We start from the raw sequence: 144,179 nt of genomic DNA, 5'->3' as shown, positions 1-144,179 counted from the left end.
AGGGAAGACGAGTCCCCATTATGGCCATGGGCTGCCTCGGCTGAGGGTGGCACTGATGGTACGGCTTCCTCCTCCTCGTCGCCTTCAGAATCACTCACCATGGCAGCTTGAGGGCCCGCCTCCTCACCTGGCGAATTAGCATCTGAAAGCAGGGAGGTACAAGAGTGGCTTTAGCGTGAGGACAGGGTGGCAGCAAGCGAGGCATGAGTGCTGCAATGTACTGATTTGGCTCGAAGGTGGCAAAGGATGCTGGTGTGAGGAACAAGTGGAAGGAGAGAGGTCAAAAAGGTGATGACCTTACCATTGCTGTCCATAACGGGGTCGGCATCTCCAGTGGCGACGGGGCCAATCATCCAGCCTGCCATAATCCGCTGGACTCGCTGCTCCAGATCGGTCAGGGCTTGAAGGTGAGGCCGGCCTCCCCCCGTCCATTGCTGCTGCCTCCTGTTATGCGCCAGCTTGCCCTGCAAGAGAAAGGACGGGCTCTGAGTACAGTGTGCAGCCCTGATCTTGGCTGTAATGCCTCCCATGGTAGAATGGCCCTTACAGTGTGCAGCCCTGATCTTGGCTGCAATGCCTCCCATGGTGGAATAGCCCTTACAGTGTGCAGCCCTGATCTTGGCTGCAATGCCTCCCATGGTCAAATAGCCCTTAGTGTGTAAAGTGCTGAAAGTGCGTGAGTTTCCTGAAAGGGCCATAGGTGTTGGATGAGGGCTGGGCATTGGGGCTTTCAGAACCCTTTGGCCACAAAGTGAGGTGGACATGCAGGGATGAAGAGGATACTGGAAAGGGTTTCACCCTGACGACCCGAGTGAGGTCGTTGAACTTCTTCCTGCATTGCACAGGGGTCCTAGGCACCATGCTGCTGGAGGTCACTCTGTGAGCCACCTCCCTCCAAGCTTTTCGATAGTCGCTGGGCAGCGGCCTCCTGCCACTGTCCGGGTACAGGAGAGATCGCCTGCGCTCCACTGCGCCAGCCAGAGCCTCCAAGGCCCCCTCGCTGAACCGCTGCGCTCGCTCCCTGGCCCTCTCCATGGTCCTTGGCTTAAGGATTTGGCAACAGGTCTGTCCAGGCCGAGAATCAGGGCTCCGAAGCGCAGGGTGTGGCTGCAAGTCCAGATCGACCCTCCCCTTTAAGAGCTGACCGGCACCAGTGTGTCTGTGTCCAATTGCTAACTGGCCGCACCTGCGCTGCGCCCGCCCTCGGAGGTAGCGCCTCGCTCCTCTGGCTTAGCGCCTTAAGACAGTCGTGCAGCACCTGTTTTAGCACTCCAAGCACCTCCTAGGGCGAAGCAGGCCAATTTACCAGTAGGTGGCGATAATTTGCGCCATGCGCAAAATTTCGCGCCCGCCCAATACTTACGCCCCAAACGGGGCGATACTGAATTTCTCCCCCAGAGTCTTCCGAAGCACTGTTGTTCTGTGAGGCCCATGTAGCTGCTCTAGCAAGGTAGTCAACCTCCTACGGCCTTTCAATTCCTGTGCTCTCTCCTCTCCTATTTCTTCCATTGATCCTCCTCAATTATAATCGACTGAGAATCGGGTGTTGCTGAATTTAGACTTCTCTAATGAATACAGTGAGCTCCATATGCTGCTGGTAAAATTTATTTTAAATCACAGAAATGGGCTTGACATACCCGTAAAACGTATCTATTGTCAGACTAGGGGATTCTGCACCAGGAAGACATCATTGGTATTTAACAAAGAATGAACATGTTAAAAAAACGTTTAACAGATAGCGGGTGTGTTACTAACAATTGCAGAACCTGTAGCAAGGAGGGATTTTGCGTGACGTGCTAAAATGAGCCTTGTTGAGCACACTTAAAATTCCTGGCCAGTCACGCACATTTTGCTCATGTGGTAGATGTAACAGCGAGGAATTTGTCGGCCTGTACCTACTGTGATACTCTCTGATTTTTTTTTGTATCAGAATTTAGATTTAATCTTTTTTTTAAATGTAGCCACCAGCTAACTTTACTTTCAAGCAGTGACACAAATGGTGACCGTATCATGATTTCAGCATCAACGACGCTCCCCTCTGCTTTTGCAAGATAGCATACGAGAAACAGGGCTTTTGTTAAATTATGTAGATCCTGGTTGGATGGGAGGGAGATGCGGCTTTAGGAGTATTAAAATATATTTTACAAGCATTAGAAAGGATTCCATTTAATTAAACCACTTACTCCGCAGAAAGCACAAAAATAAATAATTGTTGGGCAGTGCATCAGGGTCTTCATTGAAGATAACTTTGGCAAATCAGATGTGTCTATTGGAAAGGATAAAGGAGGATTTGTAAGGGATTTTGTATACTCAGTTTTTCCTTACAGGGTTTCCCCCAGCAATTCTTAATTCTCCTCCACTCACATATGGTGTGTAGTGGCTAATTTCCTGAGTACATTTCCAACATTTATTGTTTCAGTCTGGCTTATTTTCCAAGAACTGGAATGTGCACCTTTTAGCCAAGCATTCCTGATTACTTTTATTGCATTCTTCCAAACAAAATCCGTAATTCGTGACACGGAACTTAATTTATACCCTTCGGCGATGCCAATCTTACCCATTTTAAAGGCCCTGGTTGACGCTGTGGCATTTCCGATTTTTAAGCTTTCTTTTCTCCAGTTTAGGGGAATTGGGTATCTGGCACATTTTACACAAAATAAGCACTTGATGTACTGCTTAAAATGATGACCATAAAGAAGAACTTGCTTTTATACAGTTCCTTGTATGGCTTCAGGCGTCCCAAAGTGTTGTAAAACCAATGAATTAGGTTGGAGTTGTACTTGTAGGGAAACGTGGCAGTCATTTTGTACACAGCAAGGTCTCGAAAACAGCACTGAGATAAATGACCAGATCATCTGTTATAGTGATGTTCATTGAGAGATAAATACTTGCCAGGACACTGGGAAAACTTCCTATTCCTCTTTGAATGGTGCCATGCCCTGGCCAATATTTATCCCTCAATCACCATAACAAAAACAGATCATCTGGTCATTATCACAGTGCTGTTTGTGGGAGCTTGCTGTGCGCAAATTGGCTGCCGTGTTTCCCACATTACAACAGTGACTCCACTTCAAAAAGTACTTCATTGGCTGTAAAGCGCTTTGAGACGTCCGGTGGTCATGAAAGGCGCTGTATAAATGCAAGTCTTTTTTTCTTTATGGGGTGTTTGACATGCCCGTGGACAGGCAGGCACGGCCTCGATTCAACTTCTCAATCAACAGCACACCGTCAGCACCGCACTGAGCTGCCAACTCCGGCTAGGAGTTCAACTCTTGGTGTGGGCCCTGAACCCACAGTCTTGTGACTCAGAGGGGAGAGCGATGCCAAATGAGGCAGGCTGACACTTGTAGAAAAGTTAATTAAGTAATTTGTAAGGTTTCCTGAAAACAGTTCTTTACTTGTACATGATTCTGCACATTGTAAAGATTATTTTTCCATCTTTCTCGATATTGTTAAAAATCCATCTTTAGCCCAGTTGCAAATGTTTCTATTCCTCAGCACATGCTGCAAATTATATTTTTCATTGACTTGAGTGGTTCTGAAGCACAGGAAAGTATTAACAAGGTACACATAAATTCACCAATATACAAATAAAGCTGAGCTGGAAAAATCCCACCAACCAAGTGGTCAAGGACAAGAGATTTTCCAGATTTACTGAACTGGAAAACAAAACATCTCAGGAGATTAAAATTAACTTTAATCTATTTTGAAAGCATTGTTGTTTCTGTCAGTGATTTGTTTCTGAAACTGATCTTTTGTGCCCTATTACAGCTGTTCCTTGTATCACTGATTAGATTGCCATCGATGTTAAACAGTCAATTTCATTTTTGGGAGGGGGGGATTAATTTACTCCAGTTAAAATTTAAGTAACTAATTTTAAGTGACAGGTTAATTAAGAGTTGCAATTGAAAATATGTTCCCAGTTACTTTAAAACATTTTGAAGGCTACTTGTGTTATTTCAAATGGTGTTATGCTAAGTAATTCTGCGCCATTTTAAACACAAAGGCTGGAATCATCATGCCTATAGTGATGTTAACAACGTTACTGTTCATAGTATGATTCCTCTAGCAGTAATGTTACTTAGAGTGCAATTAACTCCAGTCTACATTTTCCACATTGTACTGAACTCAGCTGTAATGCATTAGTGCACAATGACTCAAAAGCTAGTTATTCCAGGTGGTCTCGATAATAATAAGCCAAGCTGCCAGTTTCTGGATATTTACTGTGTATGTTATAGCTCTGAAATGGTGAGACTCTGCTGCAAATTCTTGCTCAACGGGAGCGCCGATGGGAGAATTGAATGTTTAGGTCAGTGTCTCTGATTCACGGTGTTCCCAATTTTCTGACCATTGATTTCATTCTATTTACTTAACACTCAATAACACTTCCGATCGCCTGCAACTTTAATTCTCCGCACCACTCCCACTCTGACCTCCCTGTCTTTGGCCTCCTACAGAGCTCCAATGATGCTCAGCTTACATTTGAGGAACAGCACCTCTTCTTTCGGAGCCTTCTGGACTCAACATTGAGTTCAACAATTTCAGATCCTAAACTCTGCCCCCATTTTTTTTCAGACGGCAGCTGTTGATGATTCTGCTGCTCCCATTTACACCTCTTCTAGACTCATTTGTTTTTATTTACCTGTCCCATTACCATCTCCTTTTTGCCTCGCACCATCATTCTTTTTGTCATTTAATCTCTCCTGCCTCACACCCTATCACGGACCTTCCCTTTTGTTCTTTCCTCCCCCCGCCCCTTTCCTGCCTCTGCACTTGCTTAAATCCTGTTGGCTCTGAAATTGTGGTCGGCGGCGTAACTAAGGAGTACGCCGCCGACCACCGAAAGAAATCTGCACTTAGCTGGTGCGAGGCCTCCTTCAAAACCTTGCGTTGTTTCGTTGCGGAGTTGAGCGCAACGTAGTGGCCCACAGATTCCGGGGCGCACTGTGCACGTAAGCGTACCTTGGATCATATGGGGCGGTGCTCCAATCGGGAAACAGAAATCTCCGATGACCATTCATGATTTTTTAGTCTCGCTCACCCCAGTAAATTAATAAATAAATCAGTCTCTCATTAACCCCGATAAACTAATACATAAATCAGTCTCTCATTCTAGGTAGAGTTGTGTTGGGATCAGGAGATAGTTGGGTGGATATAAATATTTATTCTGAAGATTTTTTTTGATCAATGACTGGTGTATATTTAAAGCTGCTGCATATCTCCCTTACGCTGTGTAAACAGGCTCCTGCGCCTGTTTGCACCAGTCATAAAATTTTACAGATCGCAAGTTCGAGATTGAGCGCATGTGGAAATCCTGAACTTGCTGTCCATTTCGAAGGCGGTCATACCAACTGCAAATTCTGCCCAGTTATATCTCTAACTTTTTCCAGTTCTGACAAAAGGTCATCAACCTGAAACGTTAACTCTGTTTCTCTCTCCACAGATGCTGCCTGACCCGGTGAGTATTGCCAGCATTTTCTGTTTTTATTTCTGATTTCCAGCATCCCCAGTATTTTGCTTTTGTACTCGGTAACAATTCTCCTATTTATTTGACTAAATATGAATCTTCTGTAATATTTACCAGTTTAGGGAGTTGTAACTTCTAGGCTGTTTTAAGATTTATAAGTTACTTGGAATAATTACATGCTATTAAGGAGTAGTAAGGTACAACATTATAATGTAAACTGTGACCTGTATAGCTCCTTTTTAAAAAAAAAAAAAAAAAAAAAAAAAAAAAAAAAAAAATTGCTTGGCATAAAGGAAGCCACTTGCTATATGCATATCTTCTGGAAATGAGGAGCTAGAGCAAGGAAATGTATCATCGTTCCTAAACTGAAAGTGGAGGACAAAGGTTGTATCAACGTATTGACTCTCCAGTATTTTTTAAATTTTAGTTTTAAAACATAAGCTAGTTTTCCGGTTTCAATGGAAAGGAATTGAATGCAGCTGTGAAAAGGAACATATTTATCAAGGGGGAGAAATTGGGTTGATTTGCGCCTCTCGTTAGCACCCCCGGGGGGGGCGCTAATGGGGGCGCAAAGCCCCGGGCACGGTGCCGCTAACTCCTCCCGCAAAATTCAGTGGGGGGTTAGCGGCGACAGTAACCAGTAGTGCCCCGTGGTGCTGCGCCACCAGCAATGACATCATCGCCGTGCGCAGCGCCCCGCTTGCGCCCGGCTGCAAACTTCCCTTGCGCCCCCTGACCTACCACTAGACGATATGTCTGACAGGGTCAGGGGATGTTTTGGCAGCGGCGACAGTGCAAGTTAAAGGGCAGGTGTCGGGCGGCCATTTTTATTTTGGCCGACAGCCAGCACCTGCCCCCTTTCACTTTTTTATGTAGGGTGCCGGCCACAATCGCTTAGCCTGAATACCAGGCTGTTGCCATGACACCTCATTCCCCGGTGGTCTAGCAGGGCCCCAGTGCGCGCAGCGCTAGACCACTCCCCTTTAATCAGGGGAGGGAGGCCTGCATCGACGCAGCACTATGTGCCAATACGCGTGGCACTGCTGCACGTAGGACCGTCAAAGTCAGTAGTAGCACCCCAAGCAGGAGTTGGAGCGCTTCCAGTAACACCCCACCTCCTGCTTGGGCCGTTACTACTGAATTTACGGCGGAGGGGCGCTAACTTTTTCAGGGCACTAAAATTAGCGCCCCGGCAACATTAGCGTCCCAAAAGGGGTGACACCCAATGTTCCCCCCAAATCTTCAATAAAGAGAATGTAATTAAATGGTATAGTTAAGAATAGGTTACGAAGGTGGTAGAAGGAAAGAGGAATAACAACAACAACTTGCATTTCAGGTAGGAGAATCTACCATGGTGCTTCATGGGAGCATAATCAGACAAAATTGACACCGAGCCAAATAAGGAGCTATTAAGAGGGCTGACAAAAAGCCTGGTTACAGAGATTGGTCCACCTCTCTCTTTCCTCCTTTTAAGATGCTCCTTAAAACCTTCCTCTTTGACCAAACTTTTGGTCACCTGTCCTAATGTGCCAGAATTTACTGTAGCTGGCGAACGAACGGTGCCCGCTGTTCGTTAGATTTGCCCTTGCTCATTTAATTTCTATGACCTTTTGCACTGGAAGTTGCTGTAAGTTAGAGAGCCAACTGGCGCAGCGGCCTCCACAGGGAATTTGGGACCTGTGTGAACAGGGCAAGGCACTGTGTCTCCTTAACCAATCAGATTGAAGGACTGAGAATTGGACAGCGCAGTGTCTGAACAAGGAAGTGTAAGTTAGAATAGTGAATTCAATGTCAAATCCGGTACAGAAAGTGAAATAAAGAGAGGGAAAGAAAGATTGGATTAAGAGAGCGAGTGAAAGAGACAGAAAGAAAAAGCTAAAAAAATTGAATTGCATTTTTAAAAATCTCCAACAACAATTAAAATCTGAAGGAATGAGACTCCACACTTGTAAAAGTTACTTTTCAGTGTTTGGCAATAACTCAAACTTATAACACAATTAAAAATCATACTTAGACTGAAATGGACAAGCCCTAACTTTCTGTGGCGAGTTTAGTCCGGGGGCAGGAACAGAAGCGATTGCAGGATATTCTTTGGCAACAACTGGATCGGTAAGAGTGGAATCAGGCAAAGGCAGTTCCACTCAGCTGGACATCGGAGGAGAGGCGTTGGAGAAGGATGGCATGGTCGACCGTGCCAAAGGCTGCAGAGAGGTCAAGAAGGATGAGGAGGGATATGGGAACAGAGTGAGCACTTGAGGTTAGGATTACTACTTGTGTGGAGGTAAGCACCAATACTGACTGGGTGGGCTTAATGGTTTGTTTTCATGTTGTAATTCTATGTCATTATTTAGCAAGATGAAATTAAACAGTTAAAGGAGAAGGGATGGCTAGGGGTATTTTTTTAATACAATTTGCTCTTTGATATGCTCTTAAAAAATCTATCACTATCTCCTTTTTCAGAAGCAACATATTTGTAATCATCGTGGAGTCGTTATATTTTCAATCTCAACCCAATTCTGAGTCACTCCAGTGATGTACATTATAGGAGGAATCTGCATACATCCCATAATGGCTCCACTGATCTTAATGGAAGTAGGCATTTCAGACTATTCTACTTCGATACTGCCACATACTCACCTGGTAGTGATTTTACTGGGGTTGGAACTTTCTTATTGGCCTCCAGCTAGTCTGAAGCTCCGGTTCCCTTTAAACCCAATAGAGCTGCTCGGAGATGCTCGCTCATACCCTGTCTCCTTATACCCTGAACCCGTGGAGCAGCCCAGACCAAAAGCAGAGACCTGAAATGAGAGTGCAAACTTAGCCCAGAAATTCAGGTTGGGGGCATCCCGCAGGTGCAAGCCCCCGACCTGCACTTGCCTACCACACTGGCCGTTGAGCTGTGGGCCCCTGTGGAATTGCGATCCTGGGCCTCCTCCAACTGCCGGCGCGCAGTGCTTGCGTATCCCAGGGGCGCAGTTAGTTCGATGCGTCCCCTGGGATCACGTGGGCCATGGAGAGCCAATGGTAGCAGGGAATCTGTATTCATAAGTTTGACAGGAGACCTATAAATACTATAAGCCCCAAAACATCACTAAATCTTCAAATAAAGTTTTTAAAAAATCACATTTTTAAAATAAACTATAAATTACATGAAATAACTATTTTAAACAATAATTTAAACTTTTGAAAAAAATAATTTTATTTTCTAACGGGGCTAAAAATAAACTTATCTTTCTTTAAAGTATTTAAAAATAATAAACCTGTGGGAAAAATGTTTTAATTTTAATTAATTCACCATTTACCTTGTGAAAAGCAGGCCTTGCGACTGCTTTTTACATGTCTAACTTCTGGAGACTTACTTTTTTTTTTGCAGGTTTTCCCGGGAAGGTAAGTTCGATGCGCACGCGCTGCCTCTCCTGCGCACGCGTTCAACCACTTAACCCCTCCTTTCAGGGGAACGGAAGTGCCGGTTTCCCGCGCATGCGCAGTGCATGCACGAAACCGGCACTTCCATTGGGCTTACGGGTGAGTACCCCGTGCGTACTCACCCGTGGAGACCCGAATTTCTGGGCCAATGCTTGAATCCATATATCTCCCAACACAATGTGTGTGTTTCTCCTCCATTGTTTTTCCAAATCAGACCAATGGAAGAAACAGAAACTACCCTGTCTTTTTAAGTTCAGTATTTCTTTTTGTTGATATAAAAATTCTAAGAACTGTTAAAAGTAGAACTGTGGAAGCAGATTCACCCAGACAATCCTTGCATATCAGCCTCTGGGTGTACTGGCACATTAACCACAGTAGCATTTGAGATTGTCCCAATGATCTTCCAGGACTCGCCATAAGTGACCTCTATTCAACTCTGACTGGTAACAACCATGAGCAGTGAGGAGAACAGTAGCTTTTTGCAGACCAGTGCAGTTATTAAGCTGATAATAGATCAAACTGCCTGGCTAACTGTGAGATAAGAGGTATCACTGGATTCCTCGGTGAGAAACCACAAGGTGGGAATGACCGATGTGAAATTGGTAGCAAGAAACATTCAATAGATAATAAATTGCAAGACGCAAGACTGGCCTATAGCAGGAAGTCGCTGGATTGTGGGGGAAGGGATAAAGTCATACGGCCAGTAAGAAGAAAACTACAGGAGAAGTGCAAGACTAGTTGTGATAAATTATTGAGCAAGAGAGATCAGTGCGGAACTTGTACCAGGAAAGTACAGCATGAACAACAAACACCATGAGATCATGGTAGGAACCAGTAAACCCGAGAAAATGTATGGAAATAACAGCACAAATGACAAAATATCAATAATAGGAAATAGACCCCAGTGGCTCACAGGATTAACACTGAGCCATAGCAAACGGCAAGGTACCAGGTTCAAGTCCCAGTCTGTGCTAACTTTGGTGACTTCAGTTAGGGGTGTTACATTTGGCCTCAGAACCCCTGGGTGATGGAAAGGAAAGAGCAAGGTTGTCGTTCTTGATTGCTGGAGGTTTGCACGCATGGGCAATTAGGCGAGGACAGAAGCAGGACCAGATGTGGTACCCCTGTTGTTGAATAGTCTGCGAACACTTGCTGTCAAAGCTCGCACTTTAAGAATGGCCACTTGCCTCAGGTACCAGAAGGCAACCGATGTCCATGAAACTGAGTCAACAGCTTCAGGAGATAAAGAGGGGGAGGGGTTAATAACAGCATAAAGTTCCCTATACTGTCATTATTTTGCACCTGACATCAGCGCTAAAATAAGATTTTCACAATGCTAGTATCATAAGTGCAATTTAATGATACTTGTGCTATCCCTATTGATGCAAGGGAGGGTCTCATATTGATTTTGTTTTGTAATAGCTGCAGTACAACTCCAGCAGCCACAAAGCTTTCTGTTAATGGTGCTGAAGACCAGCTATTTTTTATTGAAGTGACCACCCCATCAGTTTTTTTCAATCTGTAGAAAATAAAGCAGAGCAGGAGACTGGTAATTAGCACTCTTGGGAATATGCTTGAGTTTCAATGCACGGGTGATCTAATGGCGATGACAGAAGTTTCATCCAGAGAGTTGTGTATATTTTATACAACCTGGTTGATCTCCCGTGGCATTACTTGTAGATCGAGCGGCCTAGAGAGAGTATGGCGGAGGCGGAAGTGACACGGAGTTGGATAGTAATGGAGAGCTGAAGGCAAATCAGTGAGCGGGCGAAGGGTGATTAGGGATTTTGGGCAGGTGAGCAGGTAAAGTAGCAGGATTCCAGGTGAATGGCTACGAAAGGAAGACTTCAAACAGGAGAGCAAGCGCTTGGAAGTGGGGGGCAGGTGAAGAAGAGCAACTCTGGGTTGGGGATGTTTATTTTTAAACCAGTTCAGCAGACAGGATCCCAGGGCTTTCTACACAAACAGCATTGCAAAGCACAAGTATGTGAGCTGCTTGGTGGCGTATGTGCCCCTGCATGGCTAGGAGGCTCGTTTGGCAAGAAAAGAATGGGACGGCAGGAAGTGCAAAGTAAATAATAAAAGATCCAGGGAATGGTTAGGTGCATGCTGCAGCGAGTAGCAGGCTTTAGGGGGAAATATTCTGCAAAATATGGGCAAGAGTAAGAGAAAGCATGTTATTCAGAATTTTATTTTTTGAGTTTATTAAGTTCTAGCTGTATCATTATCTGTAAATTTTGAACAGGGCAAAAATTCAAGATATAGCTCAAACCAAGTTCAGAATCTTTTTTAAGCCATTTGATTATTTCAGGTTCAGCTTTGTTTTATTGGTAGATTTTCCTTGCAGTTCATGCTGGATTCGTTGGGTTGATATATGGTTTATTCTTTGGATTTGTACATTCCCTCCCGCCTAAGATCTGATTTTTGGTAGGATATGAAATTTGAGTCCGAAGGCAGGAGACTGAAGTGTGAGCCAACAAAAAAATATATGATGTGGAACTGCCTCCTTGGGCGCAACCCGGTAGTTAGACCCGAAAATGTGCATAATGTCACGCCCATATTGCGGAGTCCTCCAAATCTCGTTAAAATATGCACGACCTCTGCTGCTGCTCTGCTTTTATGCAAGTGAGGCCAAAGGCCCAATTTCCAGTGAGCCTCGGGCTGCGGCCTTCAGGCGCGAGTTCCAATTGCGCGCCCCTTCTCCGCGCTGGTTTCCGACGCTACACAAATTTCACTGACTGTCTCAGATTGCTATTTATAATAAAGATGCAAAGTTCTGTGCTTATAGAAGCTGTCATATATCTGTAAACATAATGGGCCAGTAATTCCGGTCCCAACGCGTGAGTACGGACGGTGTACTCGCGCGTGGGCCCGTTGGAAGTGCCGGATTTCAGCATGCACAGCACATGCGCGGGAAACCGGCATTTCCTCCAAGGGGTTCAGAGGTCCAACGCGTGCGCACAGGACTCTGCGCGCACGCGTTGAACTTCCTTCTTTTTGACAGGTTTGCCCGTGTGCAAGGGCCTGAACTTTTTAGACATATAAAAAGGAGGCGTAAGAAACATAGAAACATAGAAACATAGAAGATAGGAGCAGGAGTAGGCCATTCGGCCCTTCGAGCCTGCTCCGCTATTCAACGAGATCATGGCTGATCATCCAAACCCTAGCACCCGGTTCCTACACCGACAGCCATCCCACCCAAGCCCTATCCCCGTAACCCCACATATTTAATCCCCCCTAACACTAAGGGCCAATTTTTATCATGGCCAATCAACCTAACCCGCACATCTTTGGACTGTGGGAGGAAACCGGAGCACCCGGAGGAAACCCACGCAAACACGGGGAGAATGTGCAAACTCCACACAGACAGTCGCCCGAGGACTTGATTCTTTAAGGTAAGTGGTCTATTATTTAAAATTATAACATTTTTTCCACATCTTTATTGTTTTTAAGGACTTTACAGTAAGGTAAGTTTATTTTTAGACCCGATTTCTTAAAAAATAATTTTTTTCAAAAATTTGATTAATTGTTTAAAATAGTTTTTTAAAGTTATTTATAGTTTATTTAATTATTGGGATGTTTTTTTAAATTTTATTTAAAGTTAAACTAGTCTTTTGGGCGCCCGTACTTCTCATGAGTTTGACAGTTCTTACTATCAAACTCATGAATGAAGTTTCCCCTCCCCTGATTGGCTGCACAGTGCTCACCTGATCCCAGCCGGCACATCGCACTAACTACGCCGCTGGATCAGGCAAGCACATCGTGCCGACATCTGAACCAGGCCAGTGACAGGAATTCCAAGCAGGCCCAGGCTTCAGATGTCGGCGCACCGGGTGAGTGCACATCGGGGGCTTGCACGCGCGGCAAGCCCCCGAACCTAATTTCTGGCCCAATAAAAGTATTGGGGAGAAGCTCAAACTGTGTTAACAGCTAAGGTGTGATAAAAGAAAGACTTGCGTTTATATAGCGCATTTCACGACCTCAGGACGTCCCAAACACTTTACAGCCAATGAAGTACTTTTGAACTGTAGTCACTGTTGTAATGTGGGAAACGCAGCAGCCAATTGCGCACAGCAAGCTCCCACAAACAGCAATGCGATAATGACCAGATAATCTGTTTTTGTTATGTTGATTGAGGGATAAATATTGGTCCGGACGCCGGGAATAACTCCCCTGCTCTAATTCGAAATAGTGAAGAAATAGGATTCTCAGACCAAGCAAGCTGTTCAAAGAATAAATTAAAATAAATATTCTGCAGCAAATGGCAATTACGATGAGCAAATGATCGCCAAGAAGTATATAAAGTTAGAACTGGTGAATCTGGCAGAGGCAGAAAGCCAGCACCGACAGGAAACAGAAGTGCATTAAGCAGCGATAAAGGATGGGGACAGGCACGAGGGTTAAGAAAAGGAAGCAATAACACCAGAACAAAGAGGAGCAGCGGAGTCACAAGGATGAAGAAATGCAACAGAACAAAAGGTGGAGCAGCACAAATACAAGGTGGAGAAATACAGACAGGCAACAGAGCAAAAGGAGAAATGGCACCAGGGTTCCCTTGAGTTGGCAGGCAGGGCATAATATCCATAAGGGCAATGAGTTAGGACCAGTTGGGACAATCGCTTGGAAGTAAGGCACTTACGCCGGAAGCACCTATTATATAATGGCCTAGAAATTGCGGTTGGAGGCGTACCTCTGGAGTACACCCCGCAAAACAATTACAAAAGTACCTCCTGGCGCCCAGGCTGCGAAGAGTTGCGGTCTCAGGCCTCGAGGTGGAGGGCAGCGGGATGGCCCGCGGAGCCCAGGGACGCGTGTGGTTTGGAAGGGTCCCTGGGATCACTTGCCCGTCTCCTGCTTGCATCATCCGTAGGACTTACATGGGCAATTGCTGGCCAGTCGCTGGGCAAATAGCCCAGCTCAGTGCCGGCGATTGTGTTGTCGGGGCGACCGCAGATGGCCTGTCAGCGCATACGCAAGCGCATGTGGGAATCCGGAACTTGTGGGGCATTTCAAAGGAAATACGATGGCGTACTCTGAGACACCGCAATTTCAGGGCCATTGAATTTGGTTTGGCGGCTGTGTGTTGAAAATTCATTATAAGCACTTGCAGTACCTGTTACTCCTGTAGGTGGCACTGTAATAGGCTGTTTCACCATTAAAGGTCTCGCACTGGATGGCATGCAATAGCTGCTGTTTTATGCAGTCAGACACAGCGCTGGGCAGAAAGGACAGGCCGTCTCGCTGTTCGCAAGCGCTTTCCTTGATTGGTGAGGTCAGTGCACGCAGGTCAGCGTGAGCTGGCAACGTGTTTTGTGAAAGAGACGGCTTTTGTGGAATGGGGAGTTCTTTACCCAGCTTCCACAGTGACAGTGAAACCGCTCACTCCCTGGGATCGAGCTGTGTGAGCAATCAATCCCAGAGACAGTGAAACCGCTCTCTCCCTGGGATCGAGCTGTGTGAGCAATCAATCCCAGAGACCGAGAAACTGCGCTCTCCCTGGGATCGAGCTGTGCGAGCGTTCAATCCGAGACACAGAAACCGCTCTCTCCCTGGGATCGAGCTGTGCGAGCGTTCAATCCGAGACACAGAAACCGCGCTCTCCCTGGGATCGAGCCTTGCGAGCGTTCAATCCCAGAGACACAGAAACCGCGCTCTCCCTGGGATCGAGCTGTGCGAGCATTTAATCCCAGAGACCGAGAAACCGCTGTCTCCCTGGGATCGAGCTGTGCGAGCGTTTAATCCCAGAGACAGTGAAACCGCTCTCTCCCTGGGATCGAGCTGTGCGAGCGTTCAATCCCAGAGACACACAAACCGCTCTATCCCTGGGATCGGGCTGTGCGAGCGCTCAATCCCAGAGACACAGAAACCGCTCTCTCCCTGGGATCGAGCTGTGCGAGCGTTAAATCCCAGAGACACAGAAACCGCTCTATCCCTGGGATCGGGCTGTGCGAGCGCTCAATCCCAGAGACACAGAAACCGCGCTCTCCCTGGGATTGAGCTTAGCGAGCGCTCAATCCCAGGGAGAGGCGGTTTCTCTGCCGCTGTGGAAGCTGGGTAAAGATCTCCCCATTCCACAAAAGCTGTTTCTTTCACAAAACCCTCGGCCACCTCGCGCTGACCTGTGTGTCCTGTGTTTTAAGTTGTAAAAGAACTTGGTGCATGGAAGGCTGTTCTCAGTTTATAATTTGCGAGTTTCTGCAGTTTCAGAGTGACTCTTAAAGATTTTTACCATGTAAGTTATTTGGGTCTCTCACTAAGTGTCCGTTTTTTTTGCAGAGGTCCTTTTTTTGGGGAGTGTCGGCTGATCTAGGTTTCACTGTAGTTAACGGATATTACCTTGTCATTGCACAATCTGATCACCAGGTTTCCACAAAGATCTCAAAATGCTTTCTGAATTTTTTTTTGATCGGACTTTTTCAGCAACTGCTATTTCTGATGTCTAAAAGAGTTAAAGAAAAATTAAAAATTATATATTTCAAAATATTGGGCTAGATTTTCCGACCCTCACGGGTGTGTACGAGATGTGTACGCGCCCGTAGTCGCCTCGCAAGTGCCGGTTTCAGGCATGCGAAGCGCGTGCGCTGAAATCCGGCACTTGCGATCTATCAAGCATTCTCTTCACAGATCCTCCGCCTACCCGGGAAAAGTGCCTCCACAGGTGGAGAGTTCTGCTTTCTGCACAACCTCCGCCCGCTGAAAGGCCATAGAATTCTTGCGCCTGGTAAAAGCCTGCATAAGGCCTGCTTTTACCAGCTTAAGAGTGTTGAAAATAGAAAAATTAAATTTGATAACTCCTTTATAAATTAAAAATACTTTTCAAAAAGGTAAGTTTATTTTTAGCAAAGTGAAAACATTAAATTTTTTTCAAAAAATATTTCACTAATTTTAATTATGTAATTTAAAAAAAATGTATTTAATGTTGTTTTAGTGTGTTTTTAAATGTGATCCCCATTCATACTTTTGACAGTTCTGTGCGTATGGACCTGTCAAAAATATGAAGGGGGATTCCCTTCTTTGATTGGTTCATCTGCCCGCGCGGACCCGGAGTGGCACAGGATCGGAAACCTCAGGATCTACGGAACCAACCGGTAGGTTTGTAGATTTTTTTTTTTCCGATTGGAGGCATTCGCCTGTAGGAAGCCTCCAATTGGAAATTCAGGACCAATAAGATTGAATTTATCCACTAAGTTGTCCTTTGTGTCATGTGATGCTTCATTAAAGCATTTACAAGCACTTTCTACCGAGTTGCTTTCCTTCAAATAATTTTGCAAATCAGGACAAATTTTGAAAGCTTTATTGAAATAAATGACAGTGTTCAGAATGCACAATTATTACAACTTTTGTTTTATGTTCTATAAGTGCATTAAGCTGAGGGGGGAGGAGGGAATGGGGCAGAACAGAAAGGATGAGAGAGAGGGTAAGGGGGAAGTAGAGAGCGAAACTTTGTTAATGTTAGCTTATTTTTTTTAAGTTGAATTTTGAAGCCAACTAATTATTCACTTTTTTTGCTGACAGTTCAATCGGTAATTATTAATTCCTTACAACTGTGATGCAGAAATCTTTATAAGAAAGAGAGAGATATCGATAGTGAGAAAGGCAGGTTAGAAAATGCCTTCCCTCATTCTAATCTTTTTTTTAAAGTTGAATTTTGAAAGCAATCCAAGACATTTTGAAAGAAACAGAGGAAAAAAGAAAGACTTGCATTTATATAGCGCCTTTCATGACCTCAGGACATCACAAAGCGCTTTACAGCCAATTAAGTACTTTTTTGGAGTGTAGTCACTGTTGTAATGTGGGAAACGCGGCAGCCAATATGCGCACAGCAAGCTCCCACAAACAGCAATGTGATAATGACCAGATAATCTGTTTTTAGTGATGTTGATTGAGGGATAAATATTGGCCAGGACACTGGGGATAACTCCCCTGCTCTTCTTCAAAATAGTGCCGTAGGATCGTTTACATCCACCTGAGAGAGCAGATGGGGCCTCGGTTTAACGTCTCATCTGAAAGACGGCACCTCCGACAGTGCAGCACTCCCTCAGCACTGCACTGGAGTGTCAGCCTAGATTTTTGTGTTCAAGTCTCTGGAGTGGGACTCTGAACCCACAACCTCCTGACTCAGAAGGCGAGTGTGCTACCCACTGAGCCATGGCTGAAGGGAAGGGTGGATGGAGAGAGGGAAAGGAGAGAGGAAACGGATGAGTGGGATTCTGACCTCCTTTCCACCTGCTCTTGGGGGCAGCGAGTGGGACTCGGGGCAAGAGGATGAAGGGTTCAGTTCAAGTGCAAACAAAATAAGAGCAGAATGTTGTTTGCCAGTTTTGAGGGCAGTAGCAGGCCTCGAGTGTGTGAGTGTGAGCAGAAGGAGGTGTAGTGAAGTATTCCGTTGTAATTGGAGGAGAGGCTTATGCAGTGAGGAGGGAAAGATTGGTAGTGCTGTGGGAAAAGTATGGTTGTGCAGAGCTGTCTTCAGAGTAAAAGAGGTGTGAAGAGGAGTCTTACCTTGCCAGGCCTGGTAAGGTCAATAACCTTTTTTGTTACACTGCAGCCAGATCCTGAGGGTAAAACTGCTGGCTCTGACCTGCTCAGCCATCTCCACACTGGCTTACTTATTTGTCATGGCACCTGCTTGCTATTGGAGGGAAATAGGAATTCCTTCCTGGCCCTGATTTCTTCAGTCAGCTCCTCCACCATAGTATCAGTGAACCGGGGTGACCTGGCAGTGGACATTGTGCCTGCTGCTCCACAAACGCTCTTGCCTCACTCCGCCGATTTGAAAACTACACCACCCCGTTAAAAGGTGCAAGCCAGCTTTAAGAAATGCCAGGCCCACCGGACTTCCTGCCCTCCCAAAATGGCGATCTGACTATAATCAGCGCGGTTGGCACCAGCAGCTCGCCATTCGTATTTAAATGAGGCCTGATCACAAAAATTGATCAGGCTCACTCCCCGGCCCATCTGCGCCTAAAGCAAAAGTCGATCACATTGTTTTTTTTGGATGAGACATTAACCAAAGATACCGTCTGCTTGTTCAGGTATGAGTCTATTGAAAAAAGAGCAGGGAGGTGTCCTTACTGCCCTGGCCAACATTCCTCTATCAACCAGCACCACCGAAAGCAATTCTCGGATCACTCATTATTTGCTGTGTGCATTAGCTGTTGTGTTTTTCTGCGTACGGCACTTCCAAAATAATGAGCTGGTTGTAAAGCACTTTTGGACATCCCAAGAACATGAAGGGCACTACACCAATTGAGGCTTTTCTTTCTTTGAATCAACCGTACCCTCGGCCATCAGTCTTACGGGCATCCTGCCTATCTTTATAGCGTATTCTGCTATTAATCAGCAACCACTGCTAAACGTTTGACAGTGAGAACTTACAAATTTTTATTTAAGCATTTACAGAATAGATAAAATGTGGAAAGTTTCTTGGCTTTTGCATTTTCAGGTGTTCTACAAGTAATGGTCTAGGAATTTGTCTCACGGTATCAGATCGGCAATGGAACGGAATGTCAGGCGCTGTGTATAATGGGCGGCCACTCCGATACTGCCCGAGATGAAATTCTAGGCCAGTATATTCAAAATAAAAAACAAAATTAGTGCAGTTCAGTTCTGTTGTATTAACAACAAGCATTTTGATCAGAAAAAAGGGTCTTTTTTGTCGCGCATATAACGGGCATTGGCCCACATTTTCCGATTGCAGGCCTCCCGCGGGCGGAGGGCTGCGATCTGGAAAAATCTGCGCCCTGACCTGAGGGCTCCCGGGAGGCGCAGAGTTCCGCTGCTGGGCCTCTCCAAACTGCCGGTGCGCAGGGCCCACGTATCCCAGAGGCGCTGGTGGTTCGCAGCGTCCCTGGGATCACGTGGGCCATGGGGAGCCAATCAGAGAAGGGACTCTCCATTCATACATTTGACAGGAACACCTGTCAAATATATGAATGGAGATCACCCCCAAAACATAGTAAAACTTTAAATAAATTTTTTTTAAATCACATTTTATAAAATGACTTGAAAGTACAATAAATTAACTATTTTAAACAAAACTTTAAATTTTTGAAAAAAAAAATTAAAGTTTTTAACGGGGCTAACAATAAACTTACCTTTTTATAAGTATTTTTAAATGATAAATCAGTGGAAATTTTTTTTTTAACTTCTTTCAATTCTTATCCCGGTAAAAGCAGGCCTTACGCCGCTGCTTTTACCAGGCGTAAGAATTGTAAGGGTTTTCTGCGGGCAGAGGGTCTCCAAAAAGCGGAACTCTCCGCCCGCAGAGGCCCTTCTCCCGGGCAGCCGGAGGATTGGTCAAGAGCTTTCTTGACAGATCGGAAATGCCAGTTTTCAGCGCGTGCGCAGTGCATGCCTGAAACCGGCATTTCCGATGTCCCTACGGGTGAGTACACAGCGCGTGCCCACCCCGTAGGGGTCGGGATATCCGGCCCAATATGTGGTCCATTCCAGCTGTGTTCATTTATCCCTGCCTCAAATGAGCCCGGTGGCTCCATTCTGCAAAGCAACCTTCAGAATGGTTAAGTAATGAATTCTCTGGTGTTGCAAAGGTTTAGCTGCCTGAGTACATGTTTTTGCTGCACATTTAAAGATGCATGACTCCGGAGTATTACCCGCGCTCTTCTCAAAATAAACGCATCTGGATTCTTGTTGCACGTCAAATTCCATTTAATTACTGAGCTACAGTTATGTAAACGTTGTTGTATTTGCTTACATTTAGGTCTGTCAATCAGCTGTATGCATGTGAGTTAAACACCATGGCCTCCAGACTGAGAATTAAATAAAGAAAAGTATGCATTCAATCAGCTTTAAATGAACAGATCACAAATGTTGACAGCCCGGAATATTTAGACAGGGGATTACTTCTGGGGTGAGATTCAAAAATACAGCTGCACTTGTTTGTTTGACCATAATTAATTATTCTAATCATTTTCAAATTTATTTACTCTATTACATTTTTTCCCCCCTCGCTCTTCATCGCTCTCAAATCGTGTTTCCTATAGTCATGTGAGCTTCTTCATGCCCAAGAGTGGACAGTGAGTGTCAGGAACACAGGGCAGCTGTCTTTCACTCTGCCAGCACAATTTACACTTCATCTAGAGCCATCCTTTGTTTCTTTACCTGGCCCATTACCATCTCCGCTCGCCTTGAATATCTCTTAATGTCTCTTAACCTCTTCCGCCTTCCATCCTATCACAGACCTTCCCTTTTGTTCTTTCCTCCCCTCCCCCCATTTCCCTGCCCCTGCATTTGCTTAAAATTCTGTTCCATTTCCTGCTTTTTTTCCAGTTCTGACGAAAGGTCATCGACCTGAAACGTTAACTCTGTTTGTCTCTTCACCGATGCTGCCTGACCTGCTGAGTTTCTCCAACATTTTCTGTTTTTATTTTCGGAACACTAGAGCCTGATCATGGAATGACATAGAATGTGCAGCACAGAAACAGGCCATTCGGCCCAACTGGTCCGTGCCGGTGTTTATGCTCCACACCAGCCACCTCCCACCCCTCTTCACCTCACCCCATCAGCGTAATTCCTTTCTCCCTAATATATTTATCAAGCTTGCCATCATGTCCTCATTCCAACTTTCACTCATGTATACAGCCCTCAATTTTTTAGTGGTCAATCAGGAGTGAGAACCCTGGCTAGATTTTATTTCCATCGCTGCAGCTGAAGATTCAAAGGGGTAGATTTTCACCCTTACCCTCTGGGAGTTAAGCACCACCTCAGCACAGCACAGAGAGGAAATTCTGGTGGGGAGATCAGATGTCAGTAGCTTGACATTACTGGAAGGTGAGTCCGCCGGGTTCTGTAGGGGGCATGCGATCCTCCCTGCCAGGTTTTTCCACTCTGCTCTGACAGGCAGCAAGGATGAAAATGTACTCCAAGGATACTGAAGACAACAGTATCCACTGTCGCAATCAAGGATCGACTTGTAGGGGTTGAAATTAGTTTAAGGCCTTTTTCGGGCCGAGATTGGGATAATCATGTGGGTGGGGCAAGACTGGTCAATTGGTCGGGTGCCCTATTTATAATTAAATACACGGGCTGCCAGCGTTAGTCCTGCTGCTCATTGGCAGCTCGCCTAATCGGGGCCTTCAATTTACGTCATTCCTACCACTAGTTAAAGGCAGCCTGCACCTCTTAAAGGTGAGGTATGCTTAGGCTCAGGTAGCAGAAGGCGTCATTGCCAGGAACATCGCTCCAGCATAGGGTGAAGTTTAATGATATGACCAGGATTGATAAGGTAACTCCTAACTCCAATCTCGCGTCACTCTCTGCTTAATCCTGTACCACCTGAAGTTCCAGCACTTGCCACTCTTCCCTCACCCGAGTACCAGCACTCTCCTCCATTCACTGCATCAAACTTCACTCCACCTCCTAACGCCACACTCTGCACCTCCTGCTCTCCTCACTATTACTGTCTTCGCCTCATCACACCACTGCCACCCTTCACACAGCAGCACCACTATTCGACCTGGGACGTGCACATCCTCAAACCTTCTCACTAGGCGACCATTAACACTCTCCCTTCGTTCTTGCAGGCAAAGCTAGCAAACAGTAGTAGGGAGGAGATAAGGACAGAAGAAGGCAGAACATCCATTCAGATCTTCTTCCCCACTCAAGGAGCGCGTCATGGAGATGGTGGGAATGGGTGGCATCAGGAGTGTTGTGAGTGACCAGGCTGGAGGACGCATCCTGCGACCCCCCTCACTCTGTCCCTTCTCACTGAAATCTCACCCTGACGCACTGAGCATAACAAAGTGCAGCTGCTTCCAGCAGCCACTCGTCTGTCTCTGCTTATCCATCATACTAAAAGCTAATCCTTGTTCCTCTCTTCTCTTTCAGGTCAACAAAATATAGGGCACTCGGAGGATGAGGAGGCGACATGAAGATTCACAGAAGATGGCTCTTCGTCCCATGACCTTACTTTAGCAAGCACCAGCTCAGATCCATTGGCAGGATAGGCGCACCAACGTCAGTGTTCTCGCTCAGGCCAACATCCCCAGCATTGAAGCTTTGACCACGCTCGATCAGCTCCGATGGACAGGCCACATCGTCTGCATGCCCAATATGAGACTCCCAAAACGAGCGCTCTACTCGGAGCTCTGACACAGCAAGAAATCCCCAGGTGGGCAGAGGAAACGCTTCAAGGACACCCTCAAAGCCTCCTTGAAAAAGTGCAACATCCCCACCGACACCTGGGAATCCCTGGCCCAAGACCGCACAAAGTGGAGGAGAAACATCTGGGAAGGTGCCGAACAACTTGAGTCTCTTCACCGGGAGCAAGCGGAAGCCAAGCGCAAACAGCAGAAGGAGCGCACGTCAACCCAAGCACCCCACTGGTACTGTGCATATGTTAGAGGTTAGGCCAGAGGGGTCTGCACTGGGATACTCACTGAGCGCAGGGGGGGGGATGGAACGGTCCAGGAAGCAGCTAGCCAAAGGGAGAGCTCGCGCCCTAGCCGTGCTGCCGAGGTGAGAGATGAGGATCTCGAGGATGTAGCCTACATTCAAAGACTGATCCAAAGGAGGAATAAGGAGCCCACCTGCTCCTTGCAAAGTAAGAGTCTAAATGGGGTAGAGGCGCAAAGGGATTTAGGGGTACAGATTCACAAATCATTAAAAGTAGCAACGCAGGTTAACAAAGACATAAAAAGTGCAAACAAAGCACTGGGGCTCATTTCCAGAGGAGTAGAATTCAAAACCAGGGAAGTTATGTTAAACTTATATAGAATCTTGGTTAGACCCCAATTACGAGTACTGTGCACTGTTCTGGACTCCATGGGCCTGATTTTTGCTGGCGCTCAATGGGTGGGTTTTGAGGTGGGTCAGGTGGTAAAATCATACATATTGACGGTGGGTTCTGATCCCGCCATCAACCCGCCTCCGTGCAACTTTCCCAATGGCGGCTTCCCAGACTCCCAATCGGTCCCGCCACCAAGCGGTGGGATAGGCCCTTAAGGCAGTTACATGATTGTTAACTGCCTGGATAATGCTACTTTGACAGCGGTTTTAGATTTAGCCACTTTTTCTGCGTGTTCCACGCCGTTCCAAAACCACGCCAGCTGATTGTGGCGGGTTCACAAGTGGCTACCTTCTTCACAGCTGCAGCTCCAGCATAAAAACGGAGCTCTCAACAAGGCTCAGTTGCAGATGGCAGAACTTTGTATTTTCAGGTCTTGGAAAACCTTTTGCAGGTCTACTGATCTTGGATGTGGTGAAGCTGAGATCCATCTCCACTGTGACCTCCTGGGAAAACCCTCTCCCCACATTGCCTGAGCGCTTCCTCAACTGAGTTATCTACCAGCAGCATGGGAACCATTTATTTCCTTTCATCCTGGTCCTCAGATTCGAAGGAAGAGCAGCCGTGGCAGCAGCAGGACCAGGCACAACAGCAGCACCAACAGCAGGAGCGCCAACCTCCTGCTCAGCCATCTGATGCTGCAGAAGGCGTCAGCGCAGGGCTACACGTCGCCACAGGAGATACCCCCAACACAGGGTTTACAGGCCGAGGATGACCTTCCTCAACATGACTGAGCAGCAGTGCCAAAGGAGGCTGAGACTTTAACGAGAGGTAGTCGGTGACATCTGCGCAATGCTGCACCAACACCTGGAGCCCAGAGGAGCGGGTGGACACCCCTTACCAGTGGCTGTCAAAGTCACCACCGCCCTCAATTTTTTTGCTTCAGGGTCCTTCCAGGGCTCATTAGCAGACATCAGCGGCATCTCCCAGTTGGCCGCACACACTTGCATTACGCAGGTAACCGATGCCCTCTTTGCAAAGGCGCACAATTACATCCACTTCTCCACGGATGAAGCAATTGTAACTGCGCGTGCGGTTGGCTTTGCAAATATAGCAGGCTTGCCAAGGGTGCAGGGAGTCATAGACTTCACACATGTGGCCCTTAGGGCACCCCATCACAACCCAGCTGTTTTTGTCAACCGCAAGGGCTTCCACTCCCTCAACGTGCAGCTGGTGTGTAACCACAGGAAGGATATTTTGCATGTTTGCGCGAAGTACCCTGGCAGTTGTCATGACTCGGTTATCCTGCGGCAGTCTAGTGTGCCTCCGCTCTTCAACTGCCAACACAACTTTCCGGATGGCTACTTGGAGACAAGGGCTATCCCCTGAAGACGTGGCTGATAACGTCATTGAGGAGGCCATTGAACAAAGCTGAGGAGCGCTATAATGCCAGCCACATTTCGACCAGATCCATCATTGAGCAAACCATTGGCTTGCTGAAGATGCGATTCAGATGCCTTGACAGATCAGGTGGAGCCCTGCAGTACTCGGCAGCCAGGGTCTCCAGAAACATCATGGTCTGCTGTGCACTGCACAACACCACACAGCATTGTGGCTTGCAGCTGCCTGAGGAACAAGTGGCTCAGCGCATAGCCTCCTCCTCCTCAGAGGAGGAGAAGACCTTGCGGAGGCGGATGAGCCAGCTGCAGCAGCATGCGAGCACATTGCTGCCCGGGATGCAAGGGTGCACTAATCTTTGCCAGATTCGCTTAGGTAGACGAATTAAACATATGTGGCTGGCACCTTCTTATCACACCATAGACAATGGACAAGAACCTCTGGGTTCCTATCGCTCTGACCACCAATATTACAAATGCAAGTCACCCTGAGCCCTCAATGTGCAATTTCCATTTTCCAGATCACATAGGCCAGAACTTCAACTGTTTGCCATCACTTCTGTTTAATCAATGCACAAAAGGATGACAATGGCAAAAATTAAAGACAACAGAACAGAACACCAAAATGACTACCCTTGTGACTAATTGTGCTTTATCTTCCTCTTGCGTGTGCTTCTACGTGGTGCTTCCCCTGTGGCTTCAGCAGATGTGGAGGCACCTTGCTCACTTTCATGCTGCTCCTCCTTCGACACTTTTGGTGGGCATCCTCTGGGTTTGCGAGCCTATGAGGGCTCAGCAACAGTCTGCAACTCCTGCATCTGCAGGGGCTGAGACGCCTATCTCAGTTGGGTGAGGACTCTGCTGGGGCTCTGACCGAGGGCTACTCAGTGGCATGGGAGTGTGAGCGCTTGGAGAGGAGCCCCCACTTCCTTGTTGCCTGCCACCAACATCCTTCTCGTGGATCAGCCCCACTTCAGTGCTAGCAAGTGGCTGGACAGCACTTTGCTGCACATCAGGGGGGCCATGGGGACCCGTATCTGCACTGGCAGTCCCACTCTGGTTTCTCTGCTAAATAGCTGCCCATCGCTACTCCAAAGATGTTAGTCTATTCTAAACATTCACCATGTTTTCCAGACTCTGGCGACTTATTTCCTCCATGGCTGTAGCCATCCTTTTCTCTACCATAGCCATCCTTTCAAGAGAGGTAGCCATCCTTTCCATGGTGGTGCGCGCATGTGCCATTGCCTCCACAAAGGCACTGCTCATGTTAGAGATGGACTCCTCCATCCTCTCCACACTCACAGTAACCCTGGAGACAAAACCTGCCAGAGACTCCTGCAACTGTTCCTGGAGTTCCAGCACCGCTCTCTTTCTGGATGGACCTGGAGGCACAGGTTCCACATGCAGCTGAGCAGAGCTGCGAGTGCCCAGCGGCCTCCGACGAGGACTCTCCACTGCTGTCCCTGTCTCCACCATCTGCTGATGCTCACTTGTGAGCTGTGATACACCAGGTGACAATACTACTCTATGTCCCGAAGGTCACACCGAGGTGTGAGTGTCTGCTCTGGTGCTGGGTGCGCTTAATTCTGCTGACGCTGCGCCCTCAGACGTTGCAGGTTCCTCTGAGGTGTCTTCCAGCTCAGCCTCTTCCTCCTGGACAGTGGGGAGGGGGGCTGTCGATGGTCCTGTGGAGGAGTAAAGGCATGAGTTAGACATATTAGCATGCACATGGAATTGTGCAGATGATCACTAGTCAATCTGTATGAGCATCAGATGCCTTATCAGTCACTCATGCAATGTCAATGAGAGAGATGCAAATCTATTCTGTCACCAGCTTGCTCTGCTGCGCCTGTCTGACCATCCCCCCCACTCCCAGATCCTCATCACCTCCGATTATTTCCAGGGCCGCCTCCTCAGCGTTGGTGAGATGTGAAATGGAAGGTGGCCCTCCTCCTGTTTTAGCCCTTTCCCTCTTATTGTGGGCTCTCTTTTCCTGCAATGAGGGACACAGGTGGAGTTTGAGTGAGGATGATGGAGTGTGTTATATCCGTGTATCTTAATGTTGTGTCCTTCAATAATCAAAAGAGGAACAGACTGCAGGGAACGATCAACAGGTGTTTACTGAATGAGGGTTACTTTAGAACTAACTATACAGATCACTACTCAGGTTTATAGACAGGTGTGGACACTGCCGGTACTACAGTATACAGGAGCTGTAAAAAGTAGTTCTCTCCCTTAAGGTGTATATATACATTACAATTCCTCCCCTTTTAGATTAACAGTACCATAATACTCATTTAACAATTAACATTTTTAATATACAATGTTATATGAAAATAGTCCATTCATATATTCAGTCTCTGGGGAGGCTTCCTGATTCTTTCTGGATAACGCCTTTCCCGAGTGTCTCACTCTTGGTGCGGAGGCGATTCTAGCACCCTGTCGTCAGTTGATTCATCAGCTTCCAATGTTATTGTTTCTGAGGTAGATGTGACCTGTACGTCGGGTTCCTCACCAGGTATGTATGGCCGAGACATGGGGTTGACTCGTTCCTGTGACTCTAGGATCTGGTTAGCATGGCTTCTCACAATGTTCTCCCCAACATCCACTGTGTACATTAGTGGCCCCTGCCGTGTGCACATCGTTCCTGGTTGCCATTTCTCTGTTCGGTAGTCGCGGGCCAAGACTGGTTGCCCTACATTGAAGCTCCTTGTCGGCTTCTCATTGATGTGCTGGAATTGCTTACTCTCAACATCTCTTCGTACATTTGGTCTGAGCAAATCCAGACGAGATCTCAACCTTCGGTTAAAGAACATCATGGCTGGGGCCTGGTTGGTGACTGCATGTGTCGCATTTCTGTAGTCTAACAGGAAATTGTCCACCTTATGCTGCAGTGGAATGTCGTCATCGCACATGGCCTTTACTGCTTTTTTAAAGGTTTGTACGAACCTCTCGGCCAATCCATTTGTGGCTGGATGATATGGGACGGATGTGTAATGCCTTACCCCATTCCTTTTCATAAATCTTTGAAACTCTTCGGACACAAACTGTGGTCTGTTATCAGAGCAAATCTGCTCTGGCAACCCGTTCCTGGCAAAAATGGTCAGTAGGACTGCAATAGTTTTCTCCGTGGTGGTGGAGGACGTTTTGATGACCTCAGGCCATTTCGGGTGCGCATCCACGGCTATTAAAAACATTAAGTCCATGAATGGACCAGCAAAATCAATATGCACCCGTTGCCATGGAGATGAGGGCCACTCCCATGGGTGTAGAGGGGCATGTGGTGGTGCATTTTGAACCTTCTGGCATCCTGAGCAGCTCTTTGTCAGGTCCTCGATTTGCTGATCGATCCCCGGCCACCACACATAAGCCCTAGCAAGGCTTTTCATTTTCACCCCTCCCAGATGACCTTCGTGAAGCTCATTGAGCACTCTCTCCCTTAACTTGGGTGGAATTACCACTTGGGATCCACACATCAAGGTCCCCTGGCATACTGACCGCTGTTCTCTTCTGGATGAGAATGCTGGCAACAGTGAGTCGCCATGTGCTGGCCATCCCTTCACCGTCAAATCATATACCCGAGACAGTGTCGGGTCATTTCGGGTCTCCTTCTCTACACCAGCGTTAGTTACTGGCAAGCATTCAATTATAGTCGAATGAAATATTTCGACAGGATCCACTGCTGGTGCTTCCTCCGCAGTAGGCAGTGGCAGGCGTGATATCCCATCAGCGTTTCCATGCTGTTTCGTGCCCTTATACTCGATTTCATATTGGTGCGCCCCTAGAAAAAGGGGCCATCTTTGTAGCCGTTGCGCAGTCATCACCGGAACGCCCTTCTTTGGATTAAAGATGGAGACAAGTGGTTGGTGGTCAGTCAGCAAGGTGAACTTCTGCCCGTGCAGATAGTGATTGAACTTTTTCACTCCCCACACTAGGCTGAGGGCCTCCCTGTCAATCTGGGCGTAGTTACGCTCGGCTGAGGTTAGTGACCGAGACGCAAAGGCTACTGGCCTCTCCGAGCCGTCCGGGAATTTGTGCGACAGCACCGCTCCAATGCCATAGGGTGATGCATCACACGCCAACCGAATTGGTAGTGCTGGGTTGAAATGAGCCAACACCTCTTTTGATGTGATCAATGCTTTGCTCTTCTGGAAAGCTCGTTTACATTCGTCACTCCACTTCCATGGTACCCCCATTTGCAGTAGGGTGTTCAGTGGGTGTAGTACGGTAGACAAATTCGGCAAGAACTTATGGTAGTAGTTCACCAGCCCGAGGAACGACCTCAGTTGTGACACATTTCCAGTGCTGGAGCCTTGACTACTGCCTCAATCTTTTCAGGGGACTTATGTAACCCCTCTTTATCAATAACGTGGCCACAATACGAGATCTGCTTCTGGAAAAACTCGCATTTGTAGCGATTAGCTCGGAGCCCATATTCCTTCAATCTAGTGAGCACCTGCTCCAGGTTGGCGAGGTGATCACTGTCATTTTCGCCCGTGACCAGGGTGTCGTCCAAATAACACTGGGTCCCTGGAATCCCTTGCAGGACTTGTTCCATTGCCCTTTGCCAAATAGCCGGAGCTGATGCTACCCCGAACACCAGCTGGTTGTATTGGTAGAGACCTTTGAGTGTTGATCGTGAGGTACTGTTTCGAGGTTTCTTCTACCTCCATTTGCAGGTGTGGTCACTGCCGGTACTACAGTATACAGGAGCTGTAAAAGGTAGTTCTCTCCCTTAAAGTATAATACATTACACCATCCAGCTCTACGGCTGGTTCCCCTCAACAGCCGATCACCACAAGATTCTGTAGCTGGCGCTTAGATGTCGTCTGCAGTTCCTTCTAAAGTCTGTATTATAAGAGCTCCTTTGTCCACGTTCTTTTTAGTCAGAGTTATACAGCACAGAAAGAGGCCCTTCGGCCCATCGTGTCTGCGCCGGCCATCAAGCCCTATCTATTCTAATTCCGTTTTCCAGCACTTGGTCCGTAGCCTTGTATGCTATGGCATTTCAAGTGCTCATCTAAATGCTTCTTGAATGTTGAGGGTTCCTGCCTCTACCACCCTTTCAGGCAGTGAGTTCCAGATTCCCTGCTCTCTCTCGTCTCTCTCCCCGTTGACGCCGCTCGGTCCTGAACACTGGCTGCGCCCTGTGCGCTCTGCCCTCTCTCTCTCTCCCCCGTCGACGCTGCTCGGCCTTTTTCTGTGCCGCTCGGTCGGCTCTAGCCGCCGCTGTCCGGGAAGGGTCTGCGCAGTACCTGTTGCCAGCCCGTTTTGCTGGACCACCGTGACTGGAAAGCCAAGCCTGGCTCTCGACAGCCTCCCCTGCGATGCTCAAATCTCCGCTGGATGACTGGGCGGTTGCCTGTGGTCGACGCCCGTGCTTCTGGACTCGACCTCCTTCCACTGTTCTCCAGCAGCGAATCCCTGGGAGGTGATGCAGAGTTGCAGGTAGGTTCGAATCTGCGTTGTCGCCAATGTTATATCCGTGTATCTTAATGTTGTGTCCTTCAATAATCAGACAACAGACTGCAGGGAACGATCAACAGGTGTTTACTGAATGAGGGTTACTCTAGAACTAACTATACAGATCACTACTCAGGGTTTATATACAGGTGTGGTCACTGCCGGTACTACAGTATACAGGAGCTGTAAAAAGTAGTTCTCTCCCTTAAAGTATAATACATTACATACATTACAGAGTGAGTGTAGAGAATCCATAGCATAGATGCTTAGAAGGAGATAAAGATGGAGTGAGGTGCCAATACCAAGGGCCCTCCCTGTGCGTTGTTAGTTGTTGTCATAGCATCACAGTGATAGTGAGTGTGAGGGCAGCATAGTCGAATAGTGAAGTGATTGTGTAGATAGAGAGAGAGGGATGGTGAAGGGTGCAAGGGTAAAGTGGGATGTGCAGGAGTAGGCTGACAATGCAGAGTGCTGGTGATGAGAGGAGATGGGGAGCAGATTGAGGCCAAGCTGATGCTATACTCACTTTTCCTAAGCGGACCAGGTCATTGAACCTTTATCTGCACTGCACCCAGGTTCAAGGGCACATGGATCTGGAGCTCACCTCCTGAGCAATTTGCAGCCTCACTGCTTTGGTTTGCTGTGGTGGCTTCTTCCGCCCAGAGGGTGGGAAGAGGACCTCCCTGCACCCTCTCACTCCCTCTACAAGAGCATGGAGGGAGTCGTCATCAAATCGGGGAGAGGCCTTGGCCCTTGACCCTTGGCCCTGGAGGTAGTCATGGCAGCAGTTGTTAGAAAGAAATCCAGCAGCAAATAATGAGAGAATGAACCAAGGCTGCACGGGCCCCTTAAAGACAGCTGGCTCACAGACATCAGCAGAGGCGAGTTACAGACCCAAAACACTAATTGGCCAGGGGAGCGCACGCAGGGACTCAATTGCCCAATTAGGGCAAAATCGTAAATTTTTACTGGTTAAAAGTGACGGTGGGATCAGAACCCGCTGACCACCTGACCCGCACCCAACCCGCCACCAATGGGAAAATCGCGGCCCATATTACAAAAACAATATAGAAGCACTGGAGAATGTTCAAAAAGGATTTACAAGGATGATACCAGAATTAAGAGGGTACAACAATCAGGAAATACTGAACAGCCTGGGGATGTTTTCTCTAGAAAAGTGCGAAGTGACCTGATAGAGGTCTGTAAAAATAATGAAGGGGTTCGATAGGGTAGACGCAGAGAAGATGTCTCCACTTGTGGGGGGTGGGGGGGGGGGGGGCGGCGGGTGGAGCAAATAGTCCGTTCTATGAACACTGCAGTGGGGCCCACAATGAATAAGCCTCTGGTGTCAGCTCTGACAGCTGTACTTGGAGCTCAGATGGCTGTCATTGTGGCTTTGGGATCTAGCAGCTCCTCAGCCATGAAGGAGAGCATGGATAGAGGCTTCCAGAGCATCACAACACTCATTCACTCTATTCTCACATGGAGCAGAGGCAGTGTAGAGACGCAGCCCCATGACAGTGGCATTGGCTCCATGAGAGGGGCTTATGCTGTCCTTTCTCAGCACACCTGGTCCCCTGTCAGCTTCTGACCCAGTGCATTGACTGGTCCCATACAAATGTTGCCCCAGCCAATACCGGGACATGGCACCCTGCAGTCGGGCCCACCATGGCTATCTGAAGTGCCCTCTGGGATGATCAGCAGGCTCCTGCAACAGGGCAAACACTTTGTAGGAGTACTAGGGTACGTCAACGGGCATTGCGACCAGACACAAAGTGATTTTACTGAGGTGATTTAATCTCACTATGAACAGGAGAGGAAAGTTGTAAAATACACTGTGCATGATATGAAGTAAACAGTTTTTATTTGCTTGGTTTGCTGTTGGTCTTCATAGTCATCATAGTTATGTAGGAGGAAGACAAATGAGGTCGTAGTGTTAGGTATATAGGAATGTGAGTAGGCCATTCAGCCCCTCGAGTTGGTTCTGCCATTCAATTAGATCATCGCTGATCTGTATCTTAACTCTATTTACATGACTTGGCTCCATATTCCTTAATACCCTTGCCTAACAAAAATCTATCAATTTCAGGTTTGTACATTTTTAATTGACCTAGCATCAACAGCTCTTTGGGGGAAGAGAGTTCCAGATTTCCACTACCTTCCACCTGTTAGAGGACATTCAGAAGGTGGGCAGACGGAGTGGGTCAAATGGTGTGCTGGGGGCGGGGGGGGTTTTGCTTAGAAGAATCAATTATTTGGTGCCTCACAGATTGTAATTTAGGCTTTAAACACCAAACAAATGTATTAAACAGTAAAATAATAAGTAACCCACTAAAATGTTACAATAGTTTAAATTAAACTTAACTGCTTGAGTAACTAGAACATATATGAAAGTTGTAACTGCTGTGGTAACCGATGTATTTTCACGTGGCAGTTATTTCTATTTTCTCCACATCCGCAGAGGCTGTCGGGCCTGATATCACTCTCCAAAGGCATCAGACAAACTTCCTGATTTGAACCAGTTGGGCTGCAAAATATTTCCCAGATTAGTGCCAGCATCAAGCAAACGTGAATAACTGTTTTATCCCAATGAAACATAATTCGTACCAATCCCGCAACATGCTCATATCTGAAACAGTCCAAAGATGTGCGAGTTAGGTTGATTGGCTATGATAAATTGACCCTTAGTGTTAGGGGGATTAAATACGTGAGGTTACGGGGATAGGGTGGGATATGTGTTGGTGTAGGGGTTACGGGGATCGGGTGGGATATGTGTCGGTGCAGGCTCGATGGGCCGAAATGGCCTCTATCTGCACTGTGGGGTTTCTGTGATTCTGTGAAACAAATGGCTTGGCCCTTCCCTCTGACATTTGGCTGAAATAAAATGAGTAATTCCTGCAACTATTGTGACGAAAATAAACCAAAGCATCTTTTTTGTGAGTGAAGTTGTTTTTTATTCCCTACATACCATGACAGAATTAAAGGAACCAGTAACATTGTAAGGGGGAAAAATTCAGTGGCGCCCCCTTTGGGGCGTTAACTTCGCTGGGGCGCTACTGCTAGCACCCCTGCGCTGTAAATTGAGTGGTAGCGCCCCAAGCAGGAGGTAGGGCGCTACTGGAAGCACTCCCCCTCCTCCCTGGGGCGCTCCCATTGAATATTGCGGCGCTACGTGCAGCAGCGCCACGGGTGTCAGTACGTAGCACTGTGCGGTATTCCAGGCCTCCCTCCCCTGATTAAAGGGGAGGGGCTTAGTGCAGTGTGCACCGGGGCCCTGCTGGAGCACCAGGGAGCGAGGTGCCGGCAAAGGAGCCCGGCACTCCAGGGGAGTACAAAAAAGAAAGCAAAAAGTGCCCTTCATGATCCCAGAATGTCACATAGTGCTATACAGCCAATGAAGTACTTTTGAAGCGCAGTCACTGTTGTAATGTAGGAAACACAGCAGCCAATTTGCGGACAGCAAGCTCCCACAAACAACATTGTGATAATGACCAGATAATCTCTTTTAGGGAGCAGACAGGACCTTGTTTTAATGTCTCATCTGAAAGATGGCACCTCTGACAGTGCAGTGCTCCCTCAGTACTGCACTGGAGTGTCAGCCTAAATTTTTTTGCTGAAGTCTCTGGAGTGGGACCATGAACCCACAACCTTCTGACACAGAGGTGAGAGAGTGTGCTCCCCACTGAGGCACGGCTGAGTGCAAATGCATCATAAGACACAATCAATAGCTGAAGAAAATCAATCACTTTGAACCAGTGAAAACAGGGCAGCAAACTCGGATTAACAAATGCAGTGGGCGCAGCTTGCTACTTTTAAACATGTTCATGTTTTGCCCTGAGGTGACGGATGGAACAGATCCGAATCACACCATTGTTACATCTTGGTTAAAGCTGGTGACTTAAAATCTCACACCCAGAAACTGGTCGCACTGGCTGCCTGCCTCTCAGCCCCGGCCTTGTCTGCGCCCGGGCAGCCCTGGAGAAGGAGCACGCGGTGTCTGCTGGTACACCTGAGGTCTTCCGCGACCGCAGGAACTGGAGTGCATAGTCAACACGGGTGATGATATTATTTAATTTGATAAGCTTCCTTTTTTTAAAGGATCTTTCTATTAGTTGCACCCCTCTAAAAGGGGGGCCCCTTTGTTAGTTTTGTTTGATGACACTGCGGCAACCCAGTTCCTCCTTATGGGTTTGATAAGAAAAAGCAGGCAGATGAGGCGGCACTTGCAGAGTTGTTTTTCTGTGGGTGACACGATTACTGGTGTGTCAAAAATAGGCACACCCAAAATATGTCCAATGCTGATTACTCTAAATTAATGATGGCTTTAAACCACGTAAGCTGTTCCCAGCCCATTGGTAAACTGGTATTATCCTTGGCTCTCCCTAACCTCTCTGCCTCGCCACCTCTCTTTCCTCCTTTAAGACGCTCCTTAAAAATGACCTCTTTGACCAAGCTTTTAGTCACCTGCCCTAATTTCTCCTTCTGTTGGCTCGGTGTCAAATTTTTTGTCTTAAAATATTCCTGTGAAAAGCCTTGGGATGTTTTACTACGTTAAAGGCGCTATATAAATACAAGTTGTTGTTGTTGGCTGAATCGTCTCCTCCTATCAGGCAGCTGCCTATTTGAAGTTAAGAACGTACCCCCCCAATAAAAACTGTAACTTAACAAAAAATTGAAAGGAAACCTAACAAATTAAATTAAAATACTATTCTTTGGGGTGATGATGCACTCTAGTCCCTGCGGTGCCCACCGGTTGCGGAAGGGCTCGAGCGTGCCGGTGGACACTGCGTGCTCCATCTCCAGGGACACACGGGTGCAAACGTGGCCCCGCGGAAGAGGCAGGCAGGCAGTCGGGCCGAACGAGACCCCCTCGACCACCCGCTGCCTGGACCCGTTGATGGCCACTTTGGCCAGGCCCCAGGAGTAGTCCCACGATCTGCCCGCTTCCCCTCCGCACCGGGTGACCAAAGATCAGGAGCGTGGGACTGAAGTGCAGGCAAAAAAAAAAATCGAGGAGCAACCCCCTTCAAACAATGGAAGAGGGGCTGCAACCTCTCACATTCAACATATACCTGGAACTATAATATAATTACAATATAACTATTACCATAACCTACTTAAAACTTTATTGCACGGGACTGCTCCGTGCAACGCCCTCCAGGCCAAGTTCCCAACAGTGGAATGAGTCTACGCTTTTTTAAAAACTTTTGTTTGTTTCACATTTACTGTTTTTTTTTACTGTTTATTTATTTATTTAAAATTTGAACATTTTACAGTAAATCACATTTACAGAGCTCAAGTCTCAGCTCTTTGTACAAAGTCACAAGCCCCTCACCCCTACAAGGCAGGGGGTCCCAGTCTCTACAAGCTTCTTGGCCGTCTTCACTTGTTCATCCAGATAGCGGGTCTCCAGGAATTCACACAGATGAGGGTCGGCGCTCCCAGTGGAGGGTTTGTCCAGATCCGGCAGACTCTGGTTGACATTCTTCTCCATCTGCAGGGCTCTCTGCATCGCCAAGCGGAACCTCTCGCTCTCCCGACCGAACAAGTGGGCTGTAAAGAAGCTTAAAAAACCCTAGATTAATTTTTTTAACTTTTCAAATTAAATTAAAATCACCCCGGCCGGGGTGATGATGTACTCTAGTCCCTGCAGTGCCCATCGGTCATGGAAGGCCTCGAGCGTGCCGGTGGACACTGCGTGCTCCATCTCCAGGGACACCCGGGTGCGAACGTGGTCCCACGGAAGAGAGGCAGGCAGGCAGTCGGGCCGAACGAGACCCCCTCGACCACCCGCTGCCTGGACCCGTTGATGGCCACTTTGGCCAGGCCCCAGTAGTCCCACGACCTGCCCGCTTCCCCTCCGCACCAGGTGACCAAAGATCAGGAGCGTGGGACTGAAGTGCAGCCAAAAAAAAATCAAGGAGCAACCCCCTTCAAATAATGGAAACATAGAAGATAGGAGCAGGAGTAGGCCATTCAGTCCCTCAAGCCTGCTCCGCCATTCAATGAGATCTTGGCTGATCATCCAAACTCAGTACCCTGTCCCTGCCTTCTCCTCTCATATTCAACATATACGTGGAACTATAATATAATTATATATAACTATAACCTACTTAAAACTTTATTGCACGGGATTGCTCCGTGCAACACCCTCCAGGCCAAGTTCCCAATAATGGAATGAGTCTACGCTTTTGATTGGGTGCTTAAACAAATTGTCTGTAAATTAATAAAACTTTAAATAAACCTTAACAAATTAAATTAGAATTTGGTTGTCCGGGTTGATAATGCACTCCAGCCCCCCCTGGCGCCCACCGGTCGTGGAAGTACTCAAGCGTGCCGGCGGACACCGCGTGTTCCATCTCCAGGGCCACCTGGGCGCGAACATGGCCGCGGAAGAGAGGCAGGCAATCGGGCCGGACGACCCCCTCGACTGCCCGCTGCTTGGACCAATTAATGGCTCTCTTAGCCAGGCTCAGGAGCAGGCCCACGAGGAGGTCCTCCAACCTGCCCGCTGCCCGCTCCCCTCCGCACCGGGTGACCGTAGATCAAGAGCGTGGGACTGAAGTGCAGCCAAAAAAAAAAATCAAGGAGCAACCCCCTTCAAATAATGGAAACATAGAAGATAGGAGCAGGAGTAGGCCATTCGGTTCCTCGAGCCTGCTCCGCCATTCAATGAGATCATGGCTGATCATCCAAATTCAGTACCCGGTCCCTGCCTTCTCCTCTCACATTCAATATGTACGTGGAACTATAATATAATAATATAACTAGAACCTACTTAAAACTTTATTGCATGGGACTGCTCTGTGCAACACCCTCCAGGTCAAGTTCCCAGTAGTGGAATGAGTCTACGCTTTCTGGTGGGGTGATTAAACAGATCGATTAATTCATTGTAAATTAATAAAACATGAAGTAAAACTTAAAAAAATGGAATGAGTCGAAAGGTAGATAGGAGAACCGGTCAATCAACGCCTGTGAGACGCTATAAAGTAGCCCAGTCGCAGCTGGCTCGCCTTCCCTTGGTGGATTCAGCCCAGTAGAGGCGCAATCAATGGCTTTCGATGGAAGTGCAGGCGCTGACCTTTCTTAGACATTGTGACTAACAGCTGTTTACTTGGCCATTTAATGCAGATGCACTTGGACTGTGGGTGGCAGAATTGATCCCCCCCTTCCCAAAAAAACGCAATTTGGTTTTTTTTAATCCTTGACAGAGAGAGGAAAACAAAACAAAAAAGCAAGGCAATGGATTTAAGGTCCTCCACCCCGCACCGCCGGCAAGGCTCGGGGCAGAAGCAGAGCCCGACCCGCCTGAGCCGGCTCCAGGAGAAGGAGGAGCTGCAGCAGCTCAACGACCGGCTGGCCGCCTACATCGAGCGGATCCACTGCCTGGAGGGCGAGAAGCAGACACTGCTGCAGCGGCTGGGCGAGTCGCAGGAGGATGCCAGCGCCGAGTTCAGCGCCGCCCGCTGCTTGTACGATAGCGAGCTAGGCAGCGCCCGGCAGCTGGTGAACCGCACGGCCAACGAGCGGGCTCGACTGCGGCTGGAGCTGGACAGCGTCAGCGAGGAGCACCGCCTGTTACAGCAGAGGTAAAAAACCCCCCCCCCCCCCCCCCCCAGCCAGGCTCCTCACTGGGGAGAAAAAAATGTGCATTTATATAGCGCCTTCCACGACCTCTGGGGACCTCCCTTTACAGCCACTTTTTGCAGTCACTGTAATGTAGGAAACAGGGCAGCCAATTTGCAAGATTCTAATGACTAGATCACCTGTTTTTGGTTATGTTGATTGAGGGATAAATATTGGCCAAGGCACCCCGGAGAGAACTTCCCCCTGCTCCTCCTTCGGAGAGTGCCGGGTGGGATCTTTTACGTCCAGCTGAGAGGGCAGATGGGTCCCCTTGGTTTACCCGAAAGACGGCACCTCTGACAGTGCAGCTCTCCCTCAGCACTGCACTGTCAGTGTGGATTTTTATGTTCAAAGTCTCTAGAGAAGGGGCTTGAACCCACAACCTCCTGACTCCGAGGCGAGAGTACTGCCCACTGAGCCGCTACTGCTTCTTCAACCCTTCCCAACAAACCAGTGGGAAACACCTTCATTATTTTCCAGTTGTTGGATGCCTCCAAGAAAAACCATTCCAAAACAAAAGAAAAGTTGCATTTTTATTTTCTCCAATAAATGGTAGGAAATGATATAAGTTGACAATTTATGTAGAGAATCAAACCAATTGTTGTTAGCATTGGCACTCAACCGGTAGAAATGGGATCTCCAACAGGCAGACCTTACAATTCCTAATCCACTTGGAAAAGTAAGCGCATTCATCCTTAACACCTCAAAAGTTTGACTGCTGAGGTCCAAAGAAAAAAGGATTCATATCATAGAAAGTTACAGCATTTCGGCCCATTGTGTCCACGCCGGCCAACAAAGAGCTATCCAGCCTAATCCCACTTCCCAGCTCTCGGTCCGTAGCCCTGCAGGTTAGAGCATCCCAAGTGCACATCCAAGTACTTTTTAAATGTGGTTAGGGTTCCTGCCTCTACCACCCTTTCAGGCAGTGAGTTCCAGACCCCCACAACCCTCTGGGTGAGGTAATGTCAGAAGTGGGATTTGAACCCATGCCCCTAGAAAGGAGCCAAAATTCACCAACCTTTGGTAAGGTAAGGAACAGTCCTTGAGTCTGGTGCCTTAGACCACTTGGCCATCCTGACAACTGTGCACACAGCCTTCATTGACTTTTTTTTAACTTCAAAAAAATTGTCAAGTGATTAACTTCAGCCCATTGCCAGAAAATGAGCTTCTAAAAATCAATGGGATCACATACAATGATTCTTCTAAAGGGTATTCAGTCATGGCCACAGACGGTTTATTCCACAATTACCAAAGTTTGGGAAGTCCTACCTTTAGAAATACCTGCATTGTAGATAGTTCGGGGATTGAGGCTTTAAAGTCATCGAGATATGCAAAACTGAGGTTTTTTTAAGAAGTAAAAGTTTGAGTGGGGATCTAATTCAGATCCATTAGATGCTGAGAGTCATTGCAAATGTGGATAGGTCATTTAACTTGGAGAGTCTTGTGAACTAAAGAAGCACAAAACTACCAACCCCCAAATGAGGGTAGAGACTGGAAGACAGTTTCCCCCCAGAGCAGTAAACGAGGAAAGACTCACAGCAGAATAATTTATCGTCTTTATGAACTCCTTTAAAGAGAAATTAATAAATATGTTTAGAAATTGGGTTTGAAAATATAAGGATGGACACATCAAATATTCTGTGGAACAAAATAATTTACGTGCAGTTAATGCTGTCTGTTGGTGAGTTATCTGCACAGCACAGATGATCATAGATGCAAGGTTTGGTTATTCTGGGAGTTGGAGATATTTCACAGAGCTCTACTTGAAGTTGGATCCAAAATTGGCTCCGTGGCAGTAAGCAAAGGGTAATGATCGGCGGGTGTTTTTGTGACTGGAAGGCAGTGGGGTTCCGCAGGACTCCGTACTAGGTCCCTTGCTTTTTGTGGTATATATCAATGATTTAGAATTCAATGCAGAGGACGTGATTAAGAAGTTTTCAGATGATGCAAAAATTGGCCGTGTGGTTGATAGTGAGGAAGAAAGCTGTAGACTGCAGGAAGATATCAATGGACTGGTCAGGTGAGCAGAAAAGTGGCAAATGGAATTCAATCTGGAGAAGTGTGAGGAAATTCATTTGGGGAGAGCTAACATGGCAAGGGAATACACTATAAATGGCAGGATACTGAGAAGTGTAGAGGAACAGAGGGACCTTGGAGGGCATGTCCACAGATCCCTGAAGGTAGCAGGACAGGTAGATAAGGTGGTTAAGAAGGCATACGGGATACTTTCCTTTATTAGCCAAGGCATAGAATATAAGAGCAGGGAGGTTTTGCTTGAACTGTATAAAATACTAGTTAGGCCATAGCTAGAATACTGTGTACAGTTCTGGTCAGTATTACAGGGAAGATGTGATTGCACTAGAGAGGGTAGAGAGGAGATTTACAAAGATGTTGCCAGGACTGGAGAATTTTAGCTATGAGGAAAGATAGGAGAGGCTGGGGTTGTTTTCTTTTGAACAGAGGAAGCTGAGGGGAGACTTAATTGAGGTGTATAAAATTATGAGCAGCCTAGATAGAGTGGATAGGAAGACACGATGGGCCGAATAGCCTCCTCCTGTGCCGTAAATTTCTATGATTCAATGATCCTATACTGGTTGGTTGCAATCATCAGGAGATTTTTTGTTAGGCAGTGTCCATAATGGGTCAAGTTATGGATAGTCCCTTGGAGAGAATGGCCTTAAATGGTGTATTCTTGTTCAGCACCACACGGATTGCAGCGGTTCAAGAAAGTGGCACGCCACCACCCTCTCGGGGGCAATAAAGGCTGGCCTTGCCAGTGATGCCCACATCCTGTGAATTAATAAAAAAAAGTTTACTCAAAATATGTAAACACCCTTTATTTTCATATAAGTTAAAAATACATGTTCCCTTTCTTCAATTGCCATCATACCAAAATGGACCATTCCTTTAATTCCTCACTAACATTTAACATCTGCTCATGATGTCTACACTATACAAAAATATCTGAATACTATTGCATTGTAATAAATTGTTTTATTATAAATAATCATCCATGCTAACTCTCAGAAAATGCCCCCAAGTAGAGAGTATTCTGCTCCCTTCGGACGGTCTCCTTGCCATTCACCAAGATGATTTTCTGAAGAATTGACACCATCCCTCGGAGCTATTTACCTCCATGTTGACTTTGCTTTTGTGAGCTTTCCACCCATGGCAACACAATGTGCGCTCTCAAATAGTCAAGTCTGGTACACGTTTACCATCTGTTTTACTGTGGGTGACAAGTGCTATTTCACATCATTTGTCAAAAATAACCATTACATAATGTGATGTAGGAGTTAATATAGTTCATGGAATAAACTTAGCGTCATTAATGCAATGTTGGTCATAGCTGAAAACTAACTATTATAATAATAGAGATCTGATATCTCCTAATTGAAAAATCCTTTGGGGATTTTCATGACAACAGTGGTATGTAGTATAATTGTCAATTTGAGAGGGCCTATTAAATTCCATTAGGACTAGTGTAAAATTTGTTCTTTTAAAGCCAACCTCCATCTTACTACCTTCAAGATGGTCTACATAGGAACATAAGAAATAGGAGCAGGAGTTGGCTATTTGGCCCCTCGAGCCTGCTCTGCCATTCAATAAGATCATGGCTGATCTTCTACCTCAACTCCACTTTCCTGCACTATTCCCATATCCCTTGATTCCCTTAATATTCAAAAATCTATCGATCTCTGTCTTGAATATACTCAACGACTGAGCCTCCACAGCCCTCTGGGGCAGAGAATTCCAAAGATTCACCACCCTCTGAGTGAAGAAATTTCTCCTCATCTCAGTCCTAAATGGCCGACCCCTTATTCTGAGACTGTGACCCCTGATTCTAGACTCCCAGCCAGGGGAAACATCCTCCCAGCATCTGCCCTGTCAAGCCCTGTAAGAATTTTGTATGTTTCAATGAGATCACCTCTCATTCTTCTAAACTCTAGAGAATATAGGCCTAGTCTACTCAATCTCTCCTCATATGACAGTCCTGCCATCCCAGGAATCAGTCAGGTGAACCTTCGTTGCACTCCCTCTACGGCAAATATATCCTTCCTTAGGTAAGGAGACCAAAACTGTACACAATACTCAAGGTGTGGTCTCACCAGGGACCTATATAATTGCAGTAAGATGTCTTTACTCTTGTACTCAAATCCTCTTGTAATAAAGGTCTATTACATTCCTTGTATGGGGTGATGTCTGTAGTCTTTGTCTCTCTAGCACTTGCCAAAGATGTGAAGGGGCTAAGTGTTAATTGTTTCATGCACCATGGGAACATCTAAAGGTCCTCCCAGTTGGGAGAGTAATATCCTTTTTTTGAGCAAATGGCCATTTTCAGTACTCCTCGGAACTCATTGGTGATGATTTAGTAAAACCTATCCACTCTACCCTTGTCTAGCACTTAACCTAGCATTGGTGGGTTCAAGACATTTATTGGTAGTGCAGCTTTTGGCTGGAATGGCAGACTGGGAAACTAGAAAGGTCCCAACCTTTGGATGATGGGTTAATGGGTCGGAGCAGTGGGTCATGAAATGGCTGTGTGCCAAGTGCCGATTTTCCCAACTTTTTCCATGTTGTACTTTCTTGGAATACTAGCCAAATTGATGTTTTGTTCTAAATGTACAAAATGATCAAATCCCAAAGAGAAAAAAATGTATTATTTCCATTTGCTAGTCACTCAGTTTACAACTTAAAGTCTTAATTTTCTTAAAAATGTACAGTTTCTAAAATGGATTCTTCCCTCTGCCCCCATTTAAAATTCATTTAATGGAAGCACTTGCTGATGTATGTTCTAATTATGAACCGTAGTCATAGTTCATCCCTGGGTGATAGTCATTTCCTTATTGATCTGTCTGAGGACAGAATGATGTGCTTTAACAAGTGAGAAGACACTCCCTTATATCACAATATTCTTTCTACAAGAAAGCTATAATTATAGACCTTTTGTGGATAATTTAAATTATTCAAAAGGTACTTTAGAGAGACAGAGTGTCATTTAAATAGAAAAGACTCTTTTATTTTGAAATCTAAATTGATGGTAAACAAAGATTGGGAGTCCTTACTTTGAGTTTTAGTTTAAAAAAAAAGTAAGAATCATTGAAAGCCCAAATGTATATAATTTGGTATGAATTTAAGAAAATGGTACTAAGTAATGGTTGTATGTAGTGTAATATATACATAGCCATTGCAACAGGGGGGGTCGGGGGGGGGGGTCAGGTGAGGCTATTGAGCATATTTTTTTTTACTAGTTGTAGTGAATTGCACCAAGAATCAGTTTCTTGTGCAATAAAGAAATCTGTAGTTTAATCACCCACTTTTACTACAGCTGATAACTGTATTCCAGTTATATAAATGATTTGGATACAGGCACGGGAAGAATGATATTGAAGTTTATTGATACCAAATTATAGGCATGGCCAACCGTGAGGAAGAATGCAGGTGGACATGGGCAGGTTCCCAGAATGGGCAGATAAGGTGGCAAATGCAGTTGAATGCAGAGTAATGTGAAGTAGTACATTATTTTGCTAGATATATAAAAAGTGAGATTGCAGGCATAAAAGGCAATGAAATTCTGGATTTCATACATGGGAGCATGAAATATAAAAGCCAAGGAAGCAATATTGAATTTGAACAAGATATTACAGGAAACTCTCGATTTACCGGCACCTAAATAACCGGAAATCGCTGTTAACCGGCAAAATTCAGGAGTAGGTTCAAGTAAGTTTTACTTCATATGTTCCTGGATCTGTGGCTGTGTAACCAGGGTTCCTGCACCTGTTGCTAAGCAACAGGAATACCTGGATCTTGTGGCTGGGGTTCCTGCACCTGTTGCTAAGCAACAGGGAAGCCTAGATTTGTTACTGTTTACGGAGCTCTCGTACCTTTTACTATACCTCTCTGTAATCCGGACTTTTTGATAAACCGACACCACCCCGGTCCCGTCAGTGCCGGATAAAAAAGAGTTTCCTGTAGTTAGGCCAGAGTAGGAATATTCCAGCAAGTATGTAGAAAGTAGGTATTGCTGTAACCTAACTAAAGTGGTTGTCTCAGAGGGTTAAAGTTGGCAGGCTATGGCCTAGAAAGTGGGGCACCAGTCTCGCCAGGGCGCCCCGGAAGACGTCGCGGCCGCCCACCGCAAATTCAGTTTGCGCACCCCAGAGGGAAGCACGGCGCTACTCGAGGCGCCCTGCATCCCTCTTGGGGCGTTGCAACTGAAGTTCGTAGTGCAACGTGCCGCAACGCCCACACTGCGGCACGGCGCGCTGCGGTACTGCAGGCCTTCCTCCCCTTAAAGGGGAGGGGCCTGCTGCTGCGTGCTCGAAGAGCGCGAGTGCCGGCAAAAGAGCCCGGCACCGAGGAGAAGTGCTGGGCTCTTGGGACACAGCCGGCACTCCGCGGGGGGGGGGGGGGGGGGGCGCTCAGGAGGCTGGGGACGGCGGCGCGGAGAGGTGCTGGCAGGCGGCCGGCAAAAAAAATGGCCGCCCCGCACCTCAGCGCCTCTACCGCCACAGGTAGGCCCCCCTGAACCGGTCGCAAATTGCGACCGGCGTTAAAGCAGGGGGCGCTACCAAATTTCGCGATCGGGGTGGTAGCGGGGCGCTGCGCACACTGATGACGTCATCGGTAGTGGCGCAGCGCTAACGGCTAGCACCACCATTAGCGTCCCGCTAAATTTAGCGGGAGGCGTGGCCAGTGGCGCAAAACCTACTAAGTGCCCTCTTTGGGCGCTAACGGGTGGCGCAGCCCACTGAATTTCTAGGCCTATATGTTTATTAGAAAGAAAGACTTGCATTTATAAAGCACCTTTCACAACCTCAGGACGTTCCATGTGCTCTTGACTCAAGGTTGGAACTTGAACCCCCACAACCTTCTGATTCCGAGGTGAGAATGCCACCACTGAGCCATAACTGGCACTGGATTTTTTTTTTTTTTATATAAAGAGATGGGTTCCATTAATGTCACTTCTGTTTCCAGTAAAGTGCTATGGTGGCTGGTAGCTGCCTGTGAACACGAGGGAGTGGAACAATAGCTTTGTCTTCCAAACTTGGGTTGCAGGTCTATCTCTGGAGACGTGAACAATTTTAGATGATCAATTCCTCACCCAACTGAACTCTCTAGATGTAAAGCAAAGTAATTATTTCAATCTTGAACCTGCAGTGCTCCCAGTGGAATGACTGGAAACTTTCGATTTACCGGCACCTAAATAACCGGAGATCTCGGTTAACCGGCAAAATTCAGGAGTAGGTTCAGGTTACTTTTATTACTTTTATTACTCCATTTGTTGCTGTGCAAGCGTGTGGCTGTAGCTGTTGCTAAGCTACAGAGACGCTTGAAACTTGTTCCCATTGTTCTGAAGCTGTTGCTAAGCAACAGGGTTTGTTGCTTTATACGGAGCTCTCAGCTCCGTATCTTTTACTATAGCGTTCGGTTATCCGGAATTTTTGATGAACCGGCACCACGTCGGTCCCGTCCGTGCCGGATAAAAAAAAGTTTCCTGTACAACCATTCCAAAGAAAGCTTAAGGAACCCCTTCAACTGGTAGAATGTAATCAAAATGCCCAATGGCCTCACATAATGTATACAATGGAATTCAGTTGGAATGATTGATTTGGACACCTTTCCATTTCATAATTCTATCTGCAAATTCTTGTGTTTCTATAGGCTGGAGTGCTGTGTCAATGAGACGGTGGAGTGCAACTGGTTTCATGATTTTCATTTTCAGGAAAAACAACAGTACAATACTAAAAACAGCAAATGACAATGCATTAGTCAAAGGTGTCAGTACAGCAAAAGTCTTTACTAACTTTCCTCTGTTGAGTTGATTCCAGAGTGCAGAGAGCAAGGCTTCTAATGTGATGAAATGTGCACCAATCTGCATCAACAACAACAACTTGTATTTATATAGCGCCTCTAATGTAGTAAAACGTCCCAAAGCGCTGCACAGGAGTATTTTAAGACAAAAAATGTGACACCGAGCAACATAAGGATAAATTAGGCCAGGTGACCAAAAGCTTGGTCAAAGAGGTCGGTTTTAAGGAGCGTCTTAAAGGAGGAAAGAGCGGTAGCGAGGCAGAGAGGTTTAGGCAGGAAATTCCAGAACTTAGGGCCTAGGCAACAGAAGGCATCGTGAAACTACTCTCTTTTTTCCCTCATTACCAAGATGTAGCATAGAGTTGATGGATTATTTTCTCCATTTCTCGAGCTGTTGACATAACCAGTGTTTCTTTGTATTTTCCGGTCTCCCTGTCATTTTCATATCTGATTTTCTGGTTTTATTTCATTTGCTAGTCAGTGTCAAGTGGCTTTGCACACAGGGAGTTAAGCCCATGTGCAGTCCCCAAGTGAATTTCTATGTCCACTTTTGTTGGCATGAAGTAAACACGTCACATTGTATTTATATCATCCTGCCTGTGGTGGCGCTGCAGCACCTCCATTAGAGGCATTGGCCTGGAATTTGCGATCTGCAGCGAAGCGCAGGTGTTCACCGCTGGCCCCGAAGTATGCTCTGCACAAGGATCTCGCAGTCCCTGTGTCGAGGACTTCAAGTTTTCCGACCTGCAATTCAATTCAACAGAACTTAATGGGGATCCCCTAGTGTGAGCTGCTGTGACGTCAACAGGCTGTCTAAGCAGCCAATCAAAAGGCAGAATTCTCACACCGTGAACAAGGAAGTGAGTAAACCCTTAAAATTCTAACTTTTTACAATAGAGAGAGCAAAACAAAGATTGGGGCTCTCACATGGGGAAAAGGCAAACAAAAAAAAATGTTTTTTGAAAAGTTTTTTATAAATTTTTAAGTTTTATTAAAATGGACAAATTTCACACTGCACAAAATTAAAATTAACTTTACAGGCCCATAAGTTTTGTTTCGCAGTCAGTACACTTAAAACCTGAGTTACACCTAATCCCTTTGGATCTAACTGTTAGTGGGGAATTTAACAGCGGTGTTATTGCAGAGGAGCCGAATTTTTCGACAGCTTCAATGATTTATGAGATTTCACTGATTGTTCGCTCTGTTTTGGGGGGTGGGGGAGGTGGGGTGGGCACAGCGCAACCTGTTTCAGAGCTGTCAATGACAGACCGCAACTACGGGATTTCCGCTTGAGCCAAATCCCAAAGTTGTGGTCAGTTTCAAAGGCGGAATGACGGTGAACGCTGCCAGTTCGCCATCAACCCGACCGCAAACTCCAGGCCAATATGTCATTACAGTGTGACAAGTTTACATAGGCAGCTTCCATTATAAATATGGACATAGGAATTTATAATGGGAGGGTGGGGTTGACAGGAAATGCGTGTAGATGTAATGGGCCGTAATTTGCAGCCCCTATGGGTCCATACGAGGTGTGCACACACCCGTAGGGGCCGCACAAGTTCCGGGTTTAGGCATGCGCTAAAACCCGGAACTTGTGATCTGTCAAGAATTGTCGTGACCGACCCAACGCATCCCCGGGAAAAGGGCATCTGCGGGTGGAGAGTTGCCCAACTTCTACCCAGCGAATGCCTGTGAAATTACGCCTGGTAAAAGCAGGCCAGCTTTTACCAGGTGTAATTTATAGTTTTTAAAAAACAGAAAAATAAAATGTTATCAATAATTTATACATTCAAACACCCGTGAAATAAGGTAAGTTTATTTTTAGCCTCTTTAAAACATGTACATTTTTTTTTAAATTAAATTTTTGTTTTAAATATTTAATTAAATGCCATTTTAATTAATTTTAAATATGTAATGTTTTTATTTATTTGAAGTCTAGGTGTATTTTTTGGGGTATTCCTGTTCATACTACGGAACCCTCATAAGTATGAATGAGGATTCTCTTCTGTCATTCGTTGGTTCGGCCCACGTGATCCCGGGGCGCTCGCGATCCGCCTGCGCCTCGGATACGTGGGCCTCTGCCCGCCGGTACCCGGGGAGGCCCAGGACCGCGAGTCTCCATGGATCCCAAGGCCCCAGGTACGCGGGCATTTTATTTGCGGATCGGAGGCATTTCCCCGCGGGAAGCCTCTGACCGCAAATTCAAGGCCCGTGTTTTTAATCTTTTAATAGATGTGTCTGAGTTTGAGCTTATAATTCTCAGCATGTCTCGGATTTGCCAGCTCAACATTCTAGTTGCTGATGGGATTTTGTCATCCATATGAGGTGCAGTTTTACTATTTTCACCAAGAACTGTAAACCCAAATTTACGTAAGTAGCTTGTGACATGTCTACTAAACTGCTCCCCAAGCAATAACCATTGTGTCCTTCTGCCTCTAGTTGGTTAAAATTCATAGCAACATAAGAAATAGGAGCAGGCTTACGCCATTCAATGAGATCATGGCTGACCTGATCTTGGCCTCAACTCCACTTTCCCGCCCGCTCCCCATAACCCTCGACTCCCCTGTAGCTCAAATATCTGTCTATCTCCGCCTTGAATATATTCACTGACTCCGCCTCCACAGCTCTCTGGGGTAGAGAATTCCAAAGATTCACGACCCTCTGAGAGAAGAAATTCCTCCTCATCTCGGTTTTAAATGGGCGACCCCTTATTCTGAAACTGTGACCCCTAGTTCTAGATTCCCCCACGAGGGGAAACATCCTCTCGGCATCCACCCTGTCAAGCCCCCTGTTTCAATAAGATCACACCTCATTCTTCTAAACTCCAATGAGTATAAGCTCAACCTTTCCCCATAAGACAACCCCTTCATCCCAGGAATCAACCTCGTGAACCTTCTCTGAACTGCCTCCAATGCAAATATATCCCTCCTTAAATAAGGAGACCAAAACTGTACGCAGTACTCCAGGTGTGGTTTCACCAACGCCCTGTACAGTTGTAGCAAGACTTCCCTACTTTTATGCTCCATCCCCCTTGCAATAAAGGCCGACATTCCATTTGCCTTCCTAATTACTTGCTGTACCTGCATGCTAACTTTTTGTGTTTCATGTACGAGGACCCCCAGACCCCTCTGTACCGCAGCATTCTGTAGTCTCTCTCCATTTAAATAATATTTTGCATTTCTATTCTATTTTGCTGGGAAGAGAGTCAGAATTTTTGTAGAAAACTTATCTGACCCCCTTAGTCCAGTTGCTGTTTCAGGCTTGTATTTGCCACTTGTACATATGTCAATGTAAATTCTTTAAAGTTAATTTTTTTTTAAAGTTTCAAGTACCGCACAAGAAGTATATTTTGCATAACTTTAAACTGTATTTACTTGTGTTATTTTTCCTGTAGCATGTTGGCATTAAATGCAAAATGGATTGAAGCTATCGCAACTATGCTCGCTAGCAATAAGTAAAGCAAATCAGAGGTTGGGATGTATTAAAAGTTCAATATTGAGTTGAAGTTGTGAGGTAATCCTGCCTCTTTATAAATCATTGGTGCGACTGCACTTGGAATACAGTTCTGGTTGCCACAGTGCAACAAAGAATATTGCACCAATTGAAAGGATACAGAAGAGAGCAACCAGAATGATGGAGGGGTTATGAGAAGGGATTATGTAAATTGGACATGTTCTGACTGGGAAAGAGAAGGTTGCAAGGTGCTATGATTCCTATTTTTAGCATTCTAAATGGACGAGATAATGCAGACCTTGATGAGCTGTTTCACCTTATCCAGAACAGTAGATCCAGAGGACAGGGCCGCGACTGGGACACCATTACTTGAGGGTTGTAAATACAAAACTAATCTGTGGAAAATATTTCAGTGGGCGAGTGGTCAGTCTCCCTAGGGAGATGGTGGAAGCAGTTAATATTGATTGGTTCAAATGCAAACTCTTTCAGAAAATAACATTTTGGGTTACAGTGTATGAGTAATTTTCTGCCAGCCATCGGGCGGGACTGGCCGTCGGGACCCTAATCACCAATTATTGGCATGTTTAATGCCATTTTAAGGGGCCCTTGCTATTTTCAAGGGTTCCCCACGCTAAACACGCCTGCGGGGAACCCCGCTGATGAAACCTGGCGTGAAGCTTGCCGGCTTGCTTGCTCTCAGCTGCAGGTCATTCGGGAAAGCTGCGATTTAATCGGAGAGCATTTGTATGTTGAAGGACCTTGTTGTTACAGGTTTGGGGCTACTTCTTCAAGGCTTAGGCACAGCTGTGGAAGGTTGGAGCCTCACACACTTCTCCAATGTGATCTCCTGGGAAGCCCCTCTCGCCACCCTCACTCAGCGCTTCCTCAGTGGAGGCATCTACCAGAAGCATGGGACGCCTTTTTTCCCTTCCCTTCTTGCCATTAAAGGATCTCCAGCAGCAGAGGCAGCAGCAGCAGCAGAACCAGGAACAGCAGGGTCAGCAACAGGAGCACCAGGCTGCTGCTCACTCACCTGAAGCTGCACAGGCCAGAAAGGGCCAGCGCTTGGAAGTGGCTTGAGAGCACCTTGCTGTGCTTTAGGGGGCCATGGGGACCAGTATCTGCACTGGCAGTCCTACTCAGAAGGACTTCCATGAAGGTCTGGTTTCTCTGTTCAATAGATGGCCATCGCTCCTCAAGAGATGTCATTCTCTTATGAGCACTCACCATGTTTTCCGTACCCTGGCGACTTATCTCCTCCATGGAGGTTGCCAACCTTTCCATGGTGATGTGTTCATGCGCCAAGACACCAAGACTCTACAAAGGCTCTGCTCATGGTCGCTATGGACTCGTCCATTCGCTCCACACTCGCAGCGACCTTGGACACAAAACCTGCCAGAGACTCCTGCATCTGTGCATGGAGATCCATCACCTCTTCTCTTGCGGATGGACCCAGAGGCAGAGGGTTGACATGCAGCGCAGCTGAGCTGAGCTGGCAGAGTCCTGCGCCCTCTGACGAGGACTCTCCACTGCTGTCCCTGTCTCCATAATCTGCTGAGGCTCGCCTTTTGAGCTGTGAAGTACCAGGTGACGACACTACTCTATGTCCTGAAGGTCCCCACGAGGTGTGTGTCTGCGCTGGTGTTGGGTGCGCTTACTTCTGCTGTCGCTGCGCCCTCAGAGGTTGGAGCTTCCTCTGAGGAGTCTGGCTGCACAGCCTCTTCCTCCTCCACAGTGAGGAGTAGAGGAAGGAGTTAGAGATGTGATGCCAAGGTTACATGCACATTCGAGTTGACATCTGCTGACACCTGCATCCATGCAGCCTTGGTCTCAGTGGGAGGCCTCTTCCTGCTTGACCTAGGGAAGAGGACCTCCCTGTGGGCCCTAGCCCCATCCAATAATGTCTGCAGTGAAGCTTCGTCGAATTTGACAGCAGCTCGGGGTCTGGCACTGGCCACAGCTGCTCCAGGCTCCTCTGCCATCCTGTATGGTTCGTTTGGAAGCCAACAGAGGAAGCAGTGCTTGCTGTGGACCTTGAAAGCACCATGAATGATGACATCATACTGTGGGCTTCCTGACTGGAAATGGACAATTAGCAAGGTTGCCCACACGCTGGAAATTAATTGGCCACTTGAGGGAAAATTGCGTGCAGCTGGCTGACCCATTTTTTTGTGGGTCAGAACCCCACATTCGGGGGAATCCGACCATTTCCCACGGAATCCACAAAATCAGGCCCATGATGTGTGGTGAGTGTACTGTGCTCGAGAGGAGCGGGTGACTTTGGACCTATGGTTCCAAAGCTCTCCACCACTGGAAGTTTCCTCACCTCATGTCTGGGACAGTTGTAAACTAATTGATAGAGATTGATCACTGTGATTGGCCAACAACTCTGTTATCATTATATTACTCATGACTAACTAGTTGGACCTATACGATAGCATACGATACGATTTGAAAAAGGGTTAGACCTGAAACGTTGACTCTATTTTCTCTCCACGGATGTTGCCTGGCCTGCTGAGTTTTTCCTGCATTTTCTGTTGTTATCATAGTTGGACCTATAATTCTTTAAGGGAGCAAATTCTAGATGCATCACTGATCTAATCTTGGATTTCTGCTGCCTGGTGTTTTTTTTTAAGTAATTGTAAGAAACATAAAAAATTGAGGAGGTGTGCTTTGCTTTGCAAGTCCTTTGCTTTAATATCTTTTTTTGGTATAAATCCACCTAAAAGCAGCAGGTGTGTTTTGATTTAAATATATCAAATTTTAAATCTAGTAGAATAAACAAAATCCAGTCCAAGTAGAAATAATTGAACTGAAAATCCATTGAACTGTGAGTAATGTTGTATTCTTTCAGAAATGCAAACAAGGAATCTGAGTTGCAATCTGCTTTGGCCCAGTTGAAAGACCTGAAAGCGTCACTGAATTCCAAAGAGGCTCAGTTGGCGACAGCTCTGAGTGAGAAGAGGAACTTGGAGAATGATCTCTCCGAACTCAGAGTTCAGCTTGCAGAAGTAAGCATGTTGTACCAGCAACCTTGATCCCTCCTCGCCTCAAAAAAAAAGTTGATTCTTGTGTTATCTTTTCATTTTTCCTTCAGATTAATTCGACTGCCAACGCTGCCAAAACGCAACTACACGATGAAATGCTACAAAGATGTGACTTGGCAAACAGAGCACAAACGTTGCAGGAAAAGTTAGATTTCCAGAAAAACCTCCATGAGAATGTATGTATCTGATGTGTACAGCAGTTACAACTGTTTTGTACTAGATCCCTTGATGGGGTGAACTCGAGCCTGTTTTACATTGATCAGCGGCACTGGCTGTGTTTAAAGAGCTTGAAGGTGTGCTAAATTCTAGAGTGGCTCGGTTGGCTAGAATCTCCTACCTCATTTATGTTACAGAAGTACTTTTGAACTATAACCCGATTTCCTTGCTGCCCATTTTATATTAGGCATTCAAGCCTGCGCTGTCAGTACAAAGTCCTGGACAGAATTTTGTCAATCAGATAGGACCTTTCCAGTGACATATTGATACCTGTACAAGCCTGCATTGGTGAATGTCTGAGAGGCTTGCGGCCAGGTGTGAGATGGGGGACCTGATCCAAATATCTTCTTTGTCCGCATCTGTTTCCCTTTGTGACCGGCAACCAGCTGTTGGAAGCACCTAGTGAAGCCCCTTCCTGAGGAGGGTTCTAGTGCATCTGTGGGCAAAGTTGCTGGGTCAGTTACTTTGTTCTTGATGTCCTAAGCAACCTTCTAAGGCAAAAGGGGTATTCATTTCAAATATAACTGAATCTGCGACATCAGTGAAAGATAAGTTGGTCTAAAGGTCATATATATTATGGAATGTAAATTTAGCAGGAATAATAAATTAGGTCTTGTAAAGGAATTTAAACCAGGTTATACGTATCAGGAAGAATTGAACAAGCTGGGGCTCTTTTCTCTAGATAAGAGCAGGCTGAGGTATGATCTGATTGAGGTCTTTACCCGGTACCCGTGGATTGGAGGGTAGCTAATGTTACCCCAATATTTAAAAAGGGGGGTAGAGAGAAAGCAGGGAATTATAGACCAGTAAGCCTTACATCGGTTGTGGGCAGAATGCTAGAGTCCATTATTAAGGATAAAATAGCGGAGCACTTGACAAATGGGGAAAGGATCGGACAGAGTCAACATGGATTTACAAAGGGTAAATCGTGTTTGACTAATCTGCTGGAATTTTTTGAGGAAGTAACTGGTAAAATAGATGGGGGAGAGCCAGTGGATGTGGTGTACCTTGACTTCCAGAAAGCCTTCGATAAGGTTCCACACAAAAGATTATCATGCAAAATTAAGGCTCATGGGATTGGGGGCAAAGTATTAACGTGGATAGAGAACTGGCTGGCGGATAGAAAACAGAGAGTTGGAATAAACGGCTCGTTTTCGGAGTGGCAGGCAGTGACCAGCGGGGTGCCGCAAGGATCTGTCCTGGGACCCCAGCTGTTCACAATATATATAAATGATCTGGATCAGGGAATTGGATGCAATATTTCCAAATTCGCTGACGACACTAAACTAGGAGGAGGGGTGGGCTCTGATGAGGATGTCAGGAGGCTACAGTGCGATTTGGACAGGTTGGGGGAATGGGCGGATACGTGGCAGATGCACTATAATGTGGATAAATGCGAGGTTATCCACTTTGGGGGTAAAAACAGGAGGGTAGATTATTATCTAAACGGCAATAGATTGGGAGATGGGGAAGTGCAGAGGGACCTGGGTGTTCTTGTGCACCAGTCACTGAAGGAGAGCATGCAGGTGCAACAGGCGATTAAGAAGGCAAATGGTATGTTGGCCTTCATATCAAGGGGGTTCGAGTATAGGAATAGGGACACCTTACTACAGCTGTACAAGGTGCTGGTGAGACCGCATCTGGAGTATTGTGTACAGTTTTGGTCGCCCCATCTGCGGAAGGATGTTCTTGCCATGGAAAGAGTGCAACGGCGATTCACCAGGCTGATACCTGGAATGGCGGGAATGACCTACGAAGAGAGATTAAATAGTTTGGGCTTGTACTCACTGGAGTTTAGAAGATTGAGAGGGGATCTCATCGAAACATATAAAATGATGGCAGGCCTGGACAGGCTGAATTCAGAGAGAATGTTTCCAATGGCCGGGGAGCACAGAACCAGGGGCCACAGTCTAAAAATAGCGGGCAAATCATTTAAAACAGCGATGAGGAAGAATTTCTTCACTCAAAGAGTGGTGAGCCTGTGGAATTCCCTGCCACAGAGGGCTGCGAAGGCTAATTCAATAAATATTTTCAAGAGAGAATTGGATATATTTCTGAAGGCTAAGGGGATTAAGGGTTACGGAGAAAAGGCGGGGACGGGGTACTGAACTGGTAAGATCAGCTATGATCTCAGACGAGGATCAGCCATGATCTCATTGAATGGCGGAGCAGGCTCGAAGGGCCGAATGGCCTACTCCTGTTCCTATCTCTATGTTTCTATGTTTCTATTATGAAGGGGTTCAATAGGGCAGACATCAAGATGTTGTTTCCACTTGCGGGTGAGACCAGAACTAGGGGGCCATAAATATAAGATAGTCACTTGTTGGGCCGAATGGTCTGTTGCTGTGCTGTAAATACTTTGTTACTTTGTTATTTTATTGTTACATGCCTGCACGCAGCATAAGAAATAAAACAAGTGAGTTAGAAGCATAAGTTCAGTTTAAAGGCTATGATGTAGTGGCCATTACAGACACCTGGCTATCAGCTTGGCATCTGGGAGTATATATTCCAGGCTATAAGATCTTTGGAAAGGAGATGGAGGAATAATATTGATAAAAAAAACAATTACAACAGTAGAAAGAAAGGATTTCAGTAAGGCTGAACAGGCAATGTAAACCATATGGGTATAAGTAAGGAACAGCAAAGGATACAAGACTCTGGTAGCAGTTGTCTAAGAGCATAAGAAATCGGAGCAGGAGTAGGCCATTTGAACCTGCTCCGCCATTCAATAAGATCATGGCTGATCTTCTACCTCAACTCCACTTCCCTGCACTATCCCCATATCCCTCGATTCCCTTAATATTCAAAAATCTATCGATCTCTGTCTTGAATATACTCAACGACTGCATCCACAGCCCTCTGGGGTAGAGAATTCCAAAGATTCACCACCCGCTGGGGTTGTTTTCCTTGGAGCAGAGAAGGCTGAGGGGGGACCTGATTGAGGTGTACAAAATTATGAGGGGCATAGATAGGGTAGATAGAAAGGAACTTTTCCCCTTAGTAGAGGGGTCAATAACAAGGGGGCATAGATTCAAGGTAAGGGGCAGGAGGTTTAGAGGGGATTTGAGGAAAAACTTTTTCACCCAGAGGGTGGTTGGAATCTGGAACTCACTGCCTGAAAGGGTAGTAGAGGCAGGAACCCTCACAACATTCAAGAAGCATTTGACTGAGCACTTGAAATGCCATAGCATACAAGGCTACGGACCAAGTGCTGGAAAATGGGATTAGATTAGACATATTCTCTAGTTTCACTCCTATCTCCCCTCATGCCCTCTCAAAGCTCACCTTGTTCATGAGGCCGACCACCTGCTCCCTCGACTCTATTCCAACTAAACTGCTGACCACCCAACCTCCCTTCCTGGCCCCCAAGTTAGCTGATATTGTTAATGGTTCTCCTCGGGTACTGTCCCACTCTCCTTCAAATCTGCCGTCATCACCCCTCTCCTCAAAAAAACCAACCTTTGAGCCCTCCGTCATTGAAAACTATCGCCCCCATCTCCAACTTCCTTTTTTTCTCCAGAGTCTTTGAACATGTTGTCGCCTCCCAAATCCATGCCCATCTTTCCCAGAACTCTTTGTTTGAATCCCTCCAGCCAGGTTTCCGCCCCCACCACAGTACCAAAACGACTCTTGCCAAGGTTACAAAGGACATCCTAATTGACTGTGACAAAGGTAAACTATATCCCTCCTTGTTCTTCTCGACCTGCCTGCAGCCTTTGACATGATTGACCACACAATTCTGTCCCAACGCCCCTCCACCGTTGTCCAGCTGGATGGGACTGCACTCGCCTGGTTCCATTCCTATCTTTCCAGCCGAAGCCACAGAATCACCTGCAATAGCTTCTCTTCCAGCTCCTGTGCCGTTGCATCTGGTGCCCCCCAAGGATCAATCCTTGGTCCCCTCTATTTCCCATCTATATGCTGCCCATCGGTAACATCACCCGACGACACAGCGTCAGTTTCCACATGTACGCTGACGATACCCAGCTCTACCTCTCCTCCACCTGTCCCAACCCCTCCATTGTCTCTGAACTGTCAGACTGCTTGTCTGACATCCAGCACTGGATAAGCAAAAAATTTCCTCCAATTAAATACCGGGAAGACCAAAGCCATTGTCTTCGGTCCACGCCACAAACTCCGTTCCCAAGTCACCTATTCCATCTCTCTCCCTGGCAACTGTCTGAGGCTGACCCAGTCTGTTTGCAAACTTGGTGTTATATTTGATCACGAGATGAGCTTCCTACCACAGATCTGCCCCATCCCTAAGACCGCCCATTTCCACCTACGTAACATCGCTCGTCTCTGCCCTTGCCTCAGCTTATCTGCTGCTGAAACCCATATCCATGCCTTTTTTACCTCTAGACTTGACTATTCCAATGCACTCCTGGCTGGCCTCCCACGTTCTACCCTACGTAAACTTGAGGTCATACAAAACTCGGCTTCCCTTGTCCTAACTCGCGCCAAGTCCTGTTTACCCATCACCCCTGTGCTCGCTGACCCACAGTGGCTCCTGGTTAAGCAATGCCTCAATTTTAAAATTCTCATCCTTGTTTTCAAATTCCTCCATGGCCTCGTCTCTCCCTATCTCTGTAACCTCCTCCAGCCACCGCCCCCAACCCCCGAGAGATCTGCGCTCCTCTAATTCTGGCCTCTTGCGCGTCCCTGATTTTAATCACTCCCCCATTGGTGGCTGTGCCTTCAGCTGCCAAGTCCCTAAGCTCTGGAATTCCCTCCCTAAGTGGTTGGGCACTGTATATTAAGGAAAAGGGAGCTGTAAAGGGGAATGTAGGCCCATTAATGACAGATGCAGATGAGACTATAATGGGCAATAAACAAATGCCAGTCGTGTTAAATGAATATTTTGCATCCCTCTTCACAGTAGAGGAAGAGGATAAGAAACCTGTGGTACAGGGTGTCAAAGGGGGAAGTTACTGGATTTAATATAAATAAGAAAATGGTAATGGAAAAATATTGGGACTTAAGACAGACTATTCTCTGGGACCTGATGGTTTCCACCCTGGGGGATTAAAAGAAATAGGAAAGGAAATTGCAGATACGTTAGTCATTATGTTCCAAAGTTCTCCAGATTCGGGAATTGTGCCTTTTGGATTGGAAAATTGTACTCCATTATTTAAAAAGTGATGGATGGAGAAATCAGGAACCTACAGACTCATCAGTTTAACGCCAGTTGTGGGGAAGGGCAGGTCATATCTGACTAATCTAGTTGCATTTTTTGAGGAGGTCACTAACATGGTGGATAAGGGAGTGTCGATGGATATTGAGCAGAATGGGCCTAAAAATTAGAGGTGATCTCATTGAAACGTATAAAATTCTTACAGGGATTGACAGGGTAGCTGCTGAGAGGCTGTTTCATCTGGCTGGGGAGTCTAGAACTAGGAGCCAAAGTCTCAGGATAAAAGGTCGGCCATTTACGACTGAGATGAGAAGAAATTTCTTCACACAGAGGGTGGTGAATCTTTGGAATTCTCTACCCCAGAGGGCTGTGGAGGCTCGTCGTTGAGTCTATTCTAGACAGAGATCGATAGATTTTTGGACACTAATGGAATCGAGGGATACGGGGGTCGGGCAGGAAAGTGGAGTTGAGGTCGAAGATCAGCCATAATCTTATTGAATGGCGGAGCAGGCTCGAGGGGCCGAATGGTCTACTCCTGCTCCTAATTCTTGTATTCTTATGTTGTCTATATGGACTTTCAGAAGGCATTTGATAAGGTTCCACACAAGAGAGGCCGAATCCAATGAGCTGTTTGAGTATTCTCTAACCTTGCGTTAATGTTTGTTCATGTAGGAAATTGAGGAAACCAAGCGGCATCATAAAGTTAGAATTGAGGAATTCGAGTCTGTTCATCAAAAGGACTACGAGCACAAAGTAGCTGAGATACTTCAGCAGCTAAGGGACGATCAATACGAACAAATCAAACAGTACAGGGAGGAACTGGAAACAAACTTTCATGCCAAGGTAAGTTGTACTGTCTCTCAAATTCTGTACAATTGTTTAACACTCAGAATACTAATCACTGCTTGTACTGACCATATGGAGTTATTGCTCACAGCAATGTGGAGAAAATAACTGCCCTGTGATGCAAGATACATTAACTAACTAGAATTAGTTAGCATGCAAATAATTAGGCAAAACATATCAAGTAAACTGATATAATGTATAAATATAGTATAGCGGGTTTTTTGGAGGTGCTTAATTTATGCTCGTCTTGCCAGGATTTATCATTCTATCACTAGCCTTGTGAGAAATTCTAAACACAGCATGCATTTCTATTCTGTAGTGCTCCTCCTGTACTGGGAGACTTCTTTGTGTGACTTGCAGGGCGGAGAAGAAAACAGTGGAGCAGAATCCAGAGGGAAGAAGGGGATGATGGAAAGGTTGAGGGCGGATGGAACGGCTGAAGAGTAGGCTTTAAAAAAATAAAAAAAATTTTTTTAATTGGATGGGATTGTGGGAGGGCGTTCCAGAGGTTGGGATTCAGTGGCTGAAAGGAAGATCACTGAAGATGGAGGGGGGAACAAGGTGTTACGCAGTGTCTGGAAGTATGAGGGGAGATATGTGGCAGATGTAGGATGGTTAAGGCGACAGAGGAATTGGAAAATGACTCGAGGATCTTAAAAACAATTTTGCTAGATTATGAGGGGTCAATGGAGCTTAGCAAGGACAGGGGTGATGAGAGTGTGGAACTCTGTGTGAAGGTTGTAAACACAGCTCACAACAGTCCAAGTTAAACAGCGAAGCAAGATAGTCATTCGAAATGCCTAGATCTAGAGGTAATGATGTGAATTGGGGTTTCAGTGAAAGAGGGGGAGAGGTAGAAGTGGAAGCAGGTGATATTTTATGGATATAGAAGGAAACATTTCCTGTTGGAGTATTGTAAAAATTATTGCTGTCAAAAATAAACTGATACAAGGCCCAAGAAGATCTCACCAGTCACTAAATGATGTGTGAAATTGTGGTGCTCAATACTCTGTGTTGTAGACCACAGCTTCTTATCTGTAATTCTGCACATAATTAGTTCCAACCTTGGTTGTGCTGTCAGGAGGAAGTCCTGAGCAGAGGCTAGATACTTCTTTATAGATGAGGAGGGCAAGTCATTGGGAGAGAAGTAGGAAGACACTAGGTCTGGGAACAGAATTAGAGTCCAGGAGTGAGAGCTGAAAGCTTCACTGTCAGTGGTGGAGCAGAGGTAGGTGGGACGCAGAATAGAGGATGGGATGGAGGAGATTGCAGAGGTAGAGCAGAAAGAGGTCCTGGAGGGGTTTGTAAACTCGGACAGGGTGCTAGCTGAGCGAGACAGTACTGTATAGGATGGGCGTAGCAGAGTTGTTGTTGAGGAGGTGCAATAGAGGTGTGGCAGTCCTCAGAGTCACAGAAATCACAGAAACCACACAGTGCAGATAAAGGCCATTTCGGCCCATCGAGCCTGCACTGACACATATCCCACCCGATCCCCGTAACCCCTACACCAACACATATCCCACCCTATCCCCGTAACCCCACGTATTTAATCCCCCTAACACTAAGGGTCAATTTATCATAGCCAATCAACCTAACCCGCACATCTTTGGACTGTGGGAGGAAACCGGAGCACCCGGAGTAAACCCACGCAAACACGGGGAGAATGTGCAAACTCCACACAGACAGTCGCCCGAGGCCGGATTCGAACCCGGGTCCCTGGCGCTGTGAGGCAACAGTGCTAACCACTATCAGTTAGATTAGAAACATCTCTACATTATGGGGGAGAAATTCAGTTGGCTGCGCCACCCGTTAGCGCCTTAAGAGGGCACTAAGTGGGTCGCAAGCCAACTGGCGCCCGGGCGCGGCACGGTCCACACCTCCCGCTAAATTCTGCGGGACGCTAGTGGTGGCGCTAGCCATTAGCGCTGCGCTGCTACCGATGTCATCGGTGTGCGCAGCGCCCTGCTAACGCCCCAGCCGCGATATTTGGAAGCGCCCCCTGATTTACCGCCGGACGCTATGTCCAACCGGTTCAGGGGGGCCTACTTGCGGCCGGGGAGGCGCAAATTAAAGGCAAGGTGCGTGGCGGCCATTTTTGTTGTTGGCCACCTGCCTGCGCTCCCGTCCCTGGCCTCCTGAAACCACCCCCCCCCCCCCCGCGGAGTGCCAGCTGCGTTCCAAGAGCCCGGCACTTCTCCTCGGTGCCGGGCTCTTTTGGCTGCACTCGCGATCCTCGGGGGCCCAGCTGGGCCCCTGATCGCGCTGCACAGGGCCCCTCCCCTTTAAGAAGGGGAAGAAGGCCTGCAATACCGCAGCGCGACGTCACGCTGCGGCATGTTACACCACGATATTCAGTCGCAGCGCCCCAAGAGGGATGTGGGGCGCTTCCAGTAGCGCTGTTCTTCCCTTTGGGGCGCTACCACTCAATTTCCGGCGGGCGGCCGCGAATGCTTCCGGGGCGCTACTTTTAGCGCCCTGGCGAGGCTGGCGCCCCAAATGGGGCTATAGTCAATTTCTCCCCCTATATATTTATTAGAAATTTATATCTCGTCAATATTGTAACAAATTTAAAAGTGGCCTCCTGGTCCTGAGGGAAGTGGCCGCGCAAAGACTTGCTTCCGAAGAATCTAGAGTTTGGGCGTATCACAATGGAAGACCCAAGTGAGGTGTTAAAAACCAACATGTCGAACAGGAACATAAAATATTGATTAAACCCTGTGCCTTTGTAAAAGTAACATCAAATAAGACAGGAAACATGATTAAATATGCAGCCAATTGAGATAGCCAGAAAACAAGTAAACACACAGTTAAAGTGGTTTTGATTTACACAGTAAATATGATGCCAACAAGGACACTTTGAAGATATGACTTCAATAGATACACCAAGCAATTGCATTGTGTTTGTATTGAACTTGGAGAAGAAGGGGAGTCACAATGTCTGCAAAAAACCAGTAAAGCCAATATTAAGAATTGAATGAAGAATCTTCATTAAGAATGGCATCAAACAGAAACCATTGCTGTCATTGTTTTTACAATGGTTTTTGGAACACTTAAAGGTCGAGAAATAATTATGCATGCAATAGTTGAATTGACAGTAAGATAGAAAGCATTCAAAAGAGGTACAGGTAGACTATCCTTTATCCGAACTTCCGAAAACCTCTAAAAGCCGAAAGTTTTTTCGTTCAGCGTATGTCGTGCGCACGACATGACCAGAGTGGCGCACGACTTACGCTGAGCAGGGCAGAGGGTCACAGAGTTCCCTCCTGGGTAGGAGATTGCAGGCCGAGCCGGGCAGTGTGAAGGAGGTACCGGGAGAGTGAACCCAACAATACAGCGGCCCGTCCGATAGCTGCAGCGGCCTGTCTGATATTCTTTTCTCCCCCCGACCCGACCTGAACCGAACCGCGGCCCGTCCGATATTCTTTTCTCTCCCCCCCCCCCCCCCACCCGACCCGACCCCCCCCCGACCCGAACCGCGGCCCGTCCAATATTCTTTTCTACCCCTGACCCCCCCCCCGAACCGTGGCCCGTCCAATATTTCTTTCCTCCCCCACCCCCCCCCCACCCGACCTGATTTGCGGGCCAGCTTAGTAGGAGTCAGCCGATATCCGGCTTTCCAGAGAAGCAGGAAGGGGAATGAGACACGGAACCGTCGCAAGAGGTAGCCTGAACTTTTAAAATTTATATTAAATACAAATTTCCCAGTCTTATAATAATACCTTCTGAAATCCGAAAACCGAAACTCAGCTGGTCCCAAGGCTTTCGGATAAGGGATAGTGTACCTGTATCAATAAAGACAATTAGCTGACATCAGCAGAGTACATCAAAGAAGAAACCACTGCCAAAAGGGTATAAAAATAAGACATTTTTAACAGAAAGTCAGAACACGCTGAACGGGCAAAGCATCTCTCAACTTTCCAGAGGCATCTCTGTGTCTTTAACTATGAGTCTCGGGAAGTCAAAGTGATTGATTTTGGTGGATGTTCTGGATTTAGAAATAAGTAAGAAATGTAACGAAGTAAAGATTTGAAAATAAGGATCTCTGAGAAATAAGGAATGTAAGCTAATTGTATTTTGAATTGTTAATGTTGCGACTGATTCAACAGATGTTAACTGAATGTCGGCTCTTAAATAAAACTATATTTTTAGAATTGTCTCAGAGTAATTCTGTATAAACTCGCGAACCCACAAATTCTGTACACTCTTTTGTAAGGAGTTGCAGAATTCTGGGGGGTATTCCGGACCCTCATAATATCCGGAAAGTTACAGTCTAGTTCAATTTATTAAAAGTACTATCTGGAGGACGGTAACATCTTCAGTCGTTCCGTTCCTTTAGGGAGAGATAGTCTGAACCTTTAGACCCATTGAAGCGTTTTATGGAATTCGGCTATCTCTAACTTAAGTTGAAGCTGAACGTCTGGGGAATACGCCTGATCTGGGATAGCCCCAAAAGGACTAGGACTGTAATTATCCCTTCAGTGCATTGATATTGATTGCATGTAGTCAGCCATGTGCTATCTGTTATGGTACATTATGATATGGGGTCGCCTTGCAGTGACGTCAGCTGTGCAATTGGGAGGTTTGCTGGACCTGTGAATTCTTCCTGTCATAGAATCATAGAAATTTACGGCACAGAAGGAGGCCATTCGACCCATCATGTCTGTACTGTCATCAGTACAGCATCAGTTACTTTCTATATATTTAATGAATGTCTTCTGTGGCCCCGCTGGAGACAAGGGTCTATATTTTCCCTCTGTCGCGAGAGGAGGGATTTTTTTTTCTAGTGCCCTTTGCTTTATAGATGCCTATGTTTTAAGACTTCTTTTATGTTGGTGCTTTACTGTTGTTGGGCAGAAGGGGAAAAAATATATCTTATTAATGGTTTCCCTTAATCTATTTAGTAGTTTATATGATCATATATATGCTTGAAGATGTGGTGTCAAAATTTTAATATGGAATAATGAAGGTGGAAACTCATTTCTCAGTGTTTTATGTTAGCTTGGAAGCAACGTGCTGGGATTATCTGTTTCTCCCCTTAGTCTGACCCTCTATTGCTCCCAAATATATCACAATAAATTTCCATTCTCTGATTACTGGGGCGGGGTCATTAAGGGGGTTATTCCTGGTCTTGTGCTACTACTAGTTGAAAATAAAGTTACCTCACTTGTACCTATGACTCCCGAGTGGAAAGTGTAGCCCCTCCATAATCCCTTGGCCTGAATCTACCTTGTCCGACTGTGGAATGTAATTTCTTTGGCCGTAATCCACCAGAGACTTGCATTCTTGAGAAGCTTTTAAAATTAATTTTCATGCAAAATGAGGAGGCAAGTACCTCCCTCGATCATTGCCTTCCTTTTTAATTACAAAACAAGTTGATAGAAATAATAGATATAAATCCTAAAAAATTGTGTGTAGAAGACGTGTGTGCGCCTCTTAAACATTTGTCATTCAGTAACATGATGTCTATTTAAAAATCATTGTACATTACCATTAGTTAAGCTGTTTACTTTAACTAGGTTGCAAAGCAAAAATCATTTGAAATCATAGAATGGTTACAGCACAGAAGGAGGCCATTGTGGCGACACGCCACCACTGGACATAATCCGCTCACGGCGGCACAGACAGTCTAAGCAGAAGCCCCCAGCCGGGGGCCCTTTCCTCCAGCAACTTGTTTCCCGCAGGGACAGGCTGCCGGGAGCACTTCCTGTCTGGGAAGTATTTAAGTGGATGTGCGGGCTTTTCTAGTTCCTGTTTGTCATGTGGTCAGAATAAAGCAGTTGTGTTTTCAATAGCTCTGTCTCGACTCCCACGTTTGCCGCGGTATCTCAACACTGGTGACCCCGATGCTCAGGACGAATCCTAAGCTAGCATGGCGGATACAAACGTAGTCACGGTTAAATTACCTGACTTTTGGGAGAACCTCGCCGAAGCCTGGTTCGTTCAAGCTGAGTCCAGATTCCGGCTGAAAGGCATTACAGTCGACGCCACGAAGTACGACTACCTCGTCGCCTCGCTCACCTACGCTACAGTCCCCAAGGTTTGGGCAGCGCTGCAGAATCCACCAACGGAGGGCAAGTACGAGCATCTGAAGGCTGCGCTACTTAAAAAATTTCAAACGTCCTCTTACCAGCGCCACTGCCAACTCCTGGACCTCCCCGGCCTTGGTGATGCTTCACCATCAGACCTGCTTTCCCACATGCTGTCCCTCTCCGACGACAAAAATCCCGGCGCCCTTTTTCGCACGCTTTTCATTCGGCAGCTCCCCGCCAGCATCCGCCCGCTCCTTGTGGAGTCTGACTCCACGGACCTGAATGAGATAGCCGAAAAGGCCGACCGGCTGCTCTCTGCACAGGCCGCTCGCGACGTCGCGCCCGACCTCACGGCAACGACCACGCGGTCTTCCCGGGCCGCTAGGCCCGACCGCCCTACCACTCCGGGTCACTGCTACTACCACACCCGTTTTGGCGCTAGGGCTCAACGCTGCACGCCACCGTGTTCCTTCAAACCCCCCCCCGCACCGGCCCCCGCGATGGCCGCGGGGCAGAAGGAGCCCCTACTGTACGTCACTGACGACAGAACCAACCGCCGATTTCTGTGCGACACAGGGGCCCAGCACAGCATCACCCCCGCCTCCGCCCTCGAGATCCAACGCGGCACACGGGGTATCACACTGGCTGCAGCCAACGGCTCTGAAATCCGCACATATGGCACCCGCATGGTCACGCTCGACCTCGCGGGCCGCCGCTACCGCTGGGAGTTCCTCACAGCCAAGGTCCTCTGCCCACTCATCGGCGCCGACTTCCTACGCGCCCACGGCCTCCTTGTCGACATTCCGAGGCACCGCCTCGTCGACATCAACACTATGGCCCCCATCCCCGGCGCCTTTACCCTGGCCCGTTCGGCCGGCCCGACGACCTACTGCCTCGCCAGAGCCACGGACGACTACTCGGCACTCCTAGCTGAGTTTCCCGCCCTCACTAACCCGACCTTTTCGGCCAAAGCCGCCAAGCACGGTGTGGAACACTATATCCCCACCACCGGCCCCCCAGTTTCTGCCCACGCCCGCAGACTCAACCTGGCCAAGCTGGAAATCGCGCGGGCCGAGTTTACCAACATGGAACAACTCGGCATCATCCGCCGCTCCAGCAGCCCTTGGGCCTCGCCCCTCCACATCGCCCCCAAGCCCGGCGGAGGCTGGCGCCCTTGCGGGGACTACCGCCGCCTCAACGACGCCACCACCCCCGATCGGTACCCGGTGCCACACATCCAGGACTTCTCGGCCCGACTGGCCGGACGAACCGTCTTTTCCAAAGTCGACCTGGTGCGCGGTTACCACCAAGTCCCCGTACACACCGCGGACATCCCCAAAACGGCCGTCATCACCCCATTCGGCCTGTTCGAGTTCCTGAGGATGCCCTTCGGCCTCAAGAATGCAGCACAGGCTTTCCAGCGCCTTATGGACTCAGTCCTCCGGGACCTGAACTTCCTATTCGTCTATCTAGACGACATTCTCGTGGCCAGCTCCTCCAAACAGGAACACCTCGAACACCTTCGCATCCTGTTCTGGCACCTAGCCCAACACGGGCTCATCCTCAGCCCGGCGAAGTGCCAATTCGGCCTAACCGAGATCGATTTTCTCGGTCACCACATCACCCCTGCTGGGGCCGTCCCCCTGCCCAACAAGGTGCAGGCCGTCCAGCAATTCCCCCGCCCCACAACCATCAAGGGCCTCCAGGAGTTCCTCGGGATGGTGAACTTCTACAACAGGTTCATCCCCAGAGCCGCAGCCCTTATGAAGCCCCTATACAACTCCCTCCGAGGAAAATCCGGCAAGATGGACGTAGCCTGGACCACTGACACGGCAGCCGCCTTCGACGCCACCAAAAACGCACTCGCCGACGCCACTCTGCTCGCGCACCCGAGGGCCGATGCCCGGGTCGCGCTCACCACCGACGCCTCCGACCATGCGGTCGGGGCCGTGTTCGAGCAGTGGGTCAATGGCGCGTGGCAGCCACTTGCCTTCTACAGCCGCCAACTGCGCCCCCCGGAGGTCAAATACTCCACTTTCGACCGCGAGCTTCTCGCACTCCACCTGTCGGTCCGCCATTTCAGGTTCCTCCTGGAAGGCCGCCCCTTCACCGCGTATGTGGACCACAAGCCACTCACATACGCGATGGCCAAGCACACCGAACCCTGGTCCGCTAGGCAGCAACGCCAGCTCGCGGCCATCTCTGAGTTTACTACGGACATTCAGCACGTCTCCGGTAGAGACAACGTGGTCGCCGACTGCCTTTCCCGTCCCGCCGTCTGTGCGAATCACCTCGCGGTCGACTACGCACAACTAGCAGCGGCCCAGCTCACGGACCCAGACCTCCTCTCGGCGGCTACCAGCCTGCCAGGGCTACGCCTAGCCAAGGTCGCGCACGGGCCTGAAGCCACGGCAGTCACGTGCGACGTCTCACTCGGCCAACCCAGGCCGGTCGTCCCTGAGACCTGGCGCCGCCGCGTCTTCGCCGCGCTCCACGGGCTCTCTCACCCGGGTTCCCGCGCATCCATCAAACTCCTCTCCAAGCGCTTCGTCTGGCGCGGCCTTAGCAGAGATGTTCGGACTTGGGCCACCTCCTGCCTCGCCTGCCAACGGGCTAAGGTACAGCTGCACACCAAAGCACCCCTGGGAGACTTCGAGGTACCCAGCCGCCGCTTCGACCACGTACACGTCGACATCGTCGGTCCCCTGCCGCCATCGCAAGGCCAAACTTATCTCCTCACGATGGTCGACCGCTACACACGCTGGCCTGAGGCAGTGCCGCTGACCTCCACCACCACAGCCGACATCGCCAGGGCGTTCGTTAACACCTGGGTTGCGAGGTTCGGCGTACCGGCCGACATAACCTCCGACAGAGGCGCCCAGTTCACCTCCGAACTCTGGACGGCCACAGCACGCAACCTCGGGGTGACGCTCCACCGCACCACGGCGTACCACCCGCAGGCCAACGGACTTTGTGAACGCTTCCACAGGTCACTCAAGGCCTCACTCCGCGCCGGCCTGCAGGACAGTACCTGGACTGACCGCCTACCGTGGGTGCTACTCGGCCTACGCACCGCGGTCAAGGAAGACCTCCAGTCCTCGGCAGCGGAGTTAGTCTACGGACAACCGCTGCGCGTCCCAGGCGAATTCCTTCCGGAGCCTACCAAGTCTTGGTTGGCCGAACAGCAGCGGCTCGACTCTTTCTCTTCCGCTCAGCAGTTCGCCCCACTTCCGGTCAACCGACACGGCGAACTCGCACCTCACGTCCTGCCAAATTTACAGCAGGCGCGCTTCGTCTTCGTGCGACACGACGCGCACCGCGGGCCCCTGCGACCCCTGTACGACGGTCCGTACGAGGTACTACAAACCGGGGACAAGGTATTCAAGCTGCGACTCGGCGACAGGATCGAGACAGTCTCCATCAACCGGCTCAAACCAGCACACACACAACCAGGGGAACAGGTCCCCGTGGCCCAGCCTCCAGCCAGAGGCCGTCCCCCCGGCAAGCCAGCACAGCCGGCGGCGAACCGCCCGACCCAACCAACCAGACCGGCGACCACTCAGAGCCGCTGCGGCAGAACCATTAGACCACCGTCACGACTCGCCACTCCTCCTAAGCGGATTCTGGGGGGAGCTCTGTGGCGACACGCCACCACTGGACATAATCCGCTCACGGCGGCACAGACAGTCTAAGCAGAAGCCCCCAGCCGGGGGCCCTTTCCTCCAGCAACTTGTTTCCCGCAGGGACAGGCTGCCGGGAGCACTTCCTGTCTGGGAAGTATTTAAGTGGATGTGCGGGCTTTTCTAGTTCCTGTTTGTCATGTGGTCAGAATAAAGCAGTTGTGTTTTCAATAGCTCTGTCTCGACTCCCACGTTTGCCGCGGTATCTCAACACTGGTGACCCCGATGCTCAGGACGAATCCTAAGCTAGCATGGCGGATACAAACATAGTCACGGTTAAATTACCTGACTTTTGGGAGAACCTCGCCGAAGCCTGGTTCGTTCAAGCTGAGTCCAGATTCCGGCTGAAAGGCATTACAGTCGACGCCACGAAGTACGACTACCTCGTCGCCTCGCTCACCTACGCTACAGTCCCCAAGGTTTGGGCAGCGCTGCAGAATCCACCAACGGAGGGCAAGTACGAGCATCTGAAGGCTGCGCTACTTAAAAAATTTCAAACGTCCTCTTACCAGCGCCACTGCCAACTCCTGGACCTCCCCGGCCTTGGTGATGCTTCACCATCAGACCTGCTTTCCCACATGCTGTCCCTCTCCGACGACAAAAATCCCGGCGCCCTTTTTCGCACGCTTTTCATTCGGCAGCTCCCCGCCAGCATCCGCCCGCTCCTTGTGGAGTCTGACTCCACGGACCTGAATGAGATAGCCGAAAAGGCCGACCGGCTGCTCTCTGCACAGGCCGCTCGCGACGTCGCGCCCGACCTCACGGCAACGACCACGCGGTCTTCCCGGGCCGCTAGGCCCGACCGCCCTACCACTCCGGGTCACTGCTACTACCACACCCGTTTTGGCGCTAGGGCTCAACGCTGCACGCCACCGTGTTCCTTCAAACCCCCCCCCGCACCGGCCCCCGCGATGGCCGCGGGGCAGAAGGAGCCCCTACTGTACGTCACTGACGACAGAACCAACCGCCGATTTCTGTGCGACACAGGGGCCCAGCACAGCATCACCCCCGCCTCCGCCCTCGAGATCCAACGCGGCACACGGGGTATCACACTGGCTGCAGCCAACGGCTCTGAAATCCGCACATATGGCACCCGCATGGTCACGCTCGACCTCGCGGGCCGCCGCTACCGCTGGGAGTTCCTCACAGCCAAGGTCCTCTGCCCACTCATCGGCGCCGACTTCCTACGCGCCCACGGCCTCCTTGTCGACATTCCGAGGCACCGCCTCGTCGACATCAACACTATGGCCCCCATCCCCGGCGCCTTTACCCTGGCCCGTTCGGCCGGCCCGACGACCTACTGCCTCGCCAGAGCCACGGACGACTACTCGGCACTCCTAGCTGAGTTTCCCGCCCTCACTAACCCGACCTTTTCGGCCAAAGCCGCCAAGCACGGTGTGGAACACTATATCCCCACCACCGGCCCCCCAGTTTCTGCCCACGCCCGCAGACTCAACCTGGCCAAGCTGGAAATCGCGCGGGCCGAGTTTACCAACATGGAACAACTCGGCATCATCCGCCGCTCCAGCAGCCCTTGGGCCTCGCCCCTCCACATCGCCCCCAAGCCCGGCGGAGGCTGGCGCCCTTGCGGGGACTACCGCCGCCTCAACGACGCCACCACCCCCGATCGGTACCCGGTGCCACACATCCAGGACTTCTCGGCCCGACTGGCCGGACGAACCGTCTTTTCCAAAGTCGACCTGGTGCGCGGTTACCACCAAGTCCCCGTACACACCGCGGACATCCCCAAAACGGCCGTCATCACCCCATTCGGCCTGTTCGAGTTCCTGAGGATGCCCTTCGGCCTCAAGAATGCAGCACAGGCTTTCCAGCGCCTTATGGACTCAGTCCTCCGGGACCTGAACTTCCTATTCGTCTATCTAGACGACATTCTCGTGGCCAGCTCCTCCAAACAGGAACACCTCGAACACCTTCGCATCCTGTTCTGGCACCTAGCCCAACACGGGCTCATCCTCAGCCCGGCGAAGTGCCAATTCGGCCTAACCGAGATCGATTTTCTCGGTCACCACATCACCCCTGCTGGGGCCGTCCCCCTGCCCAACAAGGTGCAGGCCGTCCAGCAATTCCCCCGCCCCACAACCATCAAGGGCCTCCAGGAGTTCCTCGGGATGGTGAACTTCTACAACAGGTTCATCCCCAGAGCCGCAGCCCTTATGAAGCCCCTATACAACTCCCTCCGAGGAAAATCCGGCAAGATGGACGTAGCCTGGACCACTGACACGGCAGCCGCCTTCGACGCCACCAAAAACGCACTCGCCGACGCCACTCTGCTCGCGCACCCGAGGGCCGATGCCCGGGTCGCGCTCACCACCGACGCCTCCGACCATGCGGTCGGGGCCGTGTTCGAGCAGTGGGTCAATGGCGCGTGGCAGCCACTTGCCTTCTACAGCCGCCAACTGCGCCCCCCGGAGGTCAAATACTCCACTTTCGACCGCGAGCTTCTCGCACTCCACCTGTCGGTCCGCCATTTCAGGTTCCTCCTGGAAGGCCGCCCCTTCACCGCGTATGTGGACCACAAGCCACTCACATACGCGATGGCCAAGCACACCGAACCCTGGTCCGCTAGGCAGCAACGCCAGCTCGCGGCCATCTCTGAGTTTACTACGGACATTCAGCACGTCTCCGGTAGAGACAACGTGGTCGCCGACTGCCTTTCCCGTCCCGCCGTCTGTGCGAATCACCTCGCGGTCGACTACGCACAACTAGCAGCGGCCCAGCTCACGGACCCAGACCTCCTCTCGGCGGCTACCAGCCTGCCAGGGCTACGCCTAGCCAAGGTCGCGCACGGGCCTGAAGCCATGGCAGTCACGTGCGACGTCTCACTCGGCCAACCCAGGCCGGTCGTCCCTGAGACCTGGCGCCGCCGCGTCTTCGCCGCGCTCCACGGGCTCTCTCACCCGGGTTCCCGCGCATCCATCAAACTCCTCTCCAAGCGCTTCGTCTGGCGCGGCCTTAGCAGAGATGTTCGGACTTGGGCCACCTCCTGCCTCGCCTGCCAACGGGCTAAGGTACAGCTGCACACCAAAGCACCCCTGGGAGACTTCGAGGTACCCAGCCGCCGCTTCGACCACGTACACGTCGACATCGTCGGTCCCCTGCCGCCATCGCAAGGCCAAACTTATCTCCTCACGATGGTCGACCGCTACACACGCTGGCCTGAGGCAGTGCCGCTGACCTCCACCACCACAGCCGACATCGCCAGGGCGTTCGTTAACACCTGGGTTGCGAGGTTCGGCGTACCGGCCGACATAACCTCCGACAGAGGCGCCCAGTTCACCTCCGAACTCTGGACGGCCACAGCACGCAACCTCGGGGTGACGCTCCACCGCACCACGGCGTACCACCCGCAGGCCAACGGACTTTGTGAACGCTTCCACAGGTCACTCAAGGCCTCACTCCGCGCCGGCCTGCAGGACAGTACCTGGACTGACCGCCTACCGTGGGTGCTACTCGGCCTACGCACCGCGGTCAAGGAAGACCTCCAGTCCTCGGCAGCGGAGTTAGTCTACGGACAACCGCTGCGCGTCCCAGGCGAATTCCTTCCGGAGCCTACCAAGTCTTGGTTGGCCGAACAGCAGCGGCTCGACTCTTTCTCTTCCGCTCAGCAGTTCGCCCCACTTCCGGTCAACCGACACGGCGAACTCGCACCTCACGTCCTGCCAAATTTACAGCAGGCGCGCTTCGTCTTCGTGCGACACGACGCGCACCGCGGGCCCCTGCGACCCCTGTACGACGGTCCGTACGAGGTACTACAAACCGGGGACAAGGTATTCAAGCTGCGACTCGGCGACAGGATCGAGACAGTCTCCATCAACCGGCTCAAACCAGCACACACACAACCAGGGGAACAGGTCCCCGTGGCCCAGCCTCCAGCCAGAGGCCGTCCCCCCGGCAAGCCAGCACAGCCGGCGGCGAACCGCCCGACCCAACCAACCAGACCGGCGACCACTCAGAGCCGCTGCGGCAGAACCATTAGACCACCGTCACGACTCGCCACTCCTCCTAAGCGGATTCTGGGGGGAGCTCTGTGGCGACACGCCACCACTGGACATAATCCGCTCACGGCGGCACAGACAGTCTAAGCAGAAGCCCCCAGCCGGGGGCCCTTTCCTCCAGCAACTTGTTTCCCGCAGGGACAGGCTGCCGGGAGCACTTCCTGTCTGGGAAGTATTTAAGTGGATGTGCGGGCTTTTCTAGTTCCTGTTTGTCATGTGGTCAGAATAAAGCAGTTGTGTTTTCAATAGCTCTGTCTCGACTCCCACGTTTGCCGCGGTATCTCAACACCATCAGCCTATCGAGCCCGCGCTGGCTCTCTGCAAGAGCACTTCAGTTAGTTCCACTCCCCGCCCTTTCCCCGTAGCCCAGCAAATTTTTTTCTTCAGGAAGCCACAATTGAATCTGCCTCCACCACCCTCTCAGGCAGTGAATTCCAGATCATAACCACTCACTGCATAAAGAAGTTTTTCCTCGTGTCGCCTTTGGTTCTTCTGCCAGTCACCTTAACTCTGTGTCCTCTGGTTCTCGACCCTTCTGCCAATGGGAACAGTTTCTCTCTATCTACTCTGTCCAGACCCCTCATGATTTTCAACACCTCTATCAAATCTCCTCTCAACCTTCTCTGCTCTAAGGAGAACAACCCCAGCTTCTCCAGTCTATTCACACAACTGAAGTCCCTCATCCCTGGAACCATTCTGGTAAATCTTTTCTGTACCCTCTCTAAGGCCTTCACATCCTCCCTAAAGTGCAGTGGCCAGAATTGGACACAATACTCCAGCTGGAGCCGAACCAGTGTTTTATAAAGGTTCATCATAATTTCCATACTTTTGTACTCTATGCCTCTATTTATGAAGCCCAGGATCCCGTATGCTTTTTTAACCGCTTTCTCAACCTGCCCTGCCACCTTCAACAATTTGTGCACATATACCCCCAGGTCTCTCTGTTCATGCACCCCCTTTGGAATTGTACCCTTTAGTTTATATTGCCTCTGCTCGTTCTTCCTACCAAAATATATCACTTCGCACTTCTCTGTATTAAATTTCATCTGCTACATGTCTGCCCATTCCAGCACTATATCTTCTTGAAGTCTATCACTATCCTCCTCACTGTACTTCCAAGTTTTGTGTCATTGGCAAATTTTGAAATTGTGCCCTGTACACCCACATCCAAGTCATTAATATATATCAAGAAAAGCAGCGGTCCTAGAACCGACTCCTGGGGAACACCACTGTATACCTTCCTCCAGTCCGAAAAACAACCGTTCACCACTACTCTGTTTCCTGTCACTTAGCCAATTTTGTATCCACGCTGCCACTGTCCCTTTTATTCCAGGGGCTTCAACTTTGCTGGCAAGCCTATTATGTGGCACTTTATCAAACGCCTTTTGGAAATCCAGGTACACCACATCAAATTTTAGCGCCCCGAAAAAGTTAGCGCCCCCCCCCCCCCGCGGCTGATTTTCCCAGGTAGCGCCCCGAGAGAGCGGAGAGGCGCTACTGGAAGCGCCCCGCGTCCCTCTTGGGGAGCTACGAGCCACGCGTTGCGGCACATCGTGCCGTGGTACTGCAGGCCTTCCTCCCCTTATTAAAGGGGAGGGGCCTGGCGCAGCACGTTCCGGCACCCAGCTGGGCCACCAGGGATCGGGAGTGCTGGCAAATGAGCCCGGCACTCGAGAGGAATGCCGGGCTCATGGAGAGTAGCCGGCACCCCGCGGGGGGGCTTCACGGGGCTGGGGACAGCAATGGGGGCAGGTGCTGGCAGGCGGCCAGCAACAAAATGGCCGCCCGCCACCTCCCCTTTAACTAGCGCTGCCCCAGCCGCAGGTAGTCCCCCCGACCCTGGTGGACATAGCGTCCGGTGGTAAGTTGGGGGCGCCACCCAATATTACAGCCGGGGCGCTGCGCATGGCACTGACGTCATCGCCGGCGGCCCAGTGCCGCACAGCGCTAACAGTTAGCGCCGCTGCTAACCTCCCTCTGAATTTCACGGGAGGCGTTAGCGGTGCCACGCCCAGGCGCTAGTTGATTTTCCCCCTGTTAGCACCCTCTTAGACTTAGGGCGCTAAAGGGAGGTGCAAATCAAGCGAATTTAGCCCCCTAAGAATCTAGGAACTGTGGAGGAGCAGAGCGATTAAAGGGTCCATGTGCAGCACAGAATCGCTGTAGTCCAAACTCCTGTGGTCTCCCCAATCTGAAGCCATTACAACCACGATCCTTTCCAACCTCTTACTCAGTGGTATAATTTTCGCCTCCGAGTCAGAAGGTTGTGGGTTCAAGTCTCACTAAAGAGACTCGCACAAAATCTTGACTGAAACTTCAGTGCCGTACTCAGGGAGCGCTGCACTGTCAGAGGTGCCGTCTTTTGGATGAAACATTAAACTGAGGCCCTGTCTGCCCCCTCATTGGCTGTAAAGCGTTTTGAGTTTGTGGAAGGTGCTCTATAGATGCAAGTTCTTTCTACCTTGTCCCATGAAAATTCTGCAAGATAATAAATTAACAACTTTGATAATTGCACACAATTCACAGCCAGCAATTCATTTTTTCCCCCGGGGAAAAAAAAATATCCTTCATTCAGTGGGATTTGTCGGAATCTGCATAACCCTAGGGATAGCACTGCTGAGAAGTATTTTGAATTTGAAAGATTGATACGTCACTTCGGTGGGGGGGGAAAAATCATGAGCTCGATTAGGCTTATACTCGCTAGAGTTTAGAAGAATGAGAGGGGATCTCGTTGCAACTTTTATAACGGGACTAGACAGACTAGATGCTGGAAGGATGTTCCCGATGGCCGGGGAGTCCAGAACCAGGGGTCACAGTCTAAGGATAAGGGGTAAGCCATTTAGGACAGAGATGAGGAGGAATTTCTTCACCCAGAGAGTGGTGAACCTGTGGAATTCTCTACCACAGAAGGCAGTTGAGGCCAATTCATTAAATATATTCAAGAAGGAGTTAGATATATTTCTTAAGGCTAAAGGGATCAAGGGATATGGGGAGAAAGCAGGGACAGGGTACTGAATTTGGATGATCAGCCATGATCTCATTAAATGGCGGAACAGGCTCGAGGGGCCGAATGGCCTACTCTTGCTCCTATCTTCTATGTTTCTATGTTTCTCATCCACCTTAAGTGCTTTGACTTGTTTAGATTATGCTGGTCACTTCTCTCTCTCCGTGTGCTACAGCTTGAACATGCCCAGCTGGCCGCTGCAAAGCACAGCGATTTTGCTAGTGCTGCCAAGGAAGAGGTGGCGGCAGCAAAAGTGAGGATCGACACGCTAACATCTCAGCTTCAGCAATGTCGTAATCAGGTAAAATCTCAATTTACTCTATAGTGTGTATTCTGAGTTATCAAGGAGCCAAAGTTTTAAACTAACTTGGAAAGAATTTTTTAACATGAAAATTGTGACTATAGAATCTGACAGCACAGAAGGAGGCCATTCAGCCCATCGTGTCTGTGCCGGCTCTTTAAAAGGGCTCCCCAATTAGTCCCACTCCCCCTGCTCTTTCCCCATAGCCCTGCAAATGTTTCCCCTACAAGTATTTATCTACGTTGGTATTGAATCTGTTTCAGCGCATTCCAGATCATAACTGGCTGCGTAAATAATTTTTCCTCATTCACCCCGGTTTCTTTTGCCAATTATCTTAAATCTGTGTCCTCTGGTTACCAACCCTCCTGACTACTATGAACAGGTGTTCTAATTTTCTTTGGATATTAATTAGCATCGAATGCCAGGTATTTTATTAGGTTTGAGTTTTTTAAATGTACTATATGAAGTTGGATGACCCAATAGATTAGCACACAAACCCTTCCATATCTGGGGTCTAGGTTTTATTTCAGTTCGGTCTGATGGGATGAAAATCTTCAATGTGCTGACTCTAAGGGTCCTACACCAAATAAATTTGGGAAGGCTTAACCTAGTTCAGAGCAAGTAATGGCCCACAGCAAAAAAAAAAAAAAAAATGCCCACTAAGTCAGCCTTTCTAAAATGTGTGGGAAATGGGGAAAGTATTCCCTAGCTCAGCATTTCATCTGAGACTGGAGCTAAATTAAATTCCAGAGACCGAGTCGAAGGATCTTTGTTGATGTATGTATTCCTCCCCCCCTCCCCTTGCTCTCTTCAATGAGCACCAATATTTATCAGAAAAATGAAATGCAAGGCTAATGGTTAGAATTTTAGAATCCCCCAACATGACTTTTTTATTTTAACGTCTTTAAATTGTTCTGAAATTTTGGTGTCAAAGAGCCATGTTGATATCTCTGCTTTTTTCCAGTTTTTCTGCTTTTCCTGCTTTTTTCCAGTTCTGACGAAAGGTCATCGACCTGAAACATTAACTCTGTTTCTCTCTTCACAGATGCTGCCTGACCTGCTGAGTTTCTCCAGCATTTTCAGTTTTTATTTCAGATTTCCAGCATCTGCAGTATTTTCTTTCTGTATGTTGATATCTCTCTTTGGGTCTTTCTGGTGAAGTTCATTAGCATGCTATAGTATATAAGGACCAAAGGGAATTTCCTCCAGAATGTTTATCTGATGTTTACCACATTTGTACTCTTAAAAGTGATTAAGGACTTTTTGAATGTGACTGGACATACGATTAATTGGAAATTTTGCAGCTATTGAGTACTGTCTCAAGTCCAGAGAAATTCATCTTTTCCCTCCCCACGAACAAACATGAAATAATGGGCCGTATTTTCCGATCGGAGGCTTCCTGCATGCGGAGGCCTCCGATCTGGAAAAAATCTACGCACTTACCTGAGGACTCCCGAGGTCCGGACAATTCCGCTCCTGGGCCTCTCCAACTCGAAATGCACAGGGCCCACGTATCCCAGGGGCGCAGGCAGTTTGCAAGCGTCCCTGGGATCACGTGGGCCATGGGGAGCCAATAGGAGAAGGGAACCTCCCTTCAAACACTTGACAGATAGACCTGTCAAATATATGAATGGAGATCACCCCAAAAACACTTTAAAACATTAAATAATTTTTTTTTGAAATCACATTTTTAAAATTAGTTGAAATTACAATAAATTAAATATTTTAAACAAATTAAATTTTTTGAAAAAGTAATTAATGTTTTTTACGGGGCTAAAAATAAACTTACCTTTTTTAAAAGTATTTTTAAATTATAAATAAGTGAAATTTCTTTTTTCTTTACTTTTTTCAAATCTTATGCTGGTAAAAGCAGGCCTTACTCGTGCTTTTACCATGTGTAAGATTTCTAAGGGTTTTCTGCGGGTGGAGGTTGTGCAGAAAATGGAACTCTGCCCCCGCAGAGGCCCTTCTCCAGGGCAGGCGTCCGATCTGTCAAGAGTTCTTGACAGATCGGAAATGCCAGTTTTCAGTGCATGCGCCTGGCATGCCTGAAACCTGTATTTCCGATGTCCCTATGGGTGTGTACACAGCGCCTACACTCCCGTAGGGATCGGAATATACAGCCCAGTAATTTGTTTGTCATTGGGATGTCTGTTACAATAACCATAAGCACCATAAAGATCTTGTTATTGTCCCTTGCCAAGTCTAGAGGCTTTCTGCCCATTGCTTCTTGCATTTAGGTCTTCCCACTTACTATCTAAATATCTCAGCAATGGCCTTGCATGTGGTCTTTTCCCAGTTGGCTCTATTCTATCACCCATCAATGAGCGTGACTGGGCTTTCCTGTAATGGCCTTTCTCTTCCCTTCCCCTTGTTCATATAGCCCACCAATACTCCAAATTTGCAGACGACACAAAGCTGGGTGGGCGTGTGTGCGATGAGGAGGATGCCGAGAAACTCCAGGATGATTTGGACAGGTTGGGTGATTGGGCAGAAGCATGGCAGATGCAATATAACGTGGATAAATGTGAGGTTATCCACTTTGGTGGCAAAAACAGGAAGGCAGATTATTATCTGAATGGCAATAGATTGGGAGAAGGGGAAGCGCAACAAGACCTGGGCGTCCTTGTGCACCAGTCGCTGAAGGTAAGCATGCAGGTGCAGCAGGCGGTTAAGAAGGCAAATGGTATGTTGGCCTTCGTAGCGAGAGGGTTTGAGTACAGGGACAAGGATGTCTTGCTGCAGTTGTACAGGGCCTTGGTGAGACCACATCTTGAGTATTGTGTGCCGTTTTGGTCGCCTTATCTGAGGAAGGATGTTCTTGCCATGGAAGGAGTTCAGCGAAGATTCACCAGGCTGATACCTGGGATGGCAGGAATGACATATGAGGAGAGATTGGGTCGATTGGGCTTGTACTCGCTGGAGTTTAGAAGAATGAGAGGGGAATCTCATTGAAACTTATAAAATTCTGACAGGATTGGACAGACTAGATGCAGGAAGGATGTTCCCGATGGTCGGGGAGTCCAGAACCAGGGGTCACAGTCTAAGGATAAGGGGTAGGCCATTTAGGACAGAAATGAGGAGGAATTTCTTCACCCAGAGAGTAGTGAACCTGTGGAATTCTCTATCACAGAAGGCAGTAGAGGCCAATTCATTAAATATATTCAAGAAGGAGTTGGATATATTTCTTAAGGCTTGAGGGGCCGAATGGCCTACTCCTGCTCCTATCTTCTATGTTTCTATATGCAGGCTTCAAATGTTGAATGGCCACTTGGACAAGATACTTAAATGCCACCATTTGTGGAAATGCATCTCTAGAAAAAAAAAAAAGGCCTTCCATAAAGATCTTGGCCTAGAAATTGAGTTGGCGCCGCGCCAGGGCTTTAGCGCCGGAAATTTAGCGCCGGCGCAAGTCCCCCTGCGCGCGCCAAAAAATCAGTAGCGCCGCGCCCAGACGGCTGCCGGCGCTACTGGAGGGTGTCAGCGCCTCGCAATGGGCGCTGACTGCCGCATTGCGGCGCTAATCCGCCGCTGCGGCACCCGATGCGGTGCGGCAGGCTGGGGAAGTGCAGGCCTCCTCCTTCCGCTAAGGAGGAGCTGCCTGCACCCGACCGCTGGCCGTTGATCTGTGGAGAAAAATGAGCCCGGCACCTCGGAGAAGTGCCGGGCTCGCGGCCCACACGCATCTGTGCCGCGGGGGGGTGTTGGAGGAGTCCGGGGAGGGAGGTGCGGGCAGGCGGCCGCCGGGAAAGCGGCCGGCCGCCGCGCGACCTTAATGCGCCGGCGCTAAGACCCGTAGCGAACTTTTGAAAAATCGTTGGTTGCGGCTGCCACGGGCGAGGCGGCCGCAACTCAATTTCGGCGTTCGGGCGCGTTGCCACGGCAACCGGGACGCTGCGCACACCGATGACGTCATCGGTGCCGGCGCAGCGCAACCGGCTAACGCCGATGGCAGCGCCCAAGTGAATTTCTCAATCGGCTGTACTTGCGGCACTAGGCCCTCTAGCGCCTCAAAATGGGCGCTAACCCCACTCAATTTCTAGGCCCTTGTCCCTTGCCAAGTGACTATAATCATGCTATTTCGAAGAAAAATATTCTGCCGTTGATATGCAGAAATTATCCAGTATATTTAGCAAAGCTCCTGACATTTGGTACTCGTGGTGAAGTGTTGAATGTAAATCTAAAGAGAGATGTTACAAAATATTTCTTCCTAAAAATACTGCCGGATAGGAACTAGTTAGAATCATTTTTGCTTCCACAAGTTATCTTCCTGAAAAAGGTTGAGGTGCCAAAAAAAAATCCACAGGATGAAAGTTTAGTTTTGGGAGCCAGTATGTCATTGTCTTTTTCTTATCCCTCCCTCCCTTTCTTTCTTCTGAATTTCTCAGACTTCTACTCTGCAAACTAAAGTTCATGATTTGGAGATGTTGTTGGATCGGAAGAAGGCAGCCAACCAACAGCGGATGGTAGACAAGGACCAAGAAATTACTGAAATTCGCAAGGAACTGCAGGACCAGCTGGAAGAGCATGAAGATCTACTTGGTGTGAAACTGGCATTGGACATGGAGATAAATGCTTACAGGAAGATGCTGGAGGGAGAGGAACAAAGGTGAGTTCCTTGTGATACTGTGCTTTGTTTATTTGATTTCAGCAAAGTTTCGTTACTTAATGATCTATCTGAAGCAAAATTATCCCATTGGAACTAATAGAAGGAGATAATTATATTTCCATGTTGCTGTTAAGCATTGCATGTTACACCAGCTTCAGGCTCCTTCCATAGTCACTCTGTGGGCCTACATTGCTGTAGTTTTCTACAAAGCAAACTGTGTTGTCATTTTAATTTGTGCACTTACTCACTCCTGGTCTGTGCATCTCATCTCTCTATATGCAAATCTGTGATAATGGCTCAGCTCCTGACTCCCCAAACCCTCGACCACCTACAAGGCACGAGTCAGGAGTGTGATGGAATACTCTCCACTTGCCTGGATGGATACAGCTCCAACAACACCCAAGAAGCTCAACACTATCCAGAACAAAGCAGTCCCCTTGCTCGATACCCTGTTCACTGGCTTAACCATCCACTCCCTCCACCATCGGCGTACCATGGCTACAGCGGGCACTATCTACAGGATGCACTGCAGCAACTCGCCAAGGCTTCTTCAGCAGCACCTCCCAAACCCGCGACCTCCACCACCTAGAAGGGCAAGGGCAGCAGGCGCATGGGAACACCACCACCTCCAAGTTTACTGTCGTGGAACTCCCTTGCTGACAGTGTTGCAGGAATGCCTTCACCACAGGGACTGCATTGGTTGAAGAAGAAGGCCAACCACCACCACCACCACCTTCTCGAGGGCAACTAGAGATGGGCAATATATGCTGGCCTCGCCACCTATGCCCACGTCCTGAGAATGAATTTTAAAAAATCTGGGCTGGTCCTTGTGCATCACTACTCAATCTTCCATTCTGATTTATCCCTTGCTTCCTTTCACCCCTCGCTCCCCCTGCGCCCCCCCCCCAAAAAAAAATATCAGCAGTCAGTATAGTCTTGACAATGTAGTGTCAAACCTCTGATTCTATTTTTCTTTGTCTCCTAGTCCCTATCCTGTGCACAAGAAAACTGAGTCCTGATGTGGAGTATCACAGGAACTCTGTGACCTTTTAAAGATAGGCCTCACTTCAGTAGGCAGTTCATCTCAAAGTCCCACTACAGTTGTAGCTCAGTAACAACGTCAGACTCATGTCTCAAAATCCTTCCAAGATCAGGGATTTCAACTTTTGCAATGACGGGTCTTTTTTAGTTTTGGTTATCATCTCACTGATCATTGCTTATGACATCAGGAGGAAAAAGACCAGTTGTTTGATCATCTTTGACATCTGAGCGGTCACGTTCAGGCAGGCAGTTTTGACTTTAATGCACAGGGTCCGTACAGATCTGTACCTTGTGTAAGATTGTCCAACTGCAGAAAGTACAGAGGAGATCTAAAAAAGGGAATAAGAGGGGCAAAGAGAATGTATATGAGAATAGATTAGCGGCTAACATAAAAAGGAACCCAAAAATCTTTTATAAATGCATAAATAGTAAAAGGGTAGTCAAAGAAAGGGTGGGGCCAATTAGGGACCCAAAAGGAGATATTCTTGTGGAGGCAGAGAGCATGGCTGAGATACTAAATGAGTACTTTGGCAGTATCCTCTTCTCTAGTGAAGACAGATACAATGTGACAGTAAAGGAGGAGGCAGTAGCGATATTGGAGCAGATAAAAATAAATAAACAGGAGGTACTTAAAAGGTTGGCAGTGCTCAGAGTAGAAAAGTCATCCGGTCCAGATGTGATGCATCTTAGGTTACTGAGGGAAGTAAAGGTGAAAATTGCAGAGGCTCTGGCCACAATCTTCCAATCTTCCTTTGATATGGGGGTGATGCTAGGGAACTGGAGGAATGCAAATGTTAGACCCTTGTTTAAAAAAAAAAAAAAAGGGGAGAAGGATAAACACGGCAACTACAAGCCAGTCAGCCTAACAGTGGGAAAACTTTTTAAATTCATTTCTGGGATGTGGGCGTCGCTGGCAAGGCCAGCATTTATTGCCCACCCCTAATTGCCCTCGAGAAGGTGGTGGTGGGCTGCCTTTTTGAACCGCTGCAATCTGTGTGGTGAAGGTACTCCCACAGTGCTGTTAGGGAGGGAGTTCCAGGAGTTTGACCCAGTGACGATGAAGGAACGGCCGATATATTTCCAAGTCAGGATGGTGTGTAACTTGGAGGGGAACTTGCAGGTGATGGTGTTCTCATGCACCTGCTGCCCTTGTCCTTCTAGGTGGTAGAGGTCACGGGTTTGGGAGGTGCTGCTGAAGAAGCCTTGGCGAGTTGCTGCAGTGCTTCTTGTAGATGGTACACACTGCAGCCACGGTACGCCAGTGGTGGAGGGAGTGAATGTTTAAGGTGGTGGATGGGGTGCCAATCTACCTGGCTGCTTTGTTCTGGATGGTGTCGAGCTTCTTGAGTGTTGTTGGAGCTGCACTCATCCAGGCAAGTGGAGAGTATTCCATCACACTCCTCCTTACTTGTGCCTTGTAGATGGTGGAAAGGCTTTGGGGAGTCGGGAGGTGCAGAATACCCAGCCTCTGACCCGCTCTTGTTACCACAGTATTTATGTGGCTGGTCCAGTTAAGTTTCTGGTCAATGGTGACCCCCCCAGGATTTTGATGGTGGGAGATTCAGTGATGGTAATACCGTTGAATGACAACAGGGGGTGGATAGACTCTCGCTTGTTGGAGACAGTCATTGCCTGGCACTTGTGTGGCACGAATGTTACTTGTCACTTATCAGCCCAAGCCTGATTGTCGTCCAGGTCTTGCTGCATGCGGCAATGGACTGCATCATCTGAGGAGTTGTGAATGAAACTGAACACTGTGAAATCATCACCGAACATCCCCACTTCCGACCTTATGATGGCGGGAAGGTTATTGATGAAGCAGCTGAAGATGATTGGGCCTAGGACACTGCCCTGAGGAACTCCTGCAGCGATGTCCTGGGGCTGAGATGATTGACCGCCAACAACCACAACCATCTTCCTTTGTGCTAGGTATGACTCCAGCCAGTGGAGAGTTTTCCCCCTGCATCCCATTGACTTCAATTTTACTAGGGCTCCTAGATGCCACGCTTGGTCAAATGCTGCCTTCATGTCTAGGGCAGTCGCTCTCACTGGCGTCGGGTCCAGTAGGTTCTCATCCTTTTGTGAATTGGCTTTATGTAGGCTATATGAAAGATGCATTCAATAGATCTCCTTTAGTTGCTGAATAACTGAATGTAGTCCTTTATAAGCTGTTCAAAACTGCTTGCAAATGTAATTTCAAGTTTCTTACCTGGAAGACCGTATTAACAAACATAGAAAGATAGGAGCAGGAGTAGGTCATTCTGCCCCTCGAGCCTGCTCCGACATTTAATGAGATCATGGCTGATCATCCAAATTCAGTACCCTGTTCCTGCCTTCTCCCCATATCCCTTGATCCCTTTAGCCTCAAGAAATATATCTAACTCTTTCTTGAATATATTTAATGAATTGGCCTCAACTGTCTTCTGTGGTAGAGAATTCCACAGGTTCACCACTCTCTGGGTGAAGAAATTCCTCCTCATCTCTGTTCTAAATGGCTTACCCCTTATCCTTAGACTGTGACCCCTGGTTCTGAACTTCCCCCGTCATTGGGAACATCCTTCCTGCATCTAGTCTGTCTAGTCCTGTTAGAATTTTATAAGTTTCAATGAGATCCCCTCTCATTCTTCTGAACTCCAGTGAATATAAGCCCAATCGACCCAATCTCTCCTCATACGTCATTCCTGCCATCCCAGGTATCAATCTGGTGAATCTTCGCTGCACTCCCTCCATGGTAAGAACATCCTTCCTCAGATAAGGCGACCAAAACTGTACACAATACTCAAGGTGTGGTCTCACCAAGGCCCTGTACAACTGCAACAAGACATCCTTGCTCCTGTACTCGAATCCTCTCGCTATGAAGGCAAACATACTATTTCCCTTCTTAACTGCCTGCTGCACCTGCATGCTTGCCTTCAGTGACAGATGCACAAGGACACCCAGGTCTTGTTGCACTTCCCCTTCTCCCAATCTATTGCCGTTCAGATAATCTGCCTTCCTGTTTTTGCCACCAAAGTGGATAACCTCGCATTTATCCACATTATACTGCATCTGCCCAATCACCCAACCTGTCCAAATCACACTGGAGTTTCTTGGCATCCTCCCCACAGCACACACGCCCACCCAGCTTTCTGTCATCTGCAAACTTGGAGATACTACATCTAGTTCCCTCGTACCCCACTAGTCACTGCCTGCCACTCGGAAAAAGACCCGTTTATTCCAACTCTTTGCTTCCTGTCTGCCAACCAGTTCTCTATCCAAGTCAGTACCTTACCCCCAATCCCATGTGCTTTAACTTTACATGCTAATCTCTTATGTGGGACCTTATCGAAAGCCTTCTGAAAGTCCAAATACACCACATCCACTGGTTCTCCCTTATCTATTTTACCAGTTACATCCTCAAAAAATTCCAATAGATTAGTCAAGCATGATTTACCTTCTGTAAATCCATGTTGACTTTGTCCGATCCTGTCACTGTTTTCCAAGTGCTCTGCCATTACATCTTTTATAATGGACTTGGCATTTTCCCCACTACCGATATCAGGCTTACCGGTCTATAATTCTCCGTTTTCTCTCTACCACCTTTTTTAAATAATGGGGTTACATTAGCTACCCTCCAATCCATGGGAACTGTTCCAGAGTCTATAGAATTTTGGAAGATGACCAGCAATGCATCTACTATTTCTAGGGCCACTTCCTTAAGTACCCTAGGATGTAGATTATCAGGCCCTGGGGATTTATCGGCCTTCAATCCCGTCAATTTCCCTAACACCATTTCCCTACAAATACTGATTTCATTCGGTTCCTCCCTCTCATTAGACCCTATGTTCCATGACATCTCTGGGAGGTTATTTGTATCCTCCTTTGTGAAGACAGAACCAAAGTATGTATTTAATTGGTCAGCCATTTCTTTGTTCCCCATTATAAATTCCCCTGATTCTGACCGCAAGGGACCTACACTTGACTTCACCAATCTTTTTCTCTTCACATATCTATAGAAGCTTTTACAGTCAGTTTTTATGTTCCCTGCAAGCTCACTCTCATACTCTATTTTCCCCCTCTTAATTAATCTTTTTGTCCTCCTTTGCTGAATCCTAAACTGCTCCCAATCCTCAGGTTTGCTGCTTTTTCTGGCCAATTTATATGTCCTCTCCTTGGATCTTATGCTGTCCTTAATTTCCCTTGTTAGCCACAGTTACGCCACCTTTTTTGTTTTATTTTTATGCCAGACAGGGATGAACAAATTATGTAGTTCATCCATGCGATCTTTGAATGTTTGCCATTGCCTATCCACCATCAACCCTTTAAGTAACATTTCCCAATCCATCCTAACCTACTTGCGCCTCATACCATCGTAGTTTCCTTTATTTAAATTCAGGACCATAGTCTCTGAGTCAACTAATTCACTCTCCATCTTAATGAATAATTCTATCATATTACGATCACTCATCCCCAAGGGGCCTCACGCAGCAAGATTGCTAATTAATCCTTTCTCATTACATAATACCCAGTCTAAGATGGCCTGATCTCTAGTTGGTTCCTCGACATACTGGTCCAGGAAACCATTCCATATACACTCTAGGAATTCCTCCTCCACAGTATTGTTAGTAATTTGGTTGGCCCAATCTATATGTAGATTAAAGTCACCCATGATAACTGCTGTGCCCATACTGTACGCATCTCAAATTTCCTGTTTAATGCCATCCCCAACCTCAGCATTACTGTTTGGTGGTCTGTATACAACTCCCACTAACATTTTCTGCCCCTTGGTATTTCTCAGCTCTACCCATACAGATTCCACATCATCAGAGCTAATAACCTTCCTTACTATTATGTTAATCTCTTTAATCAGCAATGCTACCCCACCTCATTTTCCTTTTTGCCTGTCCTTCCTGAATATTGAATACCCCTGAATGTTGAATTCACAGCCTTGGTCACCCTGGAGCCATATCTCCATAATCCCAATTATATGATATCCGTTTACATCTACTTGCGCAGCTAATTCATCCACCTTATTACGAATGCTCCTCGCATTAAGACACTGATGCACTATCAACAATACCAAAGACTACGAAATGGACTTATATGAAGTAGGCTTTTATTGACTAAGAACTAGAGCATGCCTCTGCTAGTGAATCCATCCTAAGAGCTCCCGGGGGAAGGGTGGTGAGTCACCTTTATACCTGGGCTTAGGGGTGGAGCCAGGGGCTGAGACATGCCTGGACTTGAACAGGGTTAACAGTGGTTTACCACACAGGCATGTACAGGTTAACAGTGGTTTACCACAGACACAAAGCCTTCAGGCTTTGTTTTTATAAGCCCAGGACTATCGGAAGCCCCAACAGTTATTTACTTTATATGGTAAGAAGACCTTGAATAACTTGCTGATGAAACAGCTGATGGGATAAATATTCCATTGTAGCATTTAACTGGGAAATGTCCCAGAGACCCAATTAAGACTATTCTTGTCATGCCAACGTTTTTTTTGGCTTATCTTAAATCAGATTTCCATTGAGAGTGTCTTGTAAAGCAGCTACGTAGAATATACCTCAGTTTCACCAAGTTTGGCTAACACTCAGAACAGTGTTTTCTGCAGCTCTGTTTTGGCAACAGGAATTGGGACATTCTAAATATAGCCTCCCTACTCCAAATCTGGTATTTTGGTGTGGCTCCCATGGTATGTGAGAGATTGAAAGAATGACTAAGAAAGTGGGATTACGTGCCATTACAGTATCGTCCATCTTCAAATGATGACATCCCTTGCCACGATTCCTCCCAACTATCCCTTGGATCATACTGCTATTTCAGTTATGTTATGGTTAGGGAGTTTTGACCAAGTTGTTTTTAGCGTTGACGTAGGTCAGCAAGAGCTGAGCTGTCATTGCAAATCCTGGGCCTTTGTGTATAACAGAAGCGAGAGAGAGTGTCATGTGGAGGGGGCAGTCTTTGTGATATTACAGAGGCAAAAAAATTACTTTTCTCTAGACTAATCAAGGATGGCCAAATTCCTACATTGTGGGAAGAGTGCCATCAGTCAAAGAATGACAGGCTGTACAAGTATGTAATTCCATTGGTCAGTAAATCAGTCATCAACTTTGAATTGGTGCTAAAAGCATAAAGGAGCAAGTTGGAATGAATTTTTCCATGCAAAGAATGATCAATGATTTACCACAAGTGGCTGTTGAAGCCGAGTCAATGATGACATTAAAAAGGGAATAAGAAAAACATGTGGAAAGAGGAGGGAAGCGGGAATAGAGTACAGGAAACTCTTTCTTATCCGGGACCGGCGTGGTGCCGGTTGATCAAAAAGTCCGGATTACAGAGAGGTATACTTACCAAGGTACGAGAGCCCCGTACACGGCCACAGGTGCAGGAGCCCCGGTTACACGGCACTTGTGCAGGAGTCCCGGTTACACGGCCACAGATCCAGGAGTTCCTGTTGCACGGCCACAGGTGCAGGAACCCCGGTTACACGGCCACTAATATATAGTAAAACTTATCTGAACCTACTCCTGAATTTTGCCGGTTAAGAGAGATTTCCGGATATTAGGTGCCGGTTAAAAGAGTTTCCTGTACATAGTTCCAGTGGGGGAGCTAGCATGGATAAATAGCCTTAGTCTATACCAAAACTTACTTCAGAACAGGAACTGAAAAGTGTAATGCTTCCTCTGGTATTAAATAATGGGTATACAAATTGAGGTTTCTTACCATGTGCCAGAGGTGCAAGAAAGGTTCCTGTGGTGTATGTAACCTGTTCCACCTTAAGAGAACTTAAGCCTGGTCCACCTTAAGAAAGGTACTACTTTCTTTGGCTGCTGTATACGTAATACGTATGGTGGTGACCACACCGGTATATAAGCACAGTGTAATAATATTGTATTCAGTATAGTCCGACCTCCAACCAGTAAAGGCCTGTTGAATTTACTCTTGTGGTCTGTGTAGTAATTCTCACTATAACACACAGACTTAACAGTGGCGACGAGTCCGATTCTTACCCTGCTGCAGTAATTTCCACGGCGACTTCGTCCACAGACAGGACGTCGAAGAGAGGTTTCCACCCTCATCACCTACGGGAAGACACGTCGAGCGGCAGGCATCGAGCAACCGGAGTGCAGAAGACATCCTGACCTCGAAGCCTCCATCAGCGACTGTCAGCTTCTTCTACTACCTCGTGGTGGGTAAGCCGGGCAGCGACGCGACAGAAAGTCAACCGCGTTGGCTGTACAGACGGGGCTGGGAAGACGGAGGAATAAGGGCGGTGAGGTCGATCGCGACCAGAGATAAGGGCCGGGCCGCTTTCGAGCAAGAGGCGCAGCGCGGGACATCGATCGCGACCGGAGATAAGGGCCGCATTCGGGCTAAAGGCGCAGCGTCTGGGGAAACTGAAGGCGCGAGAGCCGCGGTGAAGCGGAGACAGCGTCGGGGGACGGGTGAAGACCGCCAAGCGCGGGAAAACCGCCATTTTGTGGGCGGAGGACGACGGCAAGAGCGGGAAGCCGCCATCTTAGATAACATAAAAAATACGATAAATTGCTACGATGCCTAAACATGGGAACATTAATGCCTTCGACAGTGAGATAGAAGACTGGGCTATGTGTGTAGAACGCATACAAAACTATTGTAAGGCAAATAAAATTCCTGAGACAGATAAAGCACTAACATTACTCAACTTAATGGGTGCGAAGACATACGGGCAATTGAAACACCTGTTATCACCAGATGAACCGGCGGATAAGACGTTCGAACAGATTGTTACTGTCCTAAAAAATCATCTTAGCCCCACGCCGCTGATGCTAGCGGAACGATTTAAATTTTACGATAGAAGACAGCGGCAAAATGAAAGCAATGCTGAATATTTGATGGAATTACGTAAGCTAGCAAAATATTGTCAGTTTGGAACGGGACTGACAGAGGCACTTCGAGATAGATTTGTGTGTGGTTTATTTAACCAGGATACACAAAGGCGACTGCTCGAGGAGAATGAGCTGTCTCTCGAGAAGGCGGTCACTATGGCAGCAGCACACGAGGCCGCAGCGAGAGGCACTGCAGTAATGCAGCTACGGCCACCGGAACTCGGTACAAACAAATTGGGTTTGAGTTCTGTCAAATGTTATCGTTGTGGAAAGACAACGCACGATCAGAACCAGTGTTGGTTTAAAAACCAAGAATGCAGAACGTGTGGCAGGTTTGGCCACATAGCTAAAGTATGCCGGTCAGGAAAGAAGACCAGCAATAAAAAGTCACCGCAAGGAAAATATGCAAAGGTACACAAGGTGACAAAGAACAGTTTGACTGAACAGAAGTCAGATTCAGACGCTAGCAGTAATGAACTGGATAGCTTAAGAATACACAACGTTGGTAAGGATACAGACCTCCAGACAATTTGGGTCACTCTTAAGATAGCAGGAGTCCAAGTAAAAATGGAATTGGACACTGGATCGGCATTGACGGTCATGAATAAGAAAGATTACAGAAGGTTATTCCAACATATTCCCTTACAGGATACGGAGATTATATTGAAAACGTACACGGGGCAAAGAGCGTACCCCATCGGAAAAATAGAGGTAGAAGTGGTCCACAAGGGTGAAGGAAGCCAAGTAATGGACTTATATGTGCTACCTGAAGGAGGTCCACCACTACTAGGACGGGAGTGGATTAGGAAAATGAATATGGACTGGCACTCCTTGAAAGCACTAACGGTAGATTCCGGGGAAACAGCTGTCAAACCTAAACGATTGTCCAGAATATTGGATGAGGCTAAAGAGGTGTTCCAGCCGGGACTGGGAACACTGAGAGGAATTACGGCAAACATCAAGATTGATGAACATGCACAACCAAAATTTTTTAAAGCCAGGCCGGTACCCTATGCAATACGACCTGCGGTTGAAGCGGAGCTGGAAGCACTAGAACGTTCAGGGGTACTGTCTAAAGTAGATTGGAGTGAGTGGGCTACGCCCATTGTTCCCGTTATGAAACGTCCTGCGAACAATAAGCCAGGAGATCCAGGGAAGGTTCGCATCTGTGGAGATTTCAAGATCACCGTTAATCCGGTGCTTCACACGGTGCAGTATCCGCTTCCACGGATTGAGGATATTTTCGCTTCACTGTCTGGCGGGAAACACTTCACCAAGATAGACCTGGCGCAGGCGTACTTGCAGATGGAGGTTGAAGAAGAGTCACGCCAATACCTCACGATCAATACGCATCGAGGGTTGTACCGGTAATAGGCTGGTTTTTGGTGTGGCATCGGCTCCAGCAATTTGGCAGAGGGCCATGGAGCAGGTATTACAGGGAATTCCAGGCACACAATGTTACCTGGACGACATTCTGATCACAGGTGATGGTGATGAACAGCATCTCGCTAACTTGGAACTGGTGCTCAACAGACTGAAAGAGTATGGACTTAGGGTAAATCGGCAGAAATGTGAGTTCTTCCAGAAGCGGATCTCGTACTGTGGTCATGTCATTGACCGGGAGGGGCTTCATAAGTCTCCTGACAAGATAGCGGCAGTTGTAAAGGCTCCCGCTCCGGAGAATGTCTCTCAGTTGAGGTCGTTTCTAGGATTAATTAACTACTACCATAAATTTCTGCCAAATCTATCCACGGTGCTGCATCCGTTGAACGCTCTTTTACAGAAAGGGGTACCATGGGACTGGGGCGAAAATTGTAAGAAGGCATTTCGCAAAAGCAAAGAATTGATCACCTCAGAGGAAGTGTTGGCTCACTTCAACCCGACACTGCCTATTCGGTTGGCTTGTGATGCTTCTCCATATGGTATTGGGGCAGTACTCTCACATAAATTGCCGAATGGCACGGAAAGGCCAGTCGCGTTTGCATCCAGATCATTGACCTCCGCTGAGCGCAACTATGCGCAGATCGATAGGGAGGCCCTTAGCCTTGTATGGGGAGTGAAGAAGTTTAATTATTACCTACAGGGCCAAAAATTCACACTTCTGACAGACCATCAACTGTTGGTGTCCATTTTTAACCCTAAGAAGGGTGTTTCGGTGATGACAGCACAGCGTCTCCAGAGATGGTCTCTTTTCTTAGGGGCACATCAATATCAGATAGAATTCAAAGGTACGAAACAGCATGGCAATGCTGATGGCCTGTCGCGCCTGCCACTACCTGAAGATGAAGACACGACGGAAGTTGACCCTGTTGAGTTATTTCATTCGACCATTATCGAGTGTTTACCTGTCACCAACGCAAGTATTGAAAGAGAAACCAGGAACGACCCGACACTGTCCAGAGTCTACGAGGTGACAGTGAAAGGGTGGCCAACACGGGGTGATCCTCTGTTACCGGCATTCTCAGCAAGGCGAGACCAGCTGTCCGTCTGCCATGGTACTTTGATGTACGGGACAAGAGTGATTATTCCTCCCAAGTTAAGGGAAAGGGTTTTACAAGAACTACATGAAGGTCATCTGGGGGGAGTTAAAATGAAAAGTCTTGCTAGGGCTTACGTATGGTGGCCGGGTATTGACCAACAGATTGAGGAGTTAACGAAAAGCTGCGCTGGGTGTCAAAAAGTGCAAAATGCACCTCCGATAGCACCGCTACACCCATGGGAATGGCCTTCAGCCCCATGGCAACGCGTACACATTGACTTTGCTGGTCCATTCATGGACTCCATGTTCCTAATCGCGGTGGACGCACATTCCAAATGGCCAGAAGTCATCAAGATGAATACCACTACTTCAGAAAAGACAATTGCGGTGTTAAGAACAATATTCGCAAGGAACGGATTGCCAGAACAGATCTGTTCGGACAACGGACCACAGTTTGTATCGGAAGAATTCCAACAATTCTTAAAGAAGAATGGAGTTAAACATTATACCTCTGCCCCATATCATCCGGCGACAAACGGGTTGGCTGAAAGATTTGTCCAGACATTCAAAAAGGCTATTAAGGCCATGAGTGATGACCAGATTCCGCTGCAACACAAGGTCGATAAGTTCCTGATGTCATATAGAAACGCCGATCATGCCGTGACTAACCAAAGTCCTGCTATGATGTTTTATAACAGGAGGTTGCGGTCCAAGTTGGACTTGTTAAAACCAAATGTGCGGAGGGAAGTGGAAAACAAACAGTTTCGGCATATTAACAGCAAGACCACTCGAACTTTCGACGTAGGACAACCAGTGATGGCAAGGGGCTATGGAAACGACAAATGGCAGTCTGGAACAATCCGGGCCAGACAAGGACCTCTGATGTACACCGTAGATATTGGTCATAATGTGATAAGGCGTCATGCGGATCAACTGGTAGAGTCGAGAGCAAGGGTCGAACCCATGGTTGTGACAGAGACAGCTGTGGAAGACGTTCATGAACCTAAAGCATCTACCTCGGCCGAGAATGTATTTGATGATGATGACACCCAATACATTGGCAACCAACTAGAGGAGGCACCTCAACAACAAGAATCAGAGACCACTGAAAGGCGTTATCCAAGCCGAATCAGAAAGCCTCCTGAGAGACTGAACCTTTGAACTGTTATACCTGAAGTTATATATGTATATATGTTATGTTTATTTGGGGATATGACTGTTAAGCTAAAAAGGGAGGATTGTGGTGTATGTAACCTGTTCCACCTTAAGAGAACTTAAGCCTGGTTCACCTTAAGAAAGGTACTACTTTCTTTGGCTGCTGTATACGTAATACCGGTGGTGACCACACCGGTATATAAGCACAGTGTAATAATATTGTATTCAGTATAGTCCGACCTCCAACCAGTAAAGACCTGTTGAATTTACTCTTGTGGTCTGTGTAGTAATTCTCACTATAACACACAGACTTAACAGTTCCTCCCTCTGTAATGTGGTTTATTTTTCAGTGAGCTTTGTCTCTCTCAATACGCAGAGGAGATATTAAACCTGTAGAAAGTGAAATTGCTAAGTCTGCATGTAGAATAAAATATTTGTTAACCTTTTCAACATTGTCTTATATTACAGACTTGAGTTGACTCCCAGTCCATCTTCACATCGTGCGGGCCGTACTTCAAGTCGTATACCTTCATTCCGTGGGAAAAAAAGGAAATTGTCAGAGGCTGAGAGTGCCAGATACAATTATGAAACAAGGGAACATGTGTGCTCTATAGGAAAAATTATTTTAGAAGAAATTGACAATGAAGGAAAATTTGTCAAATTAAGGAATATTTCCAATAAGGTAAAGATCCATCTAGAGTTTGTTACCTTTATTTTACTGCACCAAAAATGCAATTGCATGCAGCAACTGTTGACTTACTAGTGAAATCAGTTGTTAAAAGATCTATGAATGGTAAATACTATCTTACCCTCCCTCCAAATTGATTGGTTCACTCTCCTCATCGTTGATTGGTTCACTCTCCTCATCGTTGATTGGTTCACTCTCCTCATCGTTGATTGGTTCACTCTCCTCATCGTTGATTGGTTCACTCTCCTCATCGTTGATTGGTTCACTCTCCTCATCGTTGATTGGTTCATTCTCCTCATCATTGATTGGTTCACTCTCCTCATCATTGGTTCACTCTTCTCATCATTGATTGGTTCACTCTTCTCATTGATTGGTTCACTCTCCTCATCTGAAGGTGTTAACTCATTTTGGTGAATGACTGCTTTGTTTTTTTACACTTTCATGATAAAAATAGCAAAAGAGAATTTTAAAAAAATGATTTCTGGTACAGTACTGAGACTAAGGCCACGATTTTGCTGGCGCTCAGGTTTGGAGGCGGGTCAGAGGTTAAATTTGTTTTGATTGACGGCGGGTTCCGAATCCACCGTCAACCCACATCCAAACAGCTTTCCTGAGTGTCGGGTCCCCGATTTGTGAATGGACCCGACACCTAGCAGCGGGAAGCGGCTTAAAGGCAATTACCTGCCTATTAACAGGTACTTGCCAGTAGTTGTCGGCCTGTTTTTGGATTTTCCCGCTTCTGGACACCACGCCAGGTAAGTGTGGCGTGTTGTGAGTCTGCTGTAATGTTTCTGGAATGTTGACAGCTGCAGAAGTGGTGTGAAGGATCCAATGTTGCACATGATGAGTTTGAGAGCAAAGAAAATGTTGGGTACTGCATTTTTAAAACATTTACAGATTTCTTTAGCTTACAAGTTTTTAAATCCATGTCCAGTGCCACCTCATTGGGAGAACCTCTCTCACCAGTGACAGATCGCTTTTGTCACCTCACCTGCAGCTGCCATCTATTCCAGTCTATGGAGGGAGTCATTGGAGAGCCTGGGTGCAAGAGTTCACTTTTGTGCAGTGATTGTCAGTGTTTTCAGCACCTCAATGCTGTCAAACACTGAGAAATCAACTGTCAAAATAAAATTCTGTGTGGTCCCTTTAAGGAAACCGGCAGATGACGCATCATCAAATGACATCAGACCCGCTTCCTGTTAATTGGCCGGTAAACCTGCAGGGCGGGCTTAACAAGGTCAATCAAGGGAAAATCACATCTGTGGAGCGGAGGTAGCTGGTAGCGGGACTGGAAGCTGGGAACTAGCTGACCCACACTCAACCTGACACTGAGGAGAAAATCGCAGCCTAAGTACTTACAATTCATAACTCTCCCAGCGTCTTGCATGGTAATGGTACTAGATATTGGGTACTGAGCCATACAGGCCCTGATGGCCCCAGCTTTGACCCTCAATGTCCAAAGTTAGCTGATCTCAGAAAAGATTAGAGTAGGGTTGTTGAGATTGCCTCCGTACTGTAGTATGGCAAAAATAGACAGGGTTCCTGCTCTTGATTGGCATCCATGATTATGTTGGGTGAGTGCAAGATGCGTACATAGTCAAAAATGGTCTAAGTAACACACATTATTTAGGTTCTGACATGAAGATTGGTTATTTCGGTGACATACTATGGAGCAACTGGCACAAGTGTTGCCAGACCTCTAATTGGCTATGGGTAGTGTAGTTGGTATAGCATTAGATAGTAACCCAAAGGTAGAGAGTTCATATCCCACCATGGAAAATTGTGTAATAGGTCTGGTCACCTGTGGGCTAGTTCTTAAAAAAAGGACCATGATAGCTGCTGAATTGTCTTCAGAATATCCTTCAGGGAAGGGAACTTGCTATTCTTACATGTCTCTAATCCACACTAGCCTGGACTCTTAATGCCCTCTGAAGTGTCACCCACAGTGTGGTGATCTCTTCATGTTCTACCGTCTGCCCCATTTGCATTGTAGAGTGGATTTCAGAGCATGCAGAAACCACTTGAGTGATCGGGAACTCCAATTCTTTTTAAAGTCACAATCATGACCTATCATGACCTATTTCTTAGCTGTGAATCTGTGCAATGACAGGAAATGTGTGTACAATGAAATGGAAAAGCTGCTTTGTTGATGTGTATGGACAGACCAAGTGGGCAATCCATTTTCAAAGAGCAAAAATGGCCCTGGCGAAGCCTTGGAAAGTGAAGTGACTTAGGGCTGGATTTTCTCAATGGCGGCGCGTTGGGGGCGGGACTGCTGGTTGTCTGGTTTCAATCCTGCCCCCAATGACGTCCAGACAACCCACGCTATTTTCCCTTGATTGACCTTGTTAAGCCTGCCCTGCGGGAAAGCCGGTGACAGAATGTCAGCGTATGACGTTTTATCTGTCAAAAATTTTTGACAGATGAATTGTCACTGACAATCTCTGTTCTAATGTAAGCCCTTGTACTGAAGACTCACCAAACCTCTCTCCTTAGCAGAAATCGGATGGCTGCTGCATTCTCCGATACAGCAGCCATTCTGTCATCTCTGCTGTTGAGATGAGACACCTCCGGACCCCCAAGGGTTGAATCTGCAGGAAGAAGCAAAGGTAAGTAAACTTTTTCTAACACTTTACATTCACATCTCATACTTACCTCTCCACACTTGCACCCATCACTCACCTCTACAGCGGACTTTTCGACCCCTCTCACCCCCGCAGACCCACTGCTCACCTCACTGACCCTGGCGGGGTTTCTCGACTTTGGGAAGCCACACTTGTGTTGGTGAAATGGGGATAAGCCTCTTAACTGCCTGTTAACTTCCTGTTAATGGGCAGTTAATTGGCTGTAATCCCCTTCCCGCCTCTCGGAGACGGGTTCCTGCGCGAGTTGGGGACCCGCCTCCCGGGAAGATGGCACGGAGGCGGGTTGGGAGCGGGGTCGGTACCCGCTCCCAGTTTCTGCTATTATCCTGGCAGACCCGCCTCCCCAGGGCTGGCAAAATTCTCCCCTTGGTGGCACTAGTACTGTAACGTTTAGCAAAAGATGGGAAGTAATTCAAACCTATATAAAGAAGAGCATTGCCTGCTGATGGCTTAGTGTGATTTACCCCTAAATAACATCTATTCAGGCCAGGGAATCCTGGTTTTAATCCCCCAGTCTAAGTTAGCTGTTCTTAATCATGACCATGTCATAATTGACCTCGGTGCATGGATTAGGTAGGGGAAAATCAGCCAGGATTTCTGCTCCTGATTGCCATAGAGGAAACTGCTGGAAATGCACATGTGTGGATGCCGAGTGAGGATAGGCTTGGGTTTGCCTAATATTTGCCCCCTCCTTATGTTGCTGACACTCAACGTTAAAGCTCACAGAAAGAAAAGGCCAACTTGGGCAAGGTACCAGTGACATGGTACCTTAACCCTAGTAATGGGTCAGGAGGAGAGGGGACAGAATTTGCATCAAGGTAGGAAGTTTTGAAAATGATGCTCCAGTAATGTAAGATTTGATGAGGTATAAGGAAAGCGAGATTCTCATTTATATAGCGCCTTTCACGACCTCGGGACGTCCCAAAGCAGTTTACAACCAATGAAGCACTTTTGAAGTGTAGTCACTGGTTGTAATGTAGAAAATGCGGCAGCTAATTTGCGCACAGCAAGGTCCCACAAACAGCAATGTGACAATGACTAGATAATCTGTTTTTTTTAATGGTGTTTGGCCAGGACACCGGTAAGAACTCTCCTGCCAATAGTGCCTTGGGATCTTTTACATTCACCTGAGAGGGCAGACGGGGCCTCTGGAGTATATAGAATACTATTCGTAACTGGGTCAGTTAGCAGATAGCAAGGGACTGTTGATGTGATCCATTTTAAGCTGTTTCCTATTAGAACAGAGTTATACTCTGACCAGAGGTGGACCTGAGTGGGAAGCAGCAATAGCTTGCGTGATATCCTCATGGTGAAAATGGTCCAATACCTGTGCTTGTAATGCCCCTGAGTTACAGAGGTATGTTCTGGCGAGGAGCTAGATCCACAAGGCATAACCATTGAGTGGGCCATCAAAGATGAAAATGATCTACGGCCAGGCAGAATCACGATTAAATACCATGGCCGCGATTTTGCTAATCTCGGCGGGTCCGTGGCGGGCGACGTTGGTGGCGGGTCCCGACCACACTGCTGGCTCCATCCCACTCTGTGAAATTACTTTCTGTTGATTGGGCTTGTTGAGCCTGCCCAGCGTGTTTCCCAGCCAATTAGAGAAAGCGGGTCTAGTGACGTCAGGCGCGTCATCAGCCGGTTTCCTTAAAGGGACCATGTCTAAATTTATTTTGACATTTGTGCTGTCAGTGTTCTACAGCATTGAGGTGCTGCAAACACTGACATTGACTGCCCAGGGCTGTACCCAGGCTCTCCCATGACTCCCTCCATATGCTAATGGAGGGAGTCACCGCACACAGGGAGGTCCTCTTCTTTTCCCATGGGCGGAAGACACTTTCCCAGGAGATTGACACAGCCTGGTTGCACATTGCAGAGGAGGGCACAAGCAGGGATGTGGTCAGGAGGACCTGGGTGCAGTGCCGCAAATGTTTCAATGATCTCAGAAGATCATGAAATGTTAGTACAAAGCCACACTCAACCTCATCCTGCTGTGCCTCTCATCACATCCCCATCACTCTGCCTTCCCTACCCTACTCCTGCACATCCTTACTCACACCAACTTACCTTGCACCTTCACCCATCCCTTTCTATCTATATTATCACATCCCCATCTCACCAGCCACCCCTCACACTCACCCTCATCCTAGTGCAATCATACCAACTAACAACACACAAGGGTAGGAACTTGGGTGTTTTATGCAATGTTCATGTAAAGTTTCTGTTAATGTGGCGTCAAACATTGAAACCTTTATTTTCAACACTTTGCGTTCTTGGACAGATTTGTGTGCACCTTTGGAAGTGGCTTAGTGAGTTGCAGTGAATGGTGAGACATAACGATACCCCCCGCAATGGTCATGAGTGTGAAAGGAATGGGTTGGACATTGTAGGGATGCTTTATGATGTTGGTGTGAGGTGGTGCCAACCTGGTGCAACATGTGGCAGCCAGGGTGTACAGCATCAAGTGAAGTAAATCTGACCATGGTGAGGCCATCCCTGGCCTCCTAGGCAGCAATGTGGTCGGGTGCTGATGCCCTATGTCCTGTGCAGCATCAGTTGATTGCGGAGAAGGTTGGCGGTGTTGGTGCTGCTGGTGTGCCTGGTACTGCTGGTATTGGGGCTGATCATGGTCAGATTCTGAGGACCAAGGTGAGAGAGTATAAAGGGCACCCATGCTGATTGAATAGATAGCAGGTGAAGTAGAGATGACAGAAGCGATCTGTCAATGGTGAGATAGGTAATGAGGTCAGACTGGATGGAGACTTGTGTAAAGACTTGCAGAATGGTGAATCTGTTGTGGAAATGCAGTGAGGAAGAGTTTGTGGCTGAGGGAAGCTATCTCTGTAAGGTGGGAGCTTTTACTCTACATTTGAAGCTGTCAACTCAACAGTTGATTCAATGGCCACTGAACTCCCGCCTCAGCTTGACAGACGTGGTCCATGATCAGCATGCACCCTGTGGGCAAGCTGTCAAATGCAAAAGGTAAGCTGCAAATCATTTTAAAGTGGCTCTAAACAAGCCACTAATTGCCTGAATTGGGTCGCACGCTGCTGCCTGTTGGGTCTGCTCAGCGCTGACAGACCTGACATCGGGAAAGGCGTGTGGGAGCGAGTTGACAGCAGGTTCCTGACCCGGTCAAAAATATAAAATTTCCCACCTGACCCACCACCAACCCCGCCCGCTGACCCCCCCCCCCCCCCCCCGGAAAATTCCAGCCCATGTCTTTTCCATTAAAAGTTGTGTATGTTTATTGATCTGCACAATCCAAGCTCTCCCTACCTCACGCACCAAAAATCCAAACCCATCAATTATCCAAACTGGACCCCAGTTCTGTTTGTTGTGTGCAAGGAAGACTGCCTGCCTAATTGGTTTAAACTTCATGGGCCCCTTGGATTAAAAAGAAGACAGCCACACAGCGATTGGTGCATTCAGACCAGTGCAAACAATCCACATTCCCATAGGCTAAAGATACAGGCTCCCATAGCAACACTGACTCTACATTATTTACCTTGCTTGGCCTTCACTTCTTGGCTTGGCCTGCTTCCCTGCTGTCGGTTGACGTCTTCTGCTTGCTTTCTGCCGCATGCTCCCTGCTGCGCACTTTTTATGAAGAAAGGTTGAGCATGTTGGGCCTATACTCTTTGGAATTTAGAAGAATGAGAGGTGATCTTATTGAAACATATAAGATACTGAGGGGGCTCGACAAGGTAGATGCAGAGAGGATGTTTCCCCTCGTGGGGAAATCTAAAACTCGGGGGCATAGTTTCAGAATAAAGGGGCACCCTTTTAGAACTGAGATGAGGAGGAATTTCTTCTCAGAGGGTCGTAAATCTGTGGAATTCTCTGCCCAGAGAGCCATGGAGGCTGGGTCATTAAATACATTTAAGGTGGAGATAGACAGATTTTTGCAAGATAAGGGAGTGAAGGGTTATGGGGAGCGGGCAGGGAAGTGACCAAAATCAGCCATGATCTTATTGAATGGCAGAGCAGGCTCGAGGGACCAAGTGGCCTATTCCTGCTCCTAGTTCTTATGTTCTTATGTTCTTACGTACTACCTGTTGACACAACCTCTGCTGCCACTTTCGGTGCTGCCCCATCTGACACCAGTGTGTCTTTGTCCACTGTTAGCCTAAACGTTCATTGCGGAGTGCACTGCATGGAAACCTCAGTCTCTTTAAAGGTGCCGGGCCTAGTGGTCTCATAAAAGTGGATTCTTGATTACAACAAAAAGGCTGTCCCTTCATTGGTCCAAATGCACCACTCAGGGTGCGGCTTTTTTTTTAATCCTCGGGGGGCCCAGGAAATTTAAACCAATTAGGCAGAGACGGTCTTTGTGCGCAAGGAACAGAACTGGGATTCTGGTGGAAGGAGCTTGCGGCTAGATTTGGCTGATAGGCTGAGTCTTGGACACTGCTGCCCAATAGAATTCTCCTTAGACAGTCCCTCGGAACCGAGGATGGCTTGCTTCCACACTAAAAATGAGTCTCAGGTGACTGATGAGTCCAATTCGGGACCTACAGTCTCTGTCACAGGTGGGGCAGACGGTGGTTGAAGGGGCGGGTGGGTGTGGTGCTTGGGTTGACGTGCACTCCTTCCGCTGTTTGAGCTTGGCTTCTGCTTGCTCCCGGCGAAGAGACTCGGTGTTCGGCGCCTTCCCGGATGCTTCTCCTCCACTTTGTGCGGTCTTCGGCCAGGGATTCCCAGGTGTCGGTGGGGCTGTCGCACTTTTTCAAGGAGGCTTTGAGGGTATGCTTGAAGCTTTTCCTCTGCCTACCTGGGGCTCTCTTGCTGTGTCGGAGCTCCGAGCAGAGCGCTTGCTTTGGGAGCCTCGTATCGGGCATGCAGACGATGTGGCCCGTCCATCGGAGCTGACCAAGCGTGGTCAAAGCTTCGATGCTGGGGATGTTGGCCTGAGCGAGAACACTGACGGTGCGCCTATCCTGCCAATGGATTTGCAGAATCTTGCGGAGGCAGCATTGGTGGTACCTCTCCAGTGCTTTGAGGCGCTTGCTGTACATGGTCCATGTCTCTGGATCATACAGGAGGGTGGGTATCACTACTGCTCTGTAGACCATGAGCTTGGTGCTGGGTTTGAGATCCTGGTCTTCAAACACTCTCTTCCTCAGGCACACTGAAGGCGGTGTTGGACTTCGTCATCGACGTCTGCCCTTGTTGACAGAATACGCAGAAGTATAATACAAACTTTTTTCCGAGTATTGTCGTTACAGCTTAGTGTAATGTAATATTTGAATATTTTTGGGTGTGAACTACATTCAGTTTTATTCTTGACTGGTTAAGTTTGTAATATATTTTCAAAATAAAACTAGACTTTTAATGAAAAGAATTTTTTTTGTTGAAGATAGTCTGCGAAAAATCGATATTGGATACAAATTGTTACTTTTTAATAACTTTACAAAGAATCTGAAAGTTATATATTTATAATATATTCTTGTAGGATCAGCCGTTAAATGGATGGATTATAAGAAGACAATTTGAGGATTTGACAACGATTACATACAAGTTTCCTGCACGTTTTACTCTTAAAGCTGGGCAAGCAGTAGTTGTAAGTATTTACCTAGAGCTGCAATAAGTTGCTTATAAGATAGCCATGCAGGAGCAACCCACACAGCTTTCTCCTACTACAAAATCTGCTCTTTACTATTTCATACACAATGATAAAATTGCACTGCAGTTTATATTTTAATAAAGCCAATTTCCCCTCTTTAGTTGCACGGTACTAATTAAAGTCCTCGGCAATAAATCTTTCTTTCAAATTACACCATGGATTTTATGGAAACTTCTAAGCAATCACTTGTGTTTGACATGGAAAGGGAAATTCGACACGGAAAACTCCATGCTGTGAGTAATGTAGACATCAGAATAACTAATTCATTTGTTTGAGTTTCTAACCATAATCTTGTAATCACTTCCGTGTATCTATTTCTTAGCTTTTTTCAGCAAATGTCTGTCGAGAAAAAAGTGTTTGTCGGGTATGGAGAAGTCCATGGTGCATGAAGTACACCAATTCCTTTTTATTAAATGGGCATTTGAACAAAAAACACATTTAAAAAAAAACAAAACACTAAGGCCTAGAAATTGAGTAGCCTTAGCGCCGCATTTGAGGCGCTAGAGGGCCTAGCGCCGGAGTTATGGCCAGTTGGGAAATTGAGTGGGGCCCTTCCGTCGGCGTTAAGCCGGTAGCGCTGCGCCGGCACCGATGACGTCATCGGTGTGCGCAGCGTCCCGGTTGCCGTGCCGACGGGCCCCAGCGCCGAAATTCAGTTGCGGCCGCCTCGCCCGTGGCAGCCGCAACTAAGACTCTGGCAACCGAGTCTTCCCCGAGTTAGCGCCGGCGCATTAAGGTCGCGCGGCGGCCGGCCGCTTTCCCGTCGGCTGCCTGCCCGCACCTCCCTCCCCGGACTCCTCCACCCCCCCCCCCCCCCGCGGAACAGATGCGTCTGGCCTGCAAGCCTGGCACTTGTCCGAGGTGCCGGGCTCATTTTTTCAATATTTGAACGGACAGCGGGCGGGTGCAGGCAGCTCCTCCTTAACTGAAGGAGGAGGCCTGCACTTCCCCAGCCTGCCGCACCGCATCGGGTGCCGCAGCGCCGGATTAGCGCCGCAATTCGGCACTCAGCGCCCATTGGGAGGCGCTCACGCCCGCCAGTAGCGCCGGCAGCCGTCTGGGCGCGGCACTACTGAATTTTTGCCGCGCGCAAGGGAATTAGCGCCGGCGCTAAATTTCCGGCGCTAAAGCCCTGGCGCGGCGTCAACTCAATTTCTAGGCCTAAATCTCCACTTCCTAAGCAGCCAGTCATAAGGCACTACAATGGAACAATTAAGTCAGTGAAAGGATTTTAATTTCCTTTGAACTCCTTTGATTCCGCACCTATATATATCCCTTAAAAATAAACTTTAAAATATAACATTGAAACAATTCATTTAAAACACACTAAACGTTCATGTTACAAATGGCTTGCACCAGTTTTCCGCTGCACAAGTCTCCTCTCTGTGGCCTCAGATTTGTAATAACTCCATTTGCAATGCTGCATCTTTTTTTAATTTAAGCCTTTCCATGCAATGTGCAAGGTTAGTGCCCTCCAAAGCCTTATCTGAGGTCTCTGCGCATGCGCAGGATGTACGAACTCTTCTACCCCATCTCTGAAATGTTCTTAACATCCCCCTGCTCCGTCTCTACAGCCAGTCGCTCGAGTGAGCCAGGCTCCTGTCAAAGTAATCCAGTACACAAGTGCCCCCTCACCACCCCCATCCACCACCATATACTGCTCCCAGGCTCCTCTGCTTGCTGTATTCCATGTTTCAAACACAGCTCCCACCCACTCTCTCTACCCCTCCCAGGCCTAAGCCCCAGCCTCCACTTTCTCACCCGCGTGTGTTCTCATGGATTCTGGACAGCTCATTCCCCCAATGATCCCGGTACCTATCTCCTACTTGGTACATGTTGGATACCATCTTCTTGCGTGCCTCAAGGTGGAATTTTAATTTAAAAATTAGAACTAAGCCAGTTGAAGAAACCTCTTCGGAGTCATTCGGAGAGATTGAGAGAAGTAGAGCAGGAGAAACTTTGTCTAAAACTGAGGAACACAAGAACAAGAGTTGGCCATTCAGCTAATTGCATCTATTCTGCATTCTGTTTGCCTTGGCAGCTGTTTTTCTTTTCAATCCCAATTCCCTGCCCTTTTTCATATCCCTCATTGCTCTTATTTCCCAAGTAATTAACAATAACCCTTTTTAAACACCTCAAATGATTCTCTGAGTTTTGGCGTGCATTTTATGTTTTCTGAGATCTTTTGTGTGGGGATTTTTGCTTTTAATTGGCATAGTTCTAATTTTAATATTATGCCCCTTCTGGATTCCCCTACTAAAGAAGAGTTGTTCCCTATCTACCCTAGCAATTTTCTTCATTATTTTAAGCATCTTAGTCAGATCACTGAGCAATCTCTCATCATAGTTAAGTACCTTCATCCCAGGTATTCTCCTGGTGATTGATCATTAGACTCCCTCTAAGGACTGTGTGTTGTTTCTGAGGTAGGGAGCCCAAAATTGAACACAGTACTCCGAATACACAAATTACCTGGATTTGGGAATAGAGAGGAGAATAGCCACATTTGCAGAAAATGTTATGCTAGGAGGTACAATCAGCATTAAAGAAAATAGAGGGCAGCACGGTGGCATAGTGGTTAGCACTGTTGCCTCACAGCGCCAGGGACCCGGGTTCGAATCCGGCCTCGGGCGACTGTCTGTGTGGAGTTTGCACATTCTCCCCGTGTTTGCGTGGGTTTCCTCCGGGTGCTCCGGTTTCCTCCCACAGTCCAAAGATGTGCGGGATAGGTTGATTGGCTATGATAAATTGACCCTTAGTGTTAGGGGATTAAATACGTGGGGTTACGTGTTGGTGTAGGGGTTACGGGGATCGGGTGGGATATGTGTCGGTGCAGGCTCGATGGGCCGAAATGGCCTCTATCTGCACTGTGGGGTTTCTGTGATTCTGTGATTACAAAATAGATTAAAGGGATTCATGGTAGATGCCCACTGCTCTATATAACTAGCAGTATTTTGTTTCATCTTCTGCAGTTCTTACGTTCCTTTTGTTGGTTTTATATCCTAGCCCTTTTTCATTTCGATTGTAATCCCATGTCATTCTTATCCTCAAATGTACTACCTTGTACTGCATCTACCATTGTGTTGAGTCACTCCACCAGGCCCTGAGAGGCATCACTTTTTACTTCCTGCTAATCCAAGATTATACTCTCAACCTCATTCCTTCTGATCAATTTTCTGTCCATGCCACGTGATTGACTGTGACACCACGGCCTAGAAATTCGGTTGGTAGCGCCAGCGATTAGCACCTAAAGAGCCCGAGAATTGGGGCGTTACCCAATTTTCGGGTGGGTGCAGTGAATATAGCGCCACCTCCCATATTGAGTATCCTTTTAGCGCCGGCGTTAACTCTTTTCGCTCGCCCGCGGGCACAGGCAGATCATGACGTCATTTCAGTGTGCAACGCCTTTTTGGCACCCCGGACCGGATATTCAGTGGCGCCCGCAACCTTTTCGCCTGGCGCTATTAGTGACAGTTGGATGGAGCGTTCCCAGGCCCTTCTCGGACTCGGGGGGCGCTATTTACAGGGGACAGCACTAGTATAAAAGCTGCAGCCATTTGGCCTGGCCATTGTAATCCTTGCTGGAGAGAGTTGCTGACCTGTTGGACAGTACTTTTCTCATTGAGCCTTCGGAGGCACTGGCACTGGCAGCTTGAGGGCCCGGCTCCCGAGCTGGTGATGCAGCATCTGAAAGCAGGGAGGTGGAAGAGTGGCTTTAGCAAAAGGACAGCTTGGCAGCAAGGGATGCCAGATTGCGGCAAGGCTATGACATGGGTCCACAGTGAGAAAGCATGCTGGCGGGGGGAACAAGTGGAAGGAGACAGTTGTAATAGGTGAGAACCTTAACATCGCTGTCGACAATGGGGTCGGCAGCTGCAGTGGTCACAGGACCACTCAGATGTCCTCCAAGAATCTGGTGGACTCTCTCCTCGAGATCCGTGAGAGTGACCACTTGTGGAGGTCCTCTACCGGTGCAAAGCTGGTCTTTGCCAATCCTCGCCAGCTTGGACTGCAGGGGAAAGGAGGGGAGGTTATGTTACATGATGCCCTGAGTGATCATCTCATGCCCCCCATGGTGCAAGAGCCCTTACATGATGCCTTGTGTCAAATGTGAATGTGTGTGCCCAGAAAGGGCCATGGGTGCTTGCTGGCAGATGGCCAATGGGGCACAGCCCACCCTGTAGCCATAAAGTCAGGTGCAAATGAAGGGATGCAGAAGTTTGCAGAAACAACACTCACCCTCACGACCCGAATGAGGTCGTTGAATTTCTTTCTGCATTGGACAGGGCTCCTGGTCACCATGCTGCTGGAGTTGACCCTCTGGCATACATCCCTCCAAGCTCGTCGGTAGTCCTTATGATTCGGCCTCGTGCCATTGTTTGGGTAGAGAACATCTCGCCGGCGCTCCATTGCGGCCACCAATTGCTCCAGAGCCTCATTGGTGAAGCGCTCTGCTCTCTGTCTCACCTTCTCCATCTGGTCCAAGTTTTTAGCGCCAGAGAAGGGCCTGCGCCGATTCTGAGGCCTGCAAGGTGCAGAGTGTGGATGCTGAAGCTGACTGACCCACCCCTTTAAGAGTTGGCCGGCGCCTGGAAGTCTCGTGGTCATCAGTAATAGAGAGCACCTGCGCTGCGCCCGTCCGCTCCGATATTGGGTTGCGCCGGAAGATTAGCGCCTTAGGAGTCCCGTGTAACGCCTGAATTCGCGCCTCGATCCCCTTTAGGGGCGATGCAACCCAATATCGCGCCAGGCGGCGATAAGTTTCGTCTGGCTATAAACTTTGCGCAGCGCCAGTTCTAACGCCTCAAGCGGGGCGATACCCAATTTCTAGGCCCATATGCCTTAATTTCAGCTATTAATCTCTTGTATGGAGCCTTATCAAATGGCATCTGAAAATCTTTGCAAATGCCAACCATTGATGCTTATGAGCTCCATAAACACTCTTGAGTGAGTTGGACATCAGTTATCTTTCCCAAAATCATGCCCACTCTCCCTGAAGAGCTTGTACTTTTCCAAGTGCCCACTTTACTGTGCTGGAATATTGGATTCCACCAATTCTCCCACAAAACTCGCGGGTCTGCAGTTACTGGGATTTGCCCCCCCCCCCCTCTCTCTATATTGTAATGCCTGGCTTCCAACCTAAATATGAGGAAAAGAGTCAGAAACAAGAGGAGAGACTATATTGTGACAGCCACAGGGAAAGGGGAGGGGAGGGGGGAAGAGAGAGGAAGAGGAGGAGGAGGATGAGTGGATGATGAATAGAACAAGTGCCCCAGAAAGAATTTGATAAAACCAAAAATTGAGAGATAATTTCAGGAATTTTTACCATGGCCGATCAAAGAGTTTAACATTTAAAAAAAAATTATTTTATGGGATGTGGGCGTCACTGGCAAGGCCAGCATTTATTGCCCATCCCTAATTGCCCTTGAGAAGGTGGTGGTGAGCCGCCGCCTTGAACCGCTGCAGTCCGTGTGGTGAAGGTACTCCCACAATGCTGTTCGGGAGGGAGTTCCAGGATTTTGACCCAGCGACAATGAAGGATCGGCGATATACTTCCAAGTCAGGATGGTGTGTGACTTGGAGGGGAACTTGCAGGTGGTGGTGTTCCGATGCGTCTGCTGCCCTTGTCCTTCTAGGTGGTAGAGGTCGTGGGTTTGGGAGGTGCTGCCGAAGAAGCGTTGGCGAGTTGCTGCGGTGCCTCTTGTAGATGGTACACACTGCAGACATGGTGGAGGGAGTGAATGTTTAAGGTGCTGGATGGGGTGCCAATCAAGCGGGCTGTTTTGCCCTGGATGGTGTCGAGCTTCTTGAGTGTTGTTGGAGCTGCACTCATCCAGGCAAGTGGCGAGTATTCCATCACACTCCTTACTTGTGCCTTGTAGATGGTGGAAAGGCTTTGGGGAGTCAGGAGGTGTTTATTTCAGTTTCCATTCGTGCTTTGTGGTTGTTTTGACCAGGAGAACCTATCTGAATGTATTATGCTAGTGCATATTTAAGTTGACCTACTATTAAGCCATTTCATATAAATGGATACATTTGAACTTGTGGAAGAAAATATCTAAAAGCACAGTGACCTCCTTCACTCGCCTGGTTGTGAAGTTCCTGAATGTTTGGTGGGGGGCGGGAAGCAATTGATTTTGCTAGATTTAATTTTGCATTTGTCAGAATTATGCATTTAAGCAGTGATGTAACGTTTTTAGTGTGGTAATTCTTGAAGTAACATTATTTCATTTTGCTATTCCCCTTTTCTTGTGTCAGGTCTGGGCTGCAGGTACCGATGCCCTCAGTCCTCCAGTTGATTTGGTGTGGAAGGGCCAGAGATCCTGGGGAACAGGAGATGATGTGAGGGTGATTCTCCTCGATGCTAATGGAGAGGTGTGTGTGCAAATAGTGGTATATAGGTGCACTGCAAACGATGTGTGCAAAATATATCGGTGTAAATGCACTGTGTCTGAATAGGCAATGTCAAATACAGGAAACTTTGGTTTATCCGGAGGTTGTATGTCCGGAATACTCGATCTAACGGCAAAAATCAGGAGCCGTTTTCTGTACGTATTTTTAGTTCTCGTTTTTTTTTCCCCAGTCAGGCACTGCAAGGTCTGTAGCTATAGCAACAGCTTCAGTTAGAGACGCTTGCAGCTGCAGCCGACTCTTTAGAAGCTGTTGCTAAGCAACAGTGTTTGTTGTCAGATACGGAGATGAAAACCTCCGTATGTTTCAACATTAACTTTGTATGTCCGGCAGTTTTGATAGATCGGCAACCCGTCGGTGCCGGATATCACAAAGTTCCCTGTAGTAAAAGTTGTATCACCCCATTTTGAATGCCTGCTTTACTAATCTGTGGATTTAAGATGGCACAAAGCTCATTTCATATCCATTCTGATTTGCCATGGCAACCAGCAGAATTTTTAGTGATGTTTGGGAAAAAAATGTTTGACAGTATGCTAAGGATAAAATCTTTACCAAATGCAAACAACATCAAATAGGAATAGTGTAGTACATAAATGCTTTGCTGAAGTTGTGCCAATGCAGGTTCTTGTTGCCTTGAGTAAAATAAACCTCTAACAAAAAGTATACTCCTATTCTATATTTTTCAAATGTTTTGTTAGCTGGTGGTGAGATTATGCGAAAAAAATCTGCAGAATTTTTTTTTTTTTTTTTTAAAGAGATTGTGCAAATTCAGAGTTGATAATTTTCCAGAGGTGTAACTGAGCAAAACCTGAATTTTGTTATTTCTATTTTCAAGACATTTGAATGTAAATTCCCCAGTACCAACGATTGTTGTTTTAATTTAATGTAAGCCCTGGGAGCTTAATGGCTCTGATTTAATACAATGTACAAAGACAGTAATGTTTCTCCTGAAATGGAAATATTTCCATTATGTCACCTATTGAGGGTGCAGTGTCAGTTCGTGGCTTGCATTGGATTTCCCCAATATTTCCTGGTTTGCTTCAGTGAGTGTACCAGTTTCCTGGTTCTCCTAAATGTTTTAATGCAACAACAACAACTTGTATTTATATAGCACCTTTAATGTAGTAAAACGTCCCAAGGCGCTTCACAGGAGCGATTATCAAACATAATTTGACACCGAGCCACATAGGGAGATATTAGGACAGGTGACCAAACGCTTGGTCAAAGAGATAGGTTTTAATGATTCATTTGAGATACTGTTGAGCAAATTGTATAAGAAGCCTGTTTAGTTTACCATGACATTGTCCCATTTTAAAAGTCTCTGAAAATTCTTTGTAAAGTTTGCAAATTTCTAATATTAAAAAGCAAATGTTTGAAAATTATGCCCTTAATATGTGATCCTTTCACATAATTTGATGTCTAGGAAAAAATTGTGGCATGAGAATAAATTGCTCAAGGCCAAAGTTAAATTAAAAACCGAAATTTTATTAGAAATCTGCAGTGACAGGAATCATTGTAGGGCTGGAATCCATTTATAGGCTTAGGTAAGCCTCGAGTTAGATATAAAACAGACAAGAATTCCTTTAGGATAATTTAACAAGATGTTCTAATCCTGTATAATAGCATCTTGAGGGACCCCCCTTCAGTCTTTTCATGGTTCTGAAGAGTGTATGACCTTTTGGCCGGAAAATCCTATTTCAACTAATATTAACGCTGATTTCACAGGAGATGGCTACACGGACTGTTGTTCAAATACCAGGAATACTGGGAAGCAAATCTAGAGAAGGGGACTCTGAAGATGCCAGTGAGGACAGAAGTCGGAGTGACTATAGTCCAAAGGTATGAATGTACAAGGCTTTTTCAGAAGAATGCTGCTTCTCTTCAGCTGTACAAAGTGCAACTCTCAAGGGTTCTTGCATTTGTAATAGAAACCAAATTTGGTAATGCTACCAAGTTAGAATATGTGAGTTAATGGAGTAGATCTATTGGTATCCATTTTAATGCATATCGCAGTGGTGTACAAGCTCATAAATAACACAAAAGGGGTAAGTTTGGAATAGTACTTCTAATTAGACAATAAAATTGGACCATAAACAGGATTGGCATCTGGAAGTTCTTCATTCAGTCGTCAACGAATAAAATTGGCTTTCAGGTAGGATACTGAAGGCAAACATTGTAGGCACCCCACTTTAGGAAGGATGTCAAGGCCTTCGAGAGGGTACAGAGGAGATTTACTAGAACGGTACTAGACGGGATGAGGGACTTCAGTTACGTGGAGAGACTGGAGAAGCTGGGATTGTTCTCCTTGGAGCAGAGAAGGTTAAGGGGAGATTTGATAGAGGTGTTCAAAATCATGAAGGGTTTTGATAGAGTAAATAAAGATAAACTGTTTCCAGTGGCGAATGGGTTGGTAACCAGAGGACACAGATTTAGGGTAGAGGTGAGAGAAGAATTTTTTTATGCAGCGAGTTGTTATGATCTGGCGTACGCTGCCTGAAAAGGTAGTGGAGCAGATTCAATAGTAACTTTCAAAATGGAATTGGATTTATACTGGAAGGGAAGAAAATTGCAGGGCTATGGGGAAAATGCAAGGGAGTGGGACTAATTGGATCACTCTTTCAAAGAGCCGGCACAGGCTCAATGGACCGAATGGCATCCTTCTGTGCTGCAAGATTCTAAGAAAACTCTGGAGTCATTTTTTAAAAATCAGCTGGATGCTGGGTTACTGTCTTCCTTCTGAATGTTTGGGATAGAATGGGCCAAATAGCTTTCCTCGTCCCTTGTGTTAATTTAACCTATTTATTCCAAGGTTATCACAAAAGCATTCCCTGAATTTTTTTTTCCGCTCTTATTACTTTGTTCTGGAGACAAAGGGCTGGATTTTCTCAATGGAGACATGCTGGAGGCGGGACTTCTACTTTCTGGGTTTCAGTCCTGAACCCCAGCGACGTCTGACCAACCCACACTATTTTCCCTTGATTGGCCTTGTTGAGCACGCCCTGCGGGCTTAGCCGGCCAATTAAGGGAAAGCCGGTGACAGATGACGTCAGCGTATGACGCTTCATCTGTCTCTCAATTTTTGACAGATGAATTGTCAGCGTGTGACAGCTTTGAGAATGCAGCAGCCATTTTGTCATCTCTGCAATTGAGCTGAGGCACCTCTGGATCCCCAAGGGTTGAAGCCTGCAGAAAGAAGCAAAGGTAAGGAAACTTTTTCCAACATTTTACACTCACCTCTCATGCTTACCTGTCCACACTTGCACCCATCACTCACCTCTACAGCAGACATTTCGACCCCTCTCACCCCCGCAGACCCACTGCCCGCCTTGCTGACCCGGGTGAGGTTTGCAGCCATCGGGAAGCCTGCAATTGCAGGCGTAAAATGGGGATAAGCCTCAAAACTGCCTGTTAACTACTGGTTAACAGGCAGTTAATTGGCTCTAATCCCCTTCCCGCCTCGAGGACCCGACTCCCGGGAAGATGGCACAGAGGCGGTTTGGGAGCGGGTTTGGTACCCGCTCCCAGTTTCTGCCATTTTCCCGGCAGACCCGCCTCCATACCCGCCTCCCCAGGGCTGGGAAAATTCCCCCCCCAAAGAGTTGGAAGCTAATATTGTACCTTGCTACATAATCGTGTTATTTCCAGTTATGGCTTTGGATAGCACTCAAAAACAAGGCTATTGACTGGAAGTCCCATAAAAGCTCTAATGTAGCTGCTACCAGTGTGGTTTAAATGAATATTGAGCAATCCAATTTCATTCATGATTACAAAATCATAATTTTCAGGCACAAACTTATGCTGGACTATGGTTCATTCGATGTCATGGTGCCTTGCCCGACTAACCATTCTTTGTGCGAATCCCAACAGTGGAGGTTATTTGCACATGGAAATCATCAAAATTGAGCCCAGTCTTATCCTAAACTGACATGCATCCACGTGCACTGGGCAGCAGGGATTGCTGGAGAATGATTAGGAGCACAACCTCCAGCAGAACTCCACCCCAGGGGGCACTGGGACATAGAAACATAGAAGATAGGAGCAGGAGTAGGCCATTCGGCCCCTCGAGCCTGCTCTGCCATTTAATGAGATCATGGCTGATCATCCAAATTCAGTACCCTGTCCCTGCTTTCTCCCCATATCCCTTGATCCCTTTAGCCTTAAGAAATATATCCAACTCCTTCTTGAATATATTTAATGAATTGGCCTCAACTGCCTTCTGTGGTAGAGAATTCCACAGGTTCACCACTCTCTGTGAAGATATTCCTCCTCATCTCTGTCCTAAATGGCTTACCCGTTACCTTTAGACTGTGACCCCTGATTCTGGACTCCACCGCCATCGGGAACATCCTTCCTGCATCTAGTCTGTCTAGTCCTGTTAGAATTTTATAAGTTTCAATGAGATCCCCCTCTCATTCTTCTAAACTCCAGCGAATATAAGCTCAATCGACCCAATCTCTCCTCATACGTCATTCCTGCCATCCCAGGTATCAGTCTGCACTCCCTCCATGGCAAGAACATCCTTCTTCAGATAAGGTGACCAGAACTGCACACAATACTCAAGCTGTGGTCTCACCAAGGCCCTGTACAACTGCAGCAAGACAACCTTGTTCCTGTACTCGAATCCTCTCACTATGAAGGCCAACATACCATTTGCCTTCTTAACCGCCTGCTGCACCTGCATGCTTACCTTCAGCGACTGGCGCACAAGGACACCCAGGTCTTGTTGCACTTCCCCCTTCGCCCAATCTAGTGCCAATCTATTGCCGGGCCAATGCCACATGCCCCTACTGCCAACCCAGCTCAGAAGAGCAAACTCCACAACACCAGGGATTGAATCTTCTGGTGTATATGGCTCAGTTAGGTGCATGAACTCACTATCTAAGTGGCCTGTGAGGTTACAAATAGGCTGCATCTGAACAATTCCACTGATGGTTTTGGATTTTTTTTATGTTTCTATAGATAGATTTCTAGACACAAAAGGCATCAAGGGATATGGGGAGAGAGCGGGAATATGGTATGGAGATAGAGGATCAGTCATGATCGTATTGAATGGCGGAGCAGGTTCGAAGGGCCGAATGGCCCACTCCTGCTCCTATTTTTCTATGTTTCTATAATAGTTGAGCTTCGTGCCTGGTGAGCGCTGCATCGAATTTAAATTGAGATTCATAAAACCTTAAGATATTTTTTGTAAAAACAACAATTGATCTGGGAAGGGGGAGAAAGAGGGGGAAAAGTCTGCTCCACTCCCTGGTGTGCTTGTTGCTATTCAGCCTTGACTTGGAAGTAACACTCTCACCTTCGAGTCAGAAGGTAAGTGAATTATGAATCAAGCCAGCTGGGATTAAATAGGGAAGCTGATCTGATGTATGAAAACATTCTAAATTATTTCTGGCAATACTGCCGTAGACACAATTACTGTTGGAACTATCACGAGTGGTACAAAGGAGACATGGTTACATAATGAGTAAAGTTAACTAATAACAAATGACTGATTCGTGTTGTATGATGTCCTGTTCACCAGTTGTATAAACATCCTATTCAACAGATCCTGCCACAGCTTGTGTTTAGACTATGATTTAGGTGGAGGAGTTTATTCAGAAATCAGATTTCATTTTGTTATAGTTTATATAACATGGTTCATTTCTTCTCCCTTCTAAAGACAAAAGTGAGGTTTTTGACTCTACATTCTAATTCTGATAATCTTGGCAAAGAACAATCCACCATTCACTCCCCAAATGTTTGCCAGATCTTCAGGGATCTGGACTCGAGCAAGTCCCGATTGTGTCTTCCAAATTATCTAAGTGGTTTATCTTGAGGACCACCAGTCCCTGTCTGGAAAAAGTTGATATTTCTTGTGAATGATGACAAGCTGACACATGGAGTGAAATAGTGATTGTTGGCATCATATTGAAATAGAGGTTCACTGCATTGTTGTTGCTCGAACTCATTCGTTCCAGAACCTCAATCTCAAATTCCTTACTTCCCCTCCTTCCGTAGATATTTACCGTCCAAGCTTGTTCCCACTGGGCCTTGGCTCAAGTGGTTGCACTCTTGCCTCTAAGTCAGTGGTTGTGGCTTCAAGCTAGTCAGAGGTGCTGTCTTTCAGATGAGACGTTAAACAGAGGTCCTGTCCACCTGCTTAGTGGCTGTAAAAGATCCCTTGGCACTATGGGGAAAAGAGATGGGGAGTTTTCCTGGTGTTCAGGTCAACATTCCTCCCTCGGAGAACATCACTAAAGCAGTCACCTGGTCCCCTCTCACTGCTGTTTATGAAACCTTGCTGTGCACAAATTGGCTACCACAGTTGCCTGCATTACAACATTGTAAAAGTATTTCATTGGAATGTGAAGCACTTTGGCACATCATGAAGATGGGAAAGGCGCTACATAAATGCAAGTCAAAACTGTCTTTTCCCTTTCATTCTTGGTATTGTCCTGCATTATGGACATTGTTTTTTCAACTAGGGATCTTTATTTTTTTAAAAGAATCTTCCACTGGTAGTTTTGAAAACAACTAAAAATAGCTTGTGTATTTTGGGCATTGGGAGGTGGAACACTAGATTATGCTTTAATCAGCTTGTGTTCGCATTCGCATTGAGGTGGGAAGGAATAAAAGCGGGTGTTTTGAGATTTGTTATGGTTGTTAGTTACCATTTTGATCAATCATCATCCTTTCTAATAAAAGGAACACATTTCTTTTTGCTCTTGAGTCACTGTTTTAAGCACACCTATTCATTTATTGTCACTCCAGCTGTTTGAACGAGTCCTTCCCACCCTCTGTCAGTCTATCAAATGACATATTTGACAGTTCCACTATCTCTTTCCACATGACTATCAATTTGTATTATACTGAGCTCCATAAAAATAGATAACACTTGTTGACTTAGTCCCAAGACATGCAGTAGAGGTTTAAAGTCCTGGGCCTGGAATTACCCCTTTGAAATAGCTGCAACTTCAGGATTTAGCACGTGCGCATCCTAATGCAGTAATCCTGAGGTAACGGTCACTCAGTCACTGCTCCGACACTGGGGTTTTAACAGCGTATTGACTGCTAAACAAACGTTATAGCCCTGAAATTTTAATTTTGTGGAGTGTCAAATTTCCCCATTATAATGAAAGTTACAACTTTTAAGAAACTTAAAAAAAAAATTTTTTTTTTCAGAAGTCCGAATAAAACAAGCTTCTTCACTTCTTGGTTCCCTGTCTGTGAGACTTCTGCATTGTGATTGGCTGCTTAGACAGCTTGTTGATGTCACAGCAGCTTGCGCTATGGAGTTCCCACTAAATTGCACTGATCTCAACTGCACATCGAAAAAGCCACAGGGATCCCGAGATCTTTGTGGGGAGCTTTCCTCGGGGCCAGCGACGAACGCCTTTGCTTCGCCGCTGACCGCAAATTACGGGCCAATATTTTGAGTACAACAAGTTGCCAGCTTTTGTTTTCAGTTCACTCTTCGAACACAGTCCAAAGTAGTATATTCTTTATCATTGCATTGATTTGCAACTTTCTGTTTCATCTGATATTGGGTCTGTTAATCTTCAATTTTTCTCTTCTCCTCTGTTGTTTTCATCGCTCTGCCTTCTGACGTTACGTTTTTCCTCTTAGTACTCAGTTTTAGGTTATAGGTTTCATGGAACTATTTAGTTTCCTCTTCCTTAATTAATAGTTTTGTGAAATTTATGTTGAAACACCTTCAGGCATTCAAGAGTCTTAAATTTTTACAGTAATTGTGGTCCAAAATAATCACACTGATTTCACAACTTTGCATAGAAAAATTGAGACTCAGATTTGATATCAATTCCATTTACATCTGTACTTTACTTTTATAAAACACCTACAGAATTGGAGGAGTGCAGATATCTCGGAGGGTTGTATGGCTGGAGGAGGTTACAGAGATGGGGAGGGGTGAGGCCATGGAGGGATTTGAAAACAAGATGGGAATTTTAAATTCGAGGTGTTGCCGGACCGGGAGCTGCTGTATAAACAGTACACACTTTAGTGCTAGTGGATTATGGGAATTGCTCTTATCGTGCTGATGTGTCACTCACGCCTGCCTACAGCGCTGGTGAATTATACAGTAAACACCAATTGATTTATTCTCGATAAACCACTGTTCTCGGTTGCATGTCCTCTATGTATTCATAGAGTTCTAAAAAGCTTAAACATTTTATGCGAGACCCTTCCGCTAATAGTTGTTATTTAAATTAAGGGTGATATTGGTGCAGCGTGTTCGTGCTCCAAGCCATACCACAGACTACTAGGAGATGTGTTCGCAACCATAGATCTTCATACGAGTTAACAATCTTGGCTGCGTGACTGAAGGGTAGTGGTTCGTGGAGGGGAAGCATTTTCTCCACAAGGGAGAAAGGCCAGAGTGAGCCACCATGATTCCTCTTGCACATTTAGTGCAACAAATCTTGGAGTGGTAGAAGTCAGAAAGAAGGTGGCTTGTAGAATTTTTGTGCCGGCTCTTTGAAAGAGCGCTCCAATTAGTCCCACTCCCCCGCTCTTTCTTCATAGCCCTGCAAAGTATCTGCCCTCTTGAGGCTTGTGTATGGCCCATGGGGACTTGGGTTGGGGAAGGAATGAGGGAGAAAACTGCTAAGCAAAGAAAGTTAGGCTGATCCAATTTAAACCTGTTTGAAGAGCTGATCCAGCTCATTTAACTTGAAGACTTATTGATCCTGTTCTGTTCCTAATGTGCCAGGCAAGATGAAAAGATTTTGTTCAGTTTCTTGAGTTGGCACTATAGTTCAACACAACTAGTTGAGGGCGTACTCTGAGTTCTATATATAATATACACACCTAGACTGCATGCATTTTTTGTTCATTTTTTGAAGAGGTAATGGAGAGAGTAGACAAGGGTAATGCAGTAGATGTAATTTATCTGGATTTTCAAAAGACCTTCGATAAGATACCCCATAATATAGACTGATGAACAAGGTCAGGGAATGCGGAGTCGGGGACAAGTAGCAGAATAGATAGCAAGCTGGCTTCAAGACAGAATGCAGAGACTAGGGGTAAAGGGTAGCTATTCACAGTGGCAGAAGGTGGGTAGTGGTGTTCCACAAGGATCAGTGCTGGGATCACTATTGTTCACAATTTACATTAACGATTTCGACTTTGGAATCAAAAACACAATTTCTAAATTTGCGGATGACACCAAATTGGGGGGGGGGGGGGATAGTCAATACTGAGGAGGACTGCAACAAATTACAGAAGGGCATTAATAAACTTGCAGAATGGGCATATAATTTGCAAATGAAGTTCAACACAGATAAATGTGAGGTATTACATTTTGGTCAGAAGAATAGGAAGGTCACTTATTACTTGGAGGGTGCGAGTCTAGGTGGGGTAGAGGAACACGGGGATCTCAGAATACAAATACACAAATCACTAAAAGTTGCGACACAGGTTTGCAAGGCCAAAAAAAAGCAAACCAAGCACTAGGGTTTATTTCTAGAGGGATAGAATTGAAAAGTAGGGAAGTTATGCTAAACCTGTATCGAACCTTGGTTAGACCACACTTAGAGTACTGTGTACAGTTCTGGTCGCCATATTATCAAAAGGATATAGAGGCACTGGAGAGGGTGCAGAGAAGATTTACAAAGATGATGCCAGAAATGTGTGTGTATACATATCAGGAAAGGATGAACAGGCTGGGTCTCTTTTCTCTTGAAATAAGAAGGCTGAAGGGTGACCTAATAGAGGTCTTTAAAATTATGAAAGGTTTTGATAGAGTGGATACAGAGAAAATGTGGGGAAGAGCAAAACTAAAGGCCATCAATATAAGAGAGTCACCAAGAAACCTAATAGGGAGTTCAGAAGAAACTTCTTTACCCAAAGAGTGGTGAGAATGTGGAACTCGATACCACAGGGAGTGGTTGAAGCGAATAGTATAGATGCATTTAAGGGGAGGCTAGACAAGCATATGAGGGAGAAGAGAATAGAGGGTTATGCTGATAGTTAGATGAGGAAAGATGGGAGGAGGCTCGAGTGGAGCATAAACGCCGACATGGACTGGTTGGGCCGAATGGCCTGTATCTGTGCCGTAGATCCTATGTAAGTGATTTTAGTAAAATGGTGAATGTTGAATAGCTTGTGTTTTTGAGTTTGTATGACTACCTTGTGACAAGTTATTTTAAGCGTGTATGGCAATTGCGAGCATTAGATTTGTTTTGATATACCTTTGCTTCATGTTACATAGAGATACATAGAGATAGGAACAGGAGTAGGCCATTCGGCCCTTCGAGCCTGCTCCGCCATTCAATGAGATCATGGCTGATCTTACCAGTTCAGTACCCCGTCCCCGCCTTTTCTCCGTAACCCTTAATCCCCTTAGCCTTCAGAAATATATCCAATTCTCTCTTGAAAATATTTATTGAATTAGCCTTCACAGCCCTCTGTGGCAGGGAATTCCACAGGCTCACCACTCTTTGAGTGAAGAAATTCTTCCTCATCTCTGTTTTAAATGATTTGCCCGCTATTTTTAGACTGTGGCCCCTGGTTCTGTGCTCCCCGGCCATTGGAAACATTCTCTCTGAATTCAGCCTGTCCAGGCCTGCCATAATTTTATATGTTTCGATGAGATCCCCTCTCAATCTTCTAAACTCCAGTGAGTACAAGCCCAAACTATTTAATCTCTCTTCGTAGGTCATTCCCGCCATTCCAGGTATCAGCCTGGTGAATCGCCGTTGCACTCTTTCCATGGCAAGAACATCCTTCCGCAGATGGGGCGACCAAAACTGTACACAATACTCCAGATGCGGTCTCACCAGCACCTTGTACAGCTGTAGTAAGGTGTCCCTATTCCTATACTCGAACCCCCTTGATATGAAGGCCAACATACCATTTGCCTTCTTAATCGCCTGTTGCACCTGCATGCTCTCCTTCAGTGACTGGTGCACAAGAACACCCAGGTCCCTCTGCACTTCCCCATCTCCCAATCTATTGCCATTCAGATAATAATCTACCCTCCTGTTTTTACCCCCAAAGTGGATAACCTCGCATTTATCCACATTATAGTGCATCTGCCACGTATCCGCCCATTCCCCCAACCTGTCCAAATCGCACTGTAGCCTCCTGACATCCTCATCAGAGCCCACCCCTCCTCCTAGTTTAGTGTCGTCAGCGAATTTGGAAATATTGCATCCAATTCCCTGATCCAGATCATTTATATATATTGTGAACAGCTGGGGTCCCAGGACAGATCCTTGCGGCACCCCGCTGGTCACTGCCTGCCACTCCGAAAACGAGCCGTTTATTCCAACTCTCTGTTTTCTATCCGCCAGCCAGTTCTCTATCCACGTTAATACTTTGCCCCCAATTCCATGAGCCTTAATTTTGCATGATAATCTTTTGTGTGGAACCTTATCGAAGGCTTTCTGGAAGTCTAGGTACACCACATCCACTGGCTCTCCCCCATCTATTTTACCAGTTACTTCCTCAAAAAATTCCAGCAGATTAGTCAAACACGATTTACCCTTTGTAAATCCATGTTGACTCTGTCCGATCCTTTCCCCATTTGTCAAGTGCTCCGCTATTTTATCCTTAATAATGGACTCTAGCATTTTGCCCACAACCGATGGTCATTAAATCTTCATAAAAATTCCTCTCCGTGAATTATCAAGCAATAATCTGGATTTGGTGAGTTCACAGCCCGCAATAAATTAAATGGTGGTAATTAGTTACTGGAAGGAATCAGTTACTGGCTGTAATCGATCGATGGATGATGATGAAACCTCCTCACTACATTTTTGTCAGGGTGATTTTAATGCTGCCTGATTTTAAAATTGGAAAGCTTCCTGATTTTTAGAAGTTGGATCACGAATAAATGTTGCATTTTTAACAAAGGACTTGTAAAAGTATCAGAATTTTTTTAATGGTAAAATACTGTTTATATATTTTTTTTAAAAGACCAAATTCAAAATGAAATTGTCCCATGTGTACAGAGTTTACTTGGGTCTAATCGGAACAGCAGTGATGATTTTAAAAATTTTATTCTCAAAACATTGGGGGTGGGGGAGGGCAGATTCCTAGAATGTATTTGTATTTGGTATTTCTGTTCATGGATAAGATTCCATGGGGTTGCATATTTTTCTGAAGTTAAATAAAGTTGTTTCATCCTGTTTTATTTGCTCCAGCTTGTTCTCTGATCTCACCTGTGTGTTTCCTGCACACCTGTATCATATTTTCAGCTTTATCACATCAGGTGTAAGTAGAGTTCGAAGTAGGTTGCAGGCTTTCCAGCTGGGCTCACCAAAAGCTGAAACTTTAACGGATTTCCCCCCCCCCCCCTCACTAACCCAGAGGCACCGAGACTAATTGGGCCCTTAATTCCACCCCTGCCGAGATCACCTAACTTGGTGCAGCCCAGAAATTGAAGCTGCTGTTTCATGGTCTATATCTTCAGTTACATGCTGTCAGTACCAACTGAACTATTAGAGGAGATCTTAACCTTTATTTAATTCAATGCATACACTGAGTGAATACTGTCTATTTGGTTTCCAGAGTCATGCTGAGAATGAAGATCCAAGCTGTACTATAATGTAACAGCTAAAGCCACAGATGGTCAGGGCTGAATCCTTCAGCAGATGAATGTATTTCTGACTAGTTTTTTTAAAATGATTACTAAATGTAACACTGCTCTTGGAACACAGAATAGTGTCTGTTTCGGAAGGAATAAGTTTGATTTTTTTTAAATGAGCAACTGCTTAATGGGAACACCTCATTAACTGAAGAAATCTTCTCATGAATACAATAGCAAATCACTGCGGATGCTGGAAATCTGAAATAAGAACGGAGAATGCTGGAAACGCTCAGCAGGTCAGGCAGCATCGAGCAGAGAGAAACAGAGTTAACGTTTCGGGTTCGGGTTCGACCCGAAACATTGACTCTGTTTCTCTCTCTCCTCGATGCTGCCTGACCTGTAATCTTGTCATGAGATGGTTCCTGTTAATCAAGTGCTGTACTGTTAAAATATTCAATGTTAACTTTCACTGAAGCATTCTAAAGTGCAAGAACTTATTTGAATTTAGTTGCTTACTATGTGAAAAGGAACATTATCTAAAAATCTACTTAAACAATTCAATTATACTTTGTTTCTGAGGACTCTACTAAGCACTCATTCCACAGAATAACAGCACTGTACTTTGGATACCTCGATTTGAAACTTTGATTATATATATTTTTTTGTTTAGCGCATAATGTAATCCAACATTGAATCAATTACAGTGCTGGCTTGGTATAGAGCCAACACTAGCAACTCCATTCTAAATTGTTTCTGCTTAATATAAACCGTCAATCTTTCCATTTCAGATACTAGAGAAATGAATCTGTCCAAGGAACTGTTGCTTCAGATAGATGTTCTCGTTAATGGGGTCCCATTAAGTAGTGTCTCGTTCTACATTTTTGTCAAAATACTGCTGGGTTGTAAAGTTCAGGACTTTTTTTTAAAACTTTGGCTTATGATTCATTTAGACGTCTGTGTAATTGAAAATGATACACCAGTGTAATAAAATGTTAATTATTCCAACAGAAACGTGATAAACTCCGGAGAACTTTATTTGAAGACTCTTAACATTTAACTGAAGTGGCCTTTAAAGGTGTTTTATCTCAGGAATTTTATTTTCATTTGGAGCTGTTTTCTTTGATCAGTGTTCGCACCCTGCACACCCCCCCACCTCCAGAATTTCCATCTATTGGTTGTCGCTTTCAGAAGTTGCTTTAGATGTTTGCTGCACATTCTTTTGTTAAATTCTTTAATTCCTGATCAAAATTCTAATAAATCAAGATTGATCCAGCGGCAATAATAACAAATGGGCTCTTAATTAATAAAAAAAACTCGCAATGCTGCTTCATGAGAGTTCTCCAGAAATCAAGATATTTCAGTTTCACCCAGCTCTGGAAATGTATTTGCTTGACCGCTTGTGTGTTACATACTACATACTAAAATCTTAACTTTACCTTGTTTTCCCCCTCTTCTTCCTTGCCCCTCACCTTCCCTCCCCCATCTTCCAAGAAAGAAAAATATAAAGGAAAGGTTGCACAAATCCATTTTTACTACTGTTTATACATTCTGTCATTGATTTAAGATCAGAATGGCTTATTTCTATGTTCTTTCTTTCTAGGGATGAATTGTTATGTAAATGAGTATTTTACAGTGTAATCATCAAGTTACTATTTATGAACAAATGTTAACTTGAACTTTAAAATTCACTACTATATAAAATAAATCTTTCTAGTTCTACTAAGCTGTTTCGTTTAACTTTTGCTTTCCTTTTTTCACATGTAGCTTGAACTCGGTGAAAATTATGTAAACGTTGTTGGTTTAGCTATGTCACTGAGCGTCACTACACCAACCTATTTATACATCCAAGCGTACACGTGGGGTGGAGAGTCCAATCTCCAGTGGCAGCAGTATAGATCACCAGAGTTGGTGGGTTTTTGTTGCCCTCCATTCTATGCCAGTCTGAGGGGACAGGATTCCCCCCCCCCCCCCCCTCATGCAAGGTCTTGACAACCAGTTTCAACACAAAACCGATCCTTAAGATTGCAGTCCAAGCTCAAACTAATCTAGAGATTCAAAACCATATCCTTGCCTTAAGTAGGGACTATAGTCACACGGCCACTGTGAAGCCCAGAGTTTATCTAGTGGATACTTGTCAAGTTTCCATTGTTCGATACTGGTTGTACTGGGAATCATTTAAATACAGCACCAAACATCCATGTGTGATTCATAAATCTGCAGCACAAGATAAAACTCGCACTTGGTAAGGATGACTGCAATTCTAGAGAGCCAGCAACATGTGGATAACTGGCTGAATATTTTGGGATACCTCATTCTACCCTACGTAAACTTGAGGTCATCCAAAACTCGGCTGCCCGTGTCCTGCATGGACATCTACCTTCAGCATGTGAAAGGACCTAGAAGGACACGGCTGGTCTGCCTCTTTGCCAAAGCCCCTTTCATGGATGGCCAAGTTTAGCACTGTACTAGACTCGCTCATCAACTGCTGAATCCAGGGCCTCATGAGGGGTTTTGGCAGAGTCCTGGTATGCGTGTGAGTGACTTTCCCTTCAGGGTGCTCATTGACTAGTTAGTGTTGGCTGGAGTCCTCTCTCAATTCTGGTCTGAATGACTCATATAGTCCTAAGGAAGCTCTTTAACGGCATGCCTGCAAGTTCTGAACCATGAAGGAGAACTGTTTGGTCACGAGCATAGCCACTTTGGGACATTGCTGTCATTGGAGAAAGTTGGGAAAGACCCAAGGGCTCTTCACCCCTTCTCAGTGCAATCCCGGGCTGACGTTGGCATCCACCAGGTGGTCTTTCTGCGCAGGTGCCGGTGGTTGTTTGCATTTCTGGCTGAAGTGCCTGGGAGCACGGCAACCAGAGCGGGTGAGGGAGAGGCTGCGGTGGAGGGCCCAGTCACGGTGGGGTGGGGGGGGATGCTAATCCTAGACACTGTAGAGGGGTGTGGGGGAGAGATCAGGTGTGACCTCGGTCACGGTGGGGGGTGTCCGGTGTCTGAACGTGCTTCAATAGTGTGAGGTAATTGTACGCACATTTGTTTTGCATTTGTAGTGAATTTGTGCAACTGTTAAAATATAGACTGATAAAATTTGCCTTGCTACGCTGCAACCTACATTTTCGGTCCTGGCTACTTTGCTGTGCTCCCGCCCTGTGTGTCCCGGATTCGGTTTAGATAATATGGTCACCCTATTTTAAATTCATGCTCCATTGAAAATAACTACATACCTCACATGTGTTATTTAAATTCCAGTTATCATTATTCACACATACAAAGAAATTCCACCATATCACATTACTTTTTTTTATTCTTAAACCAGGGGGGATCGGTCTCGATATTTATTTTATGCTAATTATTTAATGTCCATTGGTGAGTGAGCCATTGCTGTGACTTCATCAGCCTCACCGGCTGCACAATCACTGAGGTGGTCAAGTAACAGATTTGAGGTCATTAATCCATCTCTAGAATCTCGCTGGAGAATTTAGGAAATTAAGCAGTGTGACTCACAACCGTTTCCAGACTTTGAAAGTAACAGTATCATTTATAGATCTACAGGCATTAAACCCAAATATTTCTTCTTTTGTTATAACCAACCGAGGAAGACAGATCAAGATTAAACAGTCCACATTAAAAATGTATATTTAATTTCTTATTCTGACCTGGCCTCCTTTGTACTTACGATTCATTCAAACAAGCCAAACGTTGACATTTTTCATTTTGAAGGAGAATGGAACACACCGCTGAGGAGTGCGCTGGGCCTATAAACAGCTTTTGCGCTCATTTGTTGAAAGTGCCAGTGTGTGGCCTGCAATAAACTGTTTAAAAGCCTCGAGGGTAATTGTGGTTGGGTGATTAGCGTCTAATGGAGCATTGCAGTCCCTGGCAGCCCGCTCTCACCAATCCTGAGCCTACACCAGATAATGTACCAATTGCAGCAAAATCCATGTTAAGCAGATACCATGCCACAGTTTAGTTGCTCCACATCTAAATTAGCACCAGCTCAGTGGGTGAGCTAATTCCTACCTGGTCATTTTAATTGCCCTTTTCTCTGAAAGCTAATTAACACCTTAATAAGCTTTAACAAGTAACAAGAATTCTCAAAGAAAAATCATTAAGAATTTCACCTCCATTTTTGAAAGATGAAAACAGGGACTTGTATGCAAAAGGGAAAATGATCTGATGGTTTCCCACCATGAGGGGGTTGACTAATGAGGAAAGGTTGAGCAGGTTGGGTCTATACTCTTTGGAATTTAGAAGAATGAGAGGTGATCTTATTGAAACATATAAGATACTGAGGGGGCTCGACAAGGTAGATGCAGAGAGGATGTTTCCCCTCATGGGGAAATCTAGAACGCAGGGGCACAGTTTTAGAATAAAGGGTCGCCCTTTTAGAACTGAGGTGAGGAGGAATTTCTTCTGAGGGTCGTAAATCTGTGGAATTCTCTGCCCCAGAGAGCCGTGGAGGCAGAGTCATTAAATATATTTAAGGTGGAGATAGACAGATTTTTGCAAGATAAGGGAGTGAAGGGTTATGGGGAGCAGGCAGGGAAGTGGCTTTGAGCCCAAGATCAGCCATGATCTTATTGAATGGCGGAGCAGGCTCGAGGGGCCAAGTGGCCTGTTCCTGCTATTTCTTATGTTCTAACATCCATCTTTGCCTTTGTTACCATTAAATGGTAATAGCAAACAGTCCCCAATACAAAGGTTGGTTAAGAACTAGCAGAGTTCATTGAAAAGTCACAGTACCGCTGCTCCGTCTACATTCTTCACCCATCTTCGCATTGCCAAAAATACATCCTCCTTATTTTCTATAACAAGCCAGAAGATTGGTCCCTCTTTCAGGTATGGTGCACTTCAACATTCAAGGCAGTTCCTTAAAAAGTTAGACAATAGTTTCTTTAGAAACAATTATGCTTGTGGTTTGAGCTAGAAGATTGGGTTGGTTGCCAAGTAACACTTGTGATCTCAGAATAAGCAGTTTAACATTCTGGTTGGTCCGTCTCCATTCTTTGAACAGCCGAATGTGGTATCGAAAAGAAGCCTATAGGCAAAAGTATGAAAGGTATATTAGGTTTTAAATCAGTTTTGCACTTTATCAGTTTACTAGATTTTTGTAAATGCAAGTTGTGCACTGTTAACTCCTACTTAGCAATTTGATATTTGCACATCTTCTAACATCCTGTGACGGTGGCGCGCTCAAAATATTGGCCCGTAATTTGCAGTCAACGGCGAAGCAAAGGCGTTCGCCGCTGGCCCCAAAGTAAGCTTCCCGCAAAGGGATGGGCAATAAACGTTGGCTTTGCCAGTGACGCCCACATCCCATGAATGAATTAAAAAAATCTTGTGATCTCTGGCGAGAAGTTCGGCTTTTCCGACGTTCAGTTGAGGTCAGTGTAAGTTAACGGGGAATCCCTAACACCAGCTGCTGTGACGCCAACAAGCTGTCTAAGCAGCCAATCACAATGCAGAATTCTCACAGACCGGGAACCAGGAAGTGACTAAGCTCCTTTTATTTGAACTTTTAAAAAATGTTGTAGAGAGCAAAAGAAAGATTGAGGGCTCTCACACGGGGAAAAGGCAAACCTGAAATAAAGATGAACAAACATTTAAAAATATATATATATCTTTTTTAAGGTACTTAAATTTAATTTTTTATTAAAATGGATAAATTTGATACTTCACAAAATTAAGATTAGTTTTTCAGGGCCATAACCTTTGTTTAGCAGTCAATACGCTGTTAAAATCCCAGTTACACCTAATCCGAAAGGGTTTAACTTTGAATGGGGTATTTAACAGCGATATTACCGAAAAGCCAAAGTTTTTGTCTGTTTCCTTGATTTCACTGATTGCTGGTGAGGGGGGTGGTGGGGGGGAGGGTGAGGTGGTTGTGTTGTGTTGGGTTGGGGGGGGGTGGCCACAAGGCAGCCAATGTTGGAGCAGTGAATGACTGACCGCAACTTCAGGATTTCCGCGTTAGGATGTGCGTGCATTAAGTCCTGAAGTTGCGGTCAGTTTCAAAGGGGTAATAACAGCGGACACTGTTCGTTCGCCGTTATTACCCACCGCAAGTTCCGGGCCATAATGTTCTACAATGAATGTACTGTGTGTATAGAAATATAATTCTAAATGAATTACACAGGAACCATCTGTTGATAAAAGATACTTACAGTGGTCCAGAGTAGGTAAATAATAATTAGGACAGCTGAAAGGATGAGTAGTGCAACTGCTTCTATACTGCTTCTGAAGTAAAAATGGTCAATTGTTCCTTGGATGCACAGCCAGCCCGACAAACTGGCCAATGGGGTAATGAAAAGAAAACAACTAATGTCTCCACACAGCATCCTCCTCATCTGTTGTAACACAGGATCCTTCAGCCACTGGAAAAATGGATGGTGTGACGTAAGAAAACTACTAGGCACTTGGTCTAAGTATTAAACAAGGCTTTAATCAACTGTTTTTCAACATGGAGATCTAGTTGTGTCCTTCACTAGTTCCTGTTAAAGAATGTCCTGAGCAAGCTGGGCCCATGCCCGAGTATTTATACTCTCCCTGGACAGCGCCACTAGCAGGCCGCCCAGTATTATTACATAAGTCATTTCCACATGAATGACAAGGTTCATATCAGTGTGTATATATGTTTTTTTTTTAATTGTAGAAATTACCTCTTTTTCAGACTACCAGTGTATTTATGATGCTCTGTGATAGGTGCTATGTGGATCGTTCTGTGCAGTTTTCAGATCAATAACAAATTGTCTCAACCGTCCAGCCTCTTGCCCAACTGCTGCAAAAAATACTAGTGGATTTCCCATGCTGCTGCTCATGTTAAGGCATTGTTTCATGAGAATAGGAGACCATTTTGCACGTGTTTAGAAATGTATAAAATTCTGACAGGGCTGGACAGACTGGATGCAGGGAGGATGTTTCCCCTGGCTGGGGGGTCTAGAACAAGGATGTCACAGTCTCAGGATATGGGGTAGGACATTTAGGACTGAGATGAGGAGAAATTTCTTCACTCGGGGTGGTAAACCTGTGGAATTCTCTACCACAGAAGGCTGTGGAGGCCAAGTCACTGAATATATTTAAGAAGGAGACAGAGATTTCTAGACATAAAAGGCATCAAGGGGTATGGGGAGAGAGCGGGAATATGGTATTGAGATAGATGATCAGCCATGATCATATTGAATGGCGGAGCAGGCTCGAAGGGTCGAATGGCCTACTCCTGCTCCTATTTCTCTATGTTTCTAAACATCATGCATTACTCTGCTGCTACAGATTGGCTGTGCACCCTTTAGAGCTACAAAGCATAACTGATATTTAAGTGACCACTAGGTGAGTTTATTCAATAGTTAGTTGACAATGAAGATAGAGATTAGAACCCTAGCTTGTTGGTGGAATTAGCCTGCAGCTATTGTGACTCTGGTACTTTCTGTGCCTGGAGAGTTTTTCTATACATAAAAAATGAGATAAATGCAGACATTTGCAAAGTGTGATACAGAACTTTGCATTAGACAGTGTACGATGCCGGAAGTGTGACAGACATATGACAGAGAGGAAGTGCAGACATATTTTATAATGTTATACAGGAAGCTTTCGATTTACCGGCACCTAAATAACCGGAAATCTCGGTTAACCGGCAAAATTCAGGAGTAGGTTCAGGTAACTTTTATTACTTGCCTTCCTCCATTTGTTGCTGTGCAAGGGTGTGGCTGCAGTTGTTGCTGAGCTACAGAGACGCTTGCAACTTGTGGCCATTGTTCTGAAGCTGTTGACAGGGTTTGTTGCTTTATACGGAGCTCTCAGCTCCGTATCTTTTACTATAGCTTTCGGTTATCCGGAATTTTTGATGAACCGGCATCACGTCGGTCCCGTCCGTGCTGGATTAAAAAAAAGTTTCCTGTATATAGAAGCTAGTATTGACTCGAACAGTTTCATTTGCAATGAGAACCATTTTACCCAGGTCTACGAGTTTTCTGCCAGTCTACAGAAACCAGAATTATCACCGTAAATACTGGTAGCTGGCTCACAAGATGCTGGGCTCTCCGAATCTGATTTAACAGAGGACCTCTTAAGGTAAATGTGTCACTTCAATTTTTATAGAGGTTCAAAAACTGAATGATTTCAGAAATTGGAAAAATGCAATTATGAATTCATTCTCCTACTTAAAAAATTACATTTTCAAAATCATTCATTAGAGCATTTTTGTCAATAGTTTATAGAACAAAATGAACCAATTAAATCATTTGAAAACTTCTACTTTATCAATGGATAGACTGGGCTGCAGCATGGCCCAGGTGATGTCTCACTGCTAAAATGGAGATGTGTTTAAAGCAGCCTGTCCCTTTAAGCCCATTACTCAGGCACTCCTTGTGGAGAAGTGGTCTAAATGGGTGCCTCGTAGATTCAATTTGAGCCCCTACACTTGAAGAATGGCCAGATAATTAAGCTTAGAAAAAAACAACAGGAAATAACATTATTTATTAAAGATTATTTACTGAAGTTTATTGTCTGAAGTTTAGTATTTCAGGTTTGGCTTGTGAAGCGTGATGGATACACACTGGACACAAGACTTTACATTAAAAAAAACATATAGAATCATCTAAACTAAAATTCGGCCCGTCATGCCTGTCCTGAAAGAGCAATCATGCTTAGTGCCCCCCCCGCCCTGCTTTTTGTCCATAACCCTGTAAGTTGCTCATCCTCAAGAACCTGTGACTCCTTTTTTAAATTATTTATGGAATTAGCTGCCAGCACCTTTTCAGGTAGAGTTTTCCAGATCCTGACAACTCTGAGTGAAAAAATTCATCCTCATCTCCTGTCTGGATCTTTTTCCAATGATTTTAAATCTATGACCTCTGGTTATGTATCCACTCGCCAGATGTAATAGTTTTTCCCTCTTTACTCTTTCAAAACCTCTCATCATCTTGAAAACCCCTATTAGGTCACCTCTTAACCTTCTCTGTTCCAACATGAACAGTCCTAACTTTTCCAACCTCTCCTCATAACTGAAGTGCCTCATCCCAGGTAACATCCTGGTAAACCTCCTCTCCCCTTTCTAAGGCCTTTACATCTTTCCTGAAGTGTGGGGCCCAGAATTGTCCACAACATTGCAGCTGAGGCCTAACCAGTGATTTAGAAAGTTCTAGCATGATCACTTTTATATTCTATTCCTCTATTTATAAGCCCAAGTAACCCATATGTTTTTTTTAACCACCTTATCAACTTGCATTGCCACCGTTAAGGATTTGTACATATGGACACCAAAGTCTCTCTGCAGATCTATCTTTTCAAAAACATGGCATTTACAGAATACTGTTTTTTTCAAATTCATTCTCCAAAAGTGCATCACCTCACACTTCTCCACATTGAACTCCATCTGCCATGCTTCTGCCCATTTCACCATCCTGTCTGTCATCCAGAAGCCTATAACTATCCTCATCACTATCTACCACTTTACTAAGAGTCGTATCATCTGCAAACTTTATAATGCTGCTCCCTACACCTGAGTCTAGGTCATTTATAAATATTGGAAAGAGTAATAGACCCAAACTGACCCAGGGGGAACTCCACTGCAAACCACCTCCCAGTCTGAAAAACATCCATCCACCACCACCTTCTGCTTCCTGTCACTGAGCCAATTCTGTATCCTTACCGCGACTTTCCCCTTAATTCCATGGACTTCCATCTTCTCAACAAGCCTCCTGTGTGGCATTTCATTGAATGCTTTCCGAAAGTCCATATATACAACATCTACTGCACTACCTTGATCAACCTTCTCTGTTACCTCATCAAAGAATTCAATCAAGTTCATCAGATACGATTTACCTTTAACAAATCCATGCTGGATCTCCTTGATTAACCCATTCCTTTCCAAATGAAAGTTTATTTTGTCCCTGATAATGGTTTCCAATAACTTCCCGATGTCAGGCTGACTGGCCTGTAGTTTCCTGGTTTATTCCTCTCCCCTTTCTTGAATAGTGGTACAGCATTAGCAACCCTCCAGTCCCCCGGCACTACTCCTGTATCCAATGAAGATTGAAAGATGCCTCTGCTATTTCTACCTTTGTTTCTTTCAGCAACCTGCAGACCAGGTGACTTACCAACTTGCAGTAATGCTAATCTTTTTAATACGTCTTCTGCTTAAACTGTATATGTTTTTAAAATGTTTGAGTTCAATTTAATGTTACCTGCTAATCCTTTCTTGTAACCTCTCTCTGCTTAACGTTTTCAATTCCCTCCTGCACTTTCCATGTATATGTCTGCATGCGCTTCCTATCTACAAAATCCTACTTTCATTTAGTTATATGGAAGACAACAAAGTTAGACTTAAATATTAAAGTATTTAGATTAATCCACCTGATATTAATATTTATACATAATGTGTTTATATAATAACGGAATAACAAAAGCATCAATTTTTCTCAGAAAATGAATTTACCCCAAAAAAACTTTTCTTTTAATAAATATCTTTTTACTCCTTTGTTTGTTTTTCTTGGCTGTTCTCAGTTAGAAATGTTCACCTCCATTAAGTCTCCTTCAGTCAAATGGATGGGTCAGTCATAAATTTCTCCACGACCACCATCATTCTGTGACTGGCGAAAAGGAGGCAATGGCCACAGTCAGCCCAGGCAGCGTCTGAGCTTCCCCATCTGTTAAGATGTTGTACCTACTCCAAGAATTCCACCTAGCATTCTAGCTGGCAATTAGTAAAACTCAAGACAACTTTGACAAACACATTCAAGGATCAGGTAGCCACAAGCCACCACGTTATGAAGCCTTTAATGTTAATATGCGGTTTGCTGAGCCACTAACTCTCCCACAATCCAGCCTTTTCTATTTTTCTTGAAGAAGCAATGCAGCAGTGTAACTTTTTTACCTCTGTCACAGAATCCCCACAGTGCAGATAGAGGCCATTTCGGCCCATCGAGCCTGCACTGACACATATCCCACCCGATCCCCGTAACCCCTACACCAACACATGTCCCACCCTATCCCTGTAACCCCACGTATTTAATCCCCCTAACACTAAGGGTCAATTTATCATAGCCAATCAACCTAACCCGCACATCTTTGGACTGTGGGAGGAAACCGGAGCACCCGGAGAAAACCCACGCAAACACGGGGAGAATGTGCAAACTCCACACAGACAGTCGCCCGAGGCCGGATTCGAACCCGGGTCTCTGGCGCTGTGAGGCAACAGTGCTAACCACTATGCCACCGTGCATTTGGGGTGCCCCGGACTGGAAATTCAGTGGTGCGCCCCCCCCCCTCCGTTCCGCCTGGCGCTAACAAGGACAGGTTACCTGGAACGTTTCCCAGTCGCTGTCAGTGGTTTTGCTATTTGTTCCAAAGCAAATTCAAAGTGACATAGTTCACAGTGGCTGGAACAGGAAGCTGCCAGCCATTGCTCCAGGCAACTGCGATGAACTGTCCCCAAAGTCCCAGAGCACTCACATGGGGAGAGCAGGTTTTCCTCATCACTGGGTTCATGGCAAATTCTGCAGATTGGAATATCACTGCACAAAAAGGAAGAGAGAAAATCCTAATAATGATATCTTTTGCTTAAGACTTAGGTTTCACAATCTATTTGCTTCGAACACTGAATAATAAGGCACAATGGGGGAAAAATTTGGTTGGTTGCGCCACCCATTAGCGCCTAAAGAGGCCGAGAAGTGGGGCAATAACCAACTAGCGCCTGGGCGCAGCGAACCCTGCACCTCTTCCCATATTGAGCGGACATTTAGCGCCCGCTTACCGGCGCACACAGATCATGACGTCATTTCAGTGTGCAACGCCTTTGGGGTGCCCCGGACTGGAAATTCAGTGGTGCCCCCCCCCTCCGTTCCGCCTGGCGCCAACAAGGACAGGTTACCTGGAACGTTTCCCAGTCGCTGTCGGGCTCGGGGGCACTCTTTAAAGGGGACTGTTCTGGATTATTAGTGGCAGCCATTTTTGGACCACAACCTCTTTGAGAGAGAGAGAGAGAGAGAGTTGCTCAGCTACACACGGAGAGCCATTTCTGCAGTGAGCCAACACTGGCAGAGGAACTTTAACCTTCTGAACATCACTTTGCAGTCGGTGAGCTTCTCAAACGGCTTAACTTTCAGTGCGCACTTACTATGGGGGCTGCATTGGATGCGAACGTCGTGCTTCTCAATCATATTGACAGGGCACAGAGACGCAGGGATAGAGTGGCAGGCATAGCCAGACGGAGGAGGGCCTACAGACGTCACCCCACGAGACCTTACGCTGCCAGGGTTTTCCACCAGTAGTTTTCATATATCAACATGTCGGAGGAGCAGTGTTTCCGAAGGTTGCACTTCAGTAAGGAGGTGGTCACTGAGCTCTGCCACCTGCTTCAGCCAAATCTGCAGCCTCAACTAAGGTGCAGGACATCTCTGTCGGTGGCTGTGAGGATCACTGTGGCTCTAAACTTCTACGCAAGCGGCTCCTTTCAGGCCGCTACTGGGGACATTGCCAACATCTCACAGTTCGCGGTGCATTGCTGCATCCGCCAAGTGACTAATGCCCTCTTTAGAAGGAGACGGCAGTACATCTCCTTCCCAATGACCCCGGACAAGCAGCGAGAGCGCGCTGAGGGCTTCGCAACGATAGCGGGCTTCCCCATGGTGCAGGGCGCCATTGACTGCACGCATGTGGCTTTGCAGGCGCCTCTAGAGAATGCGGAGGATTTCCGCAACCGAAAGGGGTTCCATTCTTTGAATGTGCAGCTGGTCTGTGACCACAGACAGCTGATACTCGCTGTGAATGCCCACTTTCCAGGCAGCAGCCACGACGCCTTCATCCTGCGCCAGACTTCTGTGGCAGACCTTTTCGAGGCCCTGGCTCACCCAGGAAGCTGGCTTCTCGGGGACAAGGGCTATCCTCTGTGCCCCTGGCTAATGACCCCGCTGATGAACGTTACAATGAGAGCCATCAAGCGACCAGGAACATCATTGAGTACACAATCGGCGTGCTGAAGCAACGGTTCCGCTGTCTGGACCATTCCGGAGGAGCCCTTCAGTACTCACCTGAGCGAGTCTCCCACTTCGTGGGTGTGTGTTGCATGCTGCATAACCTGGCAATCCTCAGGACCCAGCCAATGTCACCAGACATAGAAGAGGAGGAAGAAGAGGAAGAAGAAGAGGAGGAGGAGGAGGAGGAAGAGGAGGAGGAAGAAGAGGGAGGAGGAAGAAGAGGGAGGAGGAGGAGGAGGATGATATGATGATGAGGATGAGGATGAGGATTAGGATTGCTGCCATTGCAAGAACATGAATGGAACCGTTCTGCTACCCCTAAGCCGGTCAAGGGCAAAATTTGTGCAAAGAACAGACATGTGAATAAAGAAAGTTGTTTATTTGACAAAATGTGCTTCTTTCCCGCATGACAAAGCAATGGCAACAAAAAGCAAAACAAACAGACTGCCACATAAGTGACTCTCACACCCGGGAGACTGTCCAAAACATAACTAACATCCAGACCAGCATCCTCGGCCTTGAATGAAACAAATAACAGGAATCAGCAGCACCTTCTACTTTTTCCCCCTCAATGGTGATCTGCTTCCCTTTCGGCATTGGCCCCTTCCCGCCCTGCAGCTCCTCCGTAATGGGACCCCAGTGGCTGCAGCAAGGCTGGGGGAGGCCTGCTGACTGTCCGAAACCGCAGATGTCCCTGAGGGACGGCCTGGACGAGCTCTGGGCATGGAGGGCCCGGCTGCTGACTGCTCCAACTCTGCATGGGCGGAAGCAGTCTGCCTACAGGTGGTGGCAGCTGCAGTGGAGAAGTGCCAGTGGTGGCATCAGGAATGCTGTCATCCTGAGAGCGGACAGCAGCTCCCTGGTCGGCTGACACACTGGCACTCTGACGGGGCAGCACCGCAGCATGCGCACCAATCGGCTGGTGCACAGATTGCTGGCCTGCTGTGGTGCGGCAAGGGCCCCGGGGAATCCTGCCCGATCCAGCGAGGGTGGCAGCAGTCAGTGCTCGCGTGGCCTCAATCTGCGTCTGCATGAGACCAGCGAGTGACTGCGTGGCAGCACTCAGCACTTGCGTGGCAGGTGCCATTGCTTCGCTGAAGCCCTGGACAATCCTTGCCAGTGCTGTGCCGAAGTCCTGCACACTCCTTGCCTGTGCTGCGCTGAAGTCTTGGACACTCCTTGCCAGTGTCTCAATGGAATTGGGCATCCTTCCCACTGCAGCCATGAGCTCAGTGTGCCTCAGCCCAGCCTGGGCGCTCATTTCTGCGAGGGCACGCACCTCTTCTGCGTTCTGTGCAGCAGCACTCGCGGCCCGACTCGCCCTCCGGGGAGACGGCCCCCGAGCTTCCCTACCCCCCTCGCATTGCTGCAGGCCACTGGGTCCTGGAGCTGGATCCTCCTCAGAGCATTCCACCCCGCTCCCCTCCAGGGAAGGAGTCTCCCCAGTCTGGAGATGGGCTGGCTCGCTTGAGGGTTGAACGGATGGTCCGGCTTCCTCCTCCTCGTTGCCTCCGGAGTCAGTCGCAGTGGCAGCTTGAGGGCCCGCATCCCGAGCTGGTGATGCAGCATCTGAAAGCAGGGAGGTTCAAGAGTGGCTTTAGTGAAAGGACAGGGTGGCAGCAAGGGATGCATGAGTGCTGCAATGCTTTGAATTGGGTCGAGAGTGAAAAAGCATGCTGGTGTGGGGAACAAGTGGAAGGAGAAAGGTCAAAAAGGTGATGACCTTACCATCGCTGTCCACAATGGGGTCGGCATCTCCAGAGGCGACGGGGCCAGTCATCCGGCTTGCGACGATCTGGTGGACTCACTCCTCCAGGTCTGTAAGGGTCTGCAGGTGAGGCCGGCCTCCTCCGGTCCAGAGCTGTTGCCTGCGGTTACTCGCCAGCTTGGCCTGCAAGAGAAAGGACGGGGTGTGATGAAACATGCTGCCCTGATCTGGCATCACATGCCTCCCATGGTCGAATCGCCCTTACATTATGCTGCCCTGATCTGGCATCACATGCCTCCCATGGTCGAATCGCCCTTACATTGTGCTGCCCTGATCTGGCATCACATGCCTCCCATGGTAGAATAGCCCTTACATTATGCACTGAGCTGAATGTGCGTGTGTGTTTCCAGAAAAGGCCATGGGTTCTGGATGACAGCTGGCCATTGGGGCTTTGCACACCCTCTGGCCATAAAGTGAGGTGTAGATGGAGGGATGAAGATGATTCTGAAAAAGGCACTCACCCTGACGACCCGAGTGAGGTCATTGAACTTCTTCCTGCATTGCACAGGAGTCCTGGGAACCATGCTGCTGGAGGTGACTCTTTGGGAAACCTCCCTCCAAGCTCTGCGATAGTCGCTATGTTGAGGCCTCCTGCCATTCTCCGGGTACAGCACAGATCGCCGGCGCTCCACCGCGCCAACCAGAGCATCCAATGCCCCCTCACTGAAGCGCTGCGCTCTCTCCCTGGCCCTCTCCATGTGGTTGAAGTTTTGCCCGCCACAGGTAGGTTGCCGCCGATTTTGAGGCTTACAAGGCGCAGAGTGTGGCTGCAGATGATAATCGATCCGCCCCTTTAAGAGCTGGCCGGCGCCAGCGTGTCTGGGTGAAATCGATAATTGACGGCACCTGCGCTGCGCCTGCCCGCGGAGAAATTGCGTCGCGCCACCGGGTTAGCACCTTAAGATTACCGTGCAGCGCCTGATTTAGCGCCGCAATCACCTTCAGGGGCGCTGCAACCCAATATCGCTTGAGGTGGCGATAAATTGCGCCTGGTGCTAAACTTTGCGCACCGCCAATACTAGTGCCCCAAACGGGGCGATACCGAATTTCTCCCCCAATATCTTGCACTGACACTTCGGGGGTGAAAATGGTCTCGGGCAATTGTGTAAAAAGGGAGATAGCCAATCGATAGACAGTTTTACACACCTCCTGATTCAATGGAAAAGAAAATTGGTAAGTGTGTAAAACTGACTGTCCGTTCACCAGCGCTTCAAGTTCACAATAAGATGGATTGCCATTCATTTTAAATTATTTTAAAACAGTAGCTTTAAAAACCTTTATAAATCACTGGTTAGGCCTCAGCTGGAGTATTGCGTCCCATTCTGGGCATCACACTTTAGGAAGGATGTCAAGGCCTTAGAGAGGGTGCAGAAGAGATTTATTGGAAAAGTACCAGGGATGAGGAACTTTTTAAAAATTTGTTCCTGGGATGTGGGCATCGCTGGCAAGGCCAGCATTTATTGTCCATTCCTAATTGCCCTTGAGAAGGTGGTGGTGAGCCGCCTTCTTGAACCGCTGCAGTCCATGTTACGGAATGAGTTCCAGGAATTTGACCAGTGACGATGAAGGAACGACGATATATTTCCAAGTCAGGGTTGTGTGTGACTTGGAGGTGAACTTGGAGGTGGTGGTGTTCCCATGCACCTGCTGCCCTTGTCCTTCTAGGTGGTGGAGGTCACGGGTTTGGGAGGTGCTGCCAAAGAAGCCTTGGCGAGTTGCTGCAGTGCATCTTGTAGAAGGTACACACTGCAGCCACGGTACGCCGGTGGTGGAGGGAGTGAATGTTTAAGGGTGTGGATGGGGTGCCAATCAAGTGGGCTGCTTTGTCCTGGATGGTGTCGAGCTTCTTGAGTGTTGTTGGAGCTGCACTCATCCAGGGAAGTGGAGAGTATTCCATCACACTCCTTACTTGTGCCTTGTAGATGGTGGAAAGGCTTTGGGGAGTCAGGAGATGAGGCACTCGCCACAGAATACCCAGCCTCTGACCTGCTGTTACGTAGATACATAGAAGATAGGAGCAGGAGTAGGCCATTCGGCCCTTCGAGCCTGCTCCGCCATTCAACGAGATCATGGCTGATCATCCAAACCCTAGCACCCGGTCCCTACACCGACAGCCATCCCACCCAAGCCCTATCCCCGTAACCCTGTAACCCCATGTATTTAATCCCCCCTAACACTAAGGGTCAATTTTTTTATCATGGCCAATCAACCTAACCCGCACATCTTTGGACTGTGGGAGGAAACCGGAGCACTCGGAGGAAACCCACGCAAACACGGGGAGAATGTGCAAACTCCACACAGACAGTCACCCGAGGCCGGATTTGAACCCGGGTCCCTGGCGCTGTGAGGCAACAGTGCTAACCACTATGCCACCGTGCTGCCGTGCACAGTATTTATGTGGCTGGTCCAGTTAAGTTTCTGGTCAATGGTGACCCCCAGGATGTTGATAGTGGGGGATTCGGCTATTGTAATGCCATTAAATGTCAAGGGGCGGTGGTTAGACTCTCGCTTGTTGGAGATAATTGCCTGGCACTTGTGTGGCGCGAATGTTACCTGCCACTTATCAGCCCAAGCCTGAATGTCCTCCAGGTCTTGTTGCATGTGGGCATGGACTGCTTCATTATCTGAGGAGTTGTGAATGGCGCTGAATACTGTGCAGTCATCAGTGAACATCCCCACTTCTGCCCTTATGATGGAGGGCAGGTCACTGATGAAGGAGCTGAAGATGGTTGAGCCTAGGACACTGAGGCCAAACTTCAGTTATATAGAGATACTAGAGAAGCTGGGATTGTTCATCTTAGAGAGAGATGGTGAAGGGGAGATTTAATAAAGATGTTCAAAATTATGAGAGATTTTGATAGAGTAAATAGGGACAATCTGTTTCTACTGGCAGGAGAGTTGGTCCGTAACCAGAGGACACAGATTGAAGTGATTGGCCAAAGAGCCAAATGGGAGATGAGGGGATTTTTTTTTTACGCAGCGAGTTATGATCTGGAATACACTGCCTGAAAGGGAGGTGGAAGAAGATTGAATATAACTTTCAAAAGGGAATTGGAGATAGACTTGAAGGGGTTAAATAGCAGGGCTGTGGGGAAAGAGCAGGGTAGCGGGACTAATTGGACAGCTCCTTCAAAGAGCCAGCACAGGCACGATGGGCCGAATGGCCTCCTATGCTCTATGATTCAATGGTGCTAAATGTTTTTGCAACCTACCTGAGGAATAGGGGTTATCCATAGTTTCATGGGATCTTTAGTCTAAATACCTGGTGTAGCAGACTAAAGGACTTTTCAAATTGAATGCCCATGCTGGGTCTAATGTTATTCAGGGATGTGACTGCAGGTGATTGGATGAATTTAGTTAAAACTGCCAATCAGAAGGATCCAAACAAGGATCATGGTATATCAGTTGAAATAAATATTACTTCATGGAGAATGCCCAGGTATTGCTGACCCTGGAAAAAATGGGGGACAATACAGATATGTCTTTAGATCTGAATTTTCATAAAAAGGCCATCCAGGGAATAATTTGTCTGTTGTATTTCAATTTACCTTAAGACCTTTATTTCACATCAACTCATATTGCTAGTGCAAGGTAATGGCCCAGAAATTAGGTTCGGGGGCTTGCCGCGCGTGCAAGCCCCCGATGTGCACTCACCCTGCGCGCCGACAGCTGAAGCCTGGGCCTGCTTGGAATTCCTGTCAGTGGCCCCGGTTCAGATGTTGGCGCGCTGCGCTTGCCTGATCCAGCGGCGTAGTTAGTGCGATGTGCCGGCTGGGATCAGGTGAGCACTGGGCAGCCAATCAGGGGAGGGGAAACTTCATTCATGAGTTTGATTGTAAGAGCTGTCAAACTCATGAAAACTACGGGCGCCCAAAACACTACTTAAACTTTAAATAAAATTTTTAAAAACATCCCACTAATTAAATGAACCATAAATAACTTTAAAAAACTATTTTAAACAATTATTCAAATTTTTTTTAAAAACGATTTTTTTTAAATCGGGTCTAAAAATACACTTACCTTACTGTAAAGTCCTTAAAAACAATAAAGCTGTGGAAAAAATGTTATAATTTTAAATAATAGACCACTTACCTTAAAGAATCAAGTCCTTACGTCTCCTTTTTACATTCGTAAAAAGTTGAGGCCCGTACACACGGGCAAACCTGTAAAAAAGGAAGGAAGTTCAACGCATGCGCGACCTCTGAACCCCTTGGAGGAAATGCCGGTTTCCCGCGCATGCGCTGTGCATGCAAGAAACCGGCACTTCCATCGGGTCCACGCGCGAGTACCCCGTCCTTACTCACGCGTTGGGACCCGAAGTACTGGGCCAATAACTCGTATGTTTTCATAGACCTAATGTGCAATTGGATTTTTTTTCTGATAATACTCTCACCATCTGGTGAAGTAAGTGGGTGGCTGTATACTTGCTGTGCACCCCATATAACTTCACTGCTGCTGACCAGATGGGACTGATCCTTACTTATTGGGCAGCTCATCTACATCACACACGCAACTTCCGGTGCAACTCCCGAGGCAGGCTTAATGCAAGGTTGGGTCTCCTGCCTGCATTTATCCTCAAAGAACTGCAGAAGACTTTTTGAGGACACGGATGAGTCGAAGGGTGGCGCCCCACCCCCGGCCACATTTCAGAAGCCTTCCTGGACATCTTAATGGAAGAAGTGAGGTAAATGAGGAAGCAACTGTTCCCCAAAACCCCCAAGGGCGTCCCTAAGGCCAGAATGAAGCACACCTGGACAGAGGTGTCGGAATGGATCGGTGCCGCCAGCATCATCCCCAGGACCTGGGTTCAAAGCAGAAAGAGGTTCAATTACCTCACAGCAGCAAGGGTGGGTTCAGATCTTCGCCTCTCTCACAGCACCTCACAACAGGCCTTTCACTCCCTCCCCCACCACTCTCAGCAATTGCTTCTCCTCCATCACATCCTTCAGCATACAATCACAAAGGCAACACCTCTCTTTCTCATTCTAAACACACGCGCCTCTTCCTCTCCTCTCTTCACACCACATACTGACACCATTCTCCTCTCACACCCTACCATTGCCACAACCACCAATTCTTTCCTTTCCAGCACACCTTCCTCACTTCACATTACCCACACGCTTTTGCATTCATCAGCTCCCCATCTTCATTCCATCTTGCTTCTTCTCCAGCTCTCAGCACGTGCACGAGCCCTACACATCTGCACTTACCTTTTCAGCAGACACTCACTAATTCTCACTCTCCCTTTCTGCAGACAAGACCGTGCATTAATCTTGAGGAGAGGAACAAGACATCAGCACTCTCACCCAAGCAGACTAGGATTCCCTGGAGACCATTGGCCCAGGCAGAGCCAGCAGCATCAGGCAAGGCGAGGCTGGCGGTTTGCCTCAGCAGGGTGTCTGCATATTACATGCAATCTTTCTGTTACTATTCAGTGGGAAAGGTGATGCAAGTGTTGTCCCTGTTGAACCATGCCTCAGTCACACTGATACATCTGTGAACAACAAATTGACTTTTACCGTACGTGACCCGTATGCTAATCTGGAAGGAGGTGAAGGTGGAAAGACTGAGGGAGGAGGTTTCCTTGACTGCCACTGGCAATGCTGACCTTATGGTGGAGGTGGGCTGCAGGTCGTCTTGCAGCAGATTCCACAACTGCCTCCTTGCTGCTCCCAGAGCCTGAGGAGCCAGTTCCCCTTGTTTATTGCCAGTTAGATGTGCCTTGGCGTACAAATGCATTTGATGGCATAACGGCTGGTACGAGCACTCTTGGTGCTATCTGATCGCCCTGCCATGCCTCCTTTGATCTTTTTCACCATTCTGCATGAAATCATGTGATAAGGGTGCTTCAAATGCATTCCCCATATCTTGGGGGTGAAAAAAATGACATTGTATCTTTAAGGGCTCCCTTCCTGGCAGGCTAAACTTTCTGGCCTTTAATGCCCACTTCAAATGGGGAGCAACTTTGCAGAAAATTCATTCATTTTATGCCTTTTCAATAACAACAACAGCAACTTGCATTTATATAGTGCCTTTAACGTAGTACAACGTCCCAAGCCACTTCACAGGAGCGTTATGCTAGAATCTATTATTAAGGATGTGGTAACAGGGCACATAGAAAATAATAATAGGATTGGGCAGAGTCAACACGGATTTATGAAAGGGAAATCGTGTTTGACGAATCTGTTACAGTTTTTTGAGGTTGTAACTAGCAGAATAGATAAGGGTGAACCAGTGGATGTGGTGTATTTGGATTTTCAGAAGGCATTCGATAAGGTGCCACACAAGAGGTTATTAAACAAAATTAGGGCGCATGGGATTGGGGTAATATACTAGCATGGATTGAGGATTGGTTAACGGACAGGAAACAGAGAGTAGGAATAAATGGGTCATTTTCGGGTTGGCAGGCTGTAACTAGTGGGGTACCGCGAGGATCAGTGCTTGGGCCTCAGCTGTTCACAATTTATACTAATGATTTGGATGATATTAAATGTAATATACCCAAGTTTGCTGATGATACAAAGTTGGGTGGGAATGTAAGTTGTGAGGAGGATGCAAGGAGGCTTCAAGGGGATATAGACAGGCTAAGTGAGTGGGCAAGAACATGGCAAATGGAATATAATGTGGAGAAATGTGAAGTTATCCACTTCGGTAGGAAAAATAGAAAAGCAGAGTATTTTTTAAATGGAGAGAGATTGGGAAATGTTGGTGTTCAGAAAGACATTGGTGTCCTTGTACATGAATCATTGAAAGTTAACATGCAGGTACAACAAGCAATTAGGAAAGCAAATGGTATGTTGACCTTTATTACAAGAGGATTTGAGTATAAGAGTAAAGATGTCTTACTGCAATTATATAGAGCCCTGGTGAGACCACACCTGGAGTATTGTGTACAGTTTTGGTCTCCTTACCTAAGGAAGGATATACTTGCCACAGAGGGAGTGCAACGAAGGTTCACCAGACTGGTTCCTGGGTTGGGGGCATTGTCCTATGAGGAGAGATTGAGTAGACTAGGCCTATATTCTCCAGAGTTTAGAAGCATCAGAGGTGATCTCATTGAAACATACAAAACTCTTACAGGGCTTGACAGGGTAGATGCAGGGAGGATGTTTCCCCTGGCTGGGGAGTCTAGAACCAGGGGTCACAGTCTCAGAATAAGGGGTCGGCTATTTAGGACTGAGATGAGAAGAAATTTCTTCACTCAGAGGGTGGTGAATCTTTGGCATTCTCTACCCCAGAGGGCTGTGGAGGCTCAGTCGTTGAGTATATTCAAGACAGAGATCGATAGATTTTTGGATATTAAGGGAATCAAGGGATATGGGGATAGTGTAGGAACATAAGAACATAAGAAATAGGAGCAGGAGTAAGCCATTTGGCCCTTCGAGCCTGCTCTGCATTCAATAAGATCATAGCTGATCTTCTACCTCATTTCCACTTTCCTGAACTATCCCCATAGGAAAGTGGAGATGAGGTAGAAGATCAGCCATGATCTTATTGACACGCGGAGCAGGCTCGAGGGGCCATCTGGCCTACTCCTGCTCCTATTTCTTATGTTGGTATAAGACAAAAATATTTGACACCGAGCCACATAAGGAGGAATTAGGGCAGGTGACCAAAAGCTTGGTCAAAGAGGTAGGTTTTAAGGAGCATCTTAAAGAAGGAAAGAGAGATAGAGAGGTTTAGGCAGGGAATTCCAGAGCTTAGGGCCTAGGCAACAGAAGGGTTGAGCGATTATAATCAGGGATGCTCAAGAGGGCAGAATTGGATGAGCGCAGATATCTCGGGGGGGGGGGGGGTGGTTGTGGGCTGAAGGAGATTATAGAGATATGGAGGGGTGAGGCCATGGAGGAATTTGAAAACAAGGATGAGAAATTTGAAATCAAGGCGTTGCTTAACCGGGAGTCAATGTAGGTCAGTGAGCACAGGGGTGATGAGTGAATGGGACTTTTTGCGAGTTAGGACATGGGCAGCAGAGTTTTGGATGACCTCAAGTTTACGTAGGGTGGAATGTGAGAGGCCAGCCAGGAGTGCGTTGGAATAGTCAAGTCTAGAGGTAACAAAGGCATGGATGAGGATTTCAGCAGCGGATGAGCTGAGGCAGGGCGGAGACGGGCGATGTTACGGAGGTGGAAATAGGCGGCTTTAGTTATGCTGTGGCTATGTGATCGGAAGCAAATTTCAGGGTCAAATATGACACCAAGGTTGCGAACAGTGTGGTTCAACCTCAGACAGATGTTAGGGAGAAGGGATGGAGCCACTGGCTAGGGAACGGAGTTTGTGGCTATAATAGCAAAGCTCTTGGGCATTCTGTACGAGAACAAACAAAGGCAGTGGGAAACCATGTTTGCCATTTCACGTAGTATGCAAAAGAGACGGGAAGCTTGTGAGATTGGGATCTCCCAGTTTTCTGATTCCTACTCACCCAGTTACCATTGGTGGAATCATGAGTGGCACATTATATCACATAATAATCTCCAACAATTGGTCGGCATTTTTCTACATGCTGCGAGTATTTAGTAACTAGAGAAACTAACCTGGAAGTGCTGTTACTTCTGACCACTGACGAGGGGAGATGTCCATCACTGCCTGAAACCTCCATCACATATTGTGGCTTCTGTACATTCTCTGACAACAGATCAACAGACCTGGCAATTGGTGGGTTGTAACATGCATTGTTCAAGTGACATTCTGACGCCTGCAAGTTATCAGTCTTCATGGCGACCATGTGTCAAAAGCATTTTGTCCAATTTATTATGTTCCCGTTTATTCCGAATGTAGAAACTGAACATTAATATAGTATCCACCTTAAGGGGGTAAAAAACAGAAATTACTTCTTTTGTCTATTCTAAATGTAAAATTCCAACCACATTTAAATAAATTTGTATTTTCAACTTTATTTTAGCACACATTTTATTTAACAAAAATATAAAATTAATAACAACTTGCATTTATATAGCACCTTTAAGGTAATAAAATGTTACACAGGAGCGTGATCAGACAAAAATTGACACCGAGCCAAAGAAGGAGACAGTAGGACAGATGATCAAAAAGCTTGGTCAAAGAGGTACATTATAGGGAGCATCTTAAAGGAGGAGGGAGAGGTGGTGAGGTGGAGAGGTTTAGGGAGGGAATTCCAGAGATTAGGGTCGAGATGGCTGAAAGCATGGCCACCAATGGTGGGGCAAAGGAAGTGGGGAAATGCACAAGAGGCTAGAATTGGAGGAGCGCATAGATTTCAAAGGGTTGTAGGACTGGAAGAGGTACCAGAAGTAGGGAGGGGCAAGGCCATGGAGGGATTTGAACATGAGGATGAGAACTTTAAAATCAAGGTGTTGATGGACCGGGAGCCAATGTAAGTCAGCAAGCACAGGGTGATGGGTGAACAGGACCTGGAGTGAGTTAGGACATGGGCAGCAGAGATTTGGATGAGCTTAAGTTTATGGAGGATAGAAGACGGGAGGCTGCCCAGGAGTGCATTGGAATAGTGGAATCTGAAGGTAACAAAGGCATGGATGCCGATTTCAGCAGCAGATGGGCTGGCGATATTTCGGAGGTGGAAGTAGACCGTCTTGGCGATGGAAAGGATATGGGGTCGGAAGCTCAGCTCAGGGTCAAATAGGGGGCAGAGTCTATTAACAAATGTAAAAGTTTGGCATGCTAAAAATTGCTTATCTTATAATATCTTATCTCAATCCTATTCCCACAGCTGACCACCCAACTTCCCTTCCTAG

The 144,179-nt window shown here is 47.0% G+C and overlaps 2 protein-coding genes across 4 annotated transcripts; one reads left to right on the top strand and one right to left on the bottom strand.

Annotated features, from left to right (window-relative positions):
• The first annotated feature begins 36,387 nt into the window (after positions 1–36,387).
• On the top strand, positions 36,388–121,426 carry LOC147100129 (lamin-B3-like). Of its 3 annotated transcripts, none has more exons than XM_085968856.1 (11): positions 36,500–37,089; positions 51,249–51,405; positions 51,492–51,617; positions 57,464–57,634; positions 74,542–74,667; positions 79,056–79,276; positions 92,270–92,483; positions 100,596–100,703; positions 107,022–107,138; positions 108,900–109,013; positions 120,712–121,426. In XM_085968856.1, the coding sequence occupies exons 1-11, from the start codon at positions 36,743–36,745 to the stop codon at positions 120,751–120,753; spliced, it is 1,743 nt and encodes a 580-aa protein (XP_085824982.1). In that variant the 5' UTR covers positions 36,500–36,742; the 3' UTR covers positions 120,754–121,426. The 3 variants fall into 3 exon arrangements, 2 of the variants coding, with proteins under 2 accessions (XP_085824982.1, XP_085824980.1); XM_085968854.1 differs by having other exon boundaries at positions 36,501–37,089; positions 119,685–121,426; XR_015073838.1 differs by lacking the exons at positions 108,900–109,013; positions 120,712–121,426 and adding an exon at positions 100,868–100,999 and having other exon boundaries at positions 36,388–37,089; positions 107,022–107,119.
• Positions 121,427–122,995: 1,569 nt separating this feature from the next.
• marchf3 (membrane associated ring-CH-type finger 3) lies at positions 122,996–143,297 on the bottom strand. Its single transcript, XM_085968857.1, has 4 exons — positions 142,983–143,297; positions 131,026–131,219; positions 125,874–126,085; positions 122,996–124,747 (listed from the first exon to the last, which is right to left on the bottom strand). The coding sequence occupies exons 1-4, from the start codon at positions 143,171–143,173 to the stop codon at positions 124,589–124,591; spliced, it is 756 nt and encodes a 251-aa protein (XP_085824983.1). The 5' UTR covers positions 143,174–143,297; the 3' UTR covers positions 122,996–124,588.
• Between the last annotated feature and the right edge of the window lie 882 nt (positions 143,298–144,179).

Source organism: Somniosus microcephalus, chromosome 27 (genome assembly GCF_052327205.1).
Source record: "Somniosus microcephalus isolate GS21.2 chromosome 27, FLI_Smic_1.0, whole genome shotgun sequence".
NCBI lineage: Eukaryota > Metazoa > Chordata > Chondrichthyes > Squaliformes > Somniosidae > Somniosus > Somniosus microcephalus.
The sequence above is the reverse complement of the archived record's forward strand: the minus strand, read 5'-3'. Positions and strand labels throughout refer to the sequence as shown.

Excerpts from the sequence above, each read along its gene's own strand:
- marchf3 (XM_085968857.1), bottom strand. The coding sequence starts at position 143,173 with ATGGTCGCCATGAAGACTGATAACTTGCAGGCGTCAGAATGTCACTTG. Across the intron at positions 126,086-131,025 it reads AATAGCAAAACCACTGACAG|AGTGGCTGAAGGATCCTGTG; the intron begins CGACTGGGAAAC and ends ATCCATTTTTCC. Across the intron at positions 124,748-125,873 it reads TTTACCTACTCTGGACCACT|GCTTCTTTTCGATACCACAT; the intron begins GTAAGTATCTTT and ends TTTTGCCTATAG.
- LOC147100129 (XM_085968856.1), top strand. The coding sequence starts at position 36,743 with ATGGATTTAAGGTCCTCCACCCCGCACCGCCGGCAAGGCTCGGGGCAG. Across the intron at positions 100,704-107,021 it reads AAGCTGGGCAAGCAGTAGTT|GTCTGGGCTGCAGGTACCGA; the intron begins GTAAGTATTTAC and ends TTCTTGTGTCAG. Across the intron at positions 107,139-108,899 it reads TCCTCGATGCTAATGGAGAG|GAGATGGCTACACGGACTGT; the intron begins GTGTGTGTGCAA and ends CTGATTTCACAG.